Source organism: Indicator indicator, chromosome 10, assembly GCF_027791375.1.
Source record: "Indicator indicator isolate 239-I01 chromosome 10, UM_Iind_1.1, whole genome shotgun sequence".
Taxonomy (NCBI): domain Eukaryota; kingdom Metazoa; phylum Chordata; class Aves; order Piciformes; family Indicatoridae; genus Indicator; species Indicator indicator.
The window spans coordinates 1,015,090-1,159,268 of record NC_072019.1 but is presented as its reverse complement, the minus strand read 5'-3'; the positions used below and the strand labels follow the sequence as shown (position 1 = coordinate 1,159,268).

The 144,179-nt window shown below is 48.1% G+C and overlaps 1 protein-coding gene across 1 annotated transcript; it reads right to left on the bottom strand.

The window, feature by feature from the left end:
* Window positions 1-45,298: 45,298 nt before the first annotated feature.
* TEDC1 (tubulin epsilon and delta complex 1) lies at window positions 45,299-133,816 on the bottom strand. Its single transcript, XM_054384190.1, has 8 exons — window positions 133,685-133,816; window positions 132,639-132,717; window positions 124,954-125,156; window positions 110,561-110,731; window positions 102,740-102,838; window positions 78,014-78,100; window positions 73,328-73,540; window positions 45,299-45,658 (listed from the first exon to the last, which is right to left on the bottom strand). The coding sequence occupies exons 1-8, from the start codon at window positions 133,814-133,816 to the stop codon at window positions 45,299-45,301; spliced, it is 1,344 nt and encodes a 447-aa protein (XP_054240165.1).
* Window positions 133,817-144,179: the final 10,363 nt, after the last annotated feature.

Sequence of the window (144,179 nt, the reverse complement as noted above, 5' to 3'; positions counted from 1 at the left end):
CAACCTGAGGGAGCTGGGGGTGTTTAGCCTGGAGGAGGCTCAGGGCAGACCTTATTGCTCTCTACAGCTACCTGAAGGGAGGTTGCAGCCAGGTGGGGGTTGGTCTCTTCTCCCAGGCAAGCAGCAACAGAACAAGAGGACACAGTCTCAAGGTGTGCAGGGGGAAGTTTAGGCTTGACCTTAGAAAGAAGTTCTTCCCAGACAGAGAGATTGGCCATTGGGATGGGCTGCCCAGGGAGGTGGTGGGGTGGAGGTCCCTGGAGGTGTTTAAGAGCAGCCTGGATGAGGCACTTAGTGCCATGGTCTGGTTGATTAGATAGGGTTGGGTGATTGGTTGGACTTGGTGATCTTGGAGGTCTCTTCCAACCTGGCTGATTCTGTGGTTCTGTTGCCATGGCAGAGGACAGCAAAGGCAGCTTGGCACGTTACACATATTATTCCCACAAAAGGGAATCCTTCTTTCTGGTTTTATTGGGGCTTGTTTCTTTTTTTGTCAGATGGTTCCCTTGATACAGACCTGTTTATATTTACTGAGGTGGCCAGAGCCAGGCAACTTCAAACACCAGGAAAATGAGGTAAGCTTTGGAGAGCACTGAGTTATTTAGGACTTCAGAGGGACCCCTACAGTTTACCCATATAGAGACCTGCTCCTTCCACACCCTCTCACTCTGTACTGCACCAAGAGTAAAGCTACAGGCTGTGGCTGGGTTGTTTTGGTTAGCTTTTGCTCAGGGCCTCTGCTCAGCTGTAATTCAAAAGCCAGAGGTAGCCCTTCAAGCCCCTCAAAGGTGGCAGTCTGCTTTCTCCAGAGAAAAAAACCTGGCAAACCTCATGGAAACTGCCAGATCAAGTCTGGTGAAAGAGCAGCAGTGCCTCAAGAGAAGACAAAAGGCTTTGTTCAGAAGAAACACTGCCAAATATAGATGGAGAGATGCACAGGTACCCACAAGCTGCAGCCCTTTGGAAAACTTCTTCCTACCTGCTGGGCTACAATCCAAGCCTGATGCTCCCCAGGGAATGTGGGCAGCCTGCAGCCAACTCCCACCCACACCCCTCTCTGCGTGGTGCCCTTCATGCCTTGGCCATCCCAGCCTGAGTTCCTGCAGCTACCTCCTGCCCTTGGGGATGGGAGATGACCCCCAGCACACCTTCAGTGGGATCTGTGCTTCAGGTGATGCTTGCTGCCTCTCCCTGGGCTGGCCTGGCACCATAAGTTACTTCTTGATGCTGTCACCTGCAGAAAGGAATAACTGCAATCTCTTTTGGCCAGGCATGCCTTGTAGGACAGATTGCTGCAGAAGTTCAGAGTAATTCTGGCAGCTTTGCAGGCCAGAGCTTCCTGTGTGCTGCTGTGAAGAGGAGAGGGCAGCACTGGCCAAGGGTCTGCAGGAGCTCTTAAACCCTGCAGCGTCACTCACGTCACACAGAGCAGCTTGCACTGACCCCTAAAAGCCACAAGATGAATTTTCCCACTTAAGAAGAGGTTTTTAATGTACTCTGCATGCTTTAGCATTGTTAATGGCTTAATGAATTAGGCTAATGATGACTTTGGAGTTGCATATTGGTCTACGTACAAATGCTTTAACCTGCTCCACGGGACTGGAAAGATAATTTCCCTTTCCCTTCAGGCCATTAGGCAGGCTGGGAGGAGGAGGTGCACAGATGCTGAAGGGAGATGGAGATGGGACTCTGCATCAGGCAGCACTGGTGACTGCCTGATCATCCAACCAAGAGAGCTCTGCAGGTGAGGAAGGCCAGGAAGGCAGCTGAGACCGAGCAGAGGAACCAAGGGAACAGAAAGGGAAGGCGTTACCTTTCCTTTGGCAGGGAGAGGGAGAAAGAAAAGGGTAGAAGGGAGCATGCAGGGCCCAGGGCTTGGGACAGGGTGGCTGTGGAGAGGAGCCAAGGTGTCTCAGCTTCCCAGAAAGCTATGTGCTCTGCACCAAGGCCATGTCTGGAGCATTTTCCTCTGGTTGCTTGCTGGCATCCTTGCTCAACCAGCCACAATGGCCAGGAGCCTGGTCCAGGCAAGTTTGTGACCCAGCAGCCTGTGTTTCTGTACTGCTGCTGCTGCCCTGCACCTAGCACAGTCCTCCTGAAGGGGATTCTGCTAACCCTGCCCCTACAGAACCTGCAAGTCCTCCGTCTGGCTCTCTGCCCTGGGATGCTCAGGGCTGTTCTCATCCCAGGAAGGACTTAGCTGAAGTTTTTGCCTGATGTGCTGCTTCCACATCTGCTTCCAGCATGACCTTTTCCTCACTAATTAAGAGAGGGAAGGAACTGGTGCACTGTAATGATTTTTCTTCTCTCCTTAGGCTGGGCTGAATATTGATGTTGGCTCAAACACAGGGAAACACAACAGCATCTAAGGAGCAGCAGTCTCAGGCCAGCTCTCAGGAAAGCCTTTCATCTCCAAACCAGGCCTGGACACATGGCTTCAAGGCTAACGGAGAGAAGCAACCCAAATCTTTCTGCCCTGGGCACACAAAAACCCCAGTAGCACAAGGAGGCTGTGGATATACTGGAGTGAGCCCAGTGGAGGCCAGATGTTCAGGTGGACAGATGAGAAGACTCCAGGCTGGAAGTACTGCTCAGAAAAGGCTTGGAGGATGTAACTGCTGCCTGCAGCTACAGCCTGGGGGGGTCACTGAAAGGACAAATGAATGCAACACAAAGAAATTCAGAGGACAGCTTCCCAAGGAACAGACCTGGAGGAAATTCAATGCCTCCCACCCCCTCATGTCTCCCTGCTCCTTTTCTCCTGCCCCTCATGAGCTGGCAGAGTGCCTCCTGTGGGTTTTTGCTGCTAAGCTTCCATTTGTTTTCTCCTGGTGCAATCTCCTCCTCTTCAGACAGCAGTCCCAGCAGCCACAAGATGGAAAGATGAGTTATGCCTGGCTTATGAAGTTGCCAGCTGGAGTTACAATGAACTCTACTGATCTCATCAATCATGTGTGTGACCCCTCTGCCAACCATGGCTCCGCTACGACTTCTCTAATGCAAAAACCCCTCGAAGGGTGGAAGCAGCACTTTGTCCTGGTCAGCAAGAAGAAGCTCCCAACTCCCAGCTGCTACCTGGGTGACTGTAGGTTAGCCCCAAAACCTTTCTGAGAGGATTATCTTAAAGGATGAGCAGAGGGCTGGAGCTGCTCTGCTATGGAGACAGACTGAGAGAGTTGGGGCTGTTCAGTCTGGAGAGGAGAAGCCTCCCAGGAGACCTTCTTGTGTCCTTCCAGTATCTGAAGGGGGCTACAAGAAAGCTGGGGAGGGATTTTTTAGGGTGTCAGGGAGTGATAGGACTGGGAGGAATGGAACAAAACTAGAAGTGGGTAAATTCAGATTGGATGTGAGGAAGAAATTCTTCCCCATGAGGGTGGTGAGAGACTGGAAGAGGTTGCCCAGGGAGGTTTTTGCAGCCAGGCTGGATGTGGCTGTGAGCAACCTGCTGTAGTGTGAGGTGTCCCTGCCCATGGCAGGGGGGTTGGAAGTGGATGATCCTTGAGGTCCCTTCCAACCCTGACAATTCTATGATTCTAAAATTACCCTGCTCATGACTCAGAGGGATGTTGATCATGCAGGCTGTTATTCATGATCAAGGATTGAGCAGGATCAGCCAGGTAGCAAATACAGGGTAATGCTTCCCAAGTGCTAGGCAGCTGTGGATGGGAGACACTGTCAGGAGGCAGAGGAATTATGAGTGCTCACAGGGAGTTTAATGCTGTGCACAAATGGACTGATGAGATCCTTGGATGAAGGGAAAAAAGAAAAAGCTGAGCAGAGATGTGGGCTGATATTGACACTTGCTGACTTGCCTACGCATCTAAAAGCACAGATAGGGAAATCTGGAGAGCTCACAGGGAAGGGTCATCTCTAAAAGCCTCTTCACAGGGAGCAACCTAATGGTCTCAATCCATTTAGCTTGTCTGAAGATTGAGATGGTTTGAACACAATTCTGCAAGAATCTATGTGAGGAGATTATACTTCCAGGTCTATTTATTTAAGGGCTTGTTTATATACAGGGCTTTTAAATCTAGCAGGCAAAGCCATAAAAAAGATTAAGGACAGGATGCCCTAATGGTTTTATTCAGGGACTGTAACTGACCCTCAGACTTTCCACCACAACTCCAGGCAAGATCTTCCATCATGTGGCATTTCAGAGCCAGATTTTCATGACTCTTCAAAGAGCAAGGGTGTAGCTGAGGGTAAAACCTCTGGCTGCAACAAGAAAATGATGCTCAGGGTGCTCAGAGCCATGCCCAGTGTTGGGTCTTCCAGAGCAGGTGCCCTTCCAGGGAGCAAGGAGCATCCACATGTGGCCAGGGACTGCCCCCATGCTGAGCAGACTTATCACACAGCAGCGTTGTGGTGGGTTGAAATCGTCCCCTTCCCACCCACCCCCCAAAATAAAATTGCCAGATTAGCTCAGATGGAATCGAATGAAGCTCTAGTTGCAAGCAAAACTACAACCTGAAATATAGAATGCCATGAATATGTGCAAAGGAGGGAATATTTACATCCATTTACAATTTATAAACCACACAGGACCCACCCTGGACAAAACCAGGGAGCTTCCTCCTCTTCTCCCCCTTCCCCCTTATACACAGGACAGGAGGAAAAAAAAAAAAAAAGGAGAAAAGCAGCAAGTAGCTTTATTAGCACTTAGCCACAACAAAGAATGCAACCAAGGTCAGCAATAGCCAAGCAAAGTATCTGCTAGAGTGAAAAAAGCCAAAACAAACAAACAAACAAACAAACCCCCAAACTAAACAAACCACCCCCAAAAATCAACAATAACAACAAAACACACCCAAAAAACCCCACCAAAAACCTCCAACCCATGAGTTAGTTTACACAACTACCCTTCTGTTAGTAATTAGACCAAAGGGATTATTCAGACCTTATGGTTATTTCCCCCTTTTTGCATCCAAGGGTAGTTTGTTTACACTCCTATCACTTTCACTCGAGACCTCTGGAGGATTTTCCTAGGCACAGCCTGAAACCACCACAAGTGTCAAGGAGGGAATAGTGGCCAGGCAGGCAGCAAGCTGGTGGCCCAGGAGCTGCAGCCTTTCAGAACAGCCACCCTTGCATCTGCACACAGAGCCTGCCAAGGACACTGGGGAGGACACAGGCTCTGATTCTCTCTCTCCTCACCTCCCCTTCCCTTGATTCTTCCCTGCCTTGTTGCTGGGTAACTCTGTTTGCCCAGCATGGGAGGGACTCTGTTTTCAGAAGAACTCGAACCCAAAGTGTTTCTTCTTCAAACGATTCATCAGAGCCTGTGCTTGCTTTGTTGGTTTGGGTTTTCTGTGCAACAACAACAAAGAAAGAAGGGATAGTCTTTAAAAATTTTGACTACAAACATGAACACACCTTTTTGCTGCTCTTGGCTACCCTTGCCTTAAAATTAGATCCAACTTTGAGGTTTCAAGGCTGTCATAAGCGTGGCAGCGCTTAAGACAGGCAAAGAGCGAGCTGTTGATGTTCACAGGCTCACAGGATGTTAGGGGTTGGAAGGGACCTCAGGAGATCATCCAGTCCAAGCCTCCTGCCAGAGCAAGACCATAGAATCCAGCACAGGTCACACAGGAACACAGCCAGATGGGTGCAGAAAGTCTCCAGAGAAGGAGACTCCACAACCTCTCTGGGCAGCCTGTTCCAGTGCTCTGGGAGCCTCCCAGTGAAGAAGTTCCTCCTCATGTTGAGGTGGAACCTCCTGTGCTGGAGTTTCTGTCCACTGCCCCTTGTCCTATGCCAGGGTGCAAGTGAGCAGAGCCTGTCCCCTCCCTCTTGACCCCCAGCCCTCAGATATTGATAAACATTGATTGGATGCCCAGGGCTCTCAGCCTCTCCTCACCAGGCAGTGCTCCAGTCCCTCAATCATCCTTGTAGCTCTCCCTTGGACTCTCTCCAGCAGATCCCTGTCCCTCTTGAACTGGGGAGCCCAGACCTGGATGCAGTATTGCAGGTGAGGTCTCACTAGGGCAGAGTAGAGGAGGAGGAGAACCTCCCTGGATCTGCTGAACACACTCCTCTGAATGCACCCCGGGGATCCCACTGGCCCTCTTGGCCACAAGGGCACATTGCTGTGGCTCCTCCTCCTCTTCAGACTAACCAGCCCCAGGTCAGTCAGCCTCTCCTCACAGTGCAGTGCTCCAGTCCCTTCAACATCCTGGTAGCTCTCCATTGTTGCATGCAGGGGAAGAATCCTTCCTGAGTCAGGTAGGGGCCCTTGCCTTGTTTCATGCCTTAGTCTCCCAGAACACAGGCTGATTTTTTTTCCCTTGAGGACAACCTACTTCTGCTGCTCCTCCTGTAGCATTTGGACATGCACAGAAGTTTCTGTGGTAAGCATCCAGCTCTCTGCAGAGCTGGGCAAAGCTTTGCTTTCTCCTTTCATAGCACAGAGCCTGCTCATGGGGCTTATCACAGGCACAAAGCTTCCTTGAAACGTGGCCACCGAGCAAGACTTCCCAGCTCTCTCCTTTCAGAATGGGTCACCTCTGCAGGGAAGGTTATGGGAGCCAGCAGCACCTCTGCCTTGTATCCTGCCCTGGGGCCTGGGCTAGCCCTGGCACCTTATTCTTTCCCAAGTGCAGATCAGATTAAGTTATCTCCATCTGAAAGGCAGTGGATTTCTCCTCTGGCTGCCGCAGCCCACGTCAGAAGGAGATATTCCAGCAGAAGGCAGGCTGGGAGAGGCTAATCAGACACCTAGGGGGAAATGCTTAGAATAATGAGCTGGGGGGAAGGCTCTCAAATGCATTCCCCATGGCAAAGGAGGGGCTGGAGGGAAGGCAGTTTGCTGTGGGCCAGGAAAGTGCTGTACTTCTCAGCAACAGAGATGTGAAGCAGTCCTAAGCCTGTCCTCTGAAAACTGTTTAGCAGGCACTAAATCAGTTAGAATGAGCACGGAGGGAATTTTCAGGAGCCAGTGGGGCACTGCCTAGCTTTTATTCCTGTGTATGAATAACAGTAGTGTAGGGAAGAGCCTATAAATAAGAGCAAAAAATCCAGAAGTCACAGAAAGAACCATGGTGGAGGAGAGGTTCTCCTCCCCCTCTATTCTGCCCTGCTGAGGCACCACCTGGAAGATTGTATCCAGTTCTGGGCTCCCCAGTTCAAGAAGGACAGGGATCTGCTGGAGAGAGTCCAACAGAGAGCTACAAGGATGCTGAAGGGACTGGAGCACTGCCCTAGGAGGAGAGGCTGAGAGCCCTGGGGCTGTCTAGTCTGGAGAGGAGAAGACTGAGAGGGGATCAGGTAAATGTCTGTAAATATCTGAGGGCTGGGGGTCAGGAAGTGACAGGACAGCCTCTTCTCACTTGTGCCCTGGGATAGGACAGGGGACAATGGATAGAAACTCCAGCACAGGAGGTTCCACCTCAACATGAGGAGGAACTTCTTCACTATGAGGCTCACAGAGCGTTGGAACAGGCTGCCCAGAGAGGTTGTGGAGTCTCCTTCTCTGGAGCCTTTCCAGCCCTGTCTGGATGCGTTCCTGTGTGACCTGTGCTGGATTCTATGGCCCTGCTCTGACAGGGGGGTTGAAGCTCTCCAGAGGTCCTTTCCAACACCCTGTGATCATCAAGTCCGCCTGATCACCCAACCCTAAGTCACAGGGACGCAGTTCTGTGCCTTAACGCAGGGAAGCATCACCACATTCAGGCTGCCATGAATGTGCAGCAGTGACTGCCCACATCTCTGGGCTAGGTGCTCCTTCTCATCTCCTCCTGCTCCCTCTGCTTTCAGGCTGTGCCCTGCCCCGACCTGTGCTCCTGCTGCCAGCCATCCCCGCTGCGCTCCGGCTCCACCGCCGCGCTCATCAAAGAGCAGCCTGCTGATGGATGTGATCTCATTGATCTCATGCAAGCTCTGGTGAGAAATACATAATACATGATCCTGGATTTAGACACAGCAAGCTGAATCACTGCTTCCTCCCCAGGACATTGCAAAGCCTCTTTTTAGCTGTACAGGACCTTGGGTCAGATCAGGCATGAGCGGATTTGCTGGCATGCACCAGCTGCAGAGGAGCTGCTTTCCGTGATGTGTGTAGGAGCACCTGCATCTTCCCACCCACATGGTGCCCAGGCCTTGCCTTTCACCTCCAAGGCCAGGCAGCATCTCTCTTGCACACAGAATCACAGAACTGTCAGGCTTGGAAGGGACCTCAAGGATCATCCAGTTCCAACCCCCCTGCCATGCCCAGGGACACCTCACACTACAGCAGGTTGCTCGCAGCCACATCCAGCCTGGCTGCAAAAACCTCCAGGGATGAGGCTTCCACCACCTCCCTGAGCAACCTCTTCCAGTCTCTCACCACCCTCATGGGGAAGATTTATTGCACACACACCCCTGCAGAGAGAGAAGCACCCAAGGGAAACATGATTGACATCAATGTACATAACCTGCCAAACTGTTTCATCTTGGTGCTGACATAAGCAGCTCCCTGGTACCAAGCCCTGCTCAAAGGTTCTCCATGGAATGACTTCTGTCACAGCCTCACAGGATGTTAGGTGTTGGAAGGGACCTCAGGAGATCATCCAGTCCAAGCCCCCTGCCAGAGCAGGACCATAGAATCCATCACAGGTCACACAGGAACACAGCCAGATGGGTGCTGGAAAGTCTCCAGAGAAGGAGACTCCACAACCTCTCTGGCCAGCCTGTTCCAGTGCTCTGGGAGCCTCCCAGTGAAGAAGTTCCTCCTCATGTTGAGGTGGAACCTCCTGTGCTGGAGTTTCTATCCCTTGCCCCTTGTCCTATGCCAGGGTGCAAGTGAGCAGAGCCTGTGCCCTCCCTCTTGACACCCAGCCCTCAGATATCTACAAACATTAAATCCCTCTCTCAGTCTTCTCTTCTCCAGACTGAACAGCCCCAGGGCTCTCAGCCTCTCCTCACAGGGCAGTGTTCCAGGCCCTTAATCATCCTGGTAGCTCTCTGTTGGACAGGGATCTGCTGGAGAGAGTCCCCTCTTGAACTGGGGAGCCCAGAGCTGGATGCAATATTGCAGGTGAGGTCTCAGCAGGGCAGAGTAGAGGGGGAGGAGAACCTCCCTGGATCTGCTGGACACACTCCTCTGAATGTATTCTATGTATACCAAGCCTGGACTGCAACCTGCTCTGAGATGTAAATGGCTAAAAATTGGGTAAAAGGAGAGGCAGCCTCTTTCCTCAGACCTAGCACTTTACAGTGCTGGTTTTAGTCAGTGGAGGAAGGCTGGAGGCCAGGGGGTTTGTGTTCCCCCAAGCATCAACCCCTCTCTCACTGCTGGGCAGGTACTGGTGTGGGTACCAGGCTTGGTCCTCCCACAGAATTGACTCATCCAAGCAGCTGCCCTGGGTTTTTGCTGCCAGACAACCCTGCTTGAGTGACTCCTGGAAATATGGAGCAGTACTTCCATTGTCATTTATTACAGTCACTGAGATGTAAGCTCAGGAGAAAGGGAACATCAGGGTGCTGCAGGAAAAGGCTTTCAATACTGGGGTGGGGAAGGAAGGGAAGAGAAACCCCTTTCCATTTAGTTGCTTAGAAATGCTTTTTGTGAAATAATGCTGTCGAGGAGCCACACTTGAGAACTGGCCACAGGGACACTGCTGGAAGGCAGTCCTGAAGAGAAGAAATGGGATGGCAGAGCAGAAAACAGGGGATCAGGACAGGCATGGCAGTGAGTTAGCAAGGAAGGGCTAACAGGGAGGAGAAGAGCCAGCTGTGTCTGGAGTGGGTTTAGCTGCTGTCTTTGCTCACCTGGGATGAGATGCCCTTTGCACTGCCTCAGAGAGAGAGGAGATGTGATCCTGAACACTGAAAATCAATGCTTCTGTTGGTGTGCAGAGCATTACTCCCAGGAACTGCCTGTCAGTATTGCAGCAACCAACTCAGCAAAAACCTGGCAAGCATTGAGGTTTGCTGCTGCACCTCCAGGGTGCCCACATGGGACCAGAAGCAACATCCCGCCTTGGCAGCAAGGTGTACCTGAATGGGGCCGACAGGAAAGCTGGAGAGGGACAGTCTGTAAAGGCTGGTGGTGGTAGGACAAGGGGCAGTGGTTTGAAACTAGAGCAGGGTAGGTTTAGATCAGGCATTAGGAAGAAGGTCTTTACAGTGAGGGTGGTGAGACTCTGGAATGGGTTGCACAGAGAAGTTGTGGATGCTTCATCCCTGGAAGTGTTTCAGACCAGGTTGGATGAGGCTTGATGACACTTGGTCTAGTGGGAGGTGTCCCTGCCCATGGCAGATGGGGTTGGAACTAGATGATCTTTAGGGTTCCTTCCAACTCAAGCCATTTTATGATTCAATATATTTACCGTTTCACAGATGCCTGACAGAGCACTAAGAGCAAGCCCTTCAGGAGGAGGAGGAGGCACTTCACTGGTATTTGGTTAAACTCAAACAGAAACCAGCCTGTGGGTGGCTGTTTGAATCCTTGCCAGATTTAAAAAAAAAAAAGGAAAGAAAAATTAAAATTCTATCTTTATAAATGACCTTTTTCTCTCGGGTTTATCTTGATTCTCAGTGTTGTTCTTGATCAGCCAAAGAAGACAAAATGAAAGGAAAATTCCTTTTGTAAAGAACATGGCTGGAAAAGAAAACACATTGCTCAGAAATAATGAGACCTTGGTGTAAATGTCCAACACAACTCACCTTGCAAGCCCAGGAAGTGAAGGATCTCCCTGCAAGCCCTGCAAAAGCTCTGCAAATGGAGAGACACCTGAAGGAGGGAGCCCCAGGCACTGACTGAGCTGATTTTGGCATGCTCTGCAGGTGAGTCACATCCTGAGAGCTGCTCAGGGCGTCGTGGGGACTTCATAGCTGTGCATTTCCAGCACACAATATGCTGTTCTGTGATAACCATCACACTGGGGCCTAGAAGAGCATTCCTTTGCTCCAAACTCATCTTCTCCATGGGATCCAGCCAGGCAGAGCAAGGGCTGGAGCGTGTTGATTGCTTTGTGCCAGCAGACTTCTGCAATGAAAAGCCATGGGAGGGAGGAGGGTTTGCTCAATAGCACACACACCAAAAAAAAAAAAAAAAGCTATGAATTTAAAGTTATTTCTGATTGAGGCACTGAGCTCCTTCTGCCAGGCTCTATCTTCAGGCAGGTAGCACTGTGATGGACACACTCCCTTGCTGCTTCAGCAGCAGCAGCAAAGGCCAGGGATTTGGAGTGTCCTGCAAGGAGGGATGTGTCTGGGAGCAGCTTTGGGGAAACTTCAGCAGTCAGTCCTCAGTACGTGGGATTTAAGCATGGGGGGGTGTGCTGAAAACCCACAGGCAGGTAATGCAGGCATCTGAGGATGGGAACTGCTCCACCCACCACAAATGCCTCTGCCAAGCTGTGGCCAGGTTCTGGTGGGGCCAGGTGAAAGGATGGGGCTGGAGATGGTGAGCTACACCTGTCTGCTCTGCCTGACGTGGTGCTCTCCAGCAACAACACAAACCCACTGGAGCTGGGTGTGCAAAACAGTAATTGCCTGTAGCCTGCAGCACCCTGGGGCTTGGGAACAAAACTCTGCTGAGCCAACCAAGCTAACTGGTGGGGGGAGTGGAGGTAGTCAGCCAGACCCTGCCAGAGAAATAGGTGTGGTGTGGCTGAGCCAGTAATTGGTGATGATTTTAATGGTGTGCTCGAGCCCCCCAGGAGGAGCTGCTCTGCTGCAGAGAAGATGAACCTCCACACAGGTTTCTAACCTGGCCAGGCAAAACACTGCAGCAAGAAATGCAATCAGAGATGGTACTGCTGGTGCCAGCATCTCACTGGGAGGCTGTTGTCAAAAGGAAGAGGGCTGTGAGGTTTTAGAAAGCCCAGGTGATGCTGGTGCCTGGAAAAGGCTGGGGCATGTGGCAGGGCAGGGCAGGAAAGGCAGGGATGCAGGCAGAGCAATGGTTGGCGTTGGCAGGAAGCACCCAGGAGCCTCCAGGTCCACATTTCCCCTGGGTTCTAAGCAGGACCAGTGGCTCCAGCCAAAACTCATTTATTCTGAGAGCTGAGCTCAGATCCCCTGTGAGATTAACCCAGCCTGCAGACAACATCTCATGTTTCTGTGGAGGAACCAAGTCTAACTTCCTCTTAAATTTAGTGACTTGGAGTTAACAAGAGCAAATAGGGGCTCAAACCACAGACTCAGGCATGTGCATGACAGGTCTCTCCTCCTTCCACAGAAGCAGAAGTCTCTTGTGACTGCAGTGCTGCCTGAAATTAGATTTTTCTGAGTTTTGAAGGATTTGCATTTGAAGATGCACTCAGGGAAGCCTAAAAGCAGCTCAGAGCTCCCCAGTGCCGCCCCTGCAGCCCTCAGAGAGCTGATGTGGAGCAGGGAGCAGGGTCTGGCATGAGCAGGATGAGGAGGGTGCTCAGAGAAGGCTCTGGAGATGTCCCCTTGCTAAATAGCAGATCAACCCTGAAGTTAAGCACACATCAAATAATTCATCAGAAGAGATGAATTATGAAATAACTTCTCCTTCTTGCCACTCTAATTGCACGCTGTTAATCTCATACCTAAAAGGTGCTGCTGGTTCTTGCTGAATCACATCTTGCTGGTCTCAGATTTCAACATACCTGTGGGGTTGGAAGCCAAAACACAAAGCTTGAGGGGAGTCAGGACAAGAACTTCAGGGGTAGTTTCACCATTTGCTATGCAGCAAAATAAATAATTGTTGCAAGCCCCCTTCCCCCAACCCCAGGGTGATTTCCAGCCCCCCACATCACCATGCTTCTTCCCTTTTACTGTGTTGGGACAGGCTGGAAGCCAGAGAGTCATTCTGCAGGGCAAGGATCCGTTTGCAGGACACCAAACCTTGCTGGAAGGGTCTTGTGTTGGGCAGGTGCCCCTGTGGAGCAGCAAGACTGCCCATGGTGTTTCCTCAGGCCCCAGGAGCTGTGTGCTGGGACAGCCACTGCACTGAGACCTTTCAGAGAGTCACAGAATCAATAAGGTTGGAAAAGAGCTCAAGGATCATCAAAGTCCAACCTGTCACCCAAGACCTCAGCTCCTTGTGGTGGGCAGTGTGCTTTGACAGCTTACCCAGGCTCACCCAGCCTCCAAGGAGCACCATTCATAGGCTCCACACAGGTCCCTGGTGATGAAGGAAGAAAGGATCCTGCAGGGAAATGGCAGGTTTGCCTGATTTGTGCACATTTCCTTGTTCTTTCATGGCAGCCCAAGAAAAAGGATCATCTGTCTTCAAAAGACATGAGCAGAAAACTGCAAGCTCAGCTGAGGTCTGCTGTGCCATACTGGTGTGTGCTGGGGAGCACAGGAAGACCCAAGGGGAGGCTCCAAGCCATTGGAGGTATGCATTGAGGAGTGTGGGGAGCATTGAGAGGAGTGTGTCCAGCAGATCCAGGGAGGTTCTCCTCCCCCTCTACTCTGCCCTGCTGAGACCTCACCTGCAATATTGCATCCAGTTCTGTGATCCCCAGTTCAAGAGGGACAGGGATCTGCTGGAGAGAGTCCAAGGGAGAGCTACCAGGATGCTGAAGGGACTGGAGCACTGCCTGGTGAGGAGAGGCTGAGAGCCCTGGTGCTGTTCAGTCTGGAGAAGAGACCAAGAGGGGATCCAGTCAATGTTTATCAATATCTGAGGGCTGGGTGTCAAGAGGGAGGGGACAGGCTCTGCTCACTTGCACCCTGGCATAGGACAAGGGGCAATGGACAGAAACTCCAGCACAGGAGGTTCCACCTCAACATGAGGAGGAACTTCTTCATTGGGAGGCTCCCAGAGCACTGGAACAGGCTGCCCAGAGAGGTTGTGGAGTCTCCTTCTCTGGAGACTTTCTGCACCCATCTGGATGTGTTCCTGTGTGACCTGTGCTGGATTCTATGGTCCTGCTCTGGCAGAGGAGGTTGGACTGGAAGATCTCCTGAGGTCCCTTCCAACCCCTAACATCCTGTGATCCTGTGACTGGCCCCATCCAAAGCGTGCTCCTGCTGTGTCGACACCAGCAGACTGAGCTGTCTGGGGACTGCTGGGGGAAAGTGCCTGGGCTGGGGGGGATGCTCCCTTCTCCTTCACAGAGCAGCAGACAGCCACAACTCTCTTTTCAGCTGAGGGTTCTCAGGCTCTTGTTTACCAGCACTGCCAAGGAAATCTCTTCCCATATTGGCTCCGCTGACAGCTCTGTCTGGAGCTGACTTTTCAGGGAAAGCACCTCAAGAGCGCTGGAGGCAGGGTTGGGGCTCTGCAGGAAGGAAACAGCAGCCAAATGCACTTGCCCAGCCCCAAAACCTGTTGATCAGCACCTGAGACAAACGGCCTCACTCTCTTTACCCTTGATGGGATGAAATCAGTATCTGCTGACTGGTGTCAGGGAGGTGGTGTCCCCTGCCTGGGCTGGGAGCAGGACTTGGGCTCTACCTGCTCCAGAGCAGTCACAGACTCACAGAATGGTAGAGGTTGGAAGGGACCCCAAGAGATCATCTAGTCCAACCCCCCTGTTAAAACAGGTTCACCTAGATCAGGTTGCACAGGATGGCATCCAGGCAGCTGGATCCTTACCAGCCATGGGCAGGGTTATGTGACTGGTGCCACAACACTGCCAGCATCCCTGCTCAGCCTCTGAGCCTGCTGCCACATCAAGGTGAGGTCAGGAGCTGGCATGATGCTACCTGCCAGCAGCTCAGGACATCCACCCCTGGTCTGGCTCAGGATCTCCATCCCCACCCTGCCCTGGACTCCCAAGAGAGGGAGGGTCCCCCTCTCCCCACAGGCAGGGAGATGAGCCAGGGGGGCTGTGCTGTCCCATCCAGCCTCATTCCAGCATCCCTTCAAACAGGGTGGAGGAGGCGATTTGGGGAGCGTGGTGTGAAGTTTCCAGCATCATATCAGTCTCCCATCAGTTTCCTGAAGTAATGAAGAGGTAATTAAATTTTGCAAGGGAAGGGAAGCTTCACCGAGGGCAAGAGCGGATTGAAGCTCTTGATCTCATCGGGGGAAATGCTGGGCTCCAAATTAAATGCATTTACTGTTTCATGTACCCTTGCTTACAGTCGTTGTAATGAATCTGGGAATTAATTGTTTGCCCATTTAAAACAAGTCCCCTCTCGCACTGCGCCGTGCTCCCCTCCTCCCACTCCTCTGTAATTTGATATTCCGGTTAGAAAACAAATTGGCTTTCATTGGAAAATCAATCTTCTCATTGTTTAACTCTCATTTCTCCGGGGAATGTGTGGGAATGGAATTACATCCTCTGATATGAACCCTCGCTGAATGCCTAATTGCAGCTGGGTGCAGAGAGGGCTGCCTGCAGCCCGGGGGCCACCGGCACCCCACGCCAGCAGCAGCCCCGGCGCTGCCGAAGGAGGGGAGCACGGCATCGGTCTGCGCCGGGGAGTGCCAGCCAGCTGCCTCGGTAATGAGCCCATTAACAGAGACTGTCATTTATTAGCTGGGATGAGACGCAAAGCGCTGCTTACGGTGAGGGAGGCGACAGCAGTCAGCGCGAAGAGAAGCCTGGAGGCACACCGCATTGTGTTCATCCAGGCTGTGGGGAGGAAGCACAAACACAATGTGTCCTTTCCTGCCGGCTGGAGACGAGCTCAGCTCCTGCACTTTCACACAGAATCACAGAATTGTTAGGGCTGGGAGGGACCTCAAGGATCATCCACTTCCAACCCCACTGCCATGGGCAGGGACACCTCACACTACAGCAGGTTGCTCACAGCCACCTCCAGCCTGGCTGCAAAAACCTCCAGGGATGAGGCTTCCACCACCTCCCTGGGCAACCTCTTCCAGTCTCTCACCACCCTCATGGGGAAGAATTTCTTCCTAACATCCAATCTGAATCTACCCATTTCTAGTTTTGTTCCATTCCCCCCAGTCCTATCGCTCCCTGACACCCTAAAAAGTTCCTCCCCAGCTTTCTTGTAGCCCCCTTCAGATACTGGAAGGCCAAAAGAAGGTCTCCTCAGAGCCTTCTCCTCTCCAGACTGAACAGCCCCAGCTCTCTCAGTCTGTCTCCAGAGCAGAGCAGCTCCAGCCCTCTGCTCATCCTCATGGCCCTTCTCTGGACACCTTCCAGCCCCTCCAGATCTTTCCTGTAATAGAGGCTCCAGAACTGGACACAGTGCTCCAGGTGGGGTCTCAGCAGAGTGGAGCAGAGGGGGAGAATCACCTCCCTGGCCCTGCTGGCCACACTTCTCTTGCTGCAGCCCAGGCTCTGCTTGGCTCTCTGGGCTGCAAGTGCTCACTGCTGGCTCATGTTGAGCTTCTCCTCCACCAGCACCCCCAAGGCCTTCTCTTCAGGGCTGCTCTCAACCCAGTCCCAGCCCAGCCTATATCAGTGCTTGGGATTGCTCTGACCCAGCTGCAGAACCTTTCTCCACCTCTCAGCACAGCGATGCTCCTGCCACCAGAGTCCCCAGGTACTGGGGCTGGCAGGTCCCCAGGGAGCTTTCACAACACAAGGATAGAGCAGTACCCACTCAGGGCTTTGCTCTTCCCTTGCAAGAGAGCACTTTCCAAGCACACCAGACAGCTGGCCTGGCGATGCTGCTTTCTCTTCCCACAGAGACACTTGCTGCTGAAATAAACTGCCATTTTTATGGGTAATATTGGTTGTGGTTTATACTTTACTGCAGGGAACAAATAGCCACTTGGATGCAGAAAATATTTTTACTGTGCTATCAGAAAGTGCTAATGAACACACAGAACCTAATTGTATGGAACCCCACGAGTCACAGCTCCCAGACACAGATATTTACACAGCAAGACAAAGAGCAGGCAAAGATCAAAGCCTGCAACCAAAGTGGGTCATATAATTACTCAGGGACTATAAATTCCTGAAAGATTGAGCTGTCAGTCCCTTCCATCCAGATGCCCAGCTCCATTGCAAAACTGAAGCACTTGTGGTTGTGAAGAGTCATTCAGTAGATAAAGCTCCACCACAGGAGCAGCTTCTGCATTTGCAAGGGAAGAGGTTTCCTCCAGCCCAGCCCAGCCCAGCCAGGATGTGCTGGGTGAAGGATCCCTGGAGCACCTCCCTCACTCAGGGAATGAGCAGCAGAGGGGCTCCCTGCCCACCTAACTAGAGGTGCAAATCTCTGCCAGCAGCATTCTCCCCCACCAAAACAGAAGGTGGCATCACTTGGCCCCATGGGATTCACCCATCAGCCCTGGGGCACACATGTGTCCTCTGCCTGGCTTTTCGCTGCTCCCTTGCTTCCCCTCCCTCTCTCCCTTCACAAATTAGAGACAAACACCTTCCAGGTTGTACTAATTAGTTGTTTGGAAGATTTCAAAGGACCATTTGGGTGAGCATATGCCACCCCTGCCAGGAGCCAGCTCTGGCTGACTGCATCCCTACCGCTGACTGGCAGCCACCCCGTAGTACCCCAGGGCCCCCACTGCTGTCCCTGGAGGCACCTGCCCCATGCAGTGGGTCCACCCAGTCCTCCTTACCACTCTGGCAGGTCAGGAGGGGGAATTTAGGGTCCCCAGAGTTGGTGTGCTCATGCTGACAGCATTCTTTTGCACAGGGTGAGCCCTAGCTCCCCAGAGCCAGCCTGCTCCCTGCCCGCTGGGGGCTCAGGGGTGGCTTTGGCATGGACACATCAGTGAAGGATGGCATGTTGCTCCCTGCAGCACTGTAATCACATTGCCTTCCTTTCCTCATATTCTCACTTAGCAATACTCTATGAGCATCTTTGTCAGGCACAGATTAGGACCCATTCTTCATAAAAAATTAAGGGCTATGGAAATAAAGTGACCTCTCCAAGGGCTTCAATTACACTGTAAGGTAATTGTGTCTTCCCCAGGCCTCCATCATGGTGTTTAGGAGTCTTCAGCAACAATTTATGTATTTATTACAGTTTAAGTGTCCTTAGCCCTCAGCTCTTTCCAGTAATGAAAATATATAGCACAAAACCCAGCAGATACAGCCCAAGCCATGTTGTAAAACACAACAGCAAAGCTCCTGACCACCACACCGCAGGGGAGAGCAGCAGCAACCTCCCCTGCACCCTCACTGGGCTGCAGAGCTGCTCCTCTGTGCCCCACAAGACCTCCATAGGACACACCTAGGTGACAAAGAGAACCACTGCAAGGGCTGGGGATAGAGAGTCTGGACTTGTGCTGGTACCAGGGCAAGGCAGAAAGCCTTTCCTGGGGAGCAAAAACAAACCAACAGATTTTCTTATTGCTCTTGGCACCAAAGTTTGCTTGGAATTGGGACAGAAAGGCAAAGCAGGCTTTATTTTATTTATTTTTTCCCTGCAAGGCCTATTTTTTTTTGGTGTGTGCCTGCAAACATTTTTATTTTATCAGGGAAGGGCTGCAGAGGCTGGAGCCAGGCTCAGCTCATCAGGGGAACATCCCTGGGGCCAGCTGAGGGCTCTTCAGCTCTACAGAAAGCAGGGACTTACCCAAAGCAGAGCTGGGGCAGTGAGGCTTTCCTTCAGCTCTCAGGATGGTGTGGATGTGATGCAGGTGAGCCCTGGCAGCCGTGCTCTGATGCTGCTGTGTGCTTCCATGGGAGCTGGTGGATCCAATCAGTGAAAGGGATAGAAATGCTATTAATAAATAGATAGATAGATAGATAAGGTAATTTGGGTCCTTTGGGTTCTTTCCCCCCGTCCCCAGCTTTGGAGGAGCCTGAGCATGGTGGCAGGGAAAAGTAGTCTGAAGGAATGAGGCTTTCTTTCCCACTCTGCTGTGAGGAACAGCTCCTCCTGGGCCAGGAGAAGAAAGAGCCTTGTAAGATACCACTGGAAAAAAGGAAAAATGACAAAAAGCAGATTTGTTTTTCTTTTTTTCTTGTCAGAAAAACACTGAGTCCTACACCTTGGGTGAGAAGGAGATGATTTAACAAGAAAAAGATGTCACTACCTCCCTGAGCTATAAATCACTCCTCTTGCTTCCCTTGCAGCACAACTACTTAACAGCTGCTCTGTGCAGCGTCAGTGCAGGAGCCTGGGCTGGGGAGCAAAACTGATGGAGGGTAAACAGGGCCCAGCCACTTGGTTTATAGCTGTAGGAGAATTACACAGCAGCTGGGAAGTATCTGCCTGCCCTGCTGTGCACAGGCTCACGCCATGAAGATGGTGCAGTCGGTGCTAGGTGAGCCTGAAAGCCTCAAGGACTGCCTGCTAGGGGCAGCCTGGGAGAAGGGCTGTTGGGATAAAAACCTTTGGATCACTCATGCATGGGGCATCATCGGCCAGGTGAGGATCTTTCTTCCTCTCCTTCCTTCCTTCTTCCCTCCTTCCTTCCTCCCTCTCCCTCCCTCTCCTTCCTCCCTCTCCCTTCCTCTCCTCCCTCCCTCTCTCTCCTTCCATCCTCCCCCTCCTTATTTCCTCCCCCTCCTTCCTCCCTCTCCTTCCTTCTTCCCTCCCTCTCCTTCCTTCTTCCCTCCCTCTCCTCCCTTCCTCCCTCACCTCCCTCCCTCTCCTTCCTCCCTCCCTCTCCTTCCTCCCTCCCTCTCCTTCCTCCCTCCCCTCTCTTCCTCCCTCTCCTCCCTCCTTCTCCTTCCTCCCTTCCTCTCCTTCCCTCCCTCTCCTTCCTCCCTCTCCTTCCTTCCCTCCCTCTCCTTCCTTCTCCCCTCCATCTCCTCCCTCCCTCCCTCTCCTGCCAAAAGAAAGCAGAAAACATCTGCTGAGGTAAAGCAGAGCTGGGTGCCCATCCCAGCCCTCCTGCAGAGCCTGGATGATGATGCTGTGGTGAGACCCACAGGAGAGTTTCCCAAGGGTTCAGATGGACATCTCGTGATACAGAAACCGTAAGGACCGAAGGACACTCCCTGCTGCAGGGATTTAATCCCTGAGGAAGTGATAATTGCTGCGGGAGTAGTGACAACGATCTGATTACAGGAGGGATGAGCAAAGAGAGGGCAGTAACCAGGCAGTAACACAGCTACTGGGTGCTTGGAAAGGGCTAAGATAAACCAAGAGAAATTATGAGCAAAACTGACTGAGTGGAAACCAAACCAAACCAAACCAATCCAAAAAAAACCCCAACCCAAGCCAAACCAAAATGAAACAAACCAAACCAAAATGAAAAAAAAAAACCAAACTGAAACAAACCAAACTGAAACAAACCAAACTGAAACAAACCAAACTGAAACAAACCAAACTGAAACAAACCAAACCAAAATGAAAAAAAAAAACCAAAATGAAACAAACCAAACCAAAATGAAAAAAAAAACCAAAATGAAACAAACCAAACCAAACCAAACTGAAACAAACCAAACCAAAAAAAGCCAGCAACTAAATGACTGTGAATGGAAAGTTAAAGAGCTCTTTAAGAAGTTTTTAAGAAACAGTGGAGGGAATAATTCATCCAGAAGTTCAGCCTGGCAGGCAGGTGTTGAAAATAAGAAAATAGTTGGCAAATAACAAAAGGAAAGGTGTCAGGAGAGGAGAAGCAAGGCCACAAGAAAACGTTCAGTGTTGGTTAGATGCCACTGCTCCGAGGAGGAGAACTGAACCAGAGTTAGAAAAGGGAAAGCAGAGCCTGGAAGGGGCAGGCAGGTGTGACTGAAAGGAGGAGGGGTTGTGTTTACAGCAGCTGAAGGTGATGGCAGCTCTCTCTCCCAGCTGCACTGAAGAGGCAGAGTTTACATTTGGCTGCCCTACCAGTCTGCCTCTCTGGAGCCTGCAGCACTGCCTGGGGAAGGGGCTGGAGGGAAAGTCTGATGAGGAGAGGCTGAGGGAGCTGGGGGTGTTTAGCCTGGAGAAGAAGAAGCTCAGGGGAGACCTTATTGCTGTCTACAACTACTTGAAGGGAGGCTGTAGTAAGGTGGGGGTCAGGCTCTTCTCCCAGGCAACTTGTGACAAGAGGAGAGGGCATGGCCTGAAGCTGTGCCAGGGGAGGCTTAGGTTGTATGTTAGGAAGCACTTCCTGATGGAAAGGGCAATCAGACACTGGGATGGACTGTCCAGGGAGGTCATGGAGCTGCCATCCCTGAAGGTGTTTGGGGCAAGCCTGGATGTGGCACTCAGTGCCATGGTCTGGTTGAGGTGGTGGTGTCAGGGCATAGGTTGGGCTGGATGATCTCAGAGGTCTGTTCCAGCCTCAGTAACTCTGTGACTGTGTGATTCCTGCCCCATGGTTAGCAGCTCAGCTGGGTCAGAGCCCTCTTCCTCTGGCAGGAGCATGTGGAAAAGGATGGAAGCCATGGGGCTGTGGGCACCATCCACAGACAGATGGCATTGGGGATTGTGCCCAAGCTACAGTGATGCCAGCACCCTCCTACCCCCTGCTCCCCAGGTCTTTTGCAGGGCTCATCTCCTGTGGCAGTGGCGAGAGCAGCTGTGTGGGCACTGCTCCAGAAACTAGGTGAGAAGGGGCCAAAAGCACTGTGTCCAGCTGGGAGCTGAGAAGACCACACTGACCTTGGGCATGTGTGCCATGCCAGCTCTTAGGTGCCAGGTGTGTCCTTGATATTGCCCCTGGAGAGGCAGGATCTGCTGTGGATGGTCTGCTTCAGGTGCATCACTGCTCCCTCACCCTCCTCCAGGCAGTTTTACTCATCTGAGGGAAGCCACTGCTCTGGTGACTCCTCAGTATTTCACTGCCCTTTCCCCCATGGAAGCTTTCTGTAAGAAAGTACCATCAGCATCCTCTGCCCTGGGCTTCAGATTCATCTAAGCATCAAAAAGCAGATCTGCTGCCTAGCTGGAATGCAATTTGGGCAGCTGCTAGCATGGCTGAGGACATCATCTGTTCGCAGAGCAAAGTCACCTCTAAGGTGCCTGCTCTGCTGTCAGACCAAAGCAACTCAAACACATTTTACCTCTGGTTTAAATCTTTCCATTTTGACCCCAAGGAGAGCAGCTGGAAATTGATGAGTGGCATTCCTTTGCCAGTGCCACAGCAGTGAAGGTGCAGTTATCATAGAATCATAGAACTGCCAGGGCTGGAAGGGACCTCAAGGATCATCCAGTTCCAATCCACCTCACACTACAGCAGGTTGCTCACAGCCACATTCCAGCTTGGCTGCAAAAACCTCCAGGGATGAGGCTTCCACCACCTCCCTGGGCAACCTCTGCCAGTGTCTCACCACCCTCATGGGAAGAATTTCTTCCTCACATCCAATCTGAATCTACCCATTTCTAGTTTTGTAGAGCTGCTTTCCACTCCCTTGCTGTTATTGATCCTTTTTTTTTTTTTCCCCCACTTGTTCCTGTTTTTTAAAGACCTCTAAATTTATGGCCAGCAGCTCACAGGGAAGAACTGCTGTTGTGATGAAGAAATGCAGCAGTTTGGTGCTGTAGCTTGCTGGGCTGTTTTCCTGGGCCCTGCTCCCCGTTTGTTTTCATCTGAGCACCATTTCCCTGCAGCAGTTGCAAAGCAATATTCTATTAGCCTTTAATTCTGACCTTGCTGCAATTTTCCACCAGAAAATTGTTTCAGCTCAGAAAGGGCTAGGTTTGCTCTTCAGGCCAATGAAAATAAGTCTGGCAGGTTGAAAAGAAGATGTCAAAAGCAGGCACTAAAGATCTCTCTCAATGATAACAGTTGTACTTGAAAGCCAAAATAAGACACAAAGCTTTCATCCAGCAATTTTCATCCTCAGACAGCAGAGTGCTTTCTGCTGTCAGCAGGGCTGTTTGTAAAGGTGAGCAGAGAAGTGGCTCATTGCTGCCTTGGCTCTGTTTCTCTATCTGAAACCTTCTTAACCTGAGACTTGCCAGCCCTCCTGTGCTCCCAGGACTCCCAGGCTGGGCAGGGACTGGCTGGAGAGCAGCCCTGAAGAAAAGGCCTTGGGAGTGCTGGTGGAGATGAAGCTCAGCATGAGCCAGCAGTGAGCACTTGCAGCCCAGAGAGCCAAGCAGAGCCTGGGCTGCAGCAAGAGAAGTGTGGCCAGCAGGGCCAGGGAGGTGATTCTCCCCCTCTGCTCCACTCTGCTGAGACCCCACCTGGAGCTCTGTGTCCAGTTCTGGAGCCTCTGTTACAAGAAAGTGCTGGAAGGTGTCCAGAGAAGGGCACGAGGATGAGCAGAGGGCTGGAGCTGCTCTGCTCTGGAGACAGACTGAGAGAGTTGGGGTAGTTCAGTCTGGAGAGGAGAAGGCTCTGAGGAGACCTTCTTGTGGCCTTCCAGTATCTGAAGGGAGCTACAAGAAAGCTGGGGAGGGACTTTTTAGGGTGTCAGGGAGTGATAGGACTGGGGGGAATGGAACAAAACTAGAAATGGGGAGATTCAGATTGGATGTTAGGAAGAAATTCTTCCCCATGAGGGTGGTGAGACACTGGAACAGGTTGCCCAGGGAGGTGGTGGAAGCCTCATCCCTGGAGGTTTTTGCAGCCAGGCTGGCTGTGGCTGTGAGCAACCTGCTCTAGTGTGAGGTGTCCCTGCCCATGGCAGGGTTGTTGGAACTGAATGATCCTTGAGGTCCCTTCCAACCCTGACAATTCCATGATTTTATGACATGCCTGTGCCCACCTGGCAGAGCAAAGATATTCACAGTGACTGCCCCATGGGATGGCAGGGGTCTGCGGCCAAGAACAAGAACAGGTTTGCTCTTGCCTGATTAGCTGAATCCTCCTTTCTTTATTTTCCCATTGAATATAGAAAGCTGGTTTGGGGGGGGTGGGGGTGTTGGGTGGTAACACAGCTGCTTGGCTGTTGTGCCCTGTTGGCTCATCCCAGTGCTGCAGAGGTAGCTGGAGCCAAGGTTTTCCTATCCCACTAAAACATGTCCCATATCCCTTGGTTCCTGTTCTTGTGCTCATGCCTGGTAGCTAAGCTCCCCAGCATGGTCTGAGCCAAAGCTTGGCCCAGGCCCAGATGGAGGTACAAACACATTCTGAATGTCCCCAAAGTCCTTGGAGCAGCTCTGTGAGGAAAGGTGCATCCTCCAGGAGCATGTCCCAGGGCTGGCATGGACTGGCTTCACCCCTGGGGTGGGCACCCCTCAGCTGCCAGCATGCCTGAAGGTGAAGCTCTTCTCACTGTACTGAATGGGGCAGCACCAGCCTGCTGAAGGGGAGGGGGGCTGAAATCAAAGCCAAAGTGACAACCTGCTGCTCACTGTGGGTTTGCTTTGTAGGGGCATGGGGTGCTGTGGGGCCTTGCTGCAGCTCCCTCTGCAGCACCCATGAATGTTTCATCTCTGTGGGGGCATGTGGGTTCTTGACTACACCTTGGGGTCTCACATCAAGAGTTCTGGAGAGCCTATTTCTTGTCTCTGTGTCCCCAGGGGGCAGGGCTAAAGGGGATAAAGCATTCAGTGCACAGGCTGAGCTAAAGGAGCCAGTGTGGAGAGGTCTCCTTGCCCCAGAAGAGGCTGCTCCTCACCCCAGGAGTGCAGGCTGCAGAATGCAGCTGCCTTTGGAGACCTGATGCCTGGGCAAATGCACACTGCCCTCTGGCACCCACCTCTGCATGCAGAAGTGAGGTCCCATGGGGGGCAGCAGGGACCCTCCTCACCCTGCAGCTTGGCTGGGCAGCTGCACTCCCTCTGGGCAGGCGAAGCTGCTTGCCCCATGGCTATCAGGCACTTCTCCCCTTTTCTGTGCTGGGTACTCATTTTAATTGAGTGCTTGGTTTTTCTCCTAAGCACTGCTGAAAGTGAGTGGGCTTGCCCTGAGCTGAGTGCTGCCTGATGGCACTCAGCCATCTACCCACTGGGTTTTTCTCATACCTGCCTCACACTATTTCTGCAGAGAAAAATACCTGAGCAAGCTCTGAGAGGCACCAGCAGTGCCCTCTGAAATAGCTGCCAAGGGTCTTTGTTTAACCCTGCCAGCTGGCCAAGAGGCAGGAGGCTGCACCTCAGGCTGGGCTCCTGCTGGGCTTGGCCCTTACACCTCCTCAGTGCCATGGAAATGCTGGCACTGCAGCCTTTGCTGCCAGGTAGAGCTCAGCAAGGAAATCTTTCCTGCAGGAAGTTTAATTGCAGCCATTAAGTCTTTAATCTAACCACGGTCTGTATCTTTAAATGGTGATGCCATCCCTGAAATACAGGTAGGCTGCCACTTGCCTGCTCACTGCTTGCCACAGATTTATTTGGCCAGAAAATAATAATAATAAAATAATAATAATAATAATAAAAACCACAACAGCAACAACAAAACCCCTCAAGCATTGGAAAACAAGCCCCAGCTTGCAGTTCCAGAGCCCTTTGCAACTGGCTGCCTCTGCCTGTTTTGTTTTTTTTTTCCAGAGCCCACTCAGGATGTGGAGGCTCCAACCCCCACCCCCACTGGCTCAGCCTGCTCCTTGCCAAGTCCTTGCCCCAGCCCAGGGCTGGAGCCACACTGCAAGGTGGAGAGGGGTGAGAGGGAGAAGCCCAGCAGTGGATGGTGCTCTGCCTTCTGTGGCCAGTGCAGACCAGCCTGGCCTGACTGAACTGCTTCCCTCCTTGCGCCTGTGTGGCAGGAGGGGACCTTAACAGTAATGGGATCCATTGCACAGTGATCACAGGATCACAGATGTTAGGGGTTGGAAGGGACCTCAGGAGATCATCCACTCCAACTCCCCCACCAGAACAGGACCATAGAATCCAGCACAGGTCACACAGGAACACATCCAGATGGGTGCAGAAAGTCTCCAGAGAAGGAGACTCCACAACCTCTCTGGGCAGCCTGTTCCAGTGCTCTGGGAGCCTCCCAGTGAAGAAGTTCCTCCTCATGTTGAGGTGGAACCTCCTGTGCTGGAGTTTCTATCCATTGCCCCTTGTCCTGTGCCAGGGTGCAAGTGAGCAGAGCCTGTCCCCTCCCTCTTGACCCCAGCCCTCAGATATTGATAAACATTGATCAAATCCCTCTCAGTCTTCTCTTCTCCAGACTGAACACCCCCAGTCTCAAGCCTCTCCTCACCAGGCAGTGCTCCAGTCCCTTCATCACCCTGGTAGCCCTCCCTTGGACTCTCTCCAGCAGATCCCTGTCCCTCTTGAACTGGGGAGCCCAGAACTGGATGCGATATTCCAGGTGTAGCCTCACCAGGGCAGAGTGGGGGTAAAAAAGGAGGCCCAGCATGGCTTACCTGGTGGGGCTAAGGAAAAAAAGATGATGGTAAAGCAGCATGAGCTTGTTCACCAATGGAGGCTGCTGGTACCCTTCCTCTGTCTCCTTGTGGTCTTCTTCAGCAAGGAAAAGCCCAGGGGATCCCAGCAGAGCCCTTCAGGGCTGTGTGTCAGGCATGAAGCCTCCCCACAGGGATGAATGGTTGGCCAGAGACCCCCTGGCTTCCTAGCCCACCTTATGAGCAGGGTTGAGGACTCTCATCTGTAAAGCAAGGAGAGCTTTTGGTGTTGTCCAGCCAAGTTTAAAGGAGCTGCCCTGTGGCAAAACAGATGCCTAGAAGTTACAGACAGGCATGGACAAAGTGGGATACCCCCCGAAAGGCTGCTTCAAATAGAGGCTTCATTCCATCTGGATGTCTTATTCCAGTAAAGGCTTATCTGCTGGTTTCAGGGCTGCCTGGGAAATCTTGCTGCCTCACCAGGGAAGAGGATATTTAAAAAAGGATTAAATCTGACAGTCTTATACCAAAAAGTGGGTTTTTAAGACATAAGCAAAGATCCAAGAGGAGAGGGTTAGTGGGCTGTTGGAAACACAACTGTGCTTAGGCTACTAAAGCTTCATTGCCAGCTGGATCTCCCCAGAGCCAATGTGCTGAGCCCTGCTGACTGCTGCCCTCAGCAGCCACTACAGGCAGGCAGCTGCTGCACTGGGGTGGGAAGGGCAGGGAGCCAGGGCCCCCTTGTCAGCACAGGCTCCCACCAAGACACTCAGCCCTCCACACTGCTGAGGCCCTGAGTGAGCAGCAGGATTCTCTTTTCATAGAATCACAGAATGGTTTAGGTTGGAAGGGACCTCAGAGAGCATCTGCTCTGAGCAACCTGATCTAGTCGATGGTGTCTCTGCTGGCTGCAGAGGGGGTTGGACTGGATGACCTTTGGAGGTCCCTCCCAACCCAGACCATTCTATGATTCTATGATATTCCAACCTCCCTGCCATGGCCAGGGACACCTTTCAACTAGACTTGGCTGCTCAGGGTCTTATACAACCTGGCCTTGAATACCCCCAGGCAGGAGGCAGCCACAGCCTTCCTGGGCAGCTTATTCCAGAGCCTCACCACCCTCCTACTGAAGAACTTCCTGCTCAGCCCCAGCCTAACCCTGCTCTGCCTCAGCTTCAAACCACTCCCCCTTGTCCTGTCTCTAGACACCCTGATGAAAAGTCCCTCTGCAGCCTTCCTGCAGGATCCCTTCAGCTATTGGAAGGCAGCTCTAAGGTCCCCCTGGAGCCTTTTCTTCTCCAGGCTGCACATCCCCAGCTCCCTCAGCCTGGCCTCACAGCAGAGATGCTCCCAGCCCCTGCATCACCTTTGGGATGAACAACAGCAAGTGTTCAGGAAGGGTTCTTTGGTATGCTCAGACCCCAGAGGCAAGAGAAGGTTTTTTACCTGAATTTAAAGTATATTGAGCACCAAGGAGTTCACTTCTTCTTCTAGGTGGGAGGTCCTGCTCTTCCCCCCCATCCCACAGGCAAACTTGTGCATCAGTTCGGGCTCAGCTCACCCTCCAGCTGTGGAGTAATTAGAATCAAGCCAACACATTGGCTCCTTGGCCATCAGGGCTTGCTCCAGCCAGCTCCAGCTTTGAAACATAGCAAGGGAGAGAGAAATTCTGTTTCACAAAGCTCCTGTCTGTGTTCCTCCCCAAATTTTGAAATGACATTTCTGCCTACTGAAAACAGGACCCTGGCAAAGGCTCTCTGATAGTTCATTTGCTGGAGGGGGGCGTGGGGGGAGGAAATAAAAAAGAAAAGGAAGAAAAAGGGGAAAAAAAAGCTTGACAGCCCAATTCATCTTGCAGCCTGTGACTTTGAAAGCAGGGCTAGCAGTGTAAGTGCAAGGAAGGCTGCATGAATATCACAGGCTGCTGCTGTCTCACAGGCACTGAGCCTTTCCCTGGGGCTTTGCATCATTCCCCACTCTGCTCCTCAGCCCCAAGGATGATGTAGCTGCTTGGGCATCTAGGGGCTGCCCAGAGCTCAGATCCAGAGCTGTGTCCCCTTTGCACACAGCTGGCATGGACATGGCTGATGGGCAAGGGATTAGTGTCCCAAGGGATTAGTGACCCAGATCTGCTCCAAACTCCCCTGGTACAGTGCAGCCTCCAAGCTGGGGGAAGTCTGTCAGCAAGCAGAGCCATGCCATGCCATGCCATGCCATGCCATACCACAGAGGCACCAGCATTGTTGATCAAAGCTGCCATCCCACGTAGGGTGCCCACAGCCTGCAGTCAGCATGGAAAATGCCTCAAAAAAGAAAACTTTTCCCTTCCTAGTCTCCTTTCCAGCTAATGATCTCACTGTGCAGTTGCCTCCCTCCTTGCCTGCTGATGCTTTGCAGACAGTCACCTTGTTTGCACCCTGGAGAAGCCCATGGTTGGGCAACCAGTGCACAGGGAGCTCCTCACCCTGCCCCTCCATCAGCTGCAAACACAAACACCTCTTGCAAAGTGCCTCTGCCTGTGCCTGTGTGAGGGCAGCCACTGCTGCCCAGCTCAGCCCCACCACAGAAGCCCCAAAAGCCACGGCCCGTGGCAGCTGCACCTCTCCAAGGCCAGATCTCCATCACATGGCTGCTCCCCAGCATGGATTGAGGGTGCCTGGCACCGTGCCAGCTGTGCTTTTGGGAGGTGTGGGCAGAGGGAGGTGGTGGTGGCTTGGCAGGCAGCCAGATGGGTCTGGGACCCTGCTGGGTACAAAGCATCCCCACACTTCCCACGCAAATGATGAGGTCTGGCCTTGCAGTCTGATCCAGAGCAGTCATGACCTTGTTCCTAGCTTTTAGTACTAGTAGTATTATTACTATTCTCTTCTCTGCAGGTACAGAAACACCTCAGGCTACCAGGTCTGGTGTGGCAGCAGCTTCAATCCTCTCTGACTCCTGCCTGAGGTCTTTGCCATGCAGAGGCTGTAGCTGGGTATTGATTTCCTCAGCCCCATCCTCTGAATACTGGGATGAACAGCACCACTTCCAAGCCTTTTTGCCCTTGCTGCTGTCTCCTGATCCCCAGATCAAACACCCCACACTGCCTTCCCCTAGCCTGCAGCCAGAGGTCAGATTAATGGGCTTTAATGCCAGCTTTCCTCACAACCCTTTTCCCAATAGCTGCCTGAGGTACTGTGCAGGGATGCCCCTCAGCATCCCGTGCTGCACCTCGGTGGGCACCACTGTGGCTCCTCACATCCTTCCCTGGCAGCAGTTCCCAGGTCAGAAGGTGTCCCAGAAGGCCAGGACAGCCCAAACCCCAGTGGCACAAAGGTTGCTGAGGCAGGATTGCTCTGACTCAAGCCATGCCAGGTGCCACGGAGAGCTTGGCAATCGCTGGGAGCTGCCCCCACTCCTCACCCACCATCTGCTTCTGAATTCACCAGGGAAGAGAGCAGCTCATTCCACTGCAGGCTGAAAATCCCCACCATGGCCACACCACCAAGGAGTCAGCCCCTGCTGAGCTGCCCCTAGTGCAGGGGAAATTGCTTTTCAGCTCCATGCTGACAGGAGGCAGCTGTGCAGCACTTCCCAGTGCCCAGCCCCTTTTCCAAACATGGGTTTGTTCCTCTGTAATTGCTTCAGGTGAAGCAATTGCATCACAGAACCACAGAATCAACCAGGTTGGAAAAGACCTCCAAGATCACCAAGTCCAACCAATCACCCAACCCTATCTAATCAACCAGACCATGGCACTAAGTGCCTCATCCAGGCTCTTCTTAAACACCTCCAGGGACCTCCACCCCACCACCTCCCTGGGCAGCACATCCCAATGGCCAATCTCTCTGTCTGGGAAGAACTTCTTTCTAAGATCAAGCCTCACCTTCCCCCTGCAGAGCTTGAGACTGTGTCCTCTTGTTCTGGTGCTGCTTGCCTGGGAGAAGAGACCAACCCCCACCTGGCTGCAACCTCCCTTCAGGTAGTTGTAGAGAGCAATGAGGTCTGCCCTGAGCCTCCTCTTCTCCAGGCTAAACACCCCCAGCTCCCTCAGCCTCTCCTCACAGGGCTCCAGACCCTTCCCCAGCTTTGTGCTCCAGACCTCTCCATAGCCTTTTTGCCCTTCTCTGGACACATTTCAGCATCTCAACATCTTTCATGAATTGAGGACCTGGACACAGGACTCAAGGTGTGACCTAACCAATGCTGAGCACAGGGCAGGATGACTTCCCTGCTGGCCACACTGTTCCTGATCCAGGCCAGGATTCCATTGGCCTTCCCTTCCTTCTACCTTGCTGCCTGATACTCTCCACCACCTCACTAACTTTGCCCTCAGCATGAATTGGATCTCGATGCTGCAGCAGTGCAAAAGTGCCTGCCCTGCCTGCCACACCTTGCTGGGATGCAAGCAGCCTCTCACAGGTTTCCCAACCCCCTGCTGCAGGCTGGCAGCAGGGTACCAGGAATTGGCTAGGCTGGACAGAGCTTCTCTCCCAGCTTCACCAGGGGGCCTAATTATGGTGAGTTAACCTATTCAGAGAGCCCAGGCAGAGCTTCTCTGTGAAGCCACACTCCTTTACTCACTCTTGGTGCCTAACCAGGGCTTTTGGGGCTGTTTCTACACCCTGAGGCTCAGCTTGACCCTGCTGCTATCCCAGAAGGTTTCCAGGTATCCAGGGTATAGCAGGAGTCGTGCAAGCTCCAGACAGCAAGGTTTGAGTCAGGGTGAAAAGCAGAATAGATGGTCTGACAGAGCTGGGGCACTTAAGAATGGTACAAGTTAGACCATAACTCACCTGGCCTTGTATTTCACATCATTCCTAATGACATTTGTCATTAATAAGCAGCTTGTCACTTCCTTCTGCTCCTGGGCTGCAGCTGCAGAGCACAGGGTGTCCCTCCTGCAGGCATTTACACCTGGGAGCCATTCCCCTGCTGCAGGCAATGTCGCTGCTCCGGAGTTATTCCCTCTCCTACCAGAACTTTCCCATGCAACATTCAGAAGCCAGCAAGGGTGACAGGACAGAAGGAACTGGGACCATTCAGCTTTGGGATGCCTCTGTATCACCATGCCTGGCCAGACAAGAGGGACTTGCACTTCTCCAGGGACAGCACCACCCAGGCTGGAGTGGAAACCTCTCAGAGCTGAGAATCTGCCCATTGCCATGGAAACAGAGGTGACATCAGGCCCTGCTAACGTTATTCCTGTGACTAATGGCATTAGGAACAGCAAGCCAAATTCCTGAAACCATCCCCAGGCCCCAGAACTCCATCCCAGGCAGGAGCCAAAACGTGTCCTTCACCCATAGGGACACCAGGACAGGGCTGGAGAACAGCTAGGGACCCTTGCCCAGGCTTGGGTGTGGGGCACTGAGGGTTTGGGCTGTTGGGGCTGCAGCCCTCTTTTGCTTGGAATCCTAATCTTCTGAGGCTCCTCAAGAGCTGGTGTGTAGCTGTTCAAGCAGCCTGAAGGGCTGTCCTCACTGGCCCCTTGCTGCAGCAGGGCTGGTGAGACCATTGCTGTATGGTGTGCAGGAGGAGATGCTGCAGAGAGGGTGCACCCAGGCAGAGTGACCACAGACAGGCCAGAGAGGGTGACCACAGACAGGTGACACCTGCTGCTGCAAAACCAGAGCCAGGCTTCTGGATTTCCCCACAGTTTTGCTAATTTTAGCAATTCCCCCAAAGCCTTTAAGGGCAGCCTGGGTACCTTCCACCCTGTTGCTGAAGAGGGGAAGAGCAGCATAGCTGGGGCCATCCTACACCACTGTGAGTGTCCAGCCTGGGGGATGCTGGGGAGCTTTCAGCAGACTTCAGAACAAGGGAAAACTCTGGGGACTTTGTACACTTTGCCACAACAGCTGATGTGAAAGGTAGGCACAGGGTTAGGTATTCAACTGTTTCACTTTTAAATGACAAATACCACAAAGAAAGGCCCCACTCAGAGGCAACTCACAGGATGGGATGATGAAACTCTTGCTCTGAGGAGCCAGCAGCCATGTGCAGGGCTGGCTCCTTGTAGGCTCTTTGTCTTGGTAATCTGCTGGATCCTGGAGCCATCTGGAAAAAAAACAAAACCAAACCAACCCACAGGCCAGCCCTGATTGTTTATTCATTTCTATATTTAAAATCCCTTCCTTAAGCTACCATCATAGCTTATTGCATCAGCAACTCATAACTCCTGGCTTCCCACAGCGTCCTAACTGTTTATGGCTCTGTGTTATTTACTGCCTGACACAACAAGAAACGTTATGAAAGCATGGTAAGGAATTCTTTGGGTGCCCCAGATGCAGCCTGAAGCACTCTGGTGTTCACATCACACTGACAGCAAGTTCTGTATGGGTCAGCAATATGTCCTTGGGGCAAAGAGAGCCAATGGGATCCTGGGGTGCAGCAAGAAAAGTGTGGCCAGCAGGGCTAGGGAGGTTCTTCTGCCCCTCTACTCTGCCCTGCTCAGACCACAGCTGCAGTCCTGTGTCCAGTTCTGGGCTCCCCAGTTCAAGAGAGACAGAGACCTGCTGGAGAGAGTCCAGGGGAGAGCCAGGAGGATGCTTAGGGGACTTGAGCATCTCCCCTGTGAAGAGAGACTGAGAGCCCTGGGGCTGTTTAGTCTGGAGAGGAGAAGGCTGAGAGGGGATCTGATCAATGTCTATCAATAGCTGAGGGGTGGGTGTCAAGTGGAGGGGGGCAGGCTCTTTTGGGTGGTGCACAGCAATAAGCCAAGGAACAATGGAGACAAACTGGAACAGGGAAGGTTTCACCTCAACATGAGGAGAAACTTCTTTACAGCGAGGGTGACAGAGCCCTGGAGCAGGCTGCCCAGAGAGGTTGTGGAGTCTCCTTCTCTGGAGACTTTCCAAACCCAGCTGGATGCATTCCTGTGCAGACTGCCCTGGGTGATGCTGCTCTGGCAGAGGGGTTGGACCCTATGATCTCTGGAGGTCCCTTCCAGCCTCTATCGTTCTATGACACATTCGACCCTCCCTTGCCCAGCCTGTGGGCAGAGCAGTAGTGGTCCCTCGCTCCACCACATTGCCCTCAAAAGCAGTGGGAGCAGGCTGTCCATTACCAGAGGACCCCGATTCCCCCCTTGGCTCAGTCTAGGAAGCATTAATCAGAGCAGAAGGCAGCAGTAAGGCAGAGGCACTTCTCCTGTGCCCCAGACCTTGGTGGCATCCAGCTGCCGGGCAGGATGAGCGGTGAGCCAGGATTTAGGAATTACCTCGGTACGTCCTCACAGGGCTCCACAAATACCTTGAGCACAGCAGCTCTGCTGATAAATCCCCATCCATCACCAACTGTTAGTCTCTCCTGCAGGGATGTCCTTTCTGTTAAGGACAGGTCGGTCATTTTCCTCACCAACAAAGAATCGTAATCAAAAAAACCAAACCCAAACCATCATTTCTCCTTATTTTCCTCTACTTTCCTACACTTTCCCAGGCTGGACACAGCCATGGGTTTCTTCCTGGGCTGCTGGGGGCCTCTGGCTGAGGATGGCAGGGAGCCTACATCAGCTCTTCCCCATTAAGAGGCTCATTTAGGCAGCCGTCCCCCGCAGCGCCCATTAACACTCACCAGAGAGCGCCCCGAGGGGAGAGCTTCACTAATCAAATGTGCTATTAAGATCCTAATCCATGTCATTAGCCCATTTCATTTGACACTGAGCGAGGCTCAAAGATGCTCTGTGTACCGGGGATGAGGGTGCATAACCTGTCCTGTGATAAAATAAATCCTTTTCATCAAGCCCCTATTTCCCTTTCATCCTTCATTAGTTTATTTCCAAAGCCAAAAGGGTGCCAGGGATGTGCAGCTCTGATGGCAGACGTGCCAGGGATTTCCCCTTTGTGTGCATTTCATCATGCAGAGAGCAAGCCCAGGAAGGGATGAACAGACACCAGCAATAGCCAACCCCCCCAGAAATAAAGAGCCCTGAAAAATAGGTCACCCAAGTATTTGATTACAGGTTGCTGGTCCATATTTTGGGGATGTTACCTAGAAGGACCTCCACTGAATGTTCTGGAGACTGAAATGATTAAACACTTTGGTCCCACCTGAAAGAATTTCAAATTGATTTCTTCCTTCAGTTGGTAGCCACATGAGAGGGTGTCAAAGGTCAGCAGAGAGGAGTTAAATACAGATTGTTCATGGGGAAAGGTCTCAGGTGATCCGCTAAGCCTCCCTTCCTGCACAGAAACACACTTGAAACTGCATTAAACCTTCACATTATGAAAGAAATATTTTATGGAATACTATTTTTGTGAATGCAATCTTCATTTCAAGGACTATGTGGTGGCAGTCCTTCAGAAATATCTGCATCTCACTGAAGTGCTCCCACTGAGCAGAGCTGAGATGTTTCAACCACAGGTTTAGCAAGGTCCTACCTGAAAGAAACCTTCTCCCTCTGGGTCTCAGGGTTACTTGGGGGCAGCCCCACGTGCCAGCAAACCTTCCCAGCCACATGCTGGTACTGAAACCTCCCCCAGCTCACTCCAGAGGGTGGTTGCCAGCTGCTCTCCAGCAGCAGAGGGGATGAGCTGGCTGTAGTCAGGCTGGGTGGCAGCCTGGTCCTTGCTGGCTTGTGCTGGCAGGGCATGAAGCAGGGTGATGCAGCCCTGGAGCACCCTGCACCATCCTCCCTTAGCCACAGAGCCACACTAGCAGAGCTCACAGGTCTGCTTGACCTCAGGTTGCTCAAGAAGATCTCATGGCCCACAGTCCAGGACAGCAGCACACAGCTCAGTTTCCATCCCCAAACAACATGGGAAGGGTGAGGAGATGCAGCCTGGTTATGTCCTCCTCATTTTTGCCTGCTGCAGTTGCTACCTGAGATGGGGCAAAGGGGAGAGGTCCTGTCCCCACAGCCAGAGGTGGCAGTGGAGGTGATGAGCAGTAGATGGAGCATTGCTTAATGCAGGACTCAGGGAGGGCACTCAGGCCCTTTTGCTGATTTGTTAGCATACAGAGTCCCTGCAGCCCAAAGCACCAGATCCCTGTTTTGCTCTTTCTTCTAACCCATTTCTTTTGAGACAAACAACTTCTGAGCAACCCATGCAAAAATAAGTCATTATTTAAAAGCACCTTTGCCTTCAAGAAATTCAGAGCCATCTGCTCCTTCAGCACTGCCTGGGGCATTTGCCCCCCACCCAGCAGCCAGCCAAGGAAATCCAGCTCCCAGTCACACCTGCTGGGCCCCCTGGGCTGCTGCTGGGGCGAGGGGGAATCCCTGGGAAAGTGACTCAGGCACCACAGTGCTCTGTAGGGTCCCTGCTGGAAAACAAGCTCAAAGCCAAGAGCCACAGTGCTGTGCTGGGGAAATGGTGCCAAGAGAGGGGAGCAATGTGCAGCAAGGCTGATGGGGACAGCAGCTGGGTGGCAGGGAGCTGCCACGGGGCTCCAAGCCCACCCTTGGTGACACTGCTCAGGGCCAAGTGCACATCTAGCCAGGGCTCACGTTCCAGAGCAGCAGCAACTGCTGCTGAAACGAGAGAGACTGTCCCCACCAGCTCCTTGGTGGAGGCTCAGTGCAGCCCACTGGTAGTGGGGTGGACTTGGTGGGTTGTGAGTGGACTTGGCAGTGCTGGGGTAACTGATGGATTTGATCTGAAAGGTCTCTTCCAACCTCAATGACTCCATGACTCTATACTCACGGCACAAGTGTGTTAAACACCACCAGGACAGCATCAAAGCACCTTGAGCTTCAGGTGCTCCTCTTCAAGTGCATGAAAGACTTTTGGAGGTTTTTTAAGCACACCCATCATCTCCAAACAGAATTAAACACAGGCCAATGAAACATCCCCACTGAGCACTGACCATAAATCATTCCCCTTCCTATCCAGGCCACAGAGCCTGGAGTGTGGCCATGGCTGCTGGGCAGAAGCCTGCTCTTGCAGAAAGCGTTTTCTCCCACCCCCTGGGCTCTGCAGTTTTCTCCTTTGAAACTTTCACAGCCTTCTGAGCCTATCCCTGTCCCTGCTGCAGCTCCCAGAGGAGCAGCAGAGCTGTTTGACCTCACAGGGATGACAGCTCGGGGCGACACCATCCCTCCCTCACCCTGCAGCCCTGCCCTCCCCATCCTGCAGCCCTCTCCTCCCCCACACCATTTACAGTCCAAATCACAGCCCTCTAAGCTTTCTGCAGCAGGTTTGTGCCCATCTCATGCTGTAAGCCCTCATCCCCCTGCCCAGCCAGGTCCATGCAAGGAAGATGCAGACCCCAAGCATGTCAATGAAAGACTCTTCTTGACTTACTGATATGAATTAGGGCATGACACAAAAAAGCTTCTCAAAGGCTGCTCTCTAGAAGGAGCACTGCCCCCATGGCAAACCAGCAGAGTGTTTCTTTCAGGGAGAGACAGAATTAATACCATTGTTTGGCAGATGCAGTAATGCCAAGTAACTAACCCCCAGTGGAGCTGTGGTTGTTGGGAGGCCTTCTGTGGCTGGTCTCTGCCTCCAGAGTGTTGCCATGAAAACAGGGAGGATACAAATGAAAGCCTGTGAGAACCCAAACAAATGTGTGCCCCAGAACTGTGGGGAGCTGAGGGTTGAGAGGGGATGTCAGCATGCACAGCCTTGCCTGGCCAGGCTGCCCTGCCCCTGCAGTGGGACCTGGCAGAGCCAGGGACAGGCACACAGCTCCTGGCCAGGGTCACAGAATCACAGAATCAACCAGGTGGGAAGAGACCTCCAAGATCACCAAGTCCAACCAATCACCCAGCCCTATCTAATCAACCAGACCATGGCACTAAGTGCCTCATCCAGGCTTTGCTTAAACACCTCCAGGGACCTCAACCCCACCACCTCCTGGGCAGCCCATCCCAATGGCCAATCTCTCTGTCTGGGAAGAACTTCTTTCTAAGATCAAGCCTCAACTTCCCCCTGCACACCTTGAGACTGTGTCCTCTTATTCTGGTGCTGGTTGCTTGGGAGAAGAGACCAACCCCCACCTGGCTGCAACCTCCCTTCAGGTAGTTGTAGAGAGCAATAAGGTCTGCCCTGAGCCTCCTTTTCTCTCCAGGCTAAACACCCCCAGGTCCCTCAGCCTCTTCTCATAGGGCTGTGCTCCAGACCCCTCCCCCAGCCTTGCTGCCCTTCTCTGGACACATTTCAGCATCTCAACATCTTTCTTGAATTGAGGAGCCCAGAACTGGACACCGGACTCAAGGTGTGACCTAACCAGTGCTGAGTACAGGGCAGAATGACTTCTCTGCTCTTGCTGGCCACACTGGTCCTGATCCAGGCCAGGATGCCATTGGCCTTCTTGGCCACCTGGGCACACTGCTGGCTCATGTTCAGCCTACTGTCAACCAGCACCCCCAGGTCTTTTTCCAGCAGGCTGATGTCTTGGCCAGGATGCCACCCCCAGGCCCATGCAGCCTGCACTCTCACCCATGGGCTTTGCAGTGCTGCTTCATTTCTGAAGGGAGTCATGAAGAGAGAAGCTGCCATGGCAGTGCCCTGCAAGCTGGCATCAATCAAGCATGGAAGCAGGGGCTCCTCATGGGTGCTTAGCATTATAAAACACACATGACCAGCATTATAAAACACACATTACCATTTTTAGTACAAGGAAAATTCTGGGGGAAAAGAAGCTAATTAAAAAGCTGTGGCATTAGAGGGCCAGAATGAATTAATATCACTTCTTAGGGAGGAAGGGAAACTTCCCCAGGCTTGGAGCTTGACTTCACCTCACACATCCAGATTCTTCCCATCCCTGATCCAAGGACTCTCTCCTCCCAGCTTGGCTCAGGGACTAATCCCGTTCCAGGAGTCACAAACCATCTGGTGCCAACCGCAGGTGAGCTGCGCTTCAGAGCTCCTTGTCAGCTCCAGGCTCCTTCCAGCGCCCTGCTGAGCCGGCGGCAGGGGCGGGCGCTTCACAGCAGCCACAGTGCAACCAGCAGAAACCACCTCCTTACAGCAGCCTGATGCTGCCGGGGGATGAGGCTGGGCCGTGCGTCAGACAACGACTTCTGTGCTTACACACAGGCTTTTGCCTGCCTCCCATCCCTCCCTGCCTCCAGATGCAAGGGGGCTGCCGGAGAACAGGGGCTGGGGGATCCCCCAGCTTCCCTGCTACGCTCCAGGGCCAACCCAGTTCAACAGGCAGCTTCCACATCAAAGCATCATGAGAAAAACCCTGCCTGCCACCTCTCCGTGGTCACAGCCCTCACACTCTGTGTCCTCCCGGGACCTGGCTGTTGGAACCCAATTGCATACAGCTCAGGGAAGATGCAGAGCACACAGGGAAGACAAGAGGGAGGCGTGATTAAGCAGAATCCTTTATTTGTCTCCCCAAGTAGAGGAGAAGATTTTGCCAGCTGAGTAGTCCGAATGGCAGCAAACGACACCTTCTTACCTCGGGTTTGCATTTGCAACACAAAGGGCATTTGGTGGCTCCTGCAAGCCGAGCCCAAGGGCAGGCTGTGTCCTGCCGCACCGGCTCAGCCCCCGCGCCCCGCACCCCGCTCCCCGCCGGCGCTCCGGTCGTGCTCCACTGAGCCATTCAGTCTTTCGGGAAGGTTCGCAGCTCTGCTCCCCCCGGAGCGGCCGTGGGCTGCTGCGAGGAGAAGGAGGCGTCTTGCAAAACAACCAGGCTGCGTTAATAAGGTCAGATGGGAGAAGGAGAGCGTTAGTAGGGGCTGAGAGCTTGCTTTGACAGCTCCCCTAGTGAATTCCTGGTTTCCTTGTCTTCGAGGCAGTCAGCCACGCTAGAAAGCTAATGTTGAAACATTTCTTAGCCGCACTTAATGTAACATCAAAGCAGGAGCCACCAAGAGAGCCCAGCTCCTCCGCAGCCCTGCTGGCTGCTGGGGCCATGCCCCTCCCCGCCCTCCCTGCTGCCCATTCCAGCCCCCGGGAGCCGCAGGGGGCTGCTTTCCCCAGCTGCGGGAGCTGCTCCGTGCACAGACATCATCTACCTGAGGATCCTGCAGCACCGAAGAGAGGTCAGCCCTCTGCCTCCTGCTTCGAAAGGGTGACAGAAGTGCGAGCCAAGGGGCAAGGAAAGACCAAATTTGGGGTAACTTACCTTACTTGTGGGCTTGTAAAGTGCTTGCACGCCCTCCATTCATGTTCAGCATCTACACACACCAGCATGAGGAGCTTTGCTTGGTGAGTGAAGGGCTCTTCAGCCCTGCAGAAGAAAGCAAACCAGAAGGACTGGGTGCAGTCCTAAGCACTGGATGCAGTGCTAAGATCTACACTATGACCCAAGGTGCCAGTCAACAGTGAAGCTACCTAACTGCTGCAGCTCCTTGGCTAAGTGGGGCACAGCTGCCTTCTCACTGGGGGACCAGGGTGCAAGGGTGGCAGAGTTATTTGTATGCAAAAAGCCCCTCAGACCCAGCAGCTGGGGCTGGGACAGGCACCCCCAGCCTGGGCTTGGAGCTTGCATTGTACCAGGCTGGACACTCACAGAGTCCCCGAGGGCTACACATCTCCTGTGCCTTCTCACCTACTTCAGAGCAGCCAGGGAACAAAATCCCCTGGGGAAAGCAATAGAGATGTGGCCACAGCTCAGCAGCTGGGACACAGGGCAGACACAGACAGGCTGGGAGGATCTTCCCAGCCTGGATCACAGAATCACAGAAGCATCCAAGTTGGAAAAAACCCTCAGGACCACCAAATCCAACCCAGAACCCTACTCTACAAGGCTCACCCCTAAACCATAGCCCCAAGCACCACATCCAAACCACCTTGAAACACATCTAGGCTTGATGACTCCACCATCTCCTTGGGCAGCACATTCCAATCCCTGACCACTCTTGCTAGGAAAAAAATTCTTCCTCCTGTCCAGTCTAAACCTCCCGAGTGGCAGCTTGAGGCCATTCCCTCTTGTTCTATCACTAATTACCTGGGAGAAGAGACCAGCAGCAACCTCTCTACAATGTCCTTTCAGGCAGTTGTAGAGAGCAATGAGGTCTCCCCTCAGCCTCCTCCTTTCCAAACTAAAGAGCCCCAGCTCCTTCAGTGGCTCCTCATCAGATTTATTCTCCAAAGATGGCACAGGACACAGGCTGCAAGGGTTTGGGCTGTCAGCTGACGACAGTGGTACCAGCAGACTGCCTCCCACACCTTGCTGGCTCCAGGAAGCCAAGTGTGAGGGTGAAAGACACAAGGCTCTTGCTGCAAGGAACTGAGGGTCAGAGGAGAAGTTGCTCAACCATCAGGCCTGTGTTAACTCCCACTGAGCAAGCACCACACTGCCACACACACACACACTCACACCAACTGCTACCAGCTCATCTTCCTGAAGAAGCTGGTGGAGGAATCCCACAGGGAACCCAAACCACTCTGTGCTGGAAATCACTACTGCCAGCAGCTCTTATTTTTAAACACGGGTTGCAGCCCTTATTTACCAGCAGGCACAGTGCCTTGCTTGCCTTTTGTGAAGCCACCCTCCTGTTTTGACTGCAAGCTGACTGATGCTCAGTGATTTGGGGAGGAGTGTTTCTAGCTGCATGGGGTGAGCTGGAGTTAACCAGCCAGTCAAGTATTTATGGTCAATTCAACCTTCCTAGCACGATGCTTGGAAAGCAAGCAGCAGTTCTATCAGAGGAAGGGGTTAAATGCTGCTCTGCTATCAACACCTCCACACTGGCCTACCAGAAAGCACTCACAGAAGGCCTGTGAAGCTTCTCTTAAGGCTACATGGCAAACAATCCATCACCAGAGAGAGTGTGGTTTAAATACTGCAGCAGGAACTCTGCCTGTCTTGGTGAAGCATTACCAGAGCACAAAGCAAAAGGCATTGTGCTTCCAGCCCTGCAGGGAGGGCTGGATGCTGTGGGAGCTTCCTGGAGATAGGCTTTGCTGGGAGCTGTCACCCAGGGGAACATCACAGAATCACAGAATGGTAGGGGTTGGAAGGAACCTCGAAAGCTCATCCAGTCCAGACCAGGATCCCCTAGAGCAGGTCACACAGGAACACATCCAGGTGGGTTTTGAATATCTCCACAGAGGGAGACTCCACCTCAGGGACAGTTCTTTACTGCCTGACCTTTGTCAGGTGTATTCCACAACCACATGCAGTATACCTGGTGGGTGCTGATATAATCCTCTCTTCCTGCTTTTGCAGCAGGGGCTATCACCTCTCATAAGCTCCTTTCTTCCTGAGATCACTTAGAAACCCAAACCAGACTCCCTTCAGGATGTTCCAACAGAGAGAACTTCTGCTGTAACCTCTTCAAAAAAAACCCCAAACAAACCAAAACACCCCCCCACACACACCCCCCCACACCACCTGCCTATTGCAGATGTTAGGGGAGCATCACCACCAGCCTTCCCCCACCACTTGCAGTCAGCAACCAGCTGCACACAAGGTGCAGCTTCCCCAGTCGATCCCCCACCCTTCTCTGTCCAGCACTGGCAGGGCAGATTCCTGCCTTCACAAGGGGATGTACAACCAGTGTGGGGATACACCAAAGCAAAAGCTGCTTGATAGCTTTGTACCTCTGCTGCTCTGTCTGCAGTGGGTTGTTTACAACACTCTCCAATTTCTCTGAAGTAATACTTAACATTTAGAAAGCGTGCTTGAGCCCATGGATAAAATGCACCACTTGAGTCATGCCCTGCCTGTCGCAGCATCTGCTGGAGACCAACCAGCCATTTGGTTGCTGGTTGCCAGGAGTCTCCCAGAGTGGCTCTTCCCCCTCCCACAGCATCTTTGACTGCTGACACAGGGCCAGGCTTCAGTGACCGAGGTCACTGCAGCCTTTAAAACCAGTGAGCTATGATGGTGAGAGAAGACAGATTAAAAACGAGATGAGGAAAACACTTCACAGGCTCACAGGATGTTAGGGGTTGGAAGGGGCCTCAGGAGATCATCCAGTCCAACCCCCCTGCCAGAGCAGGACCATAGAATCCAGCACAGGTCACACAGGAACACATCCAGATGGGTGCAGAAAGTCTCCAGAGAAGGAGACTCCACAACCTCTCTGGGCAGCCTGTTCCAGTGCTCTGGGAGCCTCCCAGTGAAGAAGTTCCTCCTCATGTTGAGGTGGAACCTCCTGTGCTGGAGTTTCTATCCCTTGCCCCTTGTCCTATCCCAGGGTGCAAGTGAGCAGAGCCTGTCCCCTCCCTCTTGACCCCCAGCCCTCAGATATTGATAAACATTGATCAAATCCCCTCTCAGCCTTCTCTTCTTCAGTCTAAATTGCCATGACAAACATCTACCTGTTCTTGGGTTATATGCCATGAAGTGTGACTGTGGCCACCTAGTTCACTTTCCTGCCCTTGTTGCAGCTGCTGTTCATCCAGGGATGGTTTTCTTAGGCTTTTAAGTGGTGTTTATCATACAGCATCTCCCAGCAGTACTGGAGAGACAGCTGGTGCCTCGCCAGGCTCCTGAGGACTGGAAAGCAGCTGTATTTCAGATGCATCCAAATGCCTCAAAAGCAGTCAAAAGCTGTGAGCAGCCACCAAGACATGACCACAGCTCAGTCTCTTCATGCCCAGCTCCCAGCTGCTGTGGTTTTTTAAATGCAGCCTTCTCAGGAAAACCACCTTCCCAAATTTGATGCCCAAGGGCACCAAGTCCTTAAAGTACCTCCTGCTTTGTGTGAGCACTGAGGAGCAAAAGGAGGAGGGAGCTGCAGGCTCCCAGCATTTAGCACTGCCAGCTAAAAATGCCCTGCTGATCTTTCATGGAGACCACAGAATCTCTGCTCTGGTTTAAACTGGTAATTGATTGTATACAGAATCACAGAATCAATAAGGTTGGAAGGGACCTCCAAGATCACCAAGTCCAACCAATCACCCAACCCTATCTAATCAACCAGACCATGGCACTAAGTGCCTCATCCAGGATTTGCTTAAACACCTCCAGGGATGCTGACCCCACCACCTCCCTGGGCAGCCCATCCCAATGGCCAATCTCTCTTTTATGTACCTGAAACAAAAGGCAGTGGGGGATTGGTGCCAGAAAACAAAAGCTGTACTTGCCTATGCCCTCTGCACAAGGTGTCTGAGGCACACAAGGTGTCTGAGGCACACAAGGCCAGTGCAGCACTGCAGGTGGAAAGGCAATCTTCTTTTCAGCTGCTTCCAGCTGTAGCTCTCTTGCTGAAGAGGCCAGGCCAGGCAGGTCCACTGGGTGAGCTGGCAGCTGCCATAGGGCCACCTTGGCACGCACCATGCAGTACAGACAGCTGCCCTGGGCTGGCTGCAGGCACTTCCATCCACCACACACACACTGATACACAGACACATCCCATCAGAGACAAAACTTACTCTTCAGGGTCAGGCAGGCCAAAGGTGCTGCCAGCTGCTGTCTCTGCCCCAGCAGGATCCTTGGATGAAGGCTGAGGCACACGGCACCAAGTGCTGCTCGGTGCCCAACAGGTGACACCAGGACGTAAGCCATGCCAGGAGTGACTGCTGCCAGGTGGGCAGCAGCATAGCAGATTGTGGCATTCAGCCTTAAGCCAACCCTGATAAGCCACAGGAAGGCATGAGTCAGAACTGCACTTGAATCTGAGTGCTCTCACCACGCTCAGGAATTGATGTGCCCGCTCTCCTCTGCTGGGAACCCCAGAAGGACAAAAGATCTTTTGAGAGCAGTGGTTTAGATCTAAATGTGATGCAGCAGGGAAATTCCCTTGGATAAAAGCTGAAGGATAGAAAATGCTCAGAGAGAGGCTGGTGCTGCCTCTCTTGTTAGTTCTAGGATACGATGTCTCCTTCCCATTCATGAACAATTTTTTGTTCAACCTGTGTCTGAACAAGTCCTCTTGTGCACTGAATCTCAGCAGCCCTTGGAGCCAACACCCTCCCAAAGCTGTACCAGCTTCAAACTGCTCATCCCTTTCACCTACAGAAATGGTTTGAAAAGCAAAGTGATGTGGACTGGCTTTTTAAGGCCAGCACTGTTCTTCCAGGAGCAGCAGCCTGGGGCCAACCAGAGATGGATGTCACCAGCCCACTGGGGTGTTCTGCCCCAGGACTGTGTTTGTCACCCCCAGTGCCAGTTGCCAGCAGGCTCACTAGTTGTGACTGACAGCCTTGATGAACACACACACAAACACTGTCCTCCCAGGGGCTGCCCCATCTCTGCATGGCTGACTGGAGGTCTCTAGCTGAGAGCTGCACTCCTCACTAGCCTCACTCAAGCTTAGTCCTGGGACACAGCACCAGGTCCATGCAGAGGAGAGGCTGCCTGGAGCTTGGCTTTATACTGAGCTTGTGTACTCCTAACCTACCAGCAATGCTGCCTTCAACTTGGTGAAACCAGAGCAAAGCAGCCCTCCCTGGGTGGCTCTCCCCTGACAATGGCATTGCCACTCACTTCTGGGGCTGGAAGCATCTGTGGTTCAGTTGGTGCAGCAGAAACCAGGAGACCTGAGCCCCAACCTGCATATGGTCTCCCTGCAGAGCACCAATCACACTGATGCCTGGAAAGAGGTTCTTCAAGGTTCCTCACACCTGGCTGCTGAGCAAGCTAAGAGTGGTTGGTGACACCCCCGAGCTGCAGCAGCAGACAGAAACCCAGCCCACTGCTCACAGCAATACACAAGTGAAAAGAAAACTGGTTTTTAAAAACACTTATTTATTCCTGAAAATGTACAACTAGAGGATGAAAATATTCCTGGATAAAAAGCAAAACAGAAGAGGGTAGGAAATGAATGCCAAGTGAAAAATATTTGCATGTTCCAGGGGGAAAAGCCTCCAGAGACAGAACTCAGAGACTCCTCAAGCTTGGAAATTAAGGTCATATTTTTCTTTTAGAGAAACTTCCCCTAGCAGATCCATAAGTTATCTTCTTGTGACTCATAACTCGGTGGAATGGGTTTCTGGTTTGTTCTCTTTGAGAACCCAATTACTTCAAGTGCCTCACACCAGCAAATGAAATCAGTGTGTTGGTTTATTTATTATCAGGCATTTGTTTTTCTTTATGGTGACTGCATTAGAGTTGCCACAACTATGCAGATCAGCTGAATTAAACCAGCACACTGTCTTGAGCATTTCCTTGGTGGCATGCTCTCCAATAGCTGGATTTTTTTTTTTTCCCCTGGCTAATGAACTCTTCCATTTGCTGGAAAATACTGGATGCAGTTAGCACTTCTCTGTGCAGCCTCAGCGTAAGCCATGCCTAGCAGCTGAGCACCATAAAGGGCCCAGGGCTTGGCAGAAGAACCAAGAAGCCCAGAAGATAAAAGGGAGATTTATACACACTCCCACCATGGCCTGCTGCAGAATTTAATTGGCAAGGTTAGCAATAAAGGAGCTCCAGAGAGCCACCAAGGTTATGGCCCCAGCACAAGTCACAAAGCAGGAGGAGTTATGGTTGCCAAGCTTAAAAATTAGAAATCAGAAATCACATCTGGTTCCTCACCTTGTGCTCTCCCCATGCCAAGCTGCACAACATCCTCTGATCAAGCCAGTCTGTTCCTTTGCTCTTTTCAGACCAGCTTCCTCTCTTCAAGGGGAGATACAAATCACTCCATCCAACCCTTCTGCAATTTCATCCAGCCTCTGCCTGCACTCCTCCTGCAGCTGCTTCAGCTCTCTCTTCAGGCTGGCCTCTCTCATCTGCAGCTCTCTGATCACCTCTGTAGCACTGACAGCTGAAACAGGCTCCTTGGATCCAGACCTAGTGAATCCCCTTTTGCTGGCAGGATGCTTGCTTCTGAACACCAGCCTGCATGAACCATGTGCTTTATTTTTGTTTGGAACACACAGGTGTGTGAGATCTAGCAGCTTTAGTTCAACACTCTCCTGTATCTTCCTAGCAGTGGTAGGGAACCCTTCCTTCTGTAGTTCTCCCTTTCTTGTTTTCACCTGTAGAGAGAAGAGAGGAAGTGAGTGTAAGTCTATGGTACGTTTCTGTGGGGAAAATATAACACCAAACTCTCTCCAGGAAACACCACAAACTAGGGAGGACCAAAAAAAGAGAGCCAACTGTGAGTGTAACCTAAATGCATGGCCCTGAAAGCTGAACTAAGGTAACCTGTGCTTCCTGGCTGGTAGGTAGCAGCTTCAGTGACCAGCAAGCTGCCTGTAGCCACTTGCTTATGGATTCACAGCCTGCCAGATTCTCCACTGATGACTAACACACAAGGGCTCTACACTCTTCCCTCTTACCAAGGAGTGGGTGGTTTGATTTCAGAGCAAAACACATGGAGAAAGAAAAAAAAAAAAAAAAAAAAGGCAGAGCCAGCTGAGTGACCTTCACCACTGTTGTGCTTTAAGCCACCACCTTTCCATAGCAGATTAATTGCCTTGTGACTAACAGCATTAATGCAGTTTGCAAAGGCTTTCTCTGCTTGGCAATGCTAACACACAGGGATGACAACTGTAAGCTGTAAATTCCTCAGTTCTCATTGTGGGGTAACAAACAGGGGGAGGAAAAGAATGGGGCAGGGGCAAAGAAACAGAGGCTAAGCCCCAAACGAGTACCAGGCAGCACAATTTCCCTGAAGACAGGCCCAATAAAACAAAGCTTTCCTTGTGACAGAACCACAGACTGGCTGATAAAAGCAGTTGGATATACTGGGATTTCTCCAAAGCTTTTGATTTAATGTTCTCTAACAATTTGATTTGGAGAAGCTGCAAGACAGTAATTGCCCTGCCAATTTTTTCTAGTGCTTAAACATGAATTCAGTGACTCATCTCAAAATGCAGTTGTCAGTGGGGAGACATCCCTAAGGAGAGGTACCCTGCTAAGCCCTTCAGGGAAACACTTCTTGGTCATTCTTGGTTCCTGCCACAACCACAACCTGACGAATCAGCTCAGCCAAAAAAGCAGCAAAGGTTCACAGAATCACAGAATGTTAGGGGCTGGAAGGGACCTCAAAAGATCATCCAGTCCAACCCACGGAGATGACTGCTGATGTTCCCACTGAGATGACTGCAAGAAGGAAAATAACAGGGATCACTAGAAGCTTACATCCTCTCCTTGTCTCCCTCCCTCCCAATTTGTAAAGCCACCTCCAGTGCCCCAAGCACCTGGGAACAAAGAACAGGAGAAGCAAACACAAAGCAGTGTTACAGCAGAACAGTGCTGTGGCCTGAGGAGCAGGCAGGGCCTGGCACAACTCCCCTGCCACTAATGAGGACCAAGTGCCATCTTCCACTACAAGCCAATTTCTGGTCTGTGCCAGCTGACCCTCAGCTAAAATACAACTTCCAAGTCACAGAATCAGAGATATGACCTCCAAGTCACCAGATACAACTTCCAAGTCACAGAAGCATAGAACCATTCAGGTTGGAAGAACCCCTGGGATCATCAAGTCCAACCATTAAAGCTACTTAACAAACTTGACCCCTAAACTATAACCCCAAGCACCACAGGAAATCAAAGCTGCCTCTGAAACCTGCACCTTGTGCACAGTTCTGGAGTGCATGCTTCAAAAAAAAAAAAAAAAAAAAGAAAGAAAAAGAAAAAACCCACAGGGAAACAGAGAGTAGGATTCAAAGGGAGGTCACCCAACAACTCACAGCCCTGAAAATGCAGCCTTACAGTATGAACCTTCATGAGCTCAAACTATTCCACATTCATGGAGACACACATAATATTTGTTGTAGACCCCAAAAGAAAGTGAGAAAAGCTGACAAAGCCATAAGAAGATGAAATGGATGAACATTTGAGTTAGATAGCTTCAGAGCAAGACATTGTTTCCTACTGTGAGAATAATGAACCATGAAATGCTTCACTGCAGCTCCAGGGATGAATCCCTTGGCCAAGGTTCAGCTCAGGTCAAGCTCAGTGCTAATGATATCCCCATTCCAGCCTCGAAACCACTCTGCAGTCTCTCCCTTCCCTGGCCACAGGTGCAGCTGAACAGCTCCTGGGGGTTTTAAATCTGCAGATCCACATGAAGATATCAACATCTCACATACTGGGGGCTTTGACAAGTTCCCTGCAAAGTCAGGGGTATTTTGGCATCTCTCTGAAGCACCAGAGATCAGTCAGAGCTCAGTCAGAGCTCAAGAACAGAGTGCAAGAAGAAGAGCTCTAAGATTGTAAAGCCTCTCCTGCCTTTGCCACTGCCAAGCTATAAGTGCTCAGGGTCAAGCCAGCTGGAGAAAAAAAGCCAAGATTTTTCCCAGGTAGTAGAGAGGGTTTTGCTACTGAACCAAATGCAGAAGCTTATGCCATATGGGGGATCAGAGTGTGCTCTCTCACGGTGCAAAACGCTGCAGCCATGCTGGCTGCAGTCACAGTTAAATTTCCCTGCTCACACCGACTTCACCAGGCCTTCACTCACTTATCCCACGTCTTTCAGCAGAACATCTTCAGGAGTTCTGCAGCCAAGTAATCTTCTCCATGGTCTTCTGATGTGTTATCCTCCCCCCACTCCCGCCCCTGCTCAGTAAAGATTAAGAAAAATCGATCAGATCAGAAAAGGAATAAATGTCTCTGAATTTTTCCTAACGTGTTCAAGGCTTTATCAATGCAGAACCATCTGTTAGAGGAGACCTCTGCTGATTGAGGGATTTGAATAAGGAGTTGAAGGCAAGAGAAGTCTGGCTTTACCCTTGACCAAGAAGCAAGGGTCCCTCTGTATCAAAATCCCCAAGGAATCCCCAAGACATTTCTTGCTGTGGTTAAAAAAACTATCTGGGGGTCCAATTATCTAATACCACTTTAGAAGAAACAAACCTTAAAAAACTAAATTCAGTGTTCTCTGTTCTCCCCACTGCCAGCAAATAAATGATGTTTGCACAAAGGGGATTTAAGGCTGGGATCCAGGATGGAAAAAAACGTCCCATTATGTACAGAGAACAAAATCACTCAGCAAACAGAGCCCACAAAATGTTATTTATTTTTCGCATTAAGTTCAGGCAGGGGAGGAGTAGGGCTGTATTAAAAGTGTTCCTCAAGAAACAAAGGCTCTCATACTCTCCATCATCAAAACTGGAGAATTTTATTATCCATTGTGCAAGGCAGATGATGGAAGAGCACAGCCCTCTCGGCACTAAGTGCACTGAGCTCTAACTCACAGCAGCAGCCTGAGTAGGAATTACTACGCTGAAGCAGGAGCAGCTGTAAGGACAAGGACCACAGCTTTCCAGTCAGGCTGTCAGGGGAGCAGAATCACTAAAAAACATTCAGGTTGGAAGAGACCCTCAGCATCACCAAGTCCAACCCAGAACCCTACTCTACAAGGCTCACCTCTAAACCATAGCCCCAAGCACCACATCCAAACCACCTTGAAACACAGCCAGGCTTGGGGACTCCACCACCTCCCTGGGCAGCACATTCCAATGCCTGACCACTCTTGACATGAAAAAAAATTTCCTAATGTCCAGTCTAAACCTGCCCTGCTGCAGCCTGAGGCCATTCCCTCTTGTTCTATCACTAATTACCTGGGAGAAGAGACCAGCAGCAGCCTCTCTACAATGTCCTTTCAGGCAGTTGTAGACAGCAATGAGGTCTCCTCTCACCCTCCTCTATTTCACACTAACCATCCCCAGCTCCTTCAGTCACTCCTCATCAGATTTATTCTCCAGGTCCTTCCCAGCTTCCTTGCCCTCCTCTGCCCTGGCTCCAGCACCTCCACATCTCTCTTGTATTGAGGTGCCCAAAATTGGACACAACACTCCAGGTGTGGCCTCCCCAGAGCTGAGTCCCAGGGGACAATCCCCTGCCTGCTCCTGCTGGACACAGCATTTCTAATGCCAGCCAGGATGCCTTTGGCTTTCTTGGCCACCTGGACACACTGCTGGCTCATGTTCAGCTTCCTGTCCATTAGAACCCCCAGGTCCAGGAGGACCACAAACTGTGATGTCTAAGAATCACATGTTATCTTCTAAAGAGGAAACAGATTCCCTGGGACAACATTAGATAAATTTAACAAGAGAAATTCTCAGCATAATGACTATGAAACGAGAGAACAAGTTTAGCAAAGCACTGTTTACTTCATGTCAGCACAATCTGGAGCTAGAAAGCTGGCTCCAGGTTTGGGGTTTTCTTTTTTTTTTTTTTTTTTTTTTGCACTGTTCTCTCTGGTAAGCTCTGCAACCATATGTATGTCCACAAATACTCTTGTTGCCATTTGTAGATTTCAATAGCTAAAAAATCTCTGAGGGTTACCTTCAAGTAATAGTCTTTGCTTTTCACACTCTGGATGCTTGTGAGAACACTCAATAACCTCCTCCAGTATGGTTAATTGATACTCTTTAACAGCTTGCTGTCTCCCATTAGTCAGCACACAATGATTATTCTGCACTGCCAAACAATCTCAGTAGACCACTTTGTATTAAACAAACATACTGTAAAAGATTAGGAGCCTCAGCACTTTGTGCCTTCCCTCTCCATCCCACAGCTCTGCCTTTCAGCCTCAATCTACCAGCTGGAAGCTGAATTCCCAATTAGGTAAGGAGTGCTGTCTGACAACTGCTGCACGTCCTCTCCAAAGAAACACACCACCGTGATCATCATCTCTCCCACTTCTGCAGAGCCAGCACCATCCCAGAGGGACAGGCTGCAGTCATGGAGGGAATGGGCTGATGAGGAACCAGCACCTTCAAACTGACACATATCCCATGCTGGGGCAAGCACTCACCTGCTTTGCTGTTCACAACAGCACAAGAGAGCAGTCCCTCATGTGTGACTGAGTCCATGGAAGCAGGCTGTCCCTCTGCTGCTCCAGGGTCAATGCATGCTTCCAGGTTTCCCACTCCCAACATCATGGTAAGCCAGCAGGAACCTCCCAATGGTACCAAGCTTCCTCCCCCAGCCCTAAAGAGCTGCTAAGAGATGCCACAAGGCAAGTGCTCCTCATGGGTTCCTTCTAGCTCTTCACCTCACTCTGTCACTTGATCCTGTTTGGGACAGGACAGTGGCCAAACCACCCCAAGTGCTCCTGATGGGTTCCTTCTAGCTCTTCACCTCACTCTGTCACTTGATCCTGTTTGGGACAGGACAGTGGCCAAACTGCCCCAAGTACTCCTAGACAGATTCCTTTGACTTTAATCTCCCAAAAGATCACCATAGGCTTTTAAAGGGTATCAAAACCTAAAAGCTAAAGGGAAAACTACAATAATTTTCATGTTCTAAGGAGAAGCCAATGAGTTCTTGTAGTTGCAGATAGGAGCAGCCCATCTGAGATCACAGCCTGAAAAGAGCCTGAGGGGACAGCCAGCCCCATGCTGCCCTTCCAGAGGCTGGCACAGTGCAAAGGGTTACAGTCTGTGCAGATGCTGATGGCAGCTTCACATGCAGGAACAGGCAAAGGAAGAAACACCAGAGTAAAACAGAGCTCTTCAACACTGCCTGGTGGGTGAGGAGAGACAGCCAGCCTCTAGTTCCTGACATGGTGGAGCCAAGCCAGGCAGGTCACCCATCCAGTGTAGAAATTCCATCTCCCCAGGGACAGCGCCACGAACGACGCCACACTTCCCAAAACTTTCAGGCTGAGGTCTGGATGAGGAAAGTGTGGTCCAGGTGAAACTGAAAAGGGTGGCCCCAGAGCAGGACACTGCCAAAGGGTCAGTGAGGTGAGGCACAGCAGTGAAACAGGCTGAGCAGACAGCTCAGCTCAGTCTCACTGTGAAGATTAATTCAGGCACTGATGCACAAGAGACATCTCAAGCCTGCAAACACCTACACACGATTAACTTCCCCAGCACTTCTCCTTCCCCACTGCCTATAAAATTTCTTCTAAGTTAAGATACCACTGGCTGTCCCTTTAATCCAGACAGCTATCTCAGCTGTTTCTAGTCCTGGGAATCTTCTGGGTTTGAATAAATTTTACAGGGAGGAAATCAGTGGGCAAATCATGGAGAAGGTAACGTGTCCCACATTTTCAGTAAGCTGCCTTCCACTTTCTTTGCCTGTCCCTCTGTTTCCAGGCCAGAGTGACTGCCAGACTCACCTCCTCTGGCCATGTGCTAGTCCATCATGTGGACAACCCTAGCCTTTCAGTGGCCCATCTTGTGGAGGTCTACTTCTATCAACTGGCCCTACACATTTAGCTCTTTTGATCTCTCTGCAAAGAGCAGACCTTCCAACCCTTCATGGTTACTCTTGGGGTTTCCTCAGTGCCCTCACATTTGCCTGCACCTTGCTGCTAATGAGCTCCATAGAACTTTGTGTCTCATCCCATTCCCAAGAGGCTGATCTGTCTCAGGGTTTTAACAGCTCACCAACAAAAAACTGCAATACAAATTAGACACAGAATTGTTCCTTCTTTCCCCTGCTAAAAAAGCAAACTGAATGTGATTCTGGAGAGAACATGAGGCATTCCAGAGAGATGCCAAGAGATCTAGATAACCACATCATGTCATTTAAGTCATTTTCAGTAATGACCATAATAAGAAAAGTGACAGTCTTCCACATGCTGGCAGTCAATGTTTCAGCTTGGTAAAACCTCCTGTGGCGACCTGAAAGCCTCAGCAGGCAAATGAATGCTCTGCCTCTCAGCTACACACTTGAAGAAAGCCACTAGCTAGAGAAGAGGTTTAAAATGCAGCAGCAATGAAAGGCCCCAAACATCTATCCCAAGGCAAGGTGGGGGGCAGGAGGCACAGGAGCATTTCCATTTTATGATGGCATTGTTGACAGCTTCAAGCACTGAACAGCAAACCAAATTGTTGGAGGCCCTTCTAAAGGAGAGATGATGAATCATAGAATGGTCCAGGCCAGAAGGGACCTCCAAAGCTCAGCCAGTCCAACCTCCCTGCAGTCAGCAGGGACATCCCCAACTAGATCAGGCTGCCCAGGGCCTCGCTGAGCCTCACCTTGAATATCTCCAGGGAAGGAGCCTCAACCACCTCCCTGGGCAACCTGTCCCAGTGTTCCACCACCCTCATAGCACAGAACTTGTTCCTCACATCCAATCTCAATCTGCCCTTCTCTAGTTTGAAGCCATTGTCCCTGGTCCTGTCCCTGCAGGCCTCTGCAAACAGTCTCTTTCCATCCTTCCTGTAGCCCCCTTCAGGTACTGCCAGGCTGCTATTAGGTCTCCCCAGAGCCTCCTCTTCCTCAGGCTGAACACCCCCAGCTCCCTCAGCCTGTCCTTGTAGCAGAGCTGCTCCAACCCCCTGATCATTTTCGTGGCCCTCCTCCGGACCCTCTCCATCAGGTCCATGTCCTTCCTATATTGAGGGCTCCAGACCTGCACACAGCACTCCAGGTGAGGTCTCCCCAGAGCAGAGCAAAGTGGCAGAATCACCTCTCTGGCTCTGCTGGCAATGCTGCTTTGGATGCAGCCCAGGCTGTGATTTGCCTTCTGTGCTGCAAGCTCACACTGCCTGTTCACGTCCAGCTTCCCATCCATCAGCACCCCCAAGTCCTTTCCCACAGGGCTGCTTTCTAAGACCTCCTCCCCCAGTCTGTACTGACCAGCATCATGTCATCACTTTGAAATCACTGCTTCTTCAATTACTCCAGGAGTTCTGCAGAAGTGGCTGTGATGGCTCTGTTCAGAAAATCAAATTGCACAGGCCTCGCAATGGCACACTTCCTGCCTCCAGTCCTGCTGTCCACTCATTCTCTCCTGGATTTCTCTTGTGAAGAGGGAGAAGATCCCACATGCACTGCAGCACAAAATACAGACAACTATTGTTGCAGTTCCAAAGCACAGTGCCTGCCTCTGCTGCAAAACACAGTGCAAGCTGCTCCTTTGTGCTCCGGCTCATGAGGAACAAACCTAAGAAAAGAAATCTCAGATCTTGTCTTTTTTGGGCTGGAGATGGAAAGGAAATTAGGAAATATGAATGAATGCAATATCCAAGCCACCAAGTCATACTTTTGCTTTCATAACCTTTGCTATCAGGGCATAATCACCCAAAACCTTTCATAAACTCATCTGGTTGCTCTGAAAACACCAAACAGCATTTGACTTGCAGAATTTTTTTTCCCATTCCTAAAGAAAGTTCATTTCCAAGCTTTATATTAAAGCCACCACATCTACTATGTCCCTCTGCACCAGGGGAGCTGAAAAGCATGAAGTGAAATATTGCATGCTTTGAAATGTATGATCAGTGTGGGGGCAGACTGCAGAAACAGACAAGATGTGTCAGGTCAGCCAGTGCACTGCCCTGCTGGCTCCAAACAGCTCCCCAGGACATTCACAACATCCCAAGCACAGGCACTGAGAGGCATTCCCCAGGCTGAAGGAGCTACCCAGAGCTGTCAGTCTCCACAGGCTTGGGAAGTGTGGCTGGAAAGCTGCCTGGCAGAAAGGGACCTGGGGGTGCTAATGGACAAGCAGCTGAACATGAGCCAGCAGTGTGCCCAGGTGGCCAAGAAAGCCAAAGGCATCCTGTCTGGCATTAGAAATGCTGTGTCCAGCAGGAGCAGGCAGGGGATTGTCCCCTGGGACTCAGCTCTGGGGAGGCCACACCTTGAGTGCTGTGTCCAGTTTTGGGCACCTCAATACAAGAGAGATGTGGAGGTGCTGGAGCCAGAGCAGAGGAGGGCAAGGAAGCTGGGAAGGGCCTGGAGAATAAATCTGATGAAGAGTGACTGAAGGAGCTGGGGATGGTTAGTTTGGAAATAGAGGAGGGTGAGGGGAGACCTCATTGCTGTCTATAACTCCCTGAAAGGACATTGTAGAGAGGCTGCTGCTGGTCTCTTCTCCCAGGTAATTAGTGATAGAACAAGAGGGAATGGCCTCAAGCTGCCACTGGGGAGGCTTAGACTGGACAGGAGGAAACATCATTTTCCCAGCAAGAGTGGTCAGGCATTGGAATGTGCTGCCCAGGGAGGTGGTGGATCCCCAAGCCTGGCTGTGTTTCAAGGTGGTTTGGATGTGGTGCTTGGGACTATGGCTTAGGGGTGAGCCTTGCAGAGTAGGGTTCTGGGTTGGACTTGGTGATGCTGAGGGTCTCTTCCAACCTGAATGTTTCTGTGATTCTATGTGTACTGAACAGACTCTCATTCAACAGACAAGCATCAATTATAGTTCAAGGTCTACCAGTACAAATGAGAGTAGGATAAGGACAGAGATATTGGCACTGCTCAGAGCCTGCTGCACAGGAACCCCAACAACTCAACACTGCAACCCAGCAGGCATGGCAAATTAAGGCTGGTCTGAGGAGTTTCAGCTCCCAGGCTGGAATCCAGATCAGTCCAGGGGCTGAACCTTACAAACACTTGCCTTCAGCCAGTACAAGTCTAAATACACATTCTAAGCCTTCATTATTTATACCTTTTGCTGTCTTACAGTTGTATCTAGTGTTTACTCCACCTCTAACTGCTCCCACCCCCACTAAACACCTCGCAGAAGCCCAGCTGACAGTCTATCTGGGATACAGAAAACAGGATAGAGAAGGATTTGCAGACTACTTTTAAGAAAGCCCTCCTTGTCAGCACTAGAAAAAACCAGCAGCAAGGACAAAGGGAAAGAGAGCAAAAGGAAATATTAAGCAAAAGTATCAACAGCACAGAAGGGGGAGGAGCAGAGTCCACTATAAGCACAGGGAAAGATCTGCAAGTATTAACTAGAAGTGGAATACAATAAAAATAGTCACAGGGATCTCACAATTCCTACCCACAACCCCTTTGTGCTCCTATTCAAGAGCTTCCTGCCTGTACAATGCAGGCTCTGCACACAAGCAGTGCTGGAAAGCAGGCACCAGGGTCTGTCTGTGAAAGAAGACATCCAAGCAGAGTTCATCTCCAACATTAGGAGACAGCAAGACCTGAACAAGCCAGCACTGCTGCTCTCCACGTCTGCCACTGTCTTCTGTGCAGAACACTCATGACTAACCCAAGTGTTTTGTGTGCTTGTGTGTCCTCAAAGGCATCAAAACAAAACCTTTTTCAAGTATAAGCAGGGTGAGGGCTTTATGCTCCTTTAACAATAAACAAATAATTGGGCTAGGGGGGCAGTTTCTTTAAAGAGAAATGTTTGCTTGTTGGGGTTTTTTATGAACAGTCAGGCTTCAGTGTATGACAAATGCTTTCCTCCCTTAGCTATAGACAGTGACCTATTCAGCCTCAGAGAAGCAGAGAAAGGCACTGTTCCAAGGGATGCTGTGAATGCTGAAGTGATTGGGGGAAAAAAAAATCAAATCCTGCAGCTCCTACTTCTGGGAAAAGTTACAGAGCGGGAAAGGACAGGACCCTGCAGAGCCTATGAACTTCAAACATTTGCTGAACAGTGACTTCCAAGAAAATCACACCCCCCCCCCCAACCTTCAGAAAAACATCTAAAGGCATTTGGCTTACACCAAAACAAACAAAACAATAAAATGCCATCCTGGGGTGGATTAGAAAAGCTGTGGTCAGTAGGTCGAGAGAGGTTCTCCTCCCCCTCTACTCTGCCCTGCTGAGGCTGCTTCTGGAATATTGTGTCCAGTTCTGGGCCCCTCAGTTCAAGAAGGACCTCAAGGAACTGCTTGAAAGAGTCCAGCACAGAGCAACAAAAATGCTGAAGGGAGTGGAACATCTTCCTTATGAGGAGAGCCTGAGGGAGCTGAGGCTCTTTAGCTTGGAGAGGAGGAGCCTGAGAGGTGACCTCATTCATGGTGATACAGATGTGCAGGGTGAGTGCCCAGAGGCTGGAGCCAGGCTGTGCTGGGTGATGCCCAATGACAGCACAAGGGGCAGTGGTGGAAGATGAGGCATAGGAAGTTCCACGGAAACAGGAGGAAAAATTATTTCCCTGTGAGGGTGACAGAGCACTGGAACAGGCTGCCCAGGGGGGTTGTGGAGTCTCCCTCTCTGCAGATATTCAAGACCTGCCTGGATGAGTTCCTGTGTGATCTGCTCTGGGTGATGCTGCTCTGGCAGGGGGGTTGGACTGGATGAGCTTTTGAGCTCCCTTCCAACCCCTAACATTCTGTGATTCTGTGAAAACAAAACCAACCAACCAATCCACAAACAAACAAAAACAAACAGAAAACCCAACACAAAATCAACAACAAACCCCAAACAAACAAACAAAAAAACCCAGAAACAAACCCCCAAGTGAAAGCCAAAGCAGGATCAGCAATCAGCTGTTGCGGAACCACTCCAACCCTGAGCCAAGCAGGTATTTCTCTATTAAAAAAAAACCCCACATTATTCTAATTTCAAATTCATGTCTTCTAGTACCTTGACCAAATGTAATTTCAAATCTGTGAGAAAGTTATAAAGTTGGTACTGCAGCTCTATAAAGCTTGTCTCATTGAATCAAGCCTCTTTGCTGTGAGCTTTCAAGGTTTCTAATTCTCTGCAGCAAGCTCTATAGGCTGTAGAGTAACCAGTTAAAAAGGCTGGAAACCATCATTTTCTATTTTAATAGCTGAACACTTCCCACACTGTCCTGCCTAAATGAGGTTTCTTTCTTCTTGTGAGATCCTTGCCTGTACACAAAGGGACTTGATGTTCTTCTGCAATAGCCCATTTAATAGCAATGCCCAAGCATTTATGGATTTAAAGGCATAATAAACTGTTTGATTAGTCTAACCTACCACAAAGCACAGGCTATGGTGTTTCACCTAGGAATTTCTGGGATGTAATTTCTCCACTTTGGTAAGCTCTGGGGGTCTCTTTCAGAAGCACACATACTTGGTTTGTTTTAAAAACAGCCTCAAGCAGATCAAGAAACTACCCTATCACTGTGTTCTCAGCAGTAAAACACATTTATGGTTAAAAAATATGCCTCTTTTCAGTGAGCTCTGCCTCAGCCACTGGCTCTTCACAGAAGCACAGAATCAACCAGGTGGGAAGAGACCTCCAAGATCACCAAGGCCAACCAATCACCCAACCCTATCTAATCAACCAGACCATGGCACTAAGTGCCTCATCCAGGCTCTTCTTAAACGCCTCCAGGGATGCTGACCCCACCACCTCCCTGGGCAGCACATCCCAATGGCCAATCTCTCTGTCTGGGAAGAACTTCTTTCTAAGGTCAAGCCTAAACTTCCCCCTGCACACCTTGAGACTGTGTCCTCTTGTTCTGTTGCTGCTTGCCTTGGAGAAGAGAACCACCCCCACCTGGCTGCAACCTCCCTTCAGGTAGTTGTAGACAGCAATGAGGTCTGCCCTGAGCCTCCTCTTCTCCAGGCTAAACACCCCCAGCTCCCTCAGCCTCTCCTCACAGGACTGTGCTCCAGACCCCTCCCCAGCCTTGTGCTCCAGACCCCTCCCCAGTCTTCTGACATCATGTTTCATCTCTAAGTCTCACACCTTCAAAAACAAGAACTGCAGCTGCAACCTTACCTTGGTTAAATTGCACTTTTCTCTCCCTCTCAAGATGACAGACAAAGTAACTCCTCAATTACCTCTCCTTTCATCCTTTCCAACCTTTCAACCAGTTGTGATGGTGGTATAAGTGGAGCCAACACATCTCATTAAGCTCACAATCCTGATCTGTATCTTATGAGTCACTTAATGGCCAGTAGCAGGTAGCAACACTTAGTTGTCAATAACCTAACAACTTTTCCATGACCCATTACCATTGCCTTCGATTTCATAAGGCCATGAAATTGAAAGGTTTGCACAAATCAGCCCTTAGCACAGGAGACATTCAAGGTCAGGTTGGCTGAGACTCTGAGCAACCTGATCTGCTTGGGGATGTGGAAGCCTCATCCCTGGAGGCTTTTAAGACCAGGCTGGATGTGGCTGTGAGCAACCTGCTGTAGTGTGAGGTGTCCCTGCCCATGGCAGGGGGTTGGAAGTGGATGATCCTTGAGGTCCCTTCCAACCCTGACAATTCTATGATTCTATGTTCCTGCTTACTGCAGGATCAGATGATGTCTTGAGGTCCCTTCCAAACCAGTGTGTTCTATGATTCTAAATCCAAAACCTGATGCTGTAAGCATCTGAGGTACAGGCATAGGTATTTCTTACTAAACCCAAACACCAGCAACAGTTAAAAACTCAAATAATTTCTTTTGGCTTAACAATAATTTTAACAGCTAAAGCAAAATTTCTCTTTCATGTAATTACTAATTTCTAACACTCATTATTAGCTCAGCCTATTATTAGTCCTTTGGAATTGGTGGTGAATAAATGAAAGGGGTGATCCCAGAGTAATATTAACGAGGGGCATTTTTTGCACCATATACTTGGAAGGCATTTTAGAAGGGTTGTAAAGCTGAGCTACAGCAAGTGACAGAAGATGTAATTATCCAAGCAGCTGCATTCCAAATTTTGCCCAGATTTGCAATTTCCTGCAATTAGAGAGGAATGTGTGCATCTCCATCTCATGCACTGGAAGCAAGACAGCACTGCTCAAACACCAGTTCCCAGGCACACCTTTCATCATTCCAAACCAAACTGACAGGGAAGCCACAGAGAGAACAGTACCTATTTTGTCTAGGAATAGAAAGCATCTTATAACTGAGGGAGGAGTCACAGGCTCACAGGATGTTAGGGGTTGGAAGGGACCTCAGAAGATCATCCAGTCCAACCCCCCTGCCAGAGCAGGACCATAGAATCCAGCACAGGTCACACAGAACACGTCCAGATGGGTGCAGAAAGTCTCCAGAGAAGGAGACTCCACAACCTCTCTGGGCAGCCTGCTCCAGTGCTCTGGGAGCCTCCCAGTGAAGAAGTTCCTCCTTATGTTGAGGAGCTGCTGTGCTGTAGTTCTTATCCATTGCCCCTTGTCCTATCACAGAATGCAATTGAGCAGAGCCTGTCCCCACCCTTGACCCCCAGCACTCAGATATTGATAAACATTGATCAAATCCCCTCTCAGTCTTCTCCTCTCCAGACTAAACAGCCCCAGGACTCTCAGCCTCTCCTCACCAGGCAGTGCTCCAGGGCCTTAATCAGCCTGGTAGCTCTCCCTTGGACTCTTCCAGCAGATCCCTGTCCCTCTGGAACTGGGGATCCCAGAACTGGATGCAATATTCCAGGTGAGCTCTCACCAAGGCAGGGTAGAAGGGGAGGAGAACCTCCCTGGATCTGCTGGACACACTCCTCTTGATGCACCCCAGCTTAGTTTCCTTTGAAGACAAACTAAAAACACACTTTAAACACCAGCAACTACCAAGCTCTGACAGAGCACTGCTGCTCTCTGCTTCCTGTTGTCATACACTGAATACTGCAAAGCACTTTGTAAGCCTTTGGCATGGCATCCACCCCTGCTCTCCATTGGAAAGCTTTTAGATGGTGAGGAAGCAGAGTGAGGGCAAGTTCCAAGTTCATTAAAGCATTTGAATGAGATCATTTCCTAAAAGGGACTGACCTGACCTTGTCTGAATGGAGAACATATTTCTGTTGGTTTTGTTTGGTTTGTTTGGGTTTGGTGGTTGTGTTTTCTTCTGCTCTGTTTGTAAGATAATCAGATGTGCCTCTATTTGGACTCATGTATCTAAATACCACACAGATAAGAGTCAGAAAAGCCAGTTTAGCTCAAGATAAAGGACAAGGACATAGAATTAAGTAAATGGGGGAAAGAACAACATTAAGATTTCTCCACGTCTTTACCAGACAAAATTCAGAGTACACCTCCAAATTTCAATGCAAGCCACAAAAGCACATGACTGATAAAAGCATGGCCTGTTTGCTGAGTCCACAAATATCCATCACACAAGCAAAATAAAAGGGAAATTAATCCTCTTAGGCCTAGAAGCAGCTGAACTCTGTGGCTGCTGCGCAGAGAGCCTGTGTGAGCAGACTTGCTGCAGTAAGCACTTCACCCAGCAAAAGAGCTGCACTCAAGAGGTGCAGGAAGAGGCAGCTGCTTCAAGGACAGCCTTTGGGTTGGGATGCTAACAGGCATACCTGAGGCAAGCAGCCCCGAACAAAGGCAGAAATGCTGAAAGCCTCATGAGACACATCCCCTTTCCACAAAGCCACCAAAAAGGTTTCCTGTCGTATGGATGCTTTCAGAACTCTCTCTCTTCCTGGAGTTTTTGGCATGAGTAATTTGCCTTTTCAGTGCTTAACTTTTGAGGAGAACAAGTGAACTCAAAGGAATAGAAATAGATGGGTGTCAAAAATGTAATGTGATTATTTTATTGCAGCAAGTCTGGGCAGAAGCAGGCAGGGGAAAAATCTTAACAGAATAAATGGCTTCCAAAAAAATCAGCAATTTCTGCATCACCTTTGCTCAGCTAAAGAGGATGTCAGTGATGGCAGCACAAAAGAGCAGATATGGAGCATGCACAAGAGCATACAACAAGACAGCCAGAATCACTGTGCTCATCAGAACCTCTTCAGCTATTTCCCCAGAATATCCACAAGCCCACCAGCTGGTATGGGCCTGCTGCTCTCAGGAAGGTGGCACACCTCCAGGAAGGAGGAAAACCTACTAGGAGGAGACACAGTTACAGAATCACAGAATCAGCCAAGTTGGAAGAGACCTCCAAGATCACCAAGTCCAACCAATCACCCAACCCTATCTAATCAACCAGACCATGGCACTAAGTGCCTCATCCAGGCTGCTCTTAAACACCTCCAGGGACCTCCACCCCACCACCTCCCTGGGCAGCACATCCCAATGGCCAATCTCTCTGTCTGGGAAGAACTTCTTTCTAAGATCAAGCCTCAACTTCCCCCTGCACACCTTGAGACTGTGTCCTCTTGTTCTGTTGCTGCTTGCCTTGGAGAAGAGACCAACCCCCACCTGGCTGCAACCTCCCTTCAGGTAGTTGTAGACAGCAATGAGGTCTGCCCTGAGCCTCCTCTTCTCCAGGCTAAACACCCCCAGCTCCCTCAGCCTCTCCTCACAGGGCTGTGCTCCAGACCCCTCCCCAGCCTTGTTGCCCTTCTCTGGACACATTCCAGCAACTCAGGCACAGAACTGGACACAGTACTCAAGGCGTGGCTTAACCAGTGCTGAGTACAGTTCAGACTTGAAGTCCCACAATTCAGAATGCACAGCACAGGGAATAAAGAAATAAACACCCATCTCCTCCTCCAAATTATAAATCTTCAGTACTTTACAGTAATAGAAGAAAGTTCCCTTCCCATGGCCCAGCCTTTTGTAATGTATTTCTTCTTAACTACAGTTTTATCTCGAAAAGCAGAATATGTCAGGGTAAGTAATTTAGACACTTGCAAAAAGGCTGCAGTGCTGCTTTGAAAAAGACTCTGACAACTACAAATTACCAAGGAAGGCAACGGACAAAGTCTTGCTTCCTGTAATAAATTGATCACTTATTTTTCAATTTATTCTTCCAAACTTTTTATCTTGGGCAGCAGAGACAAGCACTGATGATAGGAGATATCATCACAGAGCTAAGTGACTCGCAGAGTCTTGGGGGGCCCCCACTTTGTTTTCAGCAGAGCTGTATCACCGGGCAACATGAGAGCAGCCCCTTCAGAAACAGAGCGCTGCTTGTGACTTGTGCTTTGAATCAGAGAACAGTCCAGGCTGGCCTCCAAAGCTCATCCAGGCCGACCTCCCCTCAGTCAGCAGGGACATCCCCAACTAGATCAGGCTGCACAGAGCCCTGTCGCGTCTTACCTTCAACATCTCCAGGGACTGGGCTTCAACCACCTCCCTGGGCAACCTGTTCCAGTGCTCCACCACCCTCACCGTGAAGAACTTCTTCCTGATATCACAGAATCAGTCAGGGTTGGAAGGGACCACAAGGATCATCCAGTTCCAACCCCTCTGCCATGGGCAGGGACACCTCACACTAGATCAGGCTGGCCAGAGCCTCATCCAGCCTGGCCTTAAACACCTCCAGGGATGGGGCCTCAACCACCTCCCTGGACAACCCATTCCAGGCTCTCACCACTCTCATGGGGAAGAACTTCTTCCTCACATCCAGCCTGAATCTCCCCACTTCCAGCTTTGTTCCATTCCCCCTAGTCCTATCACTACCTGATAGCCTAAAAAGTCCCTCCCCAGCTTTCTTGTAGACTCCCTTCAGATACTGGAAGGCCACAATAAGGTCACCTCAGAGCCTTCTTTTCTCCCAACTCTTTCAGTCTGTCCTCATAGGAGAGGTGCTCCAGCCCTCTGATCATCCTGGTGGCCAACCTAAATCTGCCCTTCTCTAATTTGAAGCCACTTCTGTGTTACTGTGCTGCTTGGGGAGAACAGGATGTGAAAACAAATTCAAGCAATACAGTCCCTATATATATATTTTTTTTTAATATATATATATATTTTTTATATATATATATATATATATATATATATATATCCCCCACCACCAAAAGGAATGCTTATATAAACCACTGCTAAAATACACAGATGAAAGGAAGGAATTACCACCTAGTCATACATGTTTTTCAGAAAAGGGTCAGTCTTGTGCAAAAAGTCACAAGGAAAATGAAAAATAAAGCAAAGCCCCAAAGCTTTTTAGGGAATTTCCTCACTGCCAAACCAGTTTGGTTTTCAGTTAGAAATTTTTGCCAGTGAGAGTTATGAAACACTGGAATGGGTTGCCTAGAGAGGGGTAGTTGCCCTGTCCCTTAAAATACTCAAGGTCAGGCTGAATGTAGCTCTGAGCAACCTGATCTACTTAAAGATGTCCCTGCTCATTGCAGAGGGCTTGGACTAAATAACCTTTAAAGGTCCCTTCCAGCTCAATGCCTTCTATGATTCTACTCTCTTATCCCTCACAGGGGTGTTGCATGACCACTGCAGAACCCCCATCAGCACCCAGCCCTGCAGCTCTTCTCACTGCAGGAGCAGGGTAAATCACCCAGCAACTCAGCCTGCCTACAGCTAGGGCATGAGGCAAATGGACTTTAACTCCCAGGTAGAGATTTGTCTGCAAAGAACATTTTCAGAGTTTCAGTGAAAAAGTAGACATAAGTTTAAAATGCATTCATCAGTTTCTGGTATCAGCTCACAGGTTTGACAGCAAGTAGCAGCTGCAGGTGGATGTGAAGCTGCTTAAGTGGCCATTGTGTCTCCTACAGTCGGCTTGGGAAGGGGGAAAAAAATAAAATGAAACAGCTGTCAGAGCTTTGAGAGAGTCAATAAGATTAAAAGTAGTGAGCTCTGAGCTCCAAAGTGTACTAAAGCTTTATTTAGATGCATTTCTGGCTGGGAAGAAGAGATGTGACAATAATAAATTACAGATTTACTTTTATGTCAACTCTTGTACAAGCACAAGGGACAAATGCACAGAAATGAGTAGGATTCTTTTTTCCTCTTAGGATCAAGCGCCCTTGATTTCAGGACAGGTGACTGAGAGAACAAGGCCAAGGTTTTCAGAAAAAAAAGGAACCTTGAGGTTAAGCTTTGAATGCATGAATGCAAACAGCTTGTCTAAAAGCACTGCCACCAACTCACCTAAAAAACAAGCAGTACTGCAAAGCACACAGGCCTCCTACCTGCTGGTGGAGAAGGAACCCATCCTGACAGTGTGCCTGGAGCCGTAAAGCAAGCCAGGTACCTCCTTGGAAGTTACTGTCCCCAAAATCCACTCTGAAAGGTTCAGTAAAACATGCTAATAGTGTTTCAGGTAGAGCTGCTCTAAAATACAGCCACTGGCTGTGGTTAATACGGCCTCTGTCAGCCAGAATTAGCTGAGACCCAAGACACTGCCCTTGAGGAGAACAATGCTCACCACTTGCAAGAGTCTCAAACGCAGTACAGGTTAGGAGGTGATCTGCTGGAGAGCAGCCCTGAGGAGAAGCACCTGGGAGTCCTGGTGGAGAACAAGTTAGCTATGGGACAGCAATGTGCCCTGGTGGCCAAGAGGGCCAACAGTATCCTGGGGAGCATTGAGAGGAGTGTGTCCAGCAGATCCAGGGAAGTTCTCCTCCCCCTCTACTCTGCCCTGATGAGACCTCACCTGCAATATTGCATCCAGTGCTGGAATCCCCAATTCAAGAGGGACAGGGATCTGCTGGAGAGAGTCCAAGGCAGGGCTAGCAGGATGATTGAGGGACTGGAGAACTGCCTGGTGAGGAGAGGCTGAGAGCCCTGGGGCTGTTTAGTCCAGAGAAAAGACTGAGAGGGGATTTAATCAATATTTATCAATATCTGAGGGCTGGGGGTCAAGAGGGAGGGGACAGGCTCTGCTCACTTGCACCCTGGCATAGGACAAGGGGCAATGGATACAAACTCCAGCACAGGAGGTTCCACCTCAACATGAGGAGGAACTTCTTCACTGGGAGGCTCCCAGAGCACTGGAACAGGCTGCCCAGAGAGGTTGTGGAGTCTCCTTCTCTGGAGCCTTTCTGCACCCATCTGGATGTGTTCCTGTGTGTCCTGTGCTGGATTCTATGGTCCTGCTCTGGCAGGGGGGGTTGGACTTGATGATCTCCTGAGGTCCCTTCCAACCTCTAACATCCTGTGTGTGATCCTGGGTGTGTGTGAACCCATCAACCCTGTGGTCACAGGTACCTCAAATCCCACCCATCAGCCCTCCAGCTTTTCACATTCAAAAGATTACAATGATGTTAAACCCTGCAATCAAACATCCCACCTGCCTCTGAGCCCTCCAGGTGTTCCTAGTCTCCCTCCCCGTTTTATTGGGTGTTTTACCAGTGAAAACCTAAGTGCTACACTTATTTCTTAAAAAGGCAGTAAAACATTTACAGTGGCCACAAACCACACTCTTCTCATTGGAATGGGGTTCTTTACAGTTTATTGGTAAATAAAGCTCATCGAAAATTTACTGGGACATAATTCTTCAGCCGCATTTACCGCATGTTTCATTGCCTTGGTCTGTATCCAGCACTTCAGCAAATCATGTGAGTAAAATATTAACAGGAGTTATTGATTACACTTTTAACTGATCCTGTCACTCGGGCAAACATTCTGCATCTCGTCAAAGGAAGGGAAAACAGCAGATTTTGGGAAGCAAGAGGGGGAAAAAAAAACAACGAAACACCAAAACTTTCACCCACGCTTACTTCAAACCCCAGAGTTCTGCACACAAACCAGGAGACAGCACTCAAGCTTTTAATGTTTGTCTCTTCCCTAAGGAGATGGAGTCTTTTAGGATACATAAGCCCCACGAAAAATGTCAGGCTGGGTAATTTATTTTCAGTTACAGTTTTTTGTGTGCGCTTGAAATCAGTTTGCTGATTTAGCAACTGGTACAAAGAGTCTCTCTTCCCTCACACAGTTCAGCACTCGATTCAGCAATCTGCACAGCAAGTTGCATCTGCAAATGAAGAATAAATACTTATCTTTTTCATCTCTTTGTGTTCTGTAAGCTTAACACTGACTATTCAAAGTCTGACCAACCTGCACAGAGTGCTCAGAAGCAAGCAAGATTCTTTCATAAATCTCCCAGCTCTGCTTATCTGCAGCAGCTTTCCATGGGCATGCCAGCCTTAAACCAGGCTAACTAGGGGCTTTGGGACCAACACAGTTAGATCCTGCTGGGAAGAGGAGAACTGATGCTCAGGGATGGAGTCTTTCCTCCTTCCAACACAAGAGAGAGGACACTGCCCTCCAGGAACAATCCCCTGGATCTCCACCACGGCCTCCACAGGCACTTACCCAGAAGCAAGCAGCCTCAGATCTCCTGCTATGATGAGTGACAAATAAAGCAATGTAAGAAAATACATGACCAAAAAGTGAATGCAAACACTGGGGGTTAGTCTTACTTCCTACTGTTACAGCAGATCCATGCTTTCTAATAATCTAAATCTGCTAAGCCCATGGCAAATCCATCAGCAGGAAATTAAATCCTACATTTAACTAAATAAGAACTACACATAAAAGCCATTAGCCTTATCCCTCTTTGCAGTCTTCCTGTCCATGTCCTCCGTTGCTCCCTCTGATGGATGTTTCTCTTGATCTCTCTGGGTTTCCTCCCCCTATCTAGGCATCTGGGCCCAGCCAACCATGCATTTCCCAAAAGCTGCTCTTGTGGCCTTGCTAGTTCTTCAATTTCTTTTTGCATGAAAAGCTCCACTGACAGCTGCTCAGTGCTCCAGATGGAGGTTTGCAAATACAAAGTGAGCACAGAAATGCTTTGGGACTGGGGAAGGGGCAGGGAATGTGCTGACTGAGGAAATACACCGGCACTGCACCATCCCCCCTACCACTCCTCCACTTCCTGCAGCCCAGCCAGCCTGGATAATTAGCTGCTCTCTACACCGACATCTTCATCTTAGCAGAAAGCCTTGAGAACTTGAATAAACAGCAGAAATAGCAAAGATGCAATGTGAAGAGTTTGCTTTACAAAAACAAAACCAAAAAAAAAGAGCTTTTGGCAAGAGTTCAGAGGGTTCTTTGGTGAGAGCTCAGCTGTCCCTTTGCCACATGTTCTATGTTGAAGACAGCAGAAACACAACCTGGCCCTGCACTGGTGCAGGAGGGAACACAGCAGGCCAGGAGGCAGTGCAACCCACCAGTGCTCCTCTCTGATCACACTGTGCAGAAACAATGAGACTTTCTATTTCCCCTCACCCACCTGCCTTCACTTTCATGCAGGTTAGACACACACAGCACAGCCACATTAGCAATAGCTATTAGGGTACTCGGAGCTCCTCTGCCCCTTCCCCCAGGTCATTACCAGGGCTATGGAAAACATTTGGAAGTGCTGCTTTTTTTTTTTTTTTTTTTCCTTTTCCCCAGCAGACAAAATGTAACTCACTCTTGGTTGAAAATACAAAAATAACCCAAACCCAAACCAGAGTGATGTAGGGCTATGTTTCAGCATCAGTCTCTGGAGCTGCTTCCCCTAGTGAAGCCTCAAATCAAAGTGCATCAAAACCCATTCTGTCTTTTATGCATGTAAAACCCTTAGGGAAAAATCTCATGTTATTAGACTCTACAAGGTCTCCAGCAGTGTGCTGGGATGAGCTGGCAGTGACAAAAATTTTGAGTGAATCACAACTCTTGGAACAGAGTGGAAGTCTCTGTATTTTAGCCCCCACCACCCCCACTTGATGGAGTGTCCCAGTCCATTCCTGCCACTACCCCTGAACCTCTCTGCTCTTGCTATCAAGAGCAAACAAACCCAGAGAGCCCCTCCCCAGCAGACTGTGAACCCAAAGGGTGTCTGTTGTGAGTTGCATCCTCCCATCCCCATCAAGGCTATGGGCATAAGACTATGGGAAAGTTAGGAGTAACTGAAGGGAAGGGGGATGCAACTGCTCAGGAGCAAAACACAGAAACAGGGACAAAATGCAGGTGTCTGCATGTTCTTTGCTGTCATTAAGGAGGTCTGATGTGGGCCAGGGATTTCAAAGTCTCAAGTCTGCTACTCAGGCACAAGATGAGCCAAGCATGTAAGCACAGGCAGCAGTATTTATGGAGAGGGCTCTCGTGTGGAAAGAGCATGTTCAAGCTCAGATTAATGGCTCTAAATCTTTCTGGGCCATGCTTTAGAGGCATATGCATGAGCAAGCTCCATCTCATCACACTGGCATCTCAGAGGAGTCTGGCTTGCTTTTAAATGCTAGTGAACACAGAGGATCCCAAGACACAATATCCCAAGTTTCAACAAAAGCTTAGTATGGTGTGAGCATTTATGTGATGAAAACTGAAACTATTAGCATTTGGAGTCAAACGCTCTGCATTCCAGCCTGCGGATGCCAAATGTTTAACACAGGCTGAAATCAAATCCCTTCCTCAAATAGAGGAGTAGATAACATGAAATATTCAGAAAGAGAAAAGCAAACAAACAAACAAGGTCCCTACTTAAATGAGGAGACTTCATCTTTTATAGTTGAATTTGTTTCTAGGAAGAGAAACATTTTTAAAGCTTAACCATTTCACTCAACTTTTTCATCCTTTACAGATCCTCAAAATGTCACCAAAAAATGAGGATTATTTGCCCAGTACTGCATGGAAAAGAACAAAGTTAACAATAAGAAAGCCTCATATTCAGACCACACCTCCGTCATATGGAGCTCCTCTCCTACAGAGACAGACTGAGAGAGTTGGGGTTGTTCAGTCTGGAGAAGTATCCAAGGAGACCTTCTTGTGGCCTTCCAGTATCTGAAAGGGGCTACAAGAAAGCTGGGGAGGGACTTTTTAGGATGTCAAGGAGTGATAGGACTGGGGGGAATGGAGCAAAACTAGAAATAGGTAGATTCAGATTGGATGTTAGGAAGAAATTCTTCCCCACGAGGGTGGTGAGACACTGGCACAGGTTGCCCTGGGAGGTGGTGGAAGCCTCATCCCTGGAGGTTTTTGCAGCCAGGCTGGATGTGGCTGTGAGCAACCTGCTGTAGTGTGAGGTGTCCCTGCCCATGGCAGGGGGTTGAAACTGGATGATCCTTGAGGTCCCTTCCAACCCTAACAAGTTTATGATTTTATGATATGCCTTTTTCTCCTCCAAGATCCTGAATAAACTGCTGCCCAGAGATGGGTATCAGTTAAAATGTCCTATTCATCAAGGGTTTATAGATCACCCAAATCCCCTTGCAAGACTTCTGGTGTCTTCTAGTGCATGTCCCCAAAAGCGGAAACGCTTTAAGACTCATTCCAAGCAATCAAGGCAAGAGCTAGGGACAGGCAGAAACAAATGAAAGACAATAAGGAAACAGAAAGAAACAAAAGAAAACAAGGAGAATGAGTTCCTTCATTTCAGAAGATGTAAGAGGGATAGTTTGAACTACCAGAATCACAGTGTGCAGATGATCCTCCTCGCAACAAATAGGCACATTGGCCCTGAAACCACATCCTGAACAGCAAGCAGTTGTGTTTAATGGTGCAAACCAGACAGGGTGGTGTAGCAATGACTTCAACACACCTGAAATACTTCTATGTAGTCCAACATAAATCAGTCATGAACTTGCATAAGTCAAAGACAATCTTACAGGTTTCCAAGCCCAATTAATAGTCTTACAGCAGGTCCAACTCCTGTGCAGCTATGCCTGACAGATACTTGCACAACCTGGTTTGTGCAGGGTCCAAGAATGGAGACTTCACAGCTCACCAACCTACTCCAATGTTTCTCTGCCCTGGGATTAGGAATTTTTCTTAGCATCATAGTAGAAGCTCTGTGTTGTGATTTACATGCAGGTCCCATGGGAAAAACAAAAAATAATTCAATAGCTCTTTCCTCCAAAGAAAGCTTCTTTATATTCAAAGAATCAGATACTTCACTTTAGTCTTTCCATTCTCAAAGCCCTTCAAAGACCTTACATTCCAGATTCAACATGAGTTTCATTTTGCTCTTCTGGACTCTCCCCAATTTCTCTATTGCATTGTGATGCTAAACTGGATGTAAAGAAAGAGCAACTGCACCTTGCTGTATCAAAGCTCCATCTAACCCAGCACTATCTCCAACAGTCTCCAACAGCAGACAGCGAGGGAATAAGTTCAGGACAAGAAAAACACTTAATAATACCTCACTAGAAGACACGACTTTCTAAACTCCAGTAGCTAGCAGCTAAAGGCTTTCCTAATTAGAGATTACTTTTCTATATTTCTTGCTGAAGAATGATATATTTTTTTTTAAATTCACTAATTTGTCCAATAATTCTCACTGGGTTCAGCCATTACGAAAACCAAGGAGTAGCAGAAGAACTATAAACAACAAAAAAAAGTATCCTCCTGCTCCAGTAAAATACCCCTCTTCATTCTCTCCTCTTCTCCTGCAAAGAGTTCTATGCTAGGCAAATTTCCTGGCAGAGAAACCCTTTCACAACCTGGGAGGGACATCATCACTTCCCCTCCCTGTGCCAGAACCGCACAAAGCATTCCAGGAAGGGATGGGACTAATTTGTTTTGGGTTCTTCTGATTTTCTACCAACTGTTAGGATTCAGTTCAGCATTTCTGAACATTTCCACAGAGCCATAGTTATAATCCCCAGAGCTCATTCACATCAGCCATGACAGTCAGACCAGAAAAAGCACGCAGGATGGCGACTCTCCCTTCAGATTCATTTGGGTAGATTTACCCCTGTGCAATTTTATCCCACGTTTGACCACTTCACTACTCAGCACAAGGACTCTCAACAATCCTGCGCTGCTGTCCTTCAGGATTTAGTCCCATCTTGGGCACCATCCCCTCGGACACCTGGCTCTGCACCTCCTTTCCCAGCGCAGTCATACCCAGGCTGAGCAGCAGCACAGGCCGTGAGGCTCCGTGAGGCAAGCCCACCCCAGCCACCTCCTCCCCGCTTCCTGCTCTGCTGTTTGCTCAAGAGTAAGAGGAAAGCCAGCCACGTGGGCAGTTTATTTTTGTTGAGAAGCTCTTCAGGGGCTGCACCAAATGCCATTTGTAAACGCAAGGAGGCGACGTCACTTCAGCCTCCCTTGCCCACATGCTCCCTGGTCCCTTCCAAAGAGCCCCGGCAGATTTGTAGCCTCGTGATTCCTCCCTGCAAAAGCTGCCCCCCAGCACATCGTGTTTAATCGTTTGCCCTCCATTCTGCTCTTCAGAACAGTCTCTACTCAGTCGTCTGGCACAGACAGCAGGCCTGCTGGTAACAACAGACATCCTTACTCTGTGCATTACCACTTTGTTTTTCCATGAAGTACAAGGTGGCAGGCACAAGAGCTGCACCGAGCTGTCCCGTCCCTCAGCTGAGCGTGCTGGTGAGAGTCAAGATAATTTCCAGATGTCTCGGTATCACAAGATACAAAGCTAGAGATAATGACCACTTTAGTTACTGCTGTATCTTCCCTTCTGTTTGACTATAAAAATATTACAGAAGGAGGGATTTGATAAGCTTATTTCTCCAGGGAGAAGACTGAAGGGGGCAGAAAAATACAGTTGATAGAGGAGCCAGCATTCAGCAACCATCCTGAATGTGGGGAGAAAAAAAAAAAAGACAGACTACAGGCAGAAAGCATCACATAAGCAGAAACACTGTTCAAAGGAAGGGTTGATATAAAGAGGATTGATGTGAGAGTCATCTGACCCCCAGCATTCCAAAAAATGCTGTCATGCAGTGTTACAAAACAATTCTGTTCCAGGGCACGTAGAAGAGGGGGCACTTATGATAAGCCATCCTTTTAACAGCACATTGAGATGCACTGCATTCCTTACCCACAGTCATAAACTCAAATGACACTCACTGAATCTCAGAAACACTGGAACTTGACCAACCATCACTCAAATCCAATCAGTGCATCTATTTCAAAGTACAATGAAGAAGAATTCATCGGTTCGTCCTTTTGGACTTCCTTTCCAAAATGCAAGCACAAAACCATTTGAATGTGGCTCTTACATAATACTTAACAGCACATATATTGTTATAGAGAAGAGGAGTCAGAGCATATCTTGCTCTGGAAATTATGCATTGGAAATTTTATTTTTGGCATCCTAGGTGTGAGTCATCCTGCAATGGTCTTGTCTGGTCTGCCACAAAACCAGCCAAATCTGATGGCACTGGAGACCTGCCTAACCCAGCTCCCCATCACTGACGGTGATCAACAACAAGTGTCTAGAGAAGCCTGCAAGAGAAGGCCACATCTATGGAAATACTTCCTCAGAATATTCCCCCAGCCTGCAATGATTTGTACTCTCAGAACTTGTTATGGTTTTTAAGTTGTATTTGTATACTTGATAATCTTTGATGGATTTCATCTTCCAAGAATGTGCCCAACAGGTTTTAATCCCACATACACTGCTTATATCCACAGTGTCCTGGGGGATGAAGTTCCATACTCTGTGTAAAGCAACAGCTCCCTGTGCCTACCCCTATCCCACTCATCCTAATTAGCTCCTTATCCTCAGAGTGAAAGAGAGCAACTAGCTCTCTACACACTGTTTTCATGACAGACCCTTCTGAACTCAAGCAAACACCTCTTGACTTGACAACCTGTCAACTTTTCAGCTGGTCTTATTACAAATCTTGTCTACCATCACCTCAATTAAAATAAAAACCCAAACAAAAGCAAACAACAAAACCAACCAAGCAAAACTTGAAGCAAAAAACCCCCAAAACCCTCTCCCCTGAGTTAGCAGAGACACAACCCAGTGGTACAGCACTTTTATTACTGCTCTATCTGCCCCAACTGTCTCTCTCCCTTTTTCCTCCATACATAGTTTCCATAGATTCTCTGGTACCCTTTCCTCTTAATGCCTGAATTTTCATTGAATCTTCTCCTTCTGCCAGTGTGTCAATACTCAGATTCACCTTCTGCATCTTGCACCTACCCCCTCCTGGTGCTTCCCAGTGTCTCCCCAGCCCCATGTCAGTGAACACCATGTGTACTTCCTTCATGTCACCTGCTTGCCTCCGCAGCCAGCCTCCCACAGCCAGTCTGTTCCTCCACCAAACCTTGTGCTTAGTCCCTTCTCTCACTTCACAGGTTTCAAATCCTCCTTATTCCTTCCCCCAGCAGGCATTTCAAAGACTTACTCAGTGAAAGATGACAAGCTCTCCCACCCTCTTTTCCCTCTGAATACCTATCTTTATTTCTCTCACTATAACCATTACTGATGCTTTCAGCCTGCTGCCTCTGTCCCCTCTGGGAGCTATCACGATTTCCTCCTCTTCTCTTCTCTCCTCTGTAACCCCTACCCTTTGATGCTTTCCCTTCCAAAAGAACACTTACTTTGTTTCAGCACACTGCCTCTCTGGGAGAGATGCCTGCTTTGTGTTTGAAAGATCACCTGGCATGCTGTGGGCATAAACAGGCAAGCAACTGTAGATCTGACATCGAGACTGCAGCAAGGTTGACACAAAGCAGCAACAGGGAGGCTGCCCTAAAACGGGCTGTAATGAGAGAGCTGAAAAATGAAGGATCTTGCAATGATGTAGAAGGCTACCCAAGGCCTTACCTTCTCACACCACGCAGCCCTTCGGTGAGTCACAAGCTGATGCAGGTGGTCATGGAGAGTCATCAGATCTCTGGACAGCCTCTCGATTTGCCCAGTCAGGCTGTCAGCCCAGGGGCAGCATGGGGGCACCTTTGCCAGCCTGCTGTTCTCCACATGAGCATCCTGGGACTCACAGGTATTTCCCTCTTCAGCCATACTATCTAACACAGTTTCCTAGAGGAAAAAACAACTGAAGTTACTTTTCACAGCAGGACCTAAATTCTTCACTCCCTTCCCCCCACCATCTTCCTGGTAACTCATAACTAGGAATTCACTGCTGCTATCTCAGTATACAGTTGCTCCACAATTCCAGAGTTATTTTAAGAGATAACCTCCTCAGTTCACTGAAGCATATTTCCAAGTTAACAGAAAACTTGTGTTGCTAACCTGGCTTATTTTAGAAAGTGCTTCATGCTGTCAGCTATTTTCCACTGCACTAAACCATGAAGTTACACTCACGGGACAGCAGAGATCATCAGCACTGCTGAAGCTCTGGAGGCATCCCTTCCCCTCAAACTCTTGAGGGTGGATGCACTTCTACAGCTTTTTGTAACAAAGTGATAATGATGAGGCAGGGGACAAGTGCTTGCAGGGTTCAGAAGAGCCTCACCTCACCTGCTGTGTGGCACAGTGAGCTCTAACACCCATGGCACCACTTGTGCCCATGTAAAACTGTACAGATTGAGGAACCCCAAGAGATGCCTGCTCCAGGCTGTCAGCTCTACTTGAACATGACCACCTAGCTGGTTCTAGAATGCCTGCTCCAGGCTGTCAGCTCTACTTGAACATGACCACCTAGCTGGTTCTAGAATTAATTCTGCAGCTGCCTTTGGAGATAGAAACCATTACTTGAAACACTCAAAAACCCACAAATAACTTAAGACTCCTTGAAATGCATGTACCCATGCACCCATACACTGTGGTACCCGCATTCTCTAGTTATGCCAGGGTAGCACAGCATCACTGAAGGACCCAAGCCTCCTTGCTCAAAGAGTATTAAATATTTCTTTCCATACTGTTATCAAGAAGATACTGAATAGGAGAGGTCATAATCTCTTTTAAGGACTTAAATGGCATTCAGAATTATCTTTAGAAATTGGAGAAGGAATTTGAAAACTGTGAGAGGAAATTCTGCAGTGGAGCAGTGTGGTCTACACACAGGCAAGGGAAAAATCAAATGCATAATTACTGGCTCAGCAGCAACACTGCTGGAAGAGAGGTCAGAAAACCAGAAGTCACCAATATCACACTGCTGAAGTCAAGTACCATTTCAGAAAGTGTGAACCAGTTCCTGTGAGAGAAGAGCACCGACTGTAACACTGACACATGGGTGAGGCACCTAAACACAAACGGGAGGGGAAGTCCCACCTGAAAGCAGCCACAAACAGCAGAAGTCTGAATGAATGGCCTGCAAGGAGACATTGAGAGAACTGATTTTGTTTAGCTTAGAAAGGGACTGGGAAGGTAGTGACATGCTAACAGCCTTCATTTATATGGAAGATTGCTATAAGGAGGATGGCAGTAATGCCTCCCCCCTTTCTGTCTTCTCTGAAGATAGTTACAGTATCCCAGTGCATTAGAGTTTGGAAGGGACCTCAAGAGATCATCCAGTCCAAGCCCCCTGCCAGAGCAGCAACACCAAGGGCACTCTGCACAGGAATGCATCCAGGTGGGGTCTGAGAGCCTCCAGAGAAGGAGACTCCACAACCCCCCTGGGCAGCCTGCTCCAGGGCTCTGTCACCCTCACGTAAAGAAGTTTCTCCTCATGTTGAGCTGAAACCTTCCGTGTTCCCTTATGTTCACCTATGTTCAGGTTAAAAACTCTGGCTTAATTCACAGCAAGAGGGTTTTAGGCTCATACAAGGAAAACAAACAAACAAACTTTGTAAGATAGCTATGAATGACCAAAGACACCCTAGAAAACTGCCTGCCTGAGCAAGCATCAGCACTGCAAATGGGCACAAAGCAGCACTGAGAGGAGCAGCTGGTGCTGAGCAAAGGCCCAGGGCATGGCAATGCAGGCACGCTCTGCACACTGAGCAGTTAGCAAACTGCAGGTTAATAAAACAGCTGCTTTGTGTTTCTTGGGAGGCTGTGCATGTGTTGTTTTGGGGTTTTAATCCAAAATTCATTAAATGATATGACTCAGTCACTACAGTTGCTGCAGTTATGTCATGCTCCTGCCCACAACCCTCAGGAAGACCAGGCAGCAGCTATGCAAGCATCATCTCATCCATCAGGTCAGCAATGCAAAACAGGTGAAGTGGAAAGAGAAAACTACTGTAACCTCCAACTACAGCTCATTCCCATGCATCCTCCAGCATGTGGGAACAACCATCAGCAGCAAAAGGAAAGAAAAGCCTCTGGAACAATTTCAAGAGATTCATAGAATACCAGGTTGAAAGGGACCTCAAGGACCACCTAAGCCCAACCTTTCAGGGTAAGAATAGAGTTTAAATGAGATGGCTCAGCACCCTGTCATGCTTGTGCTGGTCAGGTCTTTCACAAGGAGCAGGGAGGGGATTGTCCTCTTGCACTCAGCTCTGGTGAGGCCACACCAGTATTACGTCCAGTTTTGAGAATCTCAATACAAGAGGGACATGGAGGTGCTGGAGCCAGGGCAGAGGAGGGCAAGGAAGCTGGGAAGGGCCTGGACAATAAATCTGATGAGGAGTGACTGAAGGAGCTGGGGATGGTTAGTGTGAAAAAGAGGAGGGTGAGGGCAGACCTCATTGCTGTCTGCAACTCCCTGAAAGGACATTGTAGAGAGGCTGCTGCTGGTCTCTTCTCACAGGTAATTAGTGATAGAACAAGAGGGAATGGCCTCAAGCTGCCCCTGGGTAGGTTTAGACTGGACAGGAGGAAACATTTTTTCATGGCAAGAGTGGTCAGGGATTAGAATGTGCTGCTCAGGGAGGTGGTGGAGTCCCCAAGCCTGGCTGTGTTTCAAGGTGGTTTGGATGTGGTGCTTGGGGCTATGGTTTAGGGGTGAGCCTTGTAGAGTAGGGTTCTGGGTTGGACTTGGTGATGCTGAGGGTCTTTTCCAACCTGAATGTTTCTGTGATTCTGATTTAGGACTTAATGTCACGAAGCACACTAAGACTCCCCATTCAGCCTCAGAGGCAAAGGGTTGGTGGATGTCCAGAACACTTGAACTTCTATTTTGCCTACTCAGAGCCAGGCTTATGCTAGTGTTGATGCTCCCTCCCCACATAACCACGTGATGGCAATTAACAGGCAGTTTGCTGATTCTCAAAATCTTGTGAACTCATACAGCTAATGTGGTGCTCTAAAGAGTTCTTGTCAGCAACTGTGAATGGGCAAAAGTTGTAGAGAGAAGGGAGATGGATGGTAGTGTTTACACTCGCTTGAAAAATCATCAGATGCACAGAGAAAGGCTTATTGATTTCCTTATGATCACTCAATGCACTTCAAGGGGAAATCAGCAATTCCAACACGCTATTTGGCTGGGGAAAACGATGTTGTTTTCAGTGTCAGCTGCTTGCAAATTTAGTTGTTCTCAAGTCTGCAATAAAGCTTAGAGGTCCTCTTCTGAAAAGCCATTTAATTGTAAGAAAATGTACAATTGACATGTTTAAAAACGATTAGAGAGCTAAGATCAGATATTTTCATTTGGGTTAGCTATAGGAAATTCTGCCACTCTGCCCTGAATCAGCTCAGCTTAGCTGGGTTGGATCTTACTGAAGGAAGCACAGAGCTCACAGAAACATTCAGGTTGGAAAAGACCCTCAGCATCACCAAGTCCAACCCCGAACCCTACTCTGCAAGGCTCACCCCTAAACCATAGCCCCAAGCACCACATCCAAACCACCTTGAAACACAGCCAAGCTTGGGAACTCCACCACCTCCCTAGGCAGCACATTCCATGTTTTCTAATGTTCAGTCTAAACCTCCCCAATGTCAGCTTGAGGCCATTCCCTCTTGTTCTATCACTAATTACCTGGGAAAAGAGACCAGCAGCAGCCTCTCTACAATGTCCTTTCAGGCAGTTGCAGAGAACAATGAGGTCTCCTCTCAGCCTCCTCTTTTTCACACTAACCATCCCCAGCTCCTTCAGTCACTCCTCATCAGATTTATTGTCCAGGCCCTTCCCAGCTTCCTTGCCCTCCTCTGCCCTGGCTCCAGCACCTCCACATCTCTCTTGTATTGAGGTGCCCAAAACTGGACACAACACTCAAGGTGTGGCCTCCCCAGAGCTGAGTCCCAAGGGACAATCCCCTGCCTGCTCCTGCTGGACACAGCATTTCTAATGCCAGCCAGGATGCCTTTGGCTTTCTTGGCCACCTGGGCACACTGCTGGCTCATGTTCAGCTGCCTGTCCATTAGAACCCCCAGGTCCCTTTCTGCCAGGCAGCTTTCCAGCCACACTGCCCCAGCATTGCTTGGGGTTGTTGTGACCCAAGTGCAGCACCTGGTGTTTGGCCTTGTTGCAGCCAATGAAGGAAGGATGAAGGAAGGGAGAATTAACGAAACACTCCTTTTTTTTTTTTTTCTTTTTTTTTTTTCTGATGTGTTGTTAAACTTTTGGTTTGCAACATCTATTTTTGTGGGAAGGGGCCTTTGTAAGTGGTCAGCTATGTTAGAGTCAAGAAAGCTGTACCCTTCAAAATCAGTTTGATTCATTACCATCCACTGCCAATAAACTGGTTCCAGTTGCTTCCACTCCAGAAAGGCTTCTAGTTGCATGGTTTCAGACTCCAGAAGCTGTAACAGCTAGAGGAAAAGAGACAAAGGAAAGGAAATTAGGTGGCATGGATCACTTGTGAACTGAACAAAATGTGTGTTTGGTCTGAAGTACAAAGAGTGCCAGTGTTACACAGGACCACACTGTGTTACTTCACAAGGAATGTTGTAAAACCTGCAGAACCATGTGAAACACTTTCCCCAGCATCACTGACTTATTCCTCACCCCAAACATCATCAGCTGTTGTGTATATCACTGTGAGTTTCCATGTTGTTTTGAGGGAACAATGAGGCATCTGAATCAACTGATGCATGGCCTGGATGCATGAGCATCTTCAAATCATCCATGCTTTTTGACTACCAAAATGAGATGTTTCTCTGAGAGTGTTTTTTTAATCTCTCCATTACACTCATATTTATCAAGGCTGTAAGGTCTAAACATCTTGTTTTCCCAGCCATCTATGGCCTTCTCTCAGATAAAACTTACACAGTTGGTCTTTGAGCCAATCTCCTCATATTCAATACTAATGATCTCAACTGTGGGGTACAGCTATCTCCATTAGTCCAGTGTACCTCCTTCTCATGCTGCTCCCACACCTGTAGAATACTCACATCTCCAGTATCTCCAGTGCTCTTTGCCTTCTCCCCCAAAATCTTCCATCCCTTACTTAGATCACTCAGACTGAGATCATCTCTGATCCTCTAAAATGCTTTCACTGCGACGGTGACGGAGCCCTGGAACAGGCTGCCCAGGGGGACTGTGGAGCCTCCTTCTCTGGAGATGACTGTGGAGCCTTCTTCTCTGGAGATATCCAGAACTTGCCTGGATGTGTTCCTGTGTGATCTGCTCTAGGTAACTCTGCTCTTGCAGGGGGGTTGGACTGGATGAGCTTTCAAGGTCCCTTCCAGCCCCTAACATTCTGTGATTCTATGAAATCAGCATGGAAGAAAACCCTCTAAAATCCATGTACTATAGAAACTGCCTGATCTGCTGCATGAGGAATCCTTCCCTTTACCTGAGAGCACCTGACAGACAGGTTATCTTTTAGGTATACAAATGATGCATCTTTTACCATAAATATATATAACACCCATGGATGCACACATGTACATGGAAACATTTATACATGAGTAAACCAAGCTCTTGGAAAAAACTATGGAGGAACACAATAGGCACACACCAGAGCTCAGCAGCCTTCACCTTTTCAGTACTGGCCATATTTTTGAAATGAACAAATTTTGACACCAATCTGACACCAAAGACAATGTTTTAAGATGACACAGTGTTGAAGAGAGCAAGGACCAGATCAGAACCAGTCCAACTCACCTTATATAGACAAGGATATTCTGCTAGCTTTGTTTGCTTTAGTTACTAACTACACAACATAGAATTTGAGTAACTGCAAAACATAAGTTGCCTTTGCAATTTTATTCTGCAGATATAGCTTGAAGATAAAGAAATCAAAGGCAAGAACACACTTTGCAAGAGTAACTGCTGGAAATTATGAGCAGTTTGCTCTAAAACACTGCTGGATTCAAACTACAATTATTACACATTTGTTGGCACAACTGACACTTGGCATTGTGCTTAATGACTCTGCCAGCTTCAAGCTCAGCTGGCATATGAAAGGTGGAAGAATGGGGTACTAGCTCCTCTTTTCTTTCCTCCTTTTTGTCATAGGTATATCTACAGCACAAACGGCTGACACTACAGGATCTGATGCTGGCAATAACATCCAGTTGAAAACTTAATTAAACATTCAGGCAACAGCTGAGTTACTTTCTTTTGAAGTCGCTTTGCAATGCGGGCATGAGCTGCATGTGGGTGCAGCAGGAACACACCTTGTGAGAGCCAGAGAGGACTGAGGTTGGAATGGGGGGGGAGCTTTTCATTTTAAGCCTTAAAAAAACCAAACCAAACCAACAAAAAAAGAAAACAAACAAAACAAAACAAAAAAAACCCACACCAAAACTCACATCTACCATCTTGAGCTTGAGTCTCACTAGAGGAGCTCCTGAATGTTAAGCAAGCCATATGCCACTTGCTTCCATACCACAACTGCAAGGGTACAGTTCTGAAATGTCAGCAAACCTGTAAGTCCTCTGTTGCAGATAACTGACCTGAACAGACAAAGCTTTCTAGCCAGTATCCTGATCTCAAGCCTTTCAGGATCTTCTGCATTATGGGATTTTTTTTTTCCTTTCAATTTTTCTACTTTTTTTTTTTTTTTCCTTAACTGCTCCATTAGTTACACAAAGCTTGAATAGCTCATTTGAAAGCATTCATCTCCCTCACCTACTTATGCCATCCTTACCTTCACTAGGGCATTTCCACCCACAGAAATACCAGGCCAGCAACTGTGTGCTAGGTTGTTTCAGCTATAAATCAGTGAAAGGATGACTCCACTGCTCATCCTAGGAGGACAGTTTTCAAACTAGCTGGAATGCAGCATGACAGCATTAGGCAGCCTACAACAGCCAGCATTTGAGTTTGTGGCCCAAGGGACCAAAGCCACTGCTCCTGGATGCCAATATCCTCTGCCATCCTTTATATGGGTCTTGCAAGACTCTAACGTTACTGCATCAAGGAGAATAAAGCAGAAGACAATAAAAATGAAAGTACTACAAATATTCTTGAGATGCCTTAGTAAAAGCCATGAAAAGAAATAAACATTCAAGGCAGGGCTAGGATAACAGACTGTATGAATCTGGTCCCAAGGACAGCCCCCACATGCCCCAGGGGTGAGAGGCTATCACTCACAGCTGCACTTAGCAAATGAACAGCTCTCTGCACCAGCCAGCTTCTTTGCCCAGCCTCAGCCCTGACTCAAGCTTCCCAGGAGCATTTGCTGTTAGCTAAACTACACATTGTGTGACTTTAAGGCCAAGGCCTTACATTTTCTTAGGTCACTCATGGCAGGCACACCACAGCTGGTATTCCAGCTCTGTTAGCAGCTGGGGAAACCAAACCCCAAACTGTACCTCTGCACTTCCCCAAATACAGTACCTTTGCTTTCTCATTTAGTACCAAAACCAGTTCAACACAGAGATGCCTTTATATGCAATGAACAGTTCCACTGCTGCTGCTACAAAAACCTCTCAAAATATGAAAAAAAAATTCTCGAACTGCCTGCTCATTCTCAATGACCTAAGGACCCAGATGCTGCCAGGCCTCCTAATGAAATTTAAAGACTAACATCTGCACTAATTTTGTCTCATGAGCAAAGCGAAGCAGCAAGTCAAAAATGTGTCTCATGTGGACATCTAAGTGATGCTTAGGGGTAATATGTGAAAATTGTCTTTCCCTCCACACAAAATTAAGACAACGAAATCCATTCCTTTCATTCATCTGGAGAAGTTATTGCTATAAAATACTTACTCTGAAAGAAAAAGTAATGACAAATTCAAGCTGCTAATCTCTGCAGCAATTCCATAATGAATGCTGAGAGCAAACACTTTGCAGTAACAACTTCTCTAAGCCGTTGTAAAGCAAAGCTGCTGCTTTGCTACACAGGCTAAGCTGTGCTTAACTGAGCTGCCTCCGAGCAGGCTGCCAGGAAACCTCAGAGTGATGCAGAAGAATGCAAACTCTGTAAAGAGCAAGCCCTGATTCCTCTGACATGTGGCTGTGATTTCCAAAGCCAAGCATCCAGCACAGCTCACAGCACTCAGGAAACTTTAGGAACCTCAGCTGCAGAAACCCTAAGGTGCTTTTGGATAAGGACCAAGAGGCCAAAGTTGAGTCCTCTTTTGTATCCACAAATCAGACTTGCAACAAAAAATCATTATTTAAGCGTACTTGTAATTACTTTTTCTGTTGAGATATTCATCTTTTTTCAGATTATTTACTATCATATTGCCAAAGTCATTGATGTCTGTAGCCTGTTACAGCAATCAATAGTTAATAATTTGCAGCATCATGCATCCTTTTCACAGGCTCGGTTCCAGACAGCTCCCCTCAGCAAGCATTTAATCTCTGATGCCCACAGATCATAATTCAACTACCACATCACTGGCAAAAGCATTTTTAATAAAAAATTGCTCTGCCTAAATATTCAGAAAATCATCCTATTGTTAGAGAGACAAAAACAATGTCTTTCAGCAATAAATTATTGGCTCAGAGACAAAATGTTGCTGATTCATCACCATTCCACGTAGGACTATGGAGAGAAAACTTGCACTGGACTCCAGATTGCTGCAAACCTCACTGCAGACGCTGACAACACTGAAGTATGGCTTTACAGTAACACACTACCACACTACATTGGAGGTTGGAAGGGCCCTCAAGAGATCATGCAGTCCAAGCCCCCTGCCAAAGCAGCATCACTTCGGGTAATCTGCACAGGAATGCATCCAGGTGGGTTCTGAATGTGTCCAGAGAAGGAGACTCCACAACCTCTCTGGGCAGCCTGCTCCAGGGCTCTGTCACCCTCGCTGTAAAGAAGTTTCTCCTCATGTTGAGGTGAAACCTTCCCTGTTCCAGTTTGTCTCCATCGTTCCTTGGCTTATTCCTGTGTACCACCCAAAAGAGCCTGGCCCCCTCCACTTGACCCCCACCCCTCAGCTATTGATAGACATTGATCAGATCCCCTCTCAGCCTTCTCCTCTCCAGACTAAACAGCCCCAGGGCTCTCAGTCTCTCTTCACAGAGGAGATGCTCAAGTCCCCTAAGCATCCTCCTGGCTCTCCCTTGGACTCTCTCCAGCAGGTCTCTGTCTCTCTTGTACTGGGCACCCAGAACTGGACACAGGATTGCAGGTGTGGTCTCAGCAGGGCAGAGTAGAGGAGGAGAAGAACCTCCCTAGCCCTGCTGGCCACACTTTTCTTGCTGCAGGATATATTAAAATGGGGAGGTGGGGGGGAACAATCAGGAAAAAGAAGACTGAAGGAAGAGTTTTACACTTTAACAGCCAAGATCAAAATGTGTAAGAATGGAAAAGGTACACTTCAACAAAAGTACAATGTCATACCTGAAGAGCCAAATTTTCAGGCAGTACTAAATACATTTAGCTACATATAGGCTCATTTAAAGCACATCCAAAAGGCACCACGAAAAAAAATTAAATAAATAAAAATTTAAAAAAAGATCACAATTTACTTCAGAGAAACCTCATCCAGAGGATTTCAAAGAAAAGCACCAAATTGTATCACAGTACTGCCTGACAGCTGTTCACAGAGCACTGCCAGCCAGAACCCCCACGTAGCTGACGTCAAAAAGAGACCATCATTCATCTGCTTTTGTTCACTGTTTCTCTGCACAGAAGAGAGCATTAGCCATACTCATTTTTTTCTTCCCCCCCTCCACACTTGCCCATTTTCCTCTCTTTTTAACAGACCCCAAACCCACACATAGATATCAACAAGAACAAGCAGCTTCTGGCTCGTGTTTTAAACTCCTCTGAGTTCAGAGCTGAACACACATCCTGATTCCTGTCTGTTTCCACACTGGATGTTACCATACCATGAAAAAGTGCTAGTCATAGGAGGAGCAGTTCTTCCCTTTGTTGTGTGCATGTTATGACCACCAGCTTCAGCAGGGGAACTAACCCTTAAGGGTGGTTTTACCCTCCTCCCTTTATTATCCTTGCCACCAGCTTATTATCTCCACCTACTGTGTACTTCCTTAATATCCTTATCCTGCATTTGGCAGTGAATAAACAAAAACACCATCCTTACACTCAGCCAAAGCAATGCCTTCTTTAAAAAAATTAAATTAAAAATCAGCCTGTATTGCAAGCACCTACTAAACCAAGCATTTTTTATTTCCCTTGAGCATTAGTACTCTCTCTTAAGAAATAAAGGGCTATAAAGCACAAGCTGTGATGTCTTAAACTCCTGGGGGGGCTTTTCCACAGGGGTTCATCCATTCTCAGCTGAGGACACTACTGGCTGCTAGTCCCAAATGCCAAGGAAGGCTCCCCAGCCTCCTTTTCCCTCCCTGTCTGATCACTGAAAGAACAGGGGGCTTGGAGGCACAAGTGAAATGCCTTCCTAGTGGAGATCTTCCCTGGCCTCTAAGGACCTTAACTTAGGGCTGGATGAGCAAGTGACATCCAGGGCTTCTTCAGTTCTGCTTCAAGGGACAACTCCTCAGGGACAAGAACTGCATGGCTTCACCTGCACTCCCAGGGCACTAACAGATGTTCACCATGACTAGGACTGGCTTGCACAGCATCCAAAACAGAAACTCAATCTCTAAGCAATAATAAATATAAATGTTACATAAATGGCATCCTGGCTGGCATTAGAAATGCTGTGTCCGGCAGGAGCAGGCAGGGGATTGTCCCCTGGGACTCAGCTCTGGGGAGGCCACACCTTGAGTGTTGTGTCCAGTTTTGAGCACCTCAATACAAGAGAGATGTGGAGGTGCTGGAGCCAGGGCAGAGGAGGGCAAGAAAGCTGGGAAGGGCCTGGAGAATAAATCTGATGAAAAGCAACAAAAGGAGCTGGGGATGGTTAGTGTGAAACAGAGGAGGCTGAGGGCAGACCTCATTGCTGTCTACAACTCCCTGAAAGGACATTGCAGAGAGGCTGCTGCTGGTCTCTTCTCCCAGGTAATTAGTGATAGAACAAGAGGGAATGGCCTCAAGCTGCCACTGGGGAGGCTTAGACTGGACAGGAGGAAACATTTTTTCATGGCAAGAGTGGTCAGGGATTGAAACGTGCTGCCCAGGGAGGTGGTGGAGTCCCCAAACCTGGAGGTGTTTCAAGGTGGTTTGGATGTGGTGCTTGGGGCTATGGTTTAGGGGTGAGCCTTGTAGAGTAGGGTTCTGGGTTGGACTTGGTGGTCCTGAGGGTCTTTCCCAACCTGAATGATTCTGTAGTTCTGTGATAAAATTTTGCTCTCACTCAAGGACAGAAAAATAAACCTAAAGAAGACAAGCTTTCACCAGTGGAGAGAAAGAGCAGCACACAGTTATCAACAGATGTTCATGTTAGTTAAAAAATCATTTTGAAAGGTTATTTGATGTGTGGATTGGTCTAAGCTTGCCAACTTGATATGCATCCTGTTTCTCCCAGCCTAGCTCTTTTGACAAGCCATCATAGCCTATGCAGGTATTTTTCACACATTTTAAAATAGGCACACTATTGACTAAGAGAAATTACTAATTTAAAGGACATTACAGGCTCCCTTATGTCGATTCATTCCCCTCGCTAGTGTCTCAACACAGTCCCTTAAATGAAGTGACAAATATATTTTAAAAACAAACACAAATCTGAAACCATGAGTAACAGATCATTTTAAAACTTTCCTTGGCTACTTAAAAAAAAAACCAGAGAACATCTGCCAGTAGATTAAAAAAAAAAAAACCAAAGCAAAAAATAAATAAACTTGTCATCAATCTAACATTTAATGACCGACTGCCATTAATCTAACATTTAATGACCAACTGCCATCAATCTAACATTTAATGACTGACTGCCATCAATCTAACATTTAATGACCGACTGCCACAACCTAACATTTAATGACCAACTGCACACAAAGTTTTTATAAAAAAAAAAAAAAGTTCTACCAGTCTCCTCCCAATCTGAGCTGCATTCTCACCTCTAAAAACCAGGATTCAGTTCAGCTCAGCTCTCCAGCAGCAGTTCAGTTGTGACCAAAGTCACAGCAATACTCAAATGTAACTGTAGTTTGCTGCTTTCAATAGCAGAAGGCTGGAGAATGCAGTGGTCCTGCTTTGCTTAAGTGTCTTTTTGATGTAGCAGTGGATGCAGGACAAGAGAGGTCCCAGCAAGGGATCACAAGATCATAGAATCAGTCAGGGTTGGAAGGGACCACAAGGATCATCCAGTTCCAACCCCCCTGCCATGGGCAGGGACACCTCTCACTAGGATCAGGCTGGCCAGAGCCTCATCCAGCCTGGCCTTAAACACCTCCAGGGATGGGGCCTCAACCACCTCCCTGGACAACCCATTCCAGGCTCTCACCACTCTCATGGGGAAGAACTTCCTCATATCCAGCCTGACTCTCCCCACTTCCAGCTTTGTTCCATTCCCCCTAGTCCTATAACCACCTGATATCCTAAAAAGTCCCTCCCCAGCTTTCTTGTAGCCCCCTTCAGACACTGGAAGGCCAGATCATTACAGCTTTGGGGCACTTCAGGTTCAGCCTTCATCAACAGCCATATTCTGGCACAAGGGAAGAGTGACAACCCTCAAGTCCCTTTCTGTTAGAAGCTGCTAACTGATCCTTCTCTTGGATGAAAACAGCAGCAGCAAAGACTCCACGAGCAAAGATGCTCTGCACTCTCTAGCGGCTACTGTTAGCTTCAAGGCACAATTCAAGAGATGGATTATGAGTTTTAAAGCTCCTCACCTTAACTGGTTTCCCCCCCCCCCCCCTGAAATTTAATGTGTTCCTTCAGGACCCAATACTGCAGTTAAGGTCTCCTTGGCCACACTAATGAGACCCTTTCAGACTCCATCACCAAAGGAGAGCAACTACTGCTCTAACACCTCCTAGTAAGGAAAGTTGAGAGGCAGCAGGACCAGGGCTATTTTGCTATGAATGTGGAGAAAAGGCACATCTCTGACACCACACATGCCCCTACATCAGCCTCAGCTGACCCAGATGATAAGTGGGCATTTCATCATTCATCTTACAGACACCAGATGTGATGCTGCTACAACTCTTTCTGTAGTGTTGTATGGGACCACAGGGCCTGCCTGGCCTCCCTCTGTTGGCCTAAAGCATCATAGAATTGCCAGGGCTGGAAGGGACCTCAAGAATTATCCAGTTCCAACAACCCTGCTATGGGCAGGGACACCTCACACTACAGCAGGTTGCTCACAGCCACATCCAGCCTGGCTGCAAAAACCTCCAGGGATGAGGCTGCCACCACCTCCCTGGGCAACCTCTGCCAGCCTCTCACCACCCTCATGGGGAAGAATTTCTTCCTAACATCCAATCCGAATCTAGCCACTTCTAGTTTTGCTCCATTCCCCCAAGTCCTACCATTACCTGACACCCTAAAAAGTCTCTCACCAGCTTTCTTGTAGGCCCCCTTAAGATACTGGAAGGCTTGCTGCCATCACAAGGTCTGTCAGCACTTAACACACACAGAAGGGAAAAAAAAAAAAAAAAAAAAGAGTATCCAGTGCCACCTGATGACAAAGCACCTCAGCCTTGTCTCTCCAGCTTATTAATTTCAGCTGCATTGTCCCAGGTGTAATTGTATTATGGTCTGTCACTGTCACAGCATTCAAATGATGTTAAGCACAGTGTAAAACAAGCAAAAGCACAAAAGCAGCAGTGAACTGTAGAATCAGCCTTATTGGTTTCTCTGGCAATCACAGCCAAGGGTTGTTCTCAGTCAGTCCACATAGTGCAGCTCCTGCTTCAATGCAGTATATATCTACTGTGGTTCAGAGACAGAATCATAGAATTGTCAGGGTTGGAAGGGACCTCAAGGATCATCCACTTCCAATCCCCCTGCCATGGGCAGGGACACCTCACACTACAGCAGGTTGCTCACAGCCACATCCAGCCTGGCTGCAAAAACCTCCAGGGATGAGGCTGCCACCACCTCCCTGGGCAACCTCTGCCAGTCTCTCACCACCCTTATGGAGAAGAATTTCTTCCTAACATCCAATCTGAATCCACCTACTTCTAGTTTTGCTCCATTCCCCCCAGTCCTATCACTCCCTGACACCCTAAGACACTTTCCCCTCTTACAGTGTAGGAGACTAAGATATTGCTGCTACATAGTCCAACAATTTATGAAGTCTGTGCTGCATCACTGTCTTGTTTTTCAAGGACCAAGAACTCTACATGCTTGGTCAAGAAAATGTACTAAGTAATAACTCATGCCCTCAAAATAGGGATGACAAGTCCAGAACTGCAGCTCTGTTAGCTCTCCTTTTTTATTTTTCCCTTCTTTAAGGATAAGTTTAGCTGAAGACAATATTAGTGACAAATTGCAGCCTGGGGAAATTTTCAGATCAAGGTAATAATGCCATGAGGTAGAGCAATTTGCTTTAGGATTGCTATAGAGCGCTGCCAGTTCTTCCAATGGGACACTAATTGCAGCCAGAGGCCACCTTGCCTAAAAAATATCTACAGAAATATTTTAGCACTAAAACTGTCCAGAGTAATAGAAAAATAAAGCATCCTTCTGGAGAAGGGGCACTAGGAAAGTGCAGTCAGGTACAGAGTCCAACAATTAAATGATTCATGGCAGCTGAAGGAGCTGGTCTCATGCTAACAACTCCATCAGCTGCCAAGCAGAACCACATAGGTGAGAAGGGACTTCTGGAGGTCTCTAATCCAATCTGCTGAAAGTATGGGGCTCAGGGCTCTGTCCTGAACATCAACAGAGGTGTCATCCCATCTCCATGATATGGTTCCAGCCTTTGACCTCCCCTCAAGGCAATTTGTTCCCTTTTTATTGCATCAGAATTTCCAACTTGTCTCTGTTGCCCCTTCTTCTATCCCAGTGCACCTCCAAGAAGAGTCAGGTCCATGCTTCTGACTCAGTCACCCCAGTGGCCTTACTGGGATTTGTTCCTGTATGTGACTGCTCTTGTGCTGGGGACTCCAAACTGGACACCCAGCACCCAGACTCGTGAGTACTGGGCAGAGGGACAGGATGCCTCCCTTTGCCCTGCCAGCTGCATTCCTGCTAACACAGCCCAAGATGCAGTCAGCTTTGCTGCCTGGACACACTGCTGGCTCCAGGGCAACTTGCTGCCCACCTGATTTTGTGGTTTGGTTTAGGCTGGTTGTGGGGCTTGTTTGTTTTGTGGGTTTCTTTCCTGCAAAGCTGCTCATGAAGCAGTCAGCTCCCAGGCTGTTCCATTGCAAGGGGTTACCCCATCCCAGAGGCAGGCCTTTGCATGAGCCTTTACTCAGCTTCCTGAGGCTCCTCTCAGCTCATTTCTCCAGCCCTCCTGAATGGCAACACTGCCCTAAAAGGTATTCACTGCTCTGCCAAACTTGGTATTGCCAACATACCTGCTGGTAGTGTAGCCCACCTCATCATTCAAACCATGAAGATGATCTTAAACAGTACTGGCCCAAAATCTGACCCCAGAGAGATGCCACTAACCAGACACCAATTGGAGTTCAGTGGTCCAAACAGTTTTCCACTCACACTACTGCTCAATTATCAGACCCCACCTCTAACCAACTTAGAAGAATGTAAGACACATCCTCTGTCCCCATCTGTCCATCTCAAAGCTCTTTCATTAGATGTCTCTGCCCCCTTCTGGAATAGAATACTGCAGACTGCTTTGAAAGGGAACCACCAGCAAGATCTGAGGAGATTGCAGAGGTGGAAAGTGCCTGTCCCAGAGCAGGTAGAATCCAAACAGGTAGTAACAGCAGGCATCAGATGAGCAGTAAACCACCTGACACCCCAGACAGTTGCAGAGAAGAAGGAACAGAGGAAATTGTTTTGATCATATTCATTCTTTGACTTAAAGCAATTTAGCTTCTGAAGAGGCTTTTTTCTTTCTACAGCACAAAGAAGAGTCACTTCATACATTTCCAGCCTTTCCAACCTCCCTAAATCAACTCTCTCACAGGCACTCATTCATCCTTCTCCTGTCATCAACCCCAACCCTCCACCCTGACCTCCAGCTGCTCATTGTCTCTGGATAATCCATGACCAGGATCTGGAAGCTTAAGCCCCACTGATTCTGGAAGGGATAAAACCTCCAGCAGCAACACAACCAGGATGATCAGGGAAGGTAGGAGGAACTCCTCCTCCAAGACAACTGCTCTGCTGTTTGCCCAACAGCAGACCACACAAAACATCCAAAGCCCCAAAGTGAAGTAATTTAAATCTAACTTTTTTTTTCCCCCCAAGGTCTTACATTTTAAAATTTTATTTGAACCTGCCTTAGAAATGTCACAATTCAATGGCTCTTGCTTCAACAATGCAAAGCCTTTCACCTTCTCAAGCAGGATCAGGAACTTGGCTACAAGGAGACACTGTCTAAAAGCAGCTTTGAAGCCATCTGACCTCTGTAATTCTTCCCAATTTTACAAGGATGACAAGGGTTGCATCTGCTCCTTTTTTTTCTCTATTTTTTTTTTCCAAACCAGTACCTGATCCACTGTTTCCAACAGGTTCTAATGGCTACTACAGCAAACCATGTTCTATGTGATAAATGTCAGCACATGAGCTGAAAACCCACTGCCTACAGCGATTCAGGAGGAAAATGGCATGGCAGCCTACCCCCTCCTTCTATAGAGGGAATCATAAAAAAAGGGCAGGAATAAAGCTCTTTGTTCCTGCCTTGCAGCAGGGGGCAGGCAGCACATGCTGGCACTGACACTCTCTTTGCTTTTCTTCGGGCTTATTCTTTCCTTCCAATGAAATGTGAGAAGGAAAAAAATGGTATCTAAATCCCTGATTTCTTTTTTAAATTGTTTTCTCAGTAGCCACTCTCTTACCTTACAGGAAATCCATAACCACCACCAAGTCACCCCATTTGTAAGACAGTATCCACTGCAATTACAAGGAAAGGCTCCCATGTACACAGCTGGAACAAAATACAACAGCTTTCTCCAGCTTCAATGACCTTCAGCATCCCAAGCTTCAGACCAACAGAGCCTCCTCCCAGAAAAGCAACAATAGGGACTGAGTATCCTGGATTTTAAAGGTGATGTAGGCAGTCCTGCTAAGAGGACCAAGACACTTTAATGCATTGTGCTGAACATCCCTCACACACACAGAAAAAGTGGTTTCCCGGAACAGCTCATCCTCCCTGCAGGCTCTGAAACTCGACCCATCCCAGCGCAGTGGATTTCAGCGTGCACAGCACCGTAACAGGCACTCTGCTCCTGACACCGTGCCACCAAAAGACCAAACTAGAGATCTCTAGGGAGAAAAAAAAAAAAATCAATAAATCCTTCAACCCACATAACCCATGGGGGTTCAAAGGCAGTTCTTGCTCCTTCACCCAGCTTACTGACAGCAGGGCATTGAGGGGAAAGCTGTACAGGGGCAGGGCAGGGCACTCAGACAGGGTCAGAAAGCTCAGACCATCACTGACATGCTCCTGACCCTGCTCACCATAAAGCAGCACAAAGGCTACATTTTGTTTGAGCCTGCAGGTAACCTTCATATTAAATCCTCCACCCTTACAGCCTCCAGTTTTTCTTACTTGAACAACCAATATCAAAAAATGGAGTAGTCTGGATCATTCAGCTCCCTCGAGCCTTCCTGTGTGAGTCCCTAGGCCTTCTGCATTTAGGTGGTGGAGCCCCATCTATAATTCAGTATGTTATCAGATCTGCTCTCCTCTGCAATATTAATGTCAGTTCCCATGTTAGTTCTCACCAATCTGACTACCATGCATGTAAAGTGTCTAAAGTAGCTGTGGCTACACAAGACGTGAAGTAATTTAAGAGGGGAAGACAAAAAGCATTGGCTGTGATGGGCAGCATTGCTCAGAGCACAAGGCAGTAAGCATGTTTTACGCTTTTAATGCACAATCCAGCAAGATAACTGTTAAGGCTGGAAGCTGAAGCATTCAAAGTTAAAAAGTGCCAGGATTCAAGCCTCCTAACCAACACTGATTTGACCATCCCATGCGTGTTAAGGTCTAGAACGATGCAGCCAAACTATTTCCCTTCAGAACCTGTCTCTGCAATGGCACAGAACAGCTGGGGCTCACTCCACAAGCTCCTCCTTTTCAATTGGATACTATCTGTCTACTCTTCAGGCAGGAGCCGTGGTCTTATCTGCCACATACTCAAATCTGATTCTGAAGAGAGAATTTTTATCTTCCACATAAACAAGTTATCTTTCTTAATGACCCATGCCAGCTGAGAGGGTAGTATGATTGCTGCTTTACAAATGGGAAATGAAAGCAAAGAGATGAAAGCAAAACGCTTCCATTTCTTTTGCATTCCTTAACTAAGGCTTTCAAGACCAGATTTTCAAAGAGTTTTAAAATTACCATAAAACACTTCCTGGATACATCTAGCCAGTGCAACTCAACCACCTGCAGAGCTGCTCTAGGTAGTTTTCATCGAGCTGGTTCCTGAGCCAGCATAGCCATGGCACACTGGCCTCAGCTGGTCAGCTGTAGTGGAAGAAACCAAGCAGCTGGTCCAGCTGCATTTAACACTCTGCTGGTTCAAAGATCCAGCCTAAGGCTTCAGCAGAGCAGTGTGCTGCAAGGGTCTGCTGCACCATCTGAGGTTAGATCTGATGTTACTAAGTGATGCTGCCTGCGCTGCTGAAACTCTCGAGGGGCTCCACGCAGATCTCCCACCCAAGCACAGTAGCACCTAGGAACACTCAACATCTCCAGTGATCAGATCTCTGAGTATCAAATTTGGCACACAAAAAATGTGAACACCCCACTGACAGCCCATCATGGACAGGACTAGTTTGGGCAACTTGAGAATCCAAAGGCACAAAAGAATTGCAGCTCCCAAGAACAAAACTTTGCTGCCTCAGATATTAAAGCTTCCTTCCTTTTTCAACAGTTCTCCCATTCTTACTGCTACTTCAGCAACCACTTTAGTTCACACCTCAGAAACAAGGCAGTCTGCTCTGTGAATGACACAACGGATCTAGGAGAAAGTATCATAATAGACATCTATGACACTGCTACACAGAACTCCAGTTTAGACAATATATTAATATTTTTGGTGTTTTTAGACACCAAAAGACACTTTTGGAAACTCCCCCTGCAGCACCAGTGATCCCCACTGTTTAGCTGCAGGATCACAACCTTTTGTCTTGGGTTAACAGAGCAAGACACGCTCTAAAAATCACTCTTGAAGTAATTAAAGAAGACTCCACACAGAACTGGATGGAAATACAGCATGTATTGGAAGATTAAATTCAAGTGCTATTCATTAACTACAAACTACATAGGAAATACACAAAAGCCACAGTCTGGGAATAATGCAGAACCCCATCAGGCCAAAGCCTTCTCCAAAACCCCTACCAAAACCAGACCAAAAACCCAGTACTCTTTTCTTCCCTAAACTGGGGTTAACCATAAGCCCCAGTGACCTTTCTTTCCCCCATTGCTAGGCTAGCTCAGGCTGGCCAGGCCTGAACTGTTCCCTCCCTTTTGCTCCCTCTCCAAGGCCCATCAAGGCTGCACTAAGCCAAGCAGTAAAAACACCAGGAGGTAAGAGAGGTGCCCCACTGGGAGGAGAAAGGGAAGAAAGGAAGAGCTGGCTTTGCTGCCAGCTTAAATAGAGTAAGATAACACAATTGTGGGATGTCCACCCTGGGACTCCCTACCCTTCCCTGGAGGACCCTTCTCTGTTGGCAAGACACACTGTCTAAACCCACCACACCTCTAGAGCTATCAGATATGCTTCAGACTCTTGGCTCAGACTAACTAGCACCATTTTCCTGCAAGGAGGGAATTTCTCAGAATCCCACAAGGAGCAAGACAGACTCATCTTCCCTGGTCTATGTCACCTCTCCAGACCTGACCTTCCTGTTCATACTCAGCCCCTCTTCAGTGTCTCAGTCTGTTTGTTACCCAGATAGTCTGAATTCATTCACATCGTCATGCTCTCACACATCCACAATGCTCTCATGTAGGTTCTCTTGCCCAGGAGTCCCTTCCAGCTCCTGGCTTCACTGAACAAAGAGGCTCTTCACTGTCCATATTATCCTACCTGTCCAGAGTCCTACTTCTGCTCCCAGCCTGAAGCTCCTAACGTCATCAGCCCATGATCCCTGTGCTCTTCAATGAATAATATTAGAATAGTTTAGTAAAAGCAAGTCAAAGGCAGGAAGAGGAAAACCTAACTCTTCTAAAAGGGCAAAGCATTTACTATTTTTATTCTAAGTGCTGTGACAAACATAATTATGCAAATGCAAAAAACTTGTCATAATTGACCTTTTCAGAACATGTGTCCATGGGTCTAACATGCAATCCTTTGGTGAACCTTGAAATTTATTGAAGGTCGGCAGTCTTAGAACTTCTTCTCCTTTCATCATTAAAGGACTTATTTAAAGATGCACCCAGCAGTAATAGCCAAAGAAAAACAAACTTGCTCAACAGAGGTAAAAATTTTGATGCATTGCATGAGAAAAAGCTGCACCTTTAAAAAGGTTTGTTAAAAAAAAAAAATACTCTTGCTATCAGCTAGAACCTATCAGCTTACTTGCTGTTCTTCAAATTCATCAGTGCCACAATCCAAAGATCTTGGTCATTTGAAGCCCTGTAAGCAGATTTAGTAAATCACAGAATGTTAGGGACCTCAAAAGCTCATCCAGTCCAAACCCCTGCCAGAGCAGGGTCACCTAGAGCAGATCACACAGGAACACATCCAGGCAGGTTTTGAAGATTACCAGAGAGGGAGACTCCACAACCGTCCTGAGCAGCCTGTTCCAGTGCTCTGTACCTTCACAATGAAAACATTTTTCCTCCTGTTTCCATGGAACTTCCCATGCCTCAATTTCCACCATTGCCCCTTGTGCTTTGATTGGGCATCACCCAGTAGAGCCTGGCTCCATCCTCTGGGCACTCACCCTGCACTTCTTTATAAACATGAATGAGGTCACCTCATAGTATCCTCCTTCCCAACCTAAAGAGCCTCAGCTCCCTCAGTCTCTCCTCATAAGGAAGATGTTCCACTCTCTTCAGCATTTTATGCCTCTATGCTGGACTCTCTTAAGCAGTTCCCTGAGGTCCTTCTTGAACTGAGGAGCCTGGAACTGGACACAATATTCCAGATGTGGCCTCACCAGGGCAGAGCAGAGGGGGAGGAGAACCTCTCTCAACCTACTAACCACAGCCCTTCTAACCCACCCCAGGATGCCATTGGCCTTCTTGGCCACAGGAGCACATTGCTGGCTCATGGTCAACCTTCCATCCACCAGGACCCCCAGGGCCTTTTCCCCTTTAACAAGTGGTCAGGATTCACTACTGACCAGACAGAATATGCGTAGAAAAAAAAAAAACAAAACAGCCAAACAAACCCAAAATCAAACCAAAACAACCAATCCACTGAAAACCCCCACAAAAAACCCAAACAAAAAAAAATCCACACCACATTTTCCCAAATACTCACAAGCCCCAATGCAATTACTCTTGAACTTTATGCTGTATTATTTTTTTTTGTGCAGAGTCCACTTGAGAAATTTCAAGTATTTTATTCCTCTCAAGGAACTGAATCACACTGACAAATAGGCAAAGGTGTCCTTAATTGGAATGGTAGTTACAACATGAAATACTGATCCATTTCCATGACAGAACTGACATAACTATGGCTTTTGCTACAGGAATGAACCAATGAACATATAAAAAGCTGAAGGCCAGATCAACTAGAATTAGTGGCCAGTGCATCACAGAAGAGAATGAATCTATGACAATTTATACCAATGAAAGCAGCTTGTCCTTGCAGCTCAAGGTCATTTTTTCAGCAAAGGACAAATCTCTTGGGTTTTTTGGGTTTTTTTTTTTTCCTTGTTATTTGCATGCAGTACAAATCTTTGCTTCCTGAATTAATCTTCTACACAGTAGCACCACTGACTACAGCATGAACGTGACTTTTTTCTGTCAGTACTATGGTGTTGGTTCAGCTGCTTCTTGTACAATAAATGGAAGGACATCACAACATATCTGATGGTCTCCCAGCAGGCTCTTTGAAATTCAAATAAGGTTACACACCCTTCACCCCTGCTGTACAAGACCATAAAAGGGTTGGTTACAGAAATACTCCATACTAGCATAGTTCTGTGTCAGATCAGTAATGGGACACAGTGTCAAGCTTAGCAGCAGGGTTTTAACTGTTTCTTTTCGTTCATCACCTGTCTGAATTGTCTGTCACCAACAGAAATGTTCCATGGAGCCCCAAACAACCAGCACAAGGACACCAAATATGGCCTGACACACAGCAGCTGGAATTATCTTGCCACAGTTATTCCATTTTCATCCAAGATGGTCAGCAGCTTGGGATCCGTTTCTGCAGAAGATGCAATACCACAGCAATTATTCAGTCCCCAGCTGAATAACTTGGACAAGGTAAGAGACTTCATTTTGGCTGCTCTGACTCCACATACCTTCCAGGAGGTGATGCTGTCACCAGGAGAGGACAGACCCAAATTCCTCACAGGGTGTTTGTGCACTGAGTACACTGGTGCTGGCTGATCTTACCCTTGCCTCCACAGACAAAATACTTAGGCAGACCAGGAGGATTTGATGCAAGAAGTGCAGGAGCCCACATGTATATACACAACACAAACTGAAGGCTCAAACTTCATGCCAAGTAACTAGCAAATGCACCTTCAACAGTCCTGAAAATTCCAAGCCTGCCAGCTCCTAATGCTCCCAAGCTGAACATCCTTTGCTCTGAAAAGCACAGAAGCTCTCTGGTGCTGTGCATGAAGTCAAACCAGCAGCTCTTACTCACAGAGAATAAACCTGTTGTGTCTGCCATTAGGGACAGATGCTGTACCTGGAAACTGTCATTAGATTAGGGTCCACAACCAACTTACCTTACAGCTTGATCATTTAGCCCTTGAATGTCCCAATATGACTTTATGGAGTCCCATTTGACTGAAGGAAGCAAACACATACTGTAGTACATTGGCTGCCTTCCCTGATACATGAACACTCCAGAAAGAAGACCACTGCTATGCCCATACCATCCTAGCCCATCCTACCCAATCCCTGCTGCTTGGAGAGCTAAACCTCACCTGAATTTTTAATGGGCATGCAATTGACCATACATTATGAATGGAAAGTCAGACAGACTATTTGTTTGCTTCTATTTACTTGCTACCAAGGACCTTAGCTCCTTAAGCCAAATAAATCCCCTTTTAAGAGGTGTTAATGATCAAGAAGTGCAAATATTTTTCATGAAATGCTGAAGCAAATTAGCAACTCACATCCAAGTTTTATGAATTTCTTTGCATGTCCTTCTGGCAGACAGCTACATTATTTATCTGCTGTCACACTCAGTAAACTGATCTACAGGCATCTGAAGGTGTCATCTCTACTCATTACAATTTCAATGCTCACTCCAGCACTGCTGCCAGCACTGTACCAGTGACCTGACTTTTGACTACAACTTATAATCTCTGCTAATCACAAGGCCTGCACGACTGAATTCCAAATATAAAGCTGTAGAGCAAGAGACAGACAAAACCAAAGGATGAGGCTGGTTTGTGTCAAAGTTCATTGATCTCTATAGGGTAACAATTAGATGAGAAAAAAGTCAATATAATGACTCCAAGGTGCAATGCATATTTTTCTCAGCTCAAGGTAAAGTACCAGAACTGGTGACACTGCAGGATTTAAGGTAAACAGGCTTCACAGGCAAGAACAGGATTATGTTGTGCTCACAACTACTACAAACCACCCAACTGGTCACACGTCGTAACCAGTGTCCTGTCACCAGAGGAATGTGACCACATGCTCAGAGACAGACCATACCACCCTGCAAGGTCTGGGGCTGATGTTGCTTACATCTTCTGCATGCTTTCCCCAGTACACTACCAAACCATTTCATTCACAGTGCCAGGGCCCAGAACTCCATTTCTGCCCTGAGATACCTCAGGCTGGCAAGTAGCAGACCCCAGCTAAGGGAACAGCTTAAAAAGCAAGCAGTGACATCTGCAAGAAAAGGAAAGATGTGTGCTTTTAGGATGTGTGCTTTTCTTCCCCTTTCTGTGTAACTCAAAACCACCAAAGGATACCTGTCACCTCCACGTTTCATCACACTGGGAAAACTGAAGTCTGAAGCAAAGCATTTCCTTACAGCATGGTGTTGGACCGTTGCATTGCAGGGTCTGTCATCATTTGTATTTCAGTTTCAAAACATGTTTCAAGGAGGTTGGATTAGATGATCTCCGGAGGTCCCTTCCAACCCCTACCATTCTGGGACAGTACCAAGATAGCTTGGAAAATGCAGCAAACCATAAGACATCCTAAATGCTCTAAACTGTGCTCTAGCACGCTCTAAGTAACACATGTAAGAGGTTTCAAAGAAAATTCAAGTCCACCCAAGCTCCCTAGCAATGCTCAAGCTCTTGCATGCTGCCACACTGTAATTGTCCCCAGTCTGCATGCCCTAGCACAGCCTTGAGGGCCAACAGCTCCAGAACCACCACCACTGTCTAAGGTGCTTCTGCTGAGGAAATGACCACCAGCATAGTTCTCATGCAACACTCTACAAGGCAGAGAGTGCTCAAAAAGATCTGACAGCATGTTGGGAAAGAAAAGACATACACGTAGAGGTCAAAAGGTAAGATGAGCATTCACATGGACTTCAACTGGAAATTGAACACCAGCTGAAATAATGTCACCTCCCATTCCCTGACAGCCCTGGGCAGCACAGAATCACAGAATTAACCAGGTTAGAAAAGACCTTCAAGATCATCAAGTCCAACCTATCACCCAACACCATCTAATCAACTAAACCATGGCACTGAGTGCCTCATCCAGGCTTATTTTAAACACTTCAGGGACAGTGACTCCACCACCTCCCTGGGCAGCCCATCCCAATGGCCAATCTCTCTGTCTGGGAAGAATTTTTTTCTCACATCCAGTTCAAACCTCCCCTGCACAGCTTGAAACTGTGTCCTCTTTGTTCTGTTGCTGCTTGCCTGGGAGAAGAGACCAACCCCCACCTGGCTACAACCTCCCTTCAGGTAGTTGTAGAGAGCAATAAGGTCTGCCCTGAGCCTCCTCTTCTCCAGGCTAAACACCCCCAGCTCCCTCAGCCTCTCCTGGCAGGGCTGTGCTCCAGACCCCTCCCCAGCCTTGCTGCCCTTCCCTGGACACGTTCTAGCATCTCAATACCTTTCTTAAACTGAGGGGCCCAGAACTGGACACAGCACTCCAGGTGCTGAGTACAGGGCAGAATGACTTCCCTGCTCCTGCTGGCCACACTGTTCCTGACCCAAGCCAGGACGCCATTGGCCTTCTTGGCCACCTGGGCACACTGCTGGCTCATGTTCACAGCAACTAAACACAGCAGTGACCTGCAACTGAGAGCCACACAGGTACACAGAACCACAGCCAAGACAAGCAGCAGGAAAAGTTGGAATTTTGCTCATGTCTCAGCAGAGAAAAAACATCATTAAAACTATTACACTTGAAAAACCTCCAGGTCTATGAATCTGACGAAGACACTGATGATAAAATAATAATGCCCTGTAAAATCCCTGTCCATAAAAGCACTAAAAGGGTTTTATAGTCAGAAATCCAAGGGAAGAACATTTTAAACCAGTTAATGTGCAGGTTCCATAGAGAAGGAGTAGCATGACTTTTCCCTTTCAGAAACTGAAGTTTAACTTCACAGCTCTCTGTAGCCTGTCACACTGTTCCTGTCAGGACTGAACATCTCTGGTTTATTACAGGTCAGAGACACTCATCCCATGGGATACTGTTGATGAAAACTAAGCCTAGGCTTTAATAAAAACAGCCCAGAGTCCTTTCTGTGAGGGCTAATTTTTGACACTTCAATCTGCTCTGCATTTCCACCCTTTGAAGGATACCTAATATGAGAGAAGGAATTCCTGACAACACCCACCATCAGGAGTGCATTACATTAAGACATACTGACATGCTTGCTCTTTCTATTGATCCATGCAGCAGGTTGTTATTTGAGGTAACACGAGCAGAAATGTCACATTACTTAAAGGGAAAAAATATTATTTCACAGTTTTTGGAAAAAAAAAACATTTGGCAGAGTGCTGCCATCTGCACCAATATTTGAAAACCAAGGCATTGAAATATTGATAATTTACTTAATCTTATTAAGAGGTTTGAAAATTAGAGACTTTTTATTACATTTTCCAAAGAAGTATCACATTGCATGTCAAGAACTACACCCAGCTGGAAAACCAGCTCTTGAAACCAGCTCTTTTCAAGTCCATATCACCTTGTTAATATTGGGCTCTGCAAACATACTGAGCATATGATTTCCCAAAATTGCTTTGGGGAAATGAGGTTAAGAGGAGACAAAAACTGCAAACATTGCTCAAATGAAGACAATAAAAATTTTAACTCCTTCAAAAATGGATGTACTGAAGTGTTGGCATGCCTTCCTACCATTTTTCCTCTTTATTTTAGAATCAGGCAGAGGAGAGCAGTTTAGAGGAGCCCCTTTCTTGAACAGGTTTGAGGGCTGCAAGAAGAAATCTCACAACTGGTTGTCCTGACAAACACCTCCAATTTTGGATCAGTCCAAGCAGCAAGTGACATAAGAAAAGAATTTCCAGCACACATGCGCTGGAGGTGTAGCCTGTTTGTGACTGCACCTGTGAGAGCCCAGTAACTGGGAGGGTACCTGTGACCACTCATCATTTCCTTTAAAGAAAACATCTTCTGCCACCTTGCCTCTGCCCCTCTCAGTGATCATCACCCTTGTTATGAAGGGGTGTCCCTTGTTTCATGTGTTTGCTGTGCAAGCCTGGGAAAGGTGGAAGGAAGACTCCACAGACTTTAAGTAAGGAGCATAGCTGGCCACTAATCCTTCTTGACTGAAGTACTTTACCTAACCACAACATCATTCTAAACATATAAACCCCTTCTTTTCATTTCATCCTGAGCCTCCACTGAACTGCACACCTGAAGAAGATATCCAGGAAAGGAAGCAATGTGCATGAAACTCCTGGAATGACTCAATGACAGCACAGTCAAACCCAACAGGCCATCAGAGCACCATTACAGTTTACTGTAACTGATCAGTGACATATTCAGGGCAAGGCTTTGGAAAAAAGGTAGTTGCAAAGTCCTTCTGCACAGCCTGGACGTTTCTAGTACCAACCCACCATACCCATCTGGACATTTGCTAAGCTCTGCAAGACTAAAAAGTACAGGCTTCAGAGGGGTGTGCTGCTGTGTGATTTCAGCTGCTGAGCTCAGAACTGTAGGAGTGGGACTGTGGAACAGAAATGCAAAAGAAATCTCAAGCTGAGTTAGCCATTTCCTCTAGAAAAGCAGTAAATTTTCCAAGAAAATGTTCTAAACAGCTGAACCTTATCAAGAAGCTGGATGTGAACTGTTCATCCACAGAATGCCCAGTTATGAAAGATCAACATGCACTGCACTTCAGGGGTTTGAACATAAGACTACCTTCAAGCCTACCATTCTGAATTTTTGTGTACAATATTCACAATGCCCATTTTTGTTCCTCAGGTAGCAGCAGAAATAATACTGTGTTTTGGGTAAAGAGACCTGGACAGACTGCAGAAATCTGCCACATACTGACTTTGTTAGGACTGAGCTTAAAATTTCAATCTTGTTTCAGTTTGACATAGAATGAACTTTTACAAAGTGATTTGTAAAACAAATGGATTTGATTGCATTAAAACAATACTTCAGCTAAATAAATTAATATACTAATTGTATTAAAAAATACTTCAGCATCTATGATAATTGAGCACTTGAGAGAAATATACTTAAGGGTAAAACAGCACACTGAGAAAAACCATGTTGTCCTACGAGGCTTTGCTGAACACATAAGGTAATTTTCTTTTTTTATTGTGAGGATGACTGAGTATGGAGAAGGTCACTCAGAGAAATAGTGGAGTCTCCAGTCTTGAAGATATTCAAAAGCTGTCTGGACATGGGCAGCTGTCTAATTTAGGTGCTTGCTTGAGTTGGGCCAAGTGACCTCCAGAGCTCCATTCCAACCTCAACCATCCTGTGCTTCTGAAATATTTCTCAAAATAAAGCCTGTTGACACCACCCAGAAAGGTAATCAATTTGCATCATTTCTGAGACTAATGAATGCTAGCATCAGGGTGTGCTTTGCTCTCCTGGAGAGATAATCAGATCCCTCCATCTTCTTACTGACAACTGTTACAGTTTGAAGGTGGAACTTTAGGCTAGTTCCTAGCTACAAAGACTTAGAGTAAAAAAGGTAAATAAATTACCACTGCACACAGACCAATAACGACTGATAGGTGTATATCATTCCATTTGTTTGCTGACTAGGAAGAGGTTTGCTGCACAAACTATCCTGCTCTCCTTTTCACTTCTTCTCTTTGCAGCTTGCATGGCTTGCTCCCTTCTCTCTCTTTCCTGACCTCCTTTCAGCTGGCTGAACTGACTTTGTGTTGTGTCTCTGAAGGTCCCGAGGAAGGGAAAGGGGAGGATGCTGCAACAGTTCCCCTGCTGGAGGGTTGATTTTGTACAAGGGGATCCTTGTATTTGTGTTTTTCTGGATTGTAAACATATGACAATATATTTTGTACACATTCATTGCATTTTATACTTCTAGATTTTAGTTTATCTTCTGTAAATATAACTTTCATTTTGCTTTCCGAGTTCGGAGGTTGTTGGGTTTTCTTTTTTTTGGTTGGTAATTTACTCTGAGGGCAAATTCCAATTAGTTGGGAGGTACTTTCAACCCACCACAACAACCCACTCAGACAATCTGCCTGTTACTGGTAGTACAAAACAGCAGTCAGCCCAATGATCCAAAATGTTTTATTCTACAAGCTTTTTCTTCAGTGGCACTTTCAGTCAGGTCTCTCCCCGCTCCCTGTCTACCAGTTTTCAGAAAACTTTGCCTAACACCTTTCTGTTCCATCAAACTGGAAGGAATCATTTGGTGAATCCGAGTTGTAAGTGAGGAAAGTGAGAACTCAATATGCAAGTCCTTATTTCCATTGGAAACCAATTTAAAAACATGTTCCAAGGAGCACAGTCTTCCACTGAGCAATGCTTGTGGAAAGCATACTAAGCACCCAAGTATCACAGGAGAAGCATTACCTGCTTGCAGCTCTCCGGTTGTCTAATGAGATCCATTTCTGTGACAGAAAAATGTCCAAGGTTCTGGTCCATATGGGAGCCTCTAGTCAATAAATGGATCTGAAATAGAATCAATTCAAGGATATTTGTCAGTACAAGGACCAGATCTTTAACAAGGTCATTAGCTACCATCTAAAAGCTGCACGGATTAGGATGGTGAAGCGAAGCAGAGGCTAGGAGCCCACGCTCAGTGAATGTAACTACTAGCACCAATACAACAGGCCTTTTTAAACAGCTTGCAGGAAATGATGATCACACACCACAATCATCTCACAAAATGGTCCATCTGGTATTGTTACCAGAACCACATGCAGGAATTACTACTGCTGCCACCACAGTAAAACTGAAAGATCCTTCTTCTCATCTTTTTTCCTTACACTACACACACTCCTGTGCACAGCACAAAAAGGAGAAACCATTTATACAACAAAAGTCTTAACAGAGGTAAAGGATACCCTCAGAATAATTTTTTATTTCTTCCTTTAAAGCAGAAAATGGAACCTACTTAGTCTTTTGCTGCTATATATTGTCAGTTTTTGCTTACTAGGACCTTGTCCCAGCTGTGCTGGTGATGGTATCATCAATTACTTGATGAAGAAGCTTCCCAAGTTAGTCAAGGGAACAATAAAAAGCAATTCCTCCTATTCAGAGATGATCCCTTTGTTTCTGTAATAACTGCAGCTGCCAAACAAGAGAGCAGTGCACATTTGTCAGACAATCGCTCATATTTCATTAATATTTCTGTCAAAAGACAGAATGTTTGCTGCTTTTCTTCCTTTATGTTAATATGAACTTTAGCATACACTTGGGTATTGACAACTATTTTAAAGTTGGCAGGCACTGGGTAATTATCAGCCCTTTCCTGAAACTTCAGACTATTTTAGCCTTCCTTTCCCAAAGACTTCTGGTGACAACCATCTGTCACATGTGCAGAGCTATGGGAGATTAAAAATAAGAAAAGCACCACCCCACACCATGTTCTGCCTTCCTCTTTGCCACTCCTCTCCCTTCCCTGCTGTACTCTTGTGTAACTCTGCCTGCCAAACCTTTGGGCCTCCAGCACCAGGAATGAATTTCAGCCCCTCTTCAAAAGTAATGTCACAGCATCATCCCTGCCTGAAGCCCATACACGTACTCTGAAGCTGTAAAACCAAGGCATACAGTGCTCCCTTCAGACCAGACTAGACTGATGCTGGAATAATCCAGTGTTTGTGTCTTTATGGTCTCATACTGATCACCACAACATGGTGGTGATGAAACAAGGCTTAAAGAAGCCTGCCAGTACCTGAAGGGGGGCTACAGGAAGGATGGAGAGAGACTGTTTGCAAAGGCCTGCAGGGACAGGACAAGGGACAATGGCTTCAAACTAGAGAAGGGCAGATTTACATTTGGTATCAGGAAGAAGTTCTTCACTATGAGGTTGGTGGAACACTGGAACAGGTTGCCCAGGGAAGTGGTTGAGGTCCCTTCCCTGGAGATAGTCAAGGGGAGGCTGGACGAGGCCCTGGGCAGCCTGCTCTAGTTGGGGATGTCCCTGCTGACTGTGGGGACGTTGGACTGGATGAGCTTTGGAGGTCCCTTCCAGCCTGGACCATTCTATGCCTCTATAATTCCATTCTATGAAACTGTACCAAGGTGAGAGAACCGCAGTGGGTGAGAGAGAGCACATGTATAGCTGTTGCTTCATGGCACTGGAATGGATTAAGGTGGAAGAAGGTCTGATTTAACCTTACACCAACCATTGCATGAGTGTAGGCACAGCCCACCACCAGGCATTGCTGCTGAGGAATTTCCAGCACCAATTCCTAAATGCCCTTGAGCTTAGCTCCCCTGCAGGGAGATCAGCTTGTCCGATTCACCTGAGAGAAGATGAAAAGGGGGCTTGTGTTCACACATAGTTCACACATCCTTGCACAAGAGGAAAAGCTTCTACTGCCATTTAGGAATGCACTATTGCAATCTGACCACTTTAGGGAAAAACAATGATTTTTCCAACCAAATATCTCAATATAAAGAAAAGATAACATTAACCAATATAGTAAATTACAGAGTAGCATGGTAGGTTCTTCAAGCCAAGATGCAGATGCAACTAACAACTGCAGTTTAGATAAATCATCATTTACCTAAGGAGGAGCCTGGGGATGACCTCATTCATGTTTATAACTATGTAAAGGGTGAGTGCCAAGAGGATGGAGCCAGGCTCTGCTGGGTGATGCCCAATGACAGCACAAGGGGCAATGCTGAGGCATAGGATGTTCCATGGAAATATTAGGAAAAACTATTTCCCTGTGAGGGTGACAGAACACTGGAACAGGCTGTCATGGGGGATTGTGAGTCTCCCTCTCTGCAGATATTCAAACCTGCCTGGATGTGTCCCTGTGTGATCTGCTATAGATGATCCTGTTCTGGCAAGGGGGTTGGACTGGATGATCTCTTGAGGTCCCCCCTTCCAGCCCCTAACATTCTGTGATATCTATTTTTTAATCACTCATAAATTACTGACAGAGGTAACCACCCAGCACCAGTCTCTGCCCTCTGCTACTCAGAGATCAAGGCTTTGTCCTTGTCCATTTACTCTTTTATTACAGCATCAGCTATACAGGCACACCCAATGCAATCCATGTTATTTTATATTGTTTATCACAGGAGGCATAATAAACCACTCCATTTATAGGAGGTATTTCCCAGTGCTGCTCTACATTGTTACTGACAGAAGACAACTCTCATTCTTAGAGTTTCCAAGCACATTGCAACCATTATTGTCATTTTACCATGATTTGGTAATGCCAATTATGTTAAACTCTGTCATCAAGAACTCCATTTAATATCACTTTATTGCCATTAACCTACATGCATAGTTCACAATCAAATGTTCACCTGCCTAATAGAAATTCACCTCTGAAGCTGATCTAACCCTCCTCTATTTCAGGTGTAATTTCTGTCCTAGTCTCTTAGTGGATGGAGAAGAGCTGAAAATGCCCACAGGGAACCCATCTGGTTTTCAGCAGGTCACTTGCTCCACTGTTTGTTTCTGCATGCTGATCGTGGTGCAGTGCATTTAACAGACCCCAAAAATCAATGCCAGTTTTGAACTATACAGGTTCCTAAACTATGCAAGGCTTTTCATTCACATTTTTTAAGGCAAAGTGGCAATTCAAAGCTTAACTAAAAACACCTGCTCTCCCCTGTGAATTCAAGAGGGATCAAAAACCAGGCAGACAGATATCCCTCTGGCACTCGACAGAGAAAGAAACAGAAGGAACCAAGAGGTGTGCCTTAACACAGTAATTCATCCTTCACACTTTCATCTATTTGAAGGTGTATCAGGTAAATATGTACCACTGAGAATTTTGAGGGAATTATAATGGTATTACTCTATTAGACTTTCAAAGCAGGCCAACGTGTCCATGTTGAGAAGCCATTATAATGTAATTCAACAGCTCACAGCCTCAGGCTGCAAAACTCCTCAGCAACAGGGAGGTTAAGATTTCCCAGAGGAAGTCTTCCTCCTACAGCAGGACATGTGTGTGTCTGTCAGCTTCAACCTGCCTTCTGGGAGCTCAAGTCACTGGAAAGTAGCTCATCAGAAGAACCAGCAAAGAGGAACAGACCATCAGATCACATAACAAGCAACACCCAACACGGCAGTGGCTGTAGATCCAGAGAGGCCTCCCTCTTCAGTAACCTACACCAGTTACTGCAGAACTTCACACCATCAACATTAAGCAGTTGTGGGCAGGACAGAGTAGATAGAGGCCCCAATAATCAGTTTCAGTCATTGTTCTCTACTTTAAAGAACAACCTTTTATTTTAGCCTGTTTCCCCCTCCTATATCCCTCCTTCTACTTCCTTACCCTTTCTTCAGGTAATACAGTATTCTTTCATTAAGACATCATCACTTCTAACCTGAAAGCACATGTTTCTGATCACCCAAGGGATTCAGAATTTTTTCACAAACCCATGGAAACAGGAAAGATCTTTGGAGGTCTTTCATCCTACCTCCTGCTCTAACAAGGTCTATCACCACCATTTTGTGCTTTGTGTATGTGAGTCTTGCAAACTTCCAAGAATGGAGTCCATTCACCATCTCTGGTGATACACTTCAACACTGCCCATCATCCCAGAGCTTTTCTGATATGCTTGAACATGCCAAGCTGTAATCAGTGGCTTCCAGTCTTCTAGTACTGATGAGAAGATCATGGATCTATTTTTGCAACTACCCATCAAACAGCTAAAGGCAGTTATTAGCTGACCTCTCCTTCATCCTCCTTTCCACCAGAGCAAAAAGCCTAAGTTCTTTAACATCTTTTTAGAGATCATGCCCAATTCAGCTTGTCCTTGACGACCTTGGTAGCCTCTTGCTGTATCCTCTGTGTACAATTCTAACTTCCAGTAGCAGTATCCATAGCCATAAAATACAGAGTGGAGAAGGAGTCATCTCCTGAATAAGAACACATCTTCCAAGTGTGATGTGTTCCCCTCAGAAAGCCCCAAACAGAGGCTATGGTATTTTAGAGCCTGTGTGAGTCACAGAACGAAATCTGTGGAAGCGTTGCCACTGCTTGGCAAAAATTATAGCTCCTGATCAGCAGTAAATAAGACTGTTCCACAGCTGAGATAGATAACCTGCTAAGTTATTAAACAGAGCAAGTAGAAGTCATAATTATCATTCTGTAGAGGAAGTCCTCTGTGTCTCTGTCAGTGTAATTAAAAACCATAACACTCATTAGCCTTTCGCATAGTGTGCTGGCGGTCTGTATGAGAACAGCAGCAGCTCACACAGAGGTCACTGGGTCAGTTCAGTCTTCTAACACACAGACTTGCTAAAAAGTGCTAAAATTAATGCAGCAGCACAGACAATTTCTCTATAAAGAGTCGGGAAATATCAATTTCTGTCAGAACTCTGCAAGAGCAATGTGCTCTGCTGGCCAAGAAGGCCAATGGCATCCTGCGGTGGATTAGAAGGGCTGTGGGTAGTAGGTTGAGAGAGGTTCTCCTCCCCCTTTACTCTGCCCTGGTGAGGCCACATCTGGAATATTGTGTCCAGTTCCAGGCCCCTCAGTTCAAGAAGGACCTCAGGGAACTGCTTGAGAGTCCAGCACAGAGCCACAAAAATGATGAAGGGAGTGGAACATCTTCCTTATGAGGAGAGACTGAAGCTCTGTAGCCTGGAGAAGAGGAGACTGAGAGATGACCTCACTAATGTTTATCAATATGTAAAGGATGATGCTACTCCAGCAGGGGTGCTGGACTGGATGATCTTTCAAAGTCCCTTTCAATCCCTAACATTCTGTGATTCTGTGATATTTTGTGCTACTGTAAATGTTTGCATTAATGAGCACTGTAACAAAGTCCCTTCCAAAGTCACTTTTACCTTGTAATTCTCCTGCTTTTAATTCAGACTGAAACACAGATCAGGGCACTGCACTGTAGCACAGGCCTGAGCAGAACTCCACAGCTGCACATATGTATTTGAGCACACATAATCATACCTCTGTGTGATCACATATGGAGGAGCTGGGCTCTGCTCTACCCTCCTCTGTAAGCAGCCCTGATGACAGCTCTCTGCACACTGCAGAACACAGTCTGGCTGCAAGGATCATCACCAGCACCACTTACTGCTTTCAGTTCATTCCAGTGATGAGAGCTTTGGAAAACTGAATGAACAGAGGAACATTCTCCCTCCTGCTTATTCTTCTGGATTCTGGAAACAGCAGTCTAGGGAACTGCAGCATAACTAACCTGTCTCTTTCATTTGTCTGCCTGTTACAGTCCTAACTTTAGCAAACATTCTTCCTTGGATAGTTGCAGGGTGGTGGAAAAAATCCAGCTTTATTTCAAAGCACAACTGCTATAGGAAAAAATCCAGCTTTATTTCAAAGCACAACTGCTATAGGAATATAGAAGGCACTGGGCTGGAAGGGATCTCCAAAGGCCATCTAGTCTGACTCCCCTGCATCTCCCCCTAGATCATCTCTGTCAACAAGCCATTCATCTTGCCCAAGCAGCACATCTCTTCTTCATTTCAGTGCCTGACCAGGAGCGTTGAAGAGTATCTCTGTTTGTACTCAAGGCCCCATGTTCAACCTGCTCTTAATTCTTCCTTGATTTCATTAACTGCAAGCTGCATTGAAGTTGCCTAATGATTTGTTACTGCCAAATACAACATAAATCAGAGCACTGCTGATGAGCTATGGAGGTATTTGCCTCACCTACTATAAAAAAAAACCCAGCATGCCTTAAATAGAAGTAGCTTATCAAGGGAGAAGATGCCAATCATCTAAGTTTTATATCACTCAGCACTTCTCCCAATAGCATCACTGTCTGTAATCTCAGAGCAAAAGCCAAGGACTGCACCTGCACTTACAGTGAATTGCTATCTGTTCCCAGAGCAGGAAAGCATGTTTGCAGTGGGCAATGAGAAGCAAAAGGCTATTTTAGATGCTGCACACACAGCACCTATCTTTCCCTAGGGCTGTCAATCAGATTTCTTTCCTAGCAATCAATTCATGTAAAGAACAAAATGTAACCTCATTATAGTTTTCAGCATCGCTCTGTCAGGCACAGGATTGAAAACCAAGAAGGCATCTTCCTATAAAACCCTCCTGTTCCAGTTCTGACAAGTTTCTGATAAATGTTTTTCTTTGACGAGAAATTTCTCAAAAATGTTGTTCTTTGAGGAGAAATTTCTCAAAAATGTTCTTCATGTGACACAGGTTTTCTGTGAAGGTTCTGGGTACAATACCAAGTGGCTCCATATAAGATACCTGAAGAGACATGAATGGAGAAAGGAGGCATAGAGAGGACACTACTGAATAACTTTTAGGACTTTTAGAACTGTTTTTCTAACCTTGTCTCTGCAGTCCCCATCTCTGTTAGCTTTGAGAATGTAGGCTGTTGCCACTCTAAGCAGACATGATGCTCCCAGGTGTCTGTGATTTTCAGACAAGGCACATAAACATCATTCATAAATGGAACCAGAACTGGAATCTTAGCAATGTAGAGACCACTCATGAGTCCTGATTTAAAAGGAGGTAGATTTCAGGTTCTGCTTAGATGTTCCCCAGTACTTCAGAAAGGGAAACTGTTTTATTTTGCTGTTATTCCTTTCAATATCCATATTCAACATTTTGAATCCACATTATCAAATGAACTTGAAGTTCTGAATCATTACTATTCTGTGGGACCAGAATGCTCTGTCTTGACTCTACCAGGTAGTGACAGGACTGGGGAGAATGGAATAAAGCTGGAAGTGGGGAGATTCAGGCTGGACATGAGGAAGAAGTTCTTCCCCATGAGAGTGGTGAGAGCCTGGAATGGGTTGTCCAGGGAGGTGGTTGAGGCCCCATCCCTGGAGGTGTTTAAGGCCAGGCTGGATGAGGCTCTGGCCAGCCTGATCTAGTGTGAGGTGTCCCTGCCCATGGCAGGGGGGTTGGAACTGGGTGATCCTTGTGGTCCCCTCCAACCCTGACTGATTCTATGATTCTACCAGGCATTTTCTGAGAAAAATGGAGATAGCCTATGGTTGCAGAAGGGATTTTTGTGTCAGGCTGTGGGAGAGACCTTCCTAATGATTATAAGCCCATGAACACTGGACATACTTGCTTTCCTCATGGTTCTACCCTACTGGGGAGAGCTGTGGGTATTTGTATTTGAGGCACTTCACTCTTTCCTTATGGAAAACACAGAACTAGCAAACAAGAATAATTGGTATATTTAGCACTCGCTGATGAGGCTTTTAAACAATAAACAATGCCACAGTAAATCAGAAAAATCATTTACCTTGTGCAAAAGTTTGCTTTGCTCTTGGTGCTGAGCATGCAAACTCCGCCACTGGAGCCTCAGCCTCCCACTTAACCACTGAAGGTAGCGAACATCTACTCTGTCTTCTAGCCCGTGTTCAGGTGCTGTATCAGTTGCACTTTTCTGGCTGGTTGGCAGATCATCTTCACACTAAAAGCAGAAGAGAATACCAAAATGTTTCAGGTTAGCTTTGATGCTTTTGAATCACTCAGCATTTAAGAACATATAAGCAAATAGGCCAAAGAGGGGAAAAAAAATAAAAAGGAGGCTCCAGTAGTAGAGAGAAATTGTAATCAGAGGCCTGGGAACAGCCTAAACAAGTACTGAAGTCTGGAATAAATATTGGCTTCCCAGCTATGATGTGGTGAGCTGCTTCCTCTCCCATCTTTCATTTTCTGTACTCAGGAAGACAGCGTTCCTGAGAGAGCAAGCATGTTCTTTACCCAGATGGAAAAAAAAAAAAAAAATCACATTTTGACTAGATTCTAGTAAGTCAAAAAACATGAAAACAGATAGAGCTCCTCCAATGTCTTCTTGAAAGCACTGCAGGCTGTATTCAGTGACCCTATTTTGGAAATTAGTACCTTACATAGGGGCACAATTGCAGGCCTGTGCTTGCCCAGCTATTCTTCTTTTCCCTATCCAGCATTTCCCTTCTTGCAGGGCAGAGGAAAAGAATCAACCAGCTGACACTGGCCAGGAGTCCACAGAGGCACTCCCAGCTACAGTTGCACCATCTGGTTTGGCTTTCTGTAGAGTAATTTGGAAGGAAGAAAGCAGAAGCAAAGAGTTTCTTTTTGTTAATCTTGTCCCACTTTCCTTCTGCTGCAGAAAAACAAACCAAACCAAAACAAAAACAACATCCACTTTCATCTTCTGGATTAAATTTCTGCTCAGCCAATGGCATACAGCAAGTGAGACATTTCTGTCCTATTTATTTCTTTCCCAAGGAACATGGGGGCAATTCTTCTCCCCCAGAACAAAGAGATCATTCACATTTACAAACAGAGCTCTCTCTCCATTTGCAGCTAAGACTCCTGCAGATTGCAAATTCAAAGGGCTAGAAGGGCATGGGTTGTTTTATTTCTGATACCAGTAACACCACTTAAAGTAAGGCTGAGTTGCCAACTGCATCTAGTCCACAGAAATAAATACAAATAAACACAATCCACAATTCCATACTTTTTTTACTACAGCATATCATAAGTAGAAGCAATAACACGGAACTGTGAAGACCTAGCTGTTGAGAATGTGTCTTCACCAGCTAAGAAAGTGTCTCCCAGTTGCTGGGCTCTCAAGACATTTCTTTGAAGTGGAAATTCAGAAAGCTTGCTTGAGACATGCCTGTTTTCAAGAAAACACTTGAACAGATATTTGGACCCACAGACCTTGACTGTGTTTAAACATATGTGCTCCCCAGCTTCACAGCCTCCCATCTTCAATAAAACCTCATAAAGATTCAGTTGGCAGGCAAAGCTAGAATGTAATTCCAATTTGGGTCCTGAACCAAAAAATGCAAATTGTAAAATGAAGAGAGTTTAATCTTGCCTTAAATGCAGATTTCAGCAGAAGTGCATCTCTAACCGTGATCAAATAACCTCCTGCTGCTTATTTCAAGCAAAGTATCACCTCAGTTGACAAGGCCTCCAACACTATGAGCATTCCTATTATTTATAAGCACAAAAATGCTGCTCTGGTCACACAAAGTGTATCAAGACTACAGGTTTTTTTCCCTTTGCTCTGTGGCTCAGATAAATGCATGCTATAAATCACAGGGGTGCAGGGTTGGTAAAGGGCTTTTCCTTTTAAAGGCACAGATTCATCTTTCAAAAAGTAAAATAAAAAATACAGTACCTCCTTTGTGCCATCTGCAACGGCTCTCTCTTTTCCCTCAGATGCCTTCAGCCCCCTGCCCCTAAATCAAAAGGCAGCATGTCCTAGGGCACTGCAGCCCTAGCTAAGTACCTTCAAGGTTCAGATTGTCTTGCCCCTGCCAGGAGAGGTTTGTGGACTATGAAACTACACAGATAGGATCACCAAGTTGTGCACACACACAATGAGCCGAGCAATTGGGAGTCTAGCTGCCAAAGCAGACAAAACACAGGGTAAACAACATCACAACACTTCACAGAAGCAGCCAGGAAGCTGCCAGGCCAAAGACAAACCTGGGATTCCCAGATTAAAATGTGCATTTTCCATAATTTACAGTTCAGCTCCAACTTCCCTAGTTAGAGGTTTCAGAATGGCAGAAATACAGCTCCCCTGGGGATTCATTTCGGGAAGGAACGGCACCAGACTCGATTGCTTTGGCACTACAGTGACAAACACCATGCAGAGCTAATTTTATTGCAGCAACCTGCCTTATTAATATTAAAATAAGGAAGCCAGCCAATGCATTTTTAACAGGATCTCTCTATTATTTATTTCACAAACTGCACAAAAAAAAAATTACTTTTGCTAAGAAACACTTAGCCTGGCATAAAGTAAACAAGGTACAAAAAAAAAAAAAAAAAAAGTTTTACATATTATACTGTGACCTCAATTTCTAGTCCTATCTTTACAATCTAAGACTATTTACTGCTATCCCAGTGGGAGAAAAATCACTAAAATACCAGCCCAAGCTAGAGCCTTCGCTTCAAAAATCACTGTGAATTTATCTAAACTATGCAGCAATATGGGTAGAGACACCTACATTCACTTCCAAGTTATAGAAGTGCAGATTATTTAGTCAAATCTTATTTAGTCAGTATTAGGTCAAAATCATAAAGAGAGCAGCCAAGGCAACTACCCAGGACTCTCAATGGCTTTGGAATGCTCCACACCAGCTCTGGAAAAGATCTTTTCATAGCCACTTACCAGAAAAGCTTTTTTGCTTGTAAAGTGTTTGCTGGGATTAAGGTTTCTCTCTGATTGTGCCTCAGAGAAGGGAAGGTCCTGGACTCCAGCTACAGAATGGTGCCACAGGCTCGTAGTGCAAAAGCCACATCAATACCCTCAGTGCAGTGTCAGCCTTTACCCCCTGCTCTGGCAGTATCAGAGCTAGTCTTGTCAAACTGGACAGTGTGACCTGCCAGAGAACCTGTGATTAGCCTGACTTAAAGAGAAGCTAGAATGAAGCCCTCCAATTCCAGTCTTAATTCAGCCAAAATGAGCTTTTCAGCTCTAAGAGCTCAAAGTACTGCTGCCAGAAGATCTCAAAATCCATTTATTGACAAGACTCAGAAAAGCAAGCCCAAGACTGATGAAGGTGACATGCATGTGGCATGAATGTCCAAGGCAACGCCTGAACTCTCACCCTGCCCACGTAAAGTCAGCTCTCCTGTGGCAAGGTCCAGGCAAATCACCTGCTAGGCTTCTAACAAACAAACATTCCAGGACACCACACATCAGCTCTCCAACTACAAAACTTACCTCATGCCCCTAAATACATCTCTGGCTTAGTCAGAGCTAAACAGAGTCTACATGCTAAGACTGCATATTTAAAATGTTTGCAAGGCAAAATATATTTAAAATATATTTAAAAGTTTGGCTAGAATTCAGACTCCAATGCCACACAAGTTTTGCCCTAAACATTCCTTCCCTAGGTATTTCAAGACCAATTGCTATGAAAAAGGATGCAAGATCATTCTCAAAACATGTGAATGTGCTGGAAGGTGTCCAGAGAAGGGCCATGAGGATGAGCAGAGGGCTGGAGCTCTTCTGCTATGGCAACAGACTGAGAGAGTTGGGGTTGTGCAGTCTGGAGAGGAGAAGGCTCCCAGGAGACCTTCTTGTGGCCTTCCAGTATCTGAAGGGGGCTACAAGAAAGCTGGGGAGGGATTTTTTTAGGGTGTCAGGTAGTGATAGGACTGGGGGGAATGGAACAAAACTAGAAATGGGGAGATTCAGATTGGATGTTAGGAAAAAATTCTTCCCCATGAGGGTGGTGAGAGACTGGAAGAGGTTGCCCAGGGAGGTGGTGGAAGCCTCATCCCTGGAGGTTTTTGCAGCCAGGCTGGATGTGGCTGTGAGCAACCTGCTGTAGTGTGAGGTGTCCCTGCCCAACCCTGACAATTCTATGATTCTATGAACGGACTTGTGGTTGGGCAGTGGTAGAAAGTTTAAAAAAAAAAAAAAAATCAATGCAGTCCTCATGGCAGAAGTGCTCTGAGCCAGACAAGTCAGATTCACAAAGCACACTGAAGTGAAAAAAGCCACCAGCTATAAAAGTACTTAGAGGAAAAGAATAAGGTGTGGGAGAAAGCAGGGTGTAAGAAAAGGGAGGGTGATACATCAATTTTCATTTCCAGATCATACATCTGAGCAAACCACTTGCATGCAACTTGCTTAAAGAGGAATGAAAAGATTAAGAAGTTTCAACTTTTATGTCAGAAATAAAGCTCTTCTTTTCTGGTTTGAAATACAAAGCAATCCCATGCTCTTGGAAATGGGGCAGCAGGCCTGCCAACAGTGGATGGAGATAAATTCTACAAGTACTTCATCATATAAATATTTTATCAAAGAAAAACATGAGCATCAATGTGTTTGTAAACGTGTGAGAAGCGAGCATTTTTTTTGCACTACTTGCTCCATTTGAGGATTTTAGTGTGGCTGACCTTGTTCTCTTCATACACTTTGAATTAGACTCCAAAAAAACAGTTGTAAAGCAAAATTCCTTGCAGATTCAGTGCAGATCTCACCACATGCCACAAGCAGTACTGCAAAGGAAATCCTTTGTGGTGCAACTTCATCACACTTTCACTTTCTGTACTTTTTTCCAATTCACATAAGCATCTCAATGCTGATAAATTCTTACCTTAATAAATGTGCTATGCACAATGGAAATGAAGTGGCCTCTGCTGCCTGCCCTGCTATAAAGCAAGGCAATGGCAGGGCCACTTTCCCCAGAAATGCTCTTTTCTGACTAGGAGCTGCCACCTCTTGGTGCAGGAAGGAGCCCGACTGCCACTGGCTCTTCCCATCTGCTGCAGCTCTTTCTCAGACATCTTCCAAATTCCTCCAAGGATCAGCTCTCTGCTTCCATATTTGGACAGTCAAAGAGCTGGCTGCTCTTCCCATGGAGAAGCAACCCTACTGGAACATGGATAAGATGCTTAACCCATGGTTATGTGCATGAAGTCAGCTCCCTGACATCACTCCTGGAGCAGTGCTAAACAAAACAACTGCCAGCTGAAACCTCCAGTGCACACTCCCAGCCCAGCCCTCACCTGCACCTGGGTTAATCTGGGTCTAGACAGAAACTATTTACTCTCAGGCACTACTCAAATCTTAGCCACACTAACCAAGCAGCTGGTATCACACGAAGGTGGGAAGGATCATCTCTAGATGCCTGGCTGCAGGACTCAGGAAAAGGCAAAGCCATCACATCTATCAAGCCAGTAAAGTGCTTCTGCAGCTTTCACTGAGGGCTGCTTCTGAACTGCTCATAATTCAGACAATGGGTTGGATGTGACATATGTTAAGCTGGCTAATTACAGATCTTTAAATGGAGCATAATTTTTTTTTTTTTTTAATTAAACAGCATAGCCAGAAATAACAGTATCAGACATGCTTTCTTAATTACTGCAGCCATATATCTATCTGCAGGAGGGGAAAATGTGAAAAAGAACAAATTGAAGAGATGGATGTGAAAGAGACAACACTGCCTTCATTACCAGCACCATCAGCAGTGCTAATTGGATTTCCTCCTAGACAAGACAGGATCCAGATTAGATGCATGCATGGGGAAGAGAGATGGTGTAAGAACCCACTCCCACATGATGCCACAGACCAGTTAACACACCAGGTGTGTGCACAGAATGCTTTCCACAAGCACAAGTGTTCACAAGGTACAAGTTGTGTTCACAGCATATTCAGCAATTAAAAAAAAAAAGTGTAAAATTCTGTGTTTCCACAAGGCCTTTTAGCTTTCAAATTTCAGTGCCTTTTGTAAAGATTACTACTACTCACAACAGCATTCCCAAGCATTCACTCTTGGCAGGGTGTGAAAAAGGTGCTGAGGGAAAGTAGAAAATGTTAACGCAGCTCCAACCCGTTCCTGCCTTGTTCAAACAAGACCTGTCTGAGAGTAGCCACAAGCCTGAGGCACTAAAGCAAGGCAGATCCTTTTCCCATCCCTCCTCACTCATTCCAGAGGTTACCCAAGAGCTTTGCAGTAGAGCAGAGACACTATGCCTTTAACAGAGCAGCACAGCAGCACTGCCTAATCTTTGGAGCTGAAAGGTTTTAAAGCAACACTGAAATCCCACAGCTCCCTGAATCCTGTATGCAGACAAAACACAGAAACCAAACATCCTAAAACAAACACGGGGCGGGACAGACCTTAACTTGGAGCATGGCATTTTGCAGGGCTCAAGAAATGCAATACAGATGATGCCTCGCACTGCACTTCCTCTCCTGTAGCTGCAGCCCTGCTTGCCAGGCTGCTGTGGCAGGCTGCTGGACAGGGGTAACCAGGGAAGAGTTAGAAGGATGCAGCATGCCACACTGGCAGCAAAGGCCAATAGGAGAAGAAACAATAAGTGCCCTCAAGGAGGGCACATGTGGGAGGCCTGCCATGCCTTTCTTTGCAAACTCCTTTTGTCCTCTCGAGGAAAACGTGCTTTGTTCGAAAAGATCCTGCAGTGACGTTTAGTTCAACCCTGATCACTTGAAGCAGGACACCAAAAGCAGAGGATGCTCTCATTTAAACCGAAGGGCCATAGAAGGTACCAAAGGCACTGGCTGCTCCCTGCCACTGGAGGGCAGGAGAGACCCTAAAACATCTTAAAATCGCTCAGCAGACAAGGAAAGAGCTCTGCACAGCATCCAGCTGAGTACCAACCAGTATGACCATGCTAAGCCTTCCTGTTAGCACACCAGTCCTCACCTTCCTCTCCTCACATGAAAGCTCAAGTGATTCCAGCACGTGATGGTAGAACCCCACCCAGAACACATCAGCTGTAATGTCAAGTTCAAGAAATGTTGCATTTGCAATTCAGACATTACCAGAGAAACAGCAGATTCAGTAAATTATAAACCTTTCTGATCATTTCAGACTCCTCTTTTAGAGCACTTTACCTTGACATGCTGTCTGGGAAAAAAAAAAAAAAACAAACCAAACCACACTCTTAAAAGTGTATTCACTAGGTAAGGCAAAAATTAATGTTGTTAACCATACTGCAGGAAATTGTTTTCCATTGGGAAAAAGGTTCAGTGACAAGTCTGAAGCATAGAATTAACAGCCACAGGAGATCAGAAGGAACAGCAGAATGACAGGGTGACAATTTCAGCTATCATTTGTAACTTGTGCTTTAACCCCCCTCAAAAAAACTCAAGAGTATAAACTGAAATGTGTTCCAGTTCTTGCATGGCAAAAACATTCTTGAGAAGGCTGAGAGGAGATCTGATCAATGTCTATCAACAGCTGAGGGGTGGGGGACAAGTGGAAGGGGCCAAGTTCATTTCAGGGGTACACAGTAATAAAGCCAAGGAACAATGGATACAAACTGGAACATAGAAGGTTTCAGCTCAACATGAGGAGAAACTTCTTCATAGTGAGGGTGACAGAGCCCTGGAGCAGGCTGCCCAGGGGGGTTGTGGAGTCTCCTCCCTGGACACATTCAAAACCCACCTGATTGCATTCCTGTGCAGACTGCCCTGGGTGATGCTGCTTTGGACTCCATGGGGTTGGACTCCATGATCTCTAAGGATCCCTTCCAAGCTCTAACATTCTGTGATTCTCAGTTTCATCACCTCCCATGTTTAAGCCTACAGGCAATATCAGTAACTAAAGACAAAACTTAACACTTCAGGGTTCAATAGCTACCTATTTAGGAAGTGACTTTAAAAAGTACAAAAGGCAGAGAAACAAAACTCAAAGCATTTTTCTCCCTTAGTTTCTGGTAGAAGCCTTCACAGGGTGAGCAGCAGTGTTCCAAGAGTGCTACCAGAGGCTTCTTAGCCACACAGGAGTCCAATGAGCTACAAAACTCCAGCCCTGGTGCTACTCCAGCAGGGGTAGTGTGAACAGAGGTGCAGCACACACCAAGTACTTCAAGCTGCCACAGGCAAAACTGAGGTGAGAGAAAGTCTGCAGGAGAAACTTTAGGGATCCTGTGCCCTCTGATAAGGTTTTGGAGACAGCTCTTAAAAACAGTGTTCCTTAGCAGTTACTGTAATACAGAAAAAAAAAAAAGAGTAAAAAGATAAATGGTGAGTTACTAGGAAGACAGAAGGACAAAGAAAAGTGTAAGCAAGAGAATAAAGGAAGGAAATAAAAAAAATGAAAACTGACTGACTAATACAGCCCCTAAAGATCTGGAAATTAATTATGCTTCTAAGTCAGAATCAATAGGTTAATAAAATTACCTCCTCCAACCTCAGTGGAACAGGTGAAAAGAGAGAAAAAAAAAAAAAAACAACAAACCAAGCAGAAAATGTGTATTTACTGAGAGTAGTGCCAAAGATTTCCTGGGTTTCTGCTGAAGGAAGATCAAGATTGGCTGCTTTGTTAACACTTTCTTCTAATAATGTGATTTATGGAACAAGAAGAGATGGTCAAGATTTCTATGAGAGAAAAGCATTCAACAACAAGATTAGACTAAGCAGAAGCTTAGTTGGAGATAGCTGTGAGTCAAACTAGACTGTGACAAACAAAAGATTAATCAAATCAAAAGCCTAAGAGTCAGAAGGCATATTTAGTTTCATTTTTCCCCACCAGAAGCAATTAAACTGAGCTCACTTTGGCATGCTGGAGCCACATGCACGACTTCCAACAGCCATAATAGCTCTATTTGTTGATTACTATAAAAATCACAAAAGGAGAGAGGCATCCAATCTGAGAGGGCAAGAATCAAGCAGAGTGAATTAGTGGAACCAAGAACCAGTGTCAGTACAACACATCCTGGTGATAATGAAGGGATGTAACATCACTACCTCATCTAAACAAAACTCAAAAGCCTCCCCACCTAATTAAATTACAGGGCAGAGATAGATTAATTTCAGCTGTAGAAATAATAACCAGTACAGGCAGGATCCCTCCCTGGAAACAGAAAGAATGCCTGCTCACAGAGTACTGCTATTATCTGAACAAACCATCACAAATTTGGAGAGGGCTGTGATGATATCACTAAAATTTAAAAATAGAGGCAAAAAAAGGGAAAAATTAATTAAGTCAAACATTGAATGTGCTAAAAAGGCAGATTCATATTAAAAAAAAAAATGTACCTGCTTCTCAGAAAGGGAGAATATGAGAACTCCCCAGGTGTGCCTTACAGGCTCCTCAGTGAGGGACAGTGTTTCACCTACACGTTCTCAGATGTGGTTTGCACTCCCAAGATTCTCATGTGTAAATGGGAATCAGTCAATCTGAATTCATTCTGAATCACTTCAGAATAATCTGGCTGGACATGATCACCAAAGCAAGCCAAGGTGTTAAGACTGACATCATGGCAGCACCACACTGGATGGGTGTGAAGAGCCTTTGAAGACAATGTCCCTCAACCACCCAGGCAGTAACAAGAGGAGAGAATCCCCAAGCAGGCCCTTCAGTAAATCGATGTGAACCTCCAATTCAGGTTGCACTTACAATTTTATAGACCTAATAGAATTAGTGATTACTTTTTCAAAAGAGTTGGCCAGGGCAAGGTTTGCATTTTCACTTCCTGCCTTTGCAGTCACCAACCCACTGACAGAGCAGCCCAGTAAATTCAGCCAGGTACTGGAGTCTGGCATGCACCATGGATGCCCTCTTCCCTCTCCTGTTCCTCCAGCCCAATGCAGGTTCTTTTAACTATCTCCCCTCCAGTTTATAAACTTCACATACTGAAAAGAGAGTCACAAGGGGAAAGCTGAAGAGGTTAGTGGCTCCTTCAGTCCTGCTTGCTGGGGCATCCCATGGCAGGCACAGGAAGCACTGCAGCACTGTCCTTCCAGTTAAACAAATAAATGAGCTGGAGGCCACATGAGACAAGGTGCCCTGAAGGATTTTTCTTACTTAAGACACAAAATGGTCAACCCATAGTCATCCTAGGCTACTAACCATACCTGTCCTTACCTACAGCAACCTCAAGATTATTTCTCAAATGCCATTAGCCCCATTAAGCACAACCTCCCACCACCTTATCCCTTTCACCATGCTTTCAATACTATTTAGCTTGTAGGAATCACTTAACTTTTGATTCTGAAGATGTAAGTGCATGTAAAAGTAAACTTGTAGAAGCCTTCTCTCCAGTTCAGGATCTTAAGATTATGAATTCCATGTAGCATCTGAGCTCTATGTCCATCATGTGTTACGAATACCCTTGTCCCTCTATAAATAACCAGACTGAAATCCTGTATAGCTGATGGGAAGTGTTCAATTTGCAGGGGAAGAAAACTGTGTTGCTAAGGAACTGCAAAGAAAAAAAAAGGCCAGAGAGTGGTAATCTGAAATGAAATGAAAGGAATTAATTTAATTGGCCCTTGAATGCTGGGCATTTGGCACATTATCAGCAATTTAGTAGGCTGTAGGCTTTGTTTCAAACTTAGGCTGAAATAATAGTCAGAACATGATTGCACCCTTAATTTAGGGATTAGCTGCATTCCCTCTTCTTCACACAACAGACCCAGTCCAGCTCTGTGAATTTCAGACAAAATTTTAAAAGCAAGCCACATGAGTATCAGCTGGACCTGAAGCTATGCCCACAGATCTTGAGACTCCATTTTTGCACCTGAAGACAAAGGATAAGAATTTTTCTTCACATTTATTCTCGCTTGTAGACCAACCAATGTGCTTTGCCAGTAAGTACTGGCATTTGTGCCTTGCTGTTTTGGCAGAGAGCTCAGCAATGCACAGAAACAAATAGAATCACAGAATTGTCAGGATTGGAAGGGACACCAAGCATCATCCACTTTCAACCCCCCTGCCATGGGCAGGGACACCTCACACTACAGCAGGTTGCTCACAGCCACATCCAGCCTGGCTGCAAAAACCTCCAGGGATGAGGCTTCCACCACCTCCCATGGGCAACCTCTGCCAGTCTCTCATCACCCTCATGGGGAAGAATTTATTCCTAACATCCAATCTAAATCTCCCTACTTCTAGTTTTGCTCCATTCCCCCCAGTCCTATCACTCCCTGACACCCTAACAAGTCCCTCCCCAGCTTTCTTGTAGCCCCCTTCAGATACTGGAAGGCTACAAGAAGGCCTCCTCACAGACTGAACAGCCCCAACTCTCTCAGTCTGTCCTCATAGGAGGGGAGCTCCAGCCTTCTGCTCATCCTCATGGCCCTTCTCTGGACACTCTCCAGATCTTTTCTGTAATAGAGGCTCCAGAACTGGACACAGAGCTCCAGGTGGGATCACAGCAGAGTGGAGCAGAAGGGGAGAATCACCTCCCTCACCCTGCTGGCCACACTTCTCTTGCTGCAGCCCAGGCTCTGCTTGGCTCTCTGGGCTGCAAGTGCACACTGGAGCTTTTTCATCCACCATGGATTTTTGTTTTGTAACATTTTTATTTCAGGAAAGTATTTTAAATTGGTTTTCATTTGAAATTAAAAAAGAAATTAAAAAGATTATGCAGTGGAAGACTCTTCAAAGCTCTTTCTGTGCTGAGAATTGCAGTTGTTTTGAAGAGAATTCTCTTTTCTTTCTTCTTTTCTGAGAGAGATTTTTCTCCAGTGAAGCTTTTTTCTTCTTATTTTCCCTTCTGTTGACTCAAACAGAAGAGTTACAACTGCAAAGACTACATCTCTGGCATGTTTAGTAATGCCTTTGCAATTTGTTAGTCTTCCAGCACTTGAGCTTAAGTATCACAAATGTCTGGTATTTAACATTCCCAGAGTCAAAGCTCCAGTACTTCAATTGTTCAAGTTGTACTTTAACCCCCAAGATATCAGGTATCAAACTGATACCACCGCTTTCTTCCTGTCTTACTAAGACTTGTGGAATAGACTGATGAATAGACTTTGCTACATGAAGGCATCCCATAAAATAAACAACAGCTTTCAAATAATAATATATAATAATCACACTTTTATACAACAAGCTACAGGCTTTCAGGGGTGTTTTACAAGAAACTGACTAACCAAAATAAGGTTTGTGGCCCACCTATCTCCCCCTTCTCACCCATCACTACTTCCCCTTACAGGAACTGTGGATTCCTAGATTTTAATTTGGTTGGGTCTTGCTGGTTGAACTTGATTGGGTTTGTAATGCTTAGGTGATGAAGTAAAACTTAAGACCTCTTCCTCAATATTCTGATGGTTTTAGCTTTCTTGTGATGCAGAATCACAGAAAACACACTGGTTATGCTGTAGCTAAATTCTTTTTTTTTTCCACTACAAGCAGCTGGTTTTATTGGAGCATGAAAACTTGCTAGATGAAGACCTAGCAAGAAATGTTGCCATTAATACAATGAGCTTTACATATGCATGCTAAGTCCCAACTGCCAGTCTAAAAAAACAAAACTTTGTCTGGTCTATTGAAAAAAATAAACATTTCCAGACCTATAAACCTTTTGGGACATTTTTTGGGTTAAAAACACAAAATATGCATTCCATGCTTTTTTGAGCAATGCAGGTAGAGCTGGTTAGAACTGCAGTGAAAGGCACAGCAATACATTTCTGTGTGAGCAGAGGAGATGACATTGTATTGCCATGGTTCTCTCATCCCTTTTCAGAACATGCAGAACTTAAAGACCTTCAGAACTGCCCTATTTCCTGAATTCATGTTGCTGCTACACTTCACTCATTCTTTTGCAACAGAAATTAAAGACACAAAAAATAATCCTGCTACTACACAAGAAAAAGGTAAAAAGAGAAGTTTGAAGTAAAAAGTTCTCCAGAAGTGTTTTTCCTGTAACCTCAAGGTGTCCTCCTGATCACTGGAGAGCAACACCACTCACTCTGCACCAAGCACCACCTCTTGTGCTCCCTCTTCTGTGCAGCAAAACAATTGTACTGTAGTGGTTCTTCCCTTAAAATACTGTTCATAAAAAGGTGTCTCTTCCCTTGGAGTTGTTCTCTGTTTTTCACAAGTGTTTCCCTTCTGCAAACACAGTACCTGTACCACAGCTTTCCAAACTCTTGCTTTCCTGCCCTGCTGTCCCCTTGAAAGACCAGGCAGCCTACATCCCAGGGAAGTATGCACACCTGACCATGAAGACCATAAGGTCTTAGACATTATGGGGTACCAGCAAGCAGGGTTTCTGATCTACCATGTCCTTTACCAAAAAGGAGACAACTCTGTGAGCCTGTCATTTTGAACCAGACTGACCAGTAATTAATACCTAACTTACAACAAACTCAGCCACACTAATGCATTGAGCTGATCTGTGTTACCTGTTAACAGCAGGGAAAGTTTAACTGCAATGAACAAGATAGAAACATGGAAAAAACACAATCTTTGCTCCTGAGCTTGTCACATTATGCTCCAGAGCAGCTGCCTACACAGCAATGTGTGCATGAGATCTTAAATGCATGGGATGGATTTTAAAGGTAGTACTACCAAACATCATCATCGTTATTATTATTATTATACTGTGATTTTGTGGGATTTTATAATTTTTTTATTTTTGCTAACATACATTGCATCTAAAGCAGACACACAGCTGTCCTCAGCTTGTTCAGAGCAGGCTTCCTGATGTGCTACTATCTTTTTATTGATGGAAACACAAGAAGATACCTCACTGTGCTCTCAAGGAAGCTATGAGGCCCTAGTTAGCCCAAGAGCAGTAGCTGCCATTTGAGATGTTAATGTTTTTAAAACGTCTGTGTGCCTTAGGATTATTTGATCTGCCTAATGCCAACATACCCAGCATTCACAGCTAACTTGTTTGCCCACACTGTAGAACCACCCATGCTACACTCTGGAAGCACAAAACTTAGAAGCACTGATTGAAGAGATTCCCTTCCTTGCACTCCTTCACACAGGTCTCACCTAGACTGGAAATAAAAATCAGGGAATTCAGGTGGGTGTGGGAGCCTGAGAAAGAGAAGGAACCCAGATCATCTGCATACAAAGTTTGGAGAAGGTAAAGAAAACAAGTAGCAGATGCTGGCCCCTTTGAGTTGTTTTAAGCTGGTTAATTTATTTGTTGCTGTTGCATTTCATAGGATCATGTCAGAGTTGGAAGGGACCTTCGAAGATCATCAAGTCCAACCTCCCTGCCAGAGTAGGGCCATGGAATCCAGCACAGGTCACACAGGAACACATCCAGATGGGTGCAGAAAGTCTCCAGAGAAGGAGACTCCACAACCTCTCTGGGCAGCCTGTTCCAGTGCTCTGGGAGCCTCAGAGCATTTGTCTGTAAAGGTACCAAGATACCACCCCTCACACAGTGGTGGCGACACAGCCACTCACAGAGCATCACCTCTGGACAGATGAGGCAGAAGGACACAAGCATGCTCACCGTGCACGCAGAGGTTTCATCCCCAGTCTGTACTCTGTTCCGAGCCAAAAGCTGCTCCAGGAGGCTGAGTCTGTGCAGCAGCCAGGAAAACGCCAGCAGCAGCTCCCGGCTGCCTGCGGAGCCGTCCCGGGGCAGCCCGTAGAGCGCTGGCCTGCCATAGCCGTGGTACCACAGCGCTGCCTTGACAAACCCTATTTGGTTATCTGCAAAGAAGGAAACAATGGAGAGTAACACACTGCACTGCTCAATGCATTTACCCACCCAGTTCCAGGAGCTGCTGCTGCTTCTGAGAGACAGATTCTTAACCAAGCCTCCGATTAGCAGAGGAGAGGGGAGACCAGTCTTCGTCAACAACTGATGAAGGACAGGGGGTAAAAGGTACCAGCCCTCCTTATGCTGCTCCTTTCCTTTAGCAGTAGTTCCTGTAGGTCAGAAAAGAAGAAATTCAGTGTTGAGATTAAGGCCAATAATGGCCTCTTGAAAACTAACAAAGGCAAAAAAGGCAAGTAGCTCTCCCTCCTACAACAGGTCTCCAATTCTCCTCTTCACTTTTTATGAGCCACCAAGCATGCTGTGAATCAATAAACACTCCGAGTCCCTTCACTCCTGAATGAAACTGGAATTTATAGATAGAGGAGCTTCATAGCCTGCTGCAAAATCTCTGAGCACCAGAGAGCAGGCAGATAATGAAGTACACCAGACCACATGGACTATTTAATTCTCAGGAATGCTCTGATCCATATTCCTTCACAGAAGCAAATGTTACCCGACAGCTACAAGACAGGCACTACAGAACTGTAAAATACTCAGGAAACACAGAGAAAATGATCTTAGAAGGTTCTGACCAGCAAGCCTCAGCTCTGTAACAAGTCAAGACTGCAATTAAGAACATAATTAGGGGGGCATGATGATAAACAACACATACTGGGGAAGAATGAACAGTTGTTGCAACAGTTGTTGCTCAAAAAAGCTACTGGAGTTCTCCAGAGGCACCAACAAGCAAATGATTAAGGAAGATTCAACCAACACAGGACCTTTAGACTTCCCAGTAGGATGCAGCCAGCACAAAGAAACTAAACCACTGCAGTGGAGAGAGAGGGAAGGCTCTTGCATCAACAAGAAGTGCCTAGCAGACAAGAACCAGAGGGTGGCTTCGCATCAGGGCTCTGTACTATCCTGTTCAACCAACTCTAAATGACACACAGGCAATATGACAGTGACAGAAAATTTGGTGCTGAAGTGGTATTACTCAGTAGTAAGGAATGCAGGCAGATGATGAAAGACTGCAGAAGCTAAGGAGCACAAGCTTTCAAATGACAGGGAAGAATCTTCAGAATAAATTGAAAACAATGCCCACAATGGAAAACCCAATCCTAACTTTACTGACAGAGCAATGGGCTTGGAGCTGCCCACTGGACTCAGGAGCACAATTTTAGCTGTGATTTTCCATGACAATATGACACATGGTTCCCAGAGGTATCTGAAAGGAAACTGAATATGAGAAACCTAGCAAAGAAACTAAACAGAACACTGCAAACAACATCATACTGTTGTCTATATCCACTGTGACCCCATGTCTCAAAGTCAGTGTTATTTTATGTCTTCAGTTCCCAAAAGGCTACAGAAGACTTGGGGGAAAAAAAAATAAAACAAGGAGAAGAGCCAAGTATGATCACAAGTACAAAACAGCTTCCTTTTAAGAACTGATGACACAGGCCAAGAAGATGACTGAGAATGGATATGACAAAACTCTTTGTAAGCAGGAGTGCTGTGGAAGGGGTATTTAGGGAACTGTTTGCACAACATTCAGTACAAGAACTGTGAGCCACCAAACAAAGTTAGCAAGCATGTTAGTCAAAGCAAGTTAAAGATCACAGAATCATAGAATTGTTAGGGTTGGAAAGGACCTCAAGGACCATCCAGTTCCAACGTCCCTGCCATGAGCAGGGACACCTCACACTACAGCAGGTTGCTCAGAGCCACATCCAGCCTGGCCTTAAAAACTTCCAGGGATGAGGCTTCTACCAGCTCCCTGGGCAACCCGTTCCAGTATCTCACCATCCTCATGGTGTAAAACTTCTTCCTAACATCCAGTCTGAATCTACCCACTTCTGGTTTTGCTCCATGTTCTTCACATGTACAGCAAAGCTCTGAATTTCTGGCCATGGGACACTATGGACACGGAGTTACACAGGCTCAAGGAACTGGATTTACAAATCAGGCGATGAAAGCTTATAAAACATAGGCTTGAGAAGTCTGGAGGCTGAAAGTTTACCTCCCTGAAAGCATCCTTCTGTAATTGCTCTTCCCTTTACCCTGTACCCTGAGCATCAACTTTTGACAGCTGCCACAGCTGAATGGTGCTAGAGGAACCTCCAGTTTGACACAGCTTAGACATTCTTAGGAATGTAAAGAAGAAAGCTGCTTCCCTCCCAGTGCAACGCTTCAGTATCTCCACAGGGTTTCATAAAAAGGTACACACTCACACAGACAAAAATAACAGGAAGCACAAAGCTCACAGTCAGGAATTGTCACTGCTGTTGCTAATTAACATAGCAACTGATTGCTTACATACTCATTTTGCTGCTCCTTGCCACTCCTGGTGAAAACATCCCCTCAGCACTGACACATACCATAACCTTTCTTTGTCTGGCACTGGCTGCAAAAGCACAAAAACCACATAATGACCAACTTAAAAAAAAAAAAAAAAAAAAACTAAAAATCCTCTTGTTCTGAAAAGGAATTTAATTACAAGAGACTCTCACAGTGAAGAGTGGTTGATTCAACTTGATTTCAAAACCACTGAAGGAGTCTCACCTCCAAAAGTAATGCAAAGCCAAGACACAGCGAGGAGCTGTAAGCTGACCTATGCTGGTAGCCCTACAGGAGGCAATGGCTATGACCCTGCTGAGGCTGGAAGCAGCTGACAGTCAAAAAGAGCCACCAACCCCTCTGCACCTTGACAAACCAGGGGAAAGCACATTGTTTGACCCACTTTGGGATTTAGGAAAACAAACGTGCAGAGCCATAAGGAGATGCCTACTTCCAGAAATGCACAGCTGAAACTGTTACGAACTTCACGACACCTCTTCAGCAGAAGTGGGAATACAGGACTGGCCATGTGAAAGCTCCAAATGAATTCCTGACAGAAACATTAACCATGACTGAAGAACAAAAGCAAGATCAGGAGCGTGATTAAGCAGGTGACATGATGGTTGCAGCTACTCATTTTTTGCAGGACTAGTGTAGGAGAGCTTCTGCAGACACATGACAGCTGGGTTTAAACCTAACTTGCTTCTGCATTACAGACAGAAAAAGGAAACCCAAACACCTAAATCACTCCAGTAGCTTTTTGTGTGAATGCACAGACAGGCAGCTTCCCTTCACAATGCTACAGTGGCAAAATTGCCTATGGTTAGCTTAAAATCTTGCTGTAGACAGGCACTCCAGTCCCTCACGTTCAAAGGAGAGCACTCAGATATTAGAGATGTTATTTTGATTGCTCTTGAACGTTCTCACATGAGCTAGGTTTTCTTCTTGTCCTTCCCTTTTCTTTGTGCATTTGTCAAGAAAGGAACTGCCATAACAGGTAAAGGCAGGAATACTCCAAAAGGAAAGATCACTATGTACTCTCCTCCTTTTTTCAAAGCAAACAAGCATCACATGCTGCCATCTGCAGTTCAGGAAGCACCCCAAGAAATCACATAGCACAGAGAAGGTATAGAGAGCAAGCCAGGTGGTTTTTCCCTCTATCACCATTTCCCTGATCTGATACACCACTTAGGACCAGATCCACAAAGGCAAAATGCCAGCTGAATCGCTGTGTTGCTCTGGTACTTTTTCTCCTCCTGTTCTGTCTCTCCCTCTGCAACATGCTACCCTCACACAAGAGGGTATGATGGGTGTACCAGGCAGGAATTGTGAGTCATTGGCCACAGCATGGATCTGGAACTGGGGCTCAAAGAGCCTTTCCCTGACCTTAGAGAAGTCACTTGGTTTTCCTCATCTCTGCAGTGCTCTGCCTAACAAGGAAAACGTTGCTCGGATGAATGGCAGAAGAGGCTACATATAAGTAGCCAAGGCCAAGATGGATTCTTCCATAACATGCAGCTGAGAGAGAGGAAAAAACATCACTCATAACAGACTGGCACCAGTCACTCAAACACCTCCTCTGACAACATCTCATTAGGAACAGGTGATTTATAGAGAAAGACTCAATCTTTCCAACCCGTCCCTTTCTGCATGCACACTCCTTGTAAGAGTTATGTTCAGCAAGTAGGACCAATCTGTGGATGAACCTCACAGTTCAGCTCTCTCAAAGCAATACTCAAGCTGTGCTCTTCTGCTTTGTGAATCCTGCAGAATATTTCCAGTGAATTACAACAAGGTATTCAAATAAAGGTTATGCCTGGCAGGCTAAGATGGAAAGGAACTATATCAAGTACAAGAACAGACACTGATACATTACTTCATGCACTCAGGCAAGAAACACCTGCATAGGTAGTGGTATTATGGGAAACTACTCCTGCAGAAGAACATTTTCTGCTTCATTTGTCAAACAAACAAAAATATATTGCGGCTCCAGACCTCCTTGCCATACTATAAAAAATGAATTGCAGCTCCAGGAAAGAAACATTTCCTCCAGCTCTCTAAATGCACATAGCACTGCTGCCTGGTGTGGCAACCAAGTCTATCTGCTCTCAGCCTCTGAGAGGAAAGAGCAGCATGAAACCACTACTCATGACTTCATCAGTAAGGTTACGTCCAGAGTACTATTACACAGTGTGATGGTTTTAAGACTGTCTCTTTAATTTTTCCTCACAAAGTTCCAGCAGAAAAGTGATAGAATGTACATAAATCACTATTGGGTGTAAAAAAAGCAAAATAATGATTCTTCCAAACACTTCCACTGGAGAGAGAGAAATGTTTAAGAGTCAGTACTCAAAACAAAGTACAGGCAGACCCTCTCAGTCTGTCTGCTGGGCATTTTCTCTTCTGGCTGACCTTGACAAGCTAAGTCTAACGAACCTCTCTCTGCCTCTTGGCCTTCTACCTTTTGCCTGCTCTGGAAAAGGTGAGGAGGTGTTTTTCTGTTGATTGTACATGTTTGTAAGTGTTGTAAATAGTGTATATTTGTACATATTCGTTGCATTTCATCATAGATTGTAGTTTAGCCTGTAAATACAGCTTCATTGGCTTCCAGACTGAGCTAGCCTGTGTGGGAGGGGGATTCCAGCTCTCCACTGTAACACACAGCATACTCTGACTCCTGTTCCACTGATGATACATCTATTGCTCTGGTATGTTTAAGGGGTTAAGGGGCTGGAGCATACTAATGGCTTCCCAAAGTATGCAGTAAATGTGTTTTACTGTGTGAAGAAATGGTTTCTTCAAAATGAGAAAGCAAAAGAATCATTTTCAGACATTCATAACCACTGCTTAGTGCACTTCAGCAGGGTTTCTGGCTTCCTTTTACAAGAACACAATAGTTCCTACATCTTAAAACATCAAACTGTGTGAATTTTTTTCATATGGGACTTTTTAATTATTTAATTTTCTGCCAGCTAGGCAATAAAATACATCAACCACCTGAAAACACAATGCAGAAAGTTCTTCTAAATAATATATCATAACCATGACTAGTAGCTGGTTTAGTCAAAGCAAATATTCATCTCCTCTAAAATTCACCTATGTGACAAGACCAGATGCAAAACAGAACAATGAAAACTATGAACTCAAAAGAGAAATACACACCAGGGTGCACCTTCAAAAGTCATTGGATAAAACAGACTTGCCAGATCAAGGAAACATTTTCTGGAAACCTATGTCCTCTTCCACAGGTAAAATCTGTCACTACAAGGCACTGCTTGCTTCTAGCACCTCACTGCTGCAAAAGGCCCAACAGCTGGCCAAGCATTCCTCAAAATCTGGTCTCACTCTGCAGAGTGGTGAGAAGAACCACTGTGACCCCAACACCACATGCAAACAACAGGCCAAAGTTTAGTGCTTCCTTTGGAAAAAGAAAGCCATTTAAGTAAAGTTTCTCTTTTCTGAACAGCTGTTCCTACACACACAGCAATCCCTGTGCCAAAGGACTCTCCACAGCCTGCCTCTAGGATCTGGGAACTGCTCCTCTCCTTTTTTTAACAAAATAGTTAGGAGGTTGTACAAAAACAGCTAGGAAAGGAAAGCTTGATCCATGGGCTAAAGCACTAGACTTGGGTTAGAGGAATCCATTTCATTTTTTTGTTGTGCAGCAGGACCCAGTTCTTTAGCCCCTACACCCACAGCTGCCACAGAAACACAGGAAAGACCACAAGTGCTCCAGGGCAGGGACAGAGGAGAAAGACAGTAAAATATTGACTGTGTTCACAGCAGACAACTCATTCACTGGGCCAAGCAAAGGTAATCAGTGTATCCTGAAAAACAGTATGGCTTTCCAACCTGAATTTCAGCTTCAATCACCAACTTGTGACTAAACAAGGTTCCTAAAACTCAGCTCAGCAGCTCTGTGGAGAACCACACATTCCTACCTCACAATCTACCAGCAGAGGCTGGGTTTGCCCTCTCTAGAGTCAGCAACATGGAAATCCTATCTCCAAATGCTGCAAGTGCCTAGTATGGGAGTAGCCAGGATTCAATGAGGTTGCACTTGTGGAGGACCACCTCCACCAAGCTGCAAGAGGCAGCCAAGAAATTGAGTTACCATACACAGCAGATTGTGGGTGAGCAGAAAAGCAAAACCAGACTAATGAAAATAGCAGTCCTGTGAGTAACACAGACCCATGCTGATTTCCTGCTGAGCCACCAGCAAAAGTATGTTGGTTCTGCTCCACAATGCTTAGCCTTTTTTAACTGTACTTACAGTCATCAGATTTCCAGCTCTAGGGGACTAAAACAATGTTGGTTAGGGTTTTTGGTTTTTTGGGTTTTTTTTGCTTTCAAGGGCAAAAGCCTATTTTGAGTGGTTTGAGCTGAGGATACTTTTATTCATCATAGACAATCCCATTTTCAAAGCCTTCTCTGACAATGAAAGAGTTCTACAGAGACACCTTTCAAGACAGATGTCTGGGGAGTAGTATGGTACTTGGAATACCACACATTTAAGAAGGAAACAGTGTTCTGTCATTGTGAAAAGACAACTTCAGCTTCTCTCTGGACTAGTGGCCCTGCCCATAAAGATGTAAGATGTTCATGGTCCCCCTAAAAGTAATCACACACAGTTTGCTCTTATTTTTTTGGTCTAGAACTTCAACCCAAAACATTGCCTTTATGGTTCATGTGGCAGAATTCACAGCCCTGGCACAGGACTTGATAGAGAATTAACCACAGAACCATGTGTCATATGGGAAACAGGGAAAGAATGAATCAAGGAAAACCCAAATCTACTTCTGTATGCACCCTAGCAGATGATGGAAATTTATAAGATTGTTGCAGAGATTCACCTGCAGTAAAATGTCACAGGGAAGCAAGAGCCTCTAGCAGGTGCGAGAGCATCCCAGTTTCCTAGACAAAGCAAGTCAAAGAGGAGTAAACCTTCTTGCACAGCTGTGATGCAACAGTAAGTTGGTAGCACAGGTATTCAAAATGGAGCATTTTTGACAGTGAGCAAGAAACGGTGCTACAAAAACCAGACCCAGTACTTCCCTGGGACAGAGGGAAATCAGACAGACTGACTAGGTTACCTATGGCATCAGACTCTGTCCATTTGCCTCTGTGAACATGTTTCAGAAGAGTATAGAGCAGCTTCCAGAAATCCAGGCTCTGCAAAAAAGAAACAAAGAAAGAGGTGGGAAGAGATCAGCAGGCAAAATACCCTCTGTGTGTTTATTAATTACACAATTAAAGCCGTATCTGAGCACCAGTTGTTACATGGAAAGGCACACATGTATCCTGACCATTGTCAAATCAGGCAGGTTCAAGCATTTGCTTTCTTATGAAAGCCACACACAGTAAGGTACACTCAGAAGGCAGCTACTGATGCTGGCTGTATAGCAAGACCCAGCATTTCTGCTCTCAGGCACATGCATACAGCAGTCTGGTCCCAAATTTCTGCGCTGATGTAGCCACATATGGCACAACTCACACGCAGTCAACCAAGTGTTTGAAGATACAAAAGATCTGACTACAAGAGTAGCAAAAACTCCCAAGGAAAAGGCAGCAGCACACAATGAGCTGTAACTAGAAACCACTTCATGGCCACAGGAGGACAGCAAGGAGACAGGCTCAGTGATTCTCACGATTAGAACTGCAATCTACACTTGTAACACGCTTAAATAGCTAGCAAGTAGGGCACCCTGTGAAGCTGGAGGCCAGCGCTGTCCTGTAAAGCCTTGAGGCAGAAAGACCCAGGCCAGTGAACAGGGAAGCAACCCCCCCAGGTGACACTAGAAAGGTGTTGCAGACCACGGAGAAATGCAGATTTAAACCACAGTAAGATAAAGCCCTCTCACGAGCAGGGAGTTGGCAGTCCCGTAACACATGCCCGCTGGGCCCCCCACAAAAACGCTGCCCTCGGGCCCCAACCTCACACAGGTCCCCTCTCCCCAGGCCCAGTCCCACTTGGCCGTCCCGGTCCTCTGAGTGCCGGCCAGGACCCGACCCAGCACGTAGCTCTCAGCGCGGCCACAGAAACGCTGCGGCCCCTCCATGTGCCCCCGCCCAGCGGGTGGTTCGCGGGGCAACAGCGAGGGCCGCCGGCCAAGGGTATCCCGGGGCGGCCCCCGCTCACCGCCTGCGGCCGGTCGAACTTGGCGCGGCGGAGGGTGTCGGGGGCAGGCCGGGCGCGGGGCGGCAGGGCCCGGCACAGCGCACCGACAGCGGCCGGCAGCACCGCGCTCCGGCGCCGCTCCAGCGGCCGCATCTCCCGCCGCTGTCACTGCCCGCCCTCGGCCGGCGCATGCGTACTGCGACACCGCCCTTCCGCAGAGCCCACCCACCGCGGCGGCGCCCCCTGGCCGCCGGGAGGAAGCAGCGCACCGCTGGGCATGGGCGGCGGCCCGCGGGCTGCGCCGGCCCCGGGCTTGGAGCGGCTGCGTCCAGCCCAGAAAGCAGCAGTGTCCTGAGCTGCGTCCCCAGCAGCCTGCCCGAGGGAGGGGATGCTGCCCTTCTACTCCGCTCCGGTGAGGCGCCCACCTGCAATGCTGGATCCAGCTCTGGAGTCCTCAGCAGAAGAAAGATATGGACCTGCTGGGTGGGTTCAGAAGAGCCACACAAAAGTTGCAAGGGCTGGAACTCTTCTGCTGTGAAGAATGGCTGAGGGAGTTGGGGGTTGTCCATCTTGGAGAATAAAGGGCTTGGGGGAAGACCTTACTGCACCCTTTCAGTACTTAAAAGACGATGAGGACAGATTTGTTTAGCAGGACCTGTTGTGACAAGGGGGTGGTGGGTTTAAACTAAAACGAAAACAGGGAGATTCAGACTGGATAGAAGGAGGAAATTTTCTATGATGAGAGAGGTGAAACACTGTCAGAAGTTGCCCAGAGAGGTGGTAGGTACCCCAGTCCTTTGAAGGTTGGACAATCTGAGCACTCTGCTCTAGTTGCAGCTGTCCCTGCTCGCTGCAGGGGCTTGGACTAGATGGCGATCAGAGGTCCCTTCCAACCCAAACCATTCTATGAATCTGTGATTATTTCTTCTCCCTGTGCTCATGCCTTAGGGCAGAGAGCTCGCTTCTTGCCTCCCCTGGGACCCAAGTGGGAAGTGCCCCGGGGACAACATGTGTGCCAAGGCATGGCAGGCTCACTCTGAGCCACAGCCACATCTCCTGCCCAGCCAAAAGCCCCGAGCCAGCCCTGAAAGGTTCCCCCACTTTCCCTGGCTGAAAGAGTTACCACAAACCCCTGGCTTTGGCTTTTCTAAAAACACAGCTCTGCTGCTGTCACACCAAGGAATAGTTTCTCAGATGGTGGGAGAGTGCATGGTTTTGGCAGCACTGATCAGTTCTAGTCGCTGGCTTCCCTCCTTGCTCTGTTCAGTGGGGTGTGATGCAGGCAGCCTGAGTCCCCAGGCATATAAACTCCTAACTGAAGCAATCCCAGGGATTGATAACTGAGGCAAGGGAGAAACAGTTCTGTTGTTTGGATGGCTTGAATCACTGAAATGAAAAGACCACCCCTTGGCTGGGGTTTACATAGCCAAAACTTGGCCCTGAGATGGATTTCCACTGTGAGCCTTACGGAAGGACCACAACCAGTGTGTGTGCCAGAAAGATTGTTCTGCTCCACCAGCACAGCAAGGATCCTGCCTGTGTCAATGCTTAAGACCTGCTTGAAACTCCCACCGATGGTTTCCTGGCCTATTATCCAGATTTAATGTGCTATCTATGGCTCTTGCATGATGCTTTTCCTTTTTTTTTCCCCCCCAACATCTGAACACCATGAAACAACACATGAAATTCCTTCCAGCCATGGAATGGCCTCTTGCAGCCAAGGGGCTGCTCACAATGAGGAGAGAAACTTCACGGTCCAATGAGACCTTCAGCAAAGCCCCACTTGCTAGCTTGAACTGTGTTTGCACCCCTTCCCTCTGGCTGCTGCCTCTCCTGCTTCCCACCCCTGAGCTGGGGAGCATGGCCCTTTCCAACACTGAGCACTGTATTAGTGCTCTCCCAGTCCCATGGACCCTGGCTGCTGGTCCAGCCAGCCCTGAAAGGACCCCTGGGTGTGAGTTATTAAGGATTTTTAACATATCATCTCCAGCAGCTGTTGTCTCACATCCTCCTCCTTTCCTAATGGCCTGGAAAGCATTTTCCTTATCCCTCATCCAGCTCTAGCTCAGCAATCTCTATCCACTTCTTTGCTCTCTTTCCTAACAGGTTTGGCATTTCTGCATGGTTCCCTGCCTTTGCTTCTCAACAGCCCATAAAGTCCTTTTATATTGCCCAGAGCCTTATCGGACCTGGATAATCCTCTGCTGTCTTTGGCATCCTTCTCAGCTTTCCATACCTTGCTGCTATCAGGCTCTGTCTGGTCCCTCCATGACACATTTCTTGTCTATTTTCCCGTCCCTGCTGCAGTCTCCAAGCAGGAGAACCTTCAGCTGGAGCCAATTTCCTGTGTTTTCTTGACCACCCCATAAACCCTGCTCAAAGCCATCCCTGTCCCTGCACACATTCCACTGTCTGGGCCTTTCCTCCCCAGGGCAGCCTCCTGCTTTGCCACTGCTGAGACAAGGGCTCTCCTGCAGCACCCCAGTGACTGATCCTGTCCAACACACCGCCTCTGGGCTTCTGTCTCCCAGCTGGTGCACTGGGGCCTCAACCAGTGAGCATCATCCCCTAGCATGGCAGCAGCACCTGGGATGCACACCATCCTGGCACGCCCAGAGCCCATCATGCCACCCCTCCATCCCACTGGCTGGACCAGCTCTGGTCTCTGGCCCTGTGGCTCCCTTGGCACGCACCCCGTGGGCACAGCTAACACAAGACATCTGGCACTGTGGAGGGTTGGCACCCAGCCATGGGTGAGTCAGACACCAGGCAGCAAATCCCAGCCCCTCCAGCCTGGCACAGCATGGCAGGGGCTCAATCCCTGCCCTCCAGCCAGCACGGTGTGGCAGGGGCTCAATGCCTGCCCCTCCAGCCTGGCACAATGCGGCAGAGGCTCAATGCCTGCCCCTTCAGCCTGTCGCAGCATGGCAGGGGCTCAATGCCTGCCCCTCCAGCCTGGCACAGCATGGCAGGGGCTCAATGCCTGCCCCTCCAGCCTGGCACAGCATGGCAGGGGCTCAATCCCTGCCCCTCCAGCCTGGCACAGCATGGCAGGGGCTCAATGCCTGCCCCTCCAGCCTGGCACAGCATGGCAGGGGCTCAATCCCTGCCCTCCAGGCCAGCACGGTGTGGCAGGGGCTCAATCCCTGCCCCTCCAGCCTGGCACAATGCGGCAGGGGCTCAATGCCTGCCCCTTCAGCCTGTCGCAGCATGGCAGGGGCTCAATGCCTGCCCCTCCAGCCTGGCATGGCGTGGCAGGGGCTCAATGCCTGCCCCTCCAGCCTGGCACGGCGTGGCAGGGGCTCAATCCCGGTGTGCAAGGCCTCTCTTATCTGCTCTGCTGGCTGCCTGGGCGGTTTTCCCAGGGTGGGAGAAGCCAATAGGAAAGCCATCTCCTGCCACAGAGATGGACTTTGTGCTGTGGACAGACGAAAGAGGTGATGGTGTGATGGGCTTGGCATGCTGCTCTGGCAGAGATAGCTGTGTCACCCCACAGGAGCAGAGGCCCTGCCTTGCTGTATCTTGGCCACCCTCCCCTGTTCCAAACCTTCACCCCATGGTGAATCACAGAATCATTCAGGTTGGAAAAGCCCCTCAGCATCTCCAAGTCCAACCCAGAACCCTACTCTACAAGGCTCACCCCTAAGCCATAGCCCCAAGCACCACATCCAAACCACCTTTAGACACATCCAGGCTTGGGGACTCCACCACCTCCCTGGGCAGCACATTCCAATCCCTGACCACTCTTGCTGGGAAAAATTTCTTCCTACTGTCCAGTCTAACCCTACCCAGTGGCAGCTTGAGGCCATTCCCTCTTGTTCTATCACTAATTACCTGGGAGAAGAGACCAGCAGCAACCTCTCTACAATGTCCATTCAGGCAGTTGTAGGGAGCCATGAGGTCTCCCCTCAGCCTCCTCTTTTCCAAACCAACCATCCCCAGCTCCCTCAGTTGCTCTTCATAAGATTTATTCTCCATTGATTGACAGATGCAAACAAGTAATAACTGGTTGACATCAGCACACCACACTGATGTCACCATGAGCATTTGCAGAAGCCTCCATGAGCCCAGCTCAGCCAGTCTGATTTCTCCTCGAGACCTCCAACCCTGCTCCAGCACAAAGGCAGCTTCAGAAGGAGCAGAGCTGTAGGTCACCTCAGCAGTGGGAGCAGCTGTGAGGACCACAATGGGAAGGGAAGGTCCAGGAGGGTATCGAGAGGCGAGGGATGCTTCTCCTGGGCAGATCATAGGCTCACAGGATGTTAGGGGTTGGACGGGACCTCAGGAGAACCCCAAATCCAACCCCACTACCAGAGCAGGACCATAGAATCCAGCACAGGTCACACAGGAACACATCCAGATGGGTGCAGAAAGTCTCCAGAGAAGGAGACTCCACAACCTCTCTGGGCAGCCTGGTCCAGTGCTCTGGGAGCCTCCCAGTGAAGAAGTTCCTCCTCATGTTGAGGTGGAACCTCCTGTGCTGGAGTTTCTATCCATTGCCCCTTGTCCTATGCCAGGGTGTGACTGAGCAGAGCCTGTCCCCTCCGTCTTGACCCCCAGCCCTCAGATATTGATAAACATTGATTAAATCCCCCCTCAGCCTTCTCTCCTCCAGACTAAAAAGCCCAGATGGCTTCCTAGGGCTCACGTGGTGCTGCACAGCCCCACAGCCGGCTGGTTTTGGCCCCATGTGTCAGCTGGGGCTACTTCCGCACCAGATGACTCCGCCAGGGCTCAGGGTGCCTGTTTGCAGCCGTGCCATGGCAACCACCACCACAGCCAGCCCCACTGTTGGCAGCCCTTGCCAGAGATGACGGCCACGTCCCATTGCCTCATGCAGATTGTATGCGATAAGGGCAATCTCTGCTGGCTCCAGCACCAGCACGGCTTCCTGATGTCACCCCAGCCCAGCCCTGCCCAGGGAAAGGTGAGAGCTCTCCTCCTGGGAAAGCAAACCCTCTGCTCTTTTATTTTTATTAATTTTTTTAATGCTTTTATCCCCATGAAGGCGCAGGCAGGAGCCAGCCTGTCTCCAAGCCAGGCCCCTGGGCTGTGCATCACTGCTTCCCACGCTGTGTCGCCAGCTTAGGGCGGCCAGAGCTCCTCTCTGAGTTCCTCTCCTCCCCACAGCAGCAGCTGAGCTGACAGCAGAGCAGAGCCCAGCTGTTCTTCCTGTTTTGGGTGGTCGTAGCATCTCATACCCTGAGCAGATCAGGATGCTAGACTGCTTCCTATTGTAAATGTTTCCAGCTCCTTCCCAGCACCTCCCAGCTCTTTTATACACACACTCTGGATTGCCAGGTTCACCTGAGTGGGTAAAAGGCATGGCCTGGCAGCTGGGCAAACATCATGCCAGCAGGAAGGTGCAGAACAACACAGAGGCTGTGAACATAGGCTGCCTGAGTAGGAGCCAGCCTGCACTGATGCTGAGACCTGCATCACCTGGGGAAGGGTCAGAGATCACAGCTCCCACTAAGCATGGAGCAGCCCCAGCATCTGATGATGATCTGTTGTGGGCTTGTGTCCTCATTAGCCAAGTAGTCCTCCCTGACAGGCAAGAGGACGGTGCCCTCCAGACTGGCCACCCTGGAATCTGTGCTGATAGACTCCAGGTGTTGGCACACTCAGAGCAGCCATGTCAGGTTGCAAAGGGTTAGCTCCTTTCCAGAGAGCAATGAGCTGCCTCCTGGCACCACCCTCAGTGGTAGCTGCAAGGGGTGCTGATACTGCCAGCGTGGCCTGCAGACATTTAGCAGGCTGACTCACAATCACATAACAGTTACAGATCATTGGCTCCCTGAGAGGGACCCTGACAGCTCCACAAAAGCTCCAGTGCAGCTTTTGCTGGCCACAGTCTGCAAGAGGCCAGCATGAAAGGTCAGCCCCTGGCAGTTGGATGCTGAAGATAGGCATTGGTGTTTCAGACCCTCTGAGGCAGGGTCTGCTCTTTCAGTATGACAAATTAATGGGGAAGGATCGGGGGGGGGGGGGGGGGAAAGATATCTGAGATCTCACAATTCTCTGTTCTCAGGAGTTTCAGCCTTTTCTTTTTACTTAAACAGCCAAGCTGGCGCTCCTCTGTAGTGGGGGAAATGCCCTCTGCCCTCTCTTCCCTGGGTTTTTAACCCAAGGCTCACCAAAGAAAGACAGAGGCTTTGATGGGAAGCTCCTACACCCTTCCTCCCTGGAAAGTCTCCCTGTTTCCTTTGAAAAGGAAAGTGTGAAAATAAAATGCAGCTCTAGTGCCTGATGACAACTTCTCTGCTACTTGAAAGAGAAAGCCACCCAGGATGTGGCAAATATCCCCAGGGCTCTTCACACCCAGCTCCTCTGCAGCACCGGGGACAGGGTGAGGGTGGATCAGCCCATCCCTTCCTCTCCTTGGTCCCTAATTAGAGCTCAGTCTCCAGTACTATGATTCATGATTTAATCGACTTCTCATTACACCAATGGCCATCTCCACTGCATCAGCATCTGCTCAGATGTTGTTCCCCATCAGGACTGAGGTCTGACCCCCCCTTTGCTATCTCTGCAAAGCTGTTTCCGCTGCTGGGATGGGGCTTCCCCAACCCACTGCTTTGCAGAGCTGGGCTGGGAAGTCCCTGCTCACCACATGAGCTTGCAGAGCTCCTGCTGCCTGACTTCAGCTGCACTGTCCCTCTTACCATTGCCTGGATAAGAAGGCAGATTTCTGATGTGTTGGGAGAGAAGCAGACACTTTCTCAGCCTACAAGGTATCAGAGCTCTTTGAGCTTAACACAAATCAGCCTTAAAAACACCCAAAGTGGTGGTGAGCTGGGTACCACCACCAGCTTCATCCTTATGAGACCCACACACCACAGCAGGAACCCTTGCAGCCACAGAACCCATGCTACACTACCCCAGCCCTGCCTGCACCCTGCCTGCCCCTGAAAGGACACAGCTGTATTTCCAGAAACACATTGCAGGGCAAGGGCCTGGCCCTACTCATGCTGCAAGGGCTACCATGGCCCCAAGACAGGCAGGCCTACATGAGTGAGAAGCAAAAGCACTCCACTGGAGGTATCACATCAGAGTGTCCCCATCAGAGCTGGCAGGGAAGGGTGGCTGGCCCCACTGGCATCTCAGCAAGTGTTGAACCAGACCCTCTGAGGACCCTCTGGCTCCTCAGCTTATGTTAGCCCAGCTGTGAGCTGCAGCTTGCTCCCATGGCTACACTGGCAGGACACAGCCCTGTCCCCAGGCTGCTGCTTTTACTAAGGACAGACCTAGGGAGTGATGCCAAGGGCAGCACCCTGCTGTAGGGTTCCAGTGAAAGCCATCCCCCTTGGCAGCAGCAGGCTCAGGGACACATCCATCCCCTGCTTCAGATTAGGGTCTGTTCCATCTCGTGCTGAGAGGAAGACGCAGGGCTAAACAACCCCCACTGGCCTCTCCTGCAAGCACTCTGCCTTCCCTGGAAGCTAAAGCACCACTTTCACCTCTTACAGATCAGCTAAATGACCCCTCAGCCCCCTTTCTGTCCCCCTCTCCTTTCCTCCTGTATAGAAAGCCACAGAGTCAGGGTGGGGAGCAGCAGCAGTTTCGTTTCTCAACCCGTGCTCTTTCCTCTCCTTTGCCAAAACCTCTTCTGCTTCCCTACCCAGGGCCTTGGGGCTCGCCCACCCCCAGCTGCCAGAGGAACGGGTGATGCTGTTTGTTTTTTTGTCACAGTGATGAAGTGTTTATAGCAACCAGCGCTCCACAATCCACAAACTTCACTGATCTCAGCCCAAGCTTCCGAAATAATTGCGGAGGAAGCTCAGCCACTTCCTCTGGGGTCAGCAACGGTTGTGTTTTGGGTCATAGAGGCAGAGGGCCCTCGTGCTGGGCATCACCATGCTGGAGATCACCCAACACCTTTTGCTGTCCCAGACAGGCACCTCGAGGCTGGGGCCATACCCTGAGCCCACCTGCAATAGCCACAATAGCCCTGTGGCTGATGGCTGGTGATCAGGCAGGTTGTAGGGGCTGCCAGCCACCTCCCCAGAGTCTCCTCTCTACCTCAAGAGCAGTGGGAGCAGCTGGTGGGGCACAGCGAGCCGGCACCCCTTGGCTACACCCCAAGAAAAACCTGGGATTTTCCCTGAGCATCTTGTTCTCACCATCTTCGCTCCTGTAGGAGCGGCACAACCAGGACATTACAGCGCTGGGACGGGAGGGAGGGACCGTCCGTGCCTGTGCCCAGCTCGCACCGGGGCTCGGAGGGGAGAACAGCAGCTGAGCTGCACGAGAAGCCACCCTACTGCATGGAGCCCATGCAGCTCACGCTGCAGTGCGTGGGGATTTACTGCTGGACGGAGAGAAGCTTGCATCTGCTGACAGCCCACCTCAGCGGCACGCTGGCCGCGGCCGAGGCTGGCCGCTGCCGAGCCTCGACGCGCATCCGAGGGGAGCGCCTGGCTCGGGCGTGGATTTCCTATCCAAATGAGATACAGCTGTTTCTGCTTCCTCTCCAAAGACCAAAGAGAGCTTTAACAAAATCAATTTATCAGGTATTGTCTTTGAGCAAGGCTCCTTGTGGATGTAACCCGTGCCTGAACTGCCCAGCCTCCCGGCATCGAGGCTGAGCAGGCAGTGGGCCAGACTCGTACGAGCACGGCACTGGGAGGGGAGTATCCTTGACAGCAAGCCCTGGGGCTAAACACCGTCTGGCTGGGAGTGCCTGTTGGCAGGGCTGGCAGAGAGATAAGACACTCAGAAGGAGTTTTGTGGGAATCAATACCCAAGAGTTTATCCCCAGAGCCTGCTTGAGGCATCCCCAGCTTTTAACCCCACGTCAAGCAGAGCAGCTGCAGAATCAGCTTTACCTTCTTTGCAGGCTTCCTGGGGCTGCACAGACCTTGCACTGCTCCTACATCCCTACACCAGCTCCATGCAGCACACTGCAAACAGCAACACTGCTGCAGCCACTGCTCACAGAAAGAGCTTCACAGCAGCCTCTCCCCAGGCAGCACTTACTTTTATACCTCTCACCGGTTCCCTACTCATTCTCTCTAGCCTAGCACCTTGCACCTGGAATTAGCTGCTCCTGAAAACCTTTGGTGCAGGGTCCTGTTGGGAAAGACCAGGAGCCGAATTCACAGGTGCTGTTCCCAGCTGCATGCACTTATCCAAGCCCAGGGGATGACCAGCCTTGTGTTTGCCGTTATTTTTAAAGCTAAGGGTAGATACTATCTCAGTAGCACACTCGGGGCTGCTGAGATTATATCACCAGTTTGCTTTGAAGCCTGGTTGGCAGAGGAGAGCCATGTCCCAGTGCCCCAGGAACAGGCTGTGTGCCAGCAGTGGTGTGGAGCACAACTGTGTCTCGCTGGGAGGGTGCTGTGCGTGCCAGCACCCCTGAGAGCCTGCTGGTGAAAGCAGTGATGGGAATCGGGGGCAGGAGGTCCAGTTAGCCCTGGCTGGCATAGTGGTGGCCAAACAGCAGCACTCAGTGTTTGTCTTTGACACAGAAGCCTGAGTTTGTTGTGCTGACTGGGTGGGAGGCGAGGCAGCGCCAGCTGCTGGAGTTTGACCCACTGAAGCATGCCTCGTGGGTGCAGAGTCTTTTGGCATCGAACACATGGGAAGTTTTATAACGCTTATCAGATTGGGCTGCTTTTGACACCAAAGCTTTTGACATTGGACATGCACCTCTGGCCCCTGAGGGTTTTGGCCAAGTCCCAGGAGGGCTGGCATGACAGTGAGATGCAAAGCAGTTTCTAAGGAAATAAACCATAGACAAAAACATGCCAGTGTGTTATGATACATCTCTGAATATGTAAATGGGGTGGTCCAGGTTAAGGAAGATGTGGTTAAGAAACCGTTTTAGAAACGTCCCTCAAGTTGACATCTTTTACATCTGTCAGTGCTGTTCTTCCAGTGAGGCAAAGAGGCTGAAACACAAAAGAGCAAAGCGCTTGCGAGCCAGCTCTCACCTTGTAATGCTGCAGCTTTGCTGTCCCTGCTGCAGGAGGCTGGCTCTGCCTCTCCAGTAACCTCCACCCTGCTTGGCATTTTCATGTGGCTGTTCAGAGTGAAAGCACCAAACACCAGGTAGCCCTGATGGGACAGTTAACCACATCCCCACAAGACACCTCCCTGCCCCAACTCAGGGCTGCAAAGTGCCATCTCAGATCCAGGAAGCAAAGAACTGGGGGTGGGGGGCTGCCCACAGGCATGGCTTTTCAGCATGGCACTACCAGAAGGTGCTGGGACTTAGCCAGAGGGCTGCAGAGCGCTGGAGAGACCATGGGTCTGCAGGCTCAGACCCTTGTCCAGCAGCACTGCTTGCTTCTGCTTTAATCACAGGCACATTACAACCACAGGCAGCAAGAGCTGGTTTATGGCAGGAGCTACCACATTCTAGACTTCTGCAAATGTCATGACAACAACTAAGTAAGGCTGTGGGTGGGGCACGACCTTTCCCCAAGCCCGGGAAGAGCAAGTCCCTGAGCGAGCAGGAGCCACTCCATTCTAGACGTCTGCAAATGCCGTGACATAAACCCAGTGAAGC

Coding starts and splice junctions, on each gene's coding strand:
- TEDC1 (XM_054384190.1), bottom strand. CDS start 133,816: ATGCGGCCGCTGGAGCGGCGCCGGAGCGCGGTGCTGCCGGCCGCTGTC. Junction 132,718..133,684: donor AGTTCGACCGGCCGCAGGCG/GTGAGCGGGGGC, acceptor TCTTTTTTGCAG/AGCCTGGATTTCTGGAAGCT. Junction 102,839..110,560: donor AAAGCAAACTTTTGCACAAG/GTAAATGATTTT, acceptor ATTCTATTTCAG/ATCCATTTATTGACTAGAGG.